Source organism: Centroberyx gerrardi, chromosome 3 (genome assembly GCF_048128805.1).
Source record: "Centroberyx gerrardi isolate f3 chromosome 3, fCenGer3.hap1.cur.20231027, whole genome shotgun sequence".
Taxonomy (NCBI): domain Eukaryota; kingdom Metazoa; phylum Chordata; class Actinopteri; order Beryciformes; family Berycidae; genus Centroberyx; species Centroberyx gerrardi.
In genome coordinates, this window is record NC_135999.1 from 4,070,295 (window position 1) to 4,214,473 (window position 144,179).

Consider the following 144,179-nt stretch of genomic DNA (forward strand, 5'->3'; position numbering starts at 1 on the left):
TGTATTGCAGGGACTTGAATCCCTTTCCCAACATAACATTAGATACTATTTGCCCTGAACTATGTCAGGATCAATGTTAACCCCCTTGCATCCCAACTAAGGGTCACGCCTCAGCCTTAGAGACATGTTTTTATGATTTTATGAAGCATTTATGGAAAGTTTATGGAAATTTTTGGTACCTATGAGCAGAAATGACACATGATCATTAGTTGAAACAACTGTTTAGACAAACTGAATTGACAAGAGTTAGGTCTACTTGAATAAAAAATACAAAATACCCTGCACTCATTTGCTCGTCAGACTCTTGATTATTAATGCCTGAATCTAATTTGTCTTGTGTTCTGTGTCTTGTCAGGCTGTTGCCAAGATGGTGCAGGAATGTTACAAGTACGTGGACGCTGTGACCGATCTGACCATCAAGCTGAGACTCATCGACACACTTCGCACTGTGACTGCTGGCAAGGTCTGAGATGAGTTTATGTGTTTGTTGATGTTTATTCAGAGTATTAGCCTGCCAGTAGAATTGAACATGTATGTGGATGACGCACAATAAATGCTTGAAACAAGGGTAACATCTTTGTATCCCTACTATCCCCTAATACTCCAGTGCTGAATATGTTTTCCTCTCTCAGATCTATGTAGAGATTGAGCGGGCCAGGCTGACAAAGACCTTGGCCAATATCAAGGAGCAGAACGGAGAGGTCAAAGAGGCAGCGGCCATCCTCCAGGAGCTGCAGGTAAGAGAGCGCTGGCTTCTGTTTAGTTTGTCCCTTTTAGTAATAAGAGGATTCTATAGAGTTGTTGTGATTACTACAGCAGAATAAAATATAGCTAATATCACAATTCATTTTTCTGCCCCACGATACGTATTGTCACTTTTTTGTATCGCGATATATTGATTTTCAATATATCATCCCATCCCTACTCACTACAAGACGTCATGTATTTGCAGAGGTTGGAAAGAAGTAGATGTTTGGGGGACATTCGATTTGGGCATGTTGAGATTTTTGCCTATTCACATTTATGTTAATAGGCAAAAACCAAGAAACATATTCTGGAAGTCTAATGGCCTGTTGGGTGAAATGTGCTTTACCCCAACTTACCGCTCCCCAGGTGGAGACATATGGCTCCATGGAGAAGAAGGAGAAGGTGGAGTTCATCTTGGAGCAGATGAGGCTGTGCATCGCCGTCAAGGATTACATTCGCACCCAGATCATCAGCAAGAAGATCAACACCAAGTTCTTCCAGGAGGACGGCACCGAGGTAAGAGAGATGAGTATAGAAGTCTGCAATGTTTTCCCCATTATGTCTTCTCGTTGGACCGACATTGTCATGCTGTTTACATTTTTAATGATTGCCACTGAGCATTGCAGCTCACATTTTATGTAAAGTAGTCTCTGCTGTGCCTTCAGTTTGATTGCACCTGATGTTTGCTTGTCAGGATCATCTATATCAGATGTTTTTGAGGGTCACAAGATTAATTATTAGATGTGAAAAAATGCATTCCCAATATACAGATTTATTGTCTTGTTTTGAATCTGTGTGATAAATGCCTTGAGAAGTAATCAACACTTTCTGACTCTAGACGTCTTCCAATTATCAAGTAAAATAGTCTTCAATAGAGGAAAATAAAAATCATCATTCTGTGCCACGGCTCCCTGTCCTGCCTGTTTACTCTTACAAGGGATTGGAAGTTGGCAGCGCTTCATTTTTAGGGGCCGGGAGCCAAAAAGGCTGATGTAATGGAACACTACTACTTTGCCTCTTTGTCTCTCAGGAGTCGAAGCTGAAGTACTACAACCTCATGATACAAGTGGACCAGCACGAGGGCTCCTACCTGTCCATCTGCAAACACTACCGGGCCATCTATGACACCCCCTGCATCCTGGAGGACAGCGCCAAGTGGCAACAGGTAAGCTGTCTCTCTCTCTGTCTCTGTCTCTCTCTCTCTCTCTCTGTCTCTCTCTCTCTGTCTCTGTCTGTCTCTCTCTCTGTCTCTCTCTCTCTCTGTCTATCTCTGTCTCTCTCTCTTTCTGTCACTCTCTCTGTCTCTCTCTGTGTGTCTCTCTCTCTCTCTGTCTCTGTCTCACTCTCTGTCTCTCTCTGTCACTCTCTGTCTGTCTGTCTCTGTCTCTCTCTCTCTGTCTCTGTCTCACTCTCTGTCTCTCTCTCTGTCACTCTCTCTGTCTGTCTGTCTCTCTCTCTGTCTCCCTCTCTCTCTGTCTATCTCTGTCTCTCTCTTTTTGTCACTCTCTCTGTCTCTCTCTCTCTCTCTCTGTCTCTGTCTCTCTCTGTGTCTGTATCTCTGTCTTTCGCTCTCTCTGTCTTTGTCTGTCTCTGTTTTTGTATCTCCATCTGTCTCTGTATCTCTCTCTCTCTCTCTCTGTCTTTGTCTCTCACTGTATCTATCTATCTATCTATCTATCTATCTAGTAAATCTGTTTTTGATCACACATGATCAGTGCAAAATGATGTGTAAATGTCCAGACAGAATAGTTTGCTACCAGCACAATAAGCAAATATATGTGTTCCGGCTCTTTACTCTATCCATTGTCATTCGAGTAGGACTGTGTTTGAAGAAAAGTCACAGATACCTTTTTGTGTTCCAGGCCCTGAAGAGCGTTGTGCTGTACGTGATCCTCTCCCCTTACGACAACGAGCAGTCAGACCTTGTGCACAGAATCAACACAGACAAGAAACTGGAAGAAATCCCCAAATACAAGTAAGATATAAATGCCTCTTCTCTCCACTAATGCCTGTTGGCTCCACAGTCAATACATGGACTAAATCCAAGACATAATGTGACGGCAATGAAGTTTGTGTATAATAGTATATCTCTGTTTTAGTTTCCATTATTAATAATAGACAACGATGTGTAAACATTGAGCTAATGTGGCCACGTGCAAATAAAAAAGTTGCCAAAAATGGATTCTCGTCTGTCTTGTTGAAATATTTTGGTCACAAACCAGCTAAGTTCTTTTTTAAATTCCTTAAATCTTGACTCAACTTTTCAGTCAGCCAACTTGGACACCGGGGACTCATGTAGTTACATGACTGCTGGTCTGATGTCTGCTCTTTCATCTGTGTTTTTAATCGTGATGGTTTTGAGCATTACATGCTGCTGCTATCTTGATCATGTCACTCATTTCAGTTGTTTTGACCCGGTTGTTCAGGAGGAAGAAGAAGGCTTCATACTTTTGACTTCATGTCACTGTATGAATTTGGCACTGCAGGCCCAGGGTTTCTTTAAAAACCTGACCTCAGTGGAACTGATATGACTAAAAAAAAAGGTTAACACCAACACCGTCGAGGCTCAGTTTCCCCACCCTCGCTTTCTCGCCCTTGCAACTTCCTCAAACGCTTAGACAACCTCTACCCTCCATCACTCTGTCTGTCTGTGTGTCTCTGTCATTTTACTTTTCATGTCCATTTCTTCCTTTCATTTAATTTCCTATTTTTTTTTATCATCTTTTCTTCCCAGGGACCTCCTGAAGCAGTTCACCACCATGGAGCTGATGCGCTGGGCCTCCCTGGTGGAGGATTATGGGAAGGAGCTGAGGGAGGGCTCGCCCGACAGCCCCGCCACAGACGTCTTCTCCTACTCGGAGGAGGCCGAGAAGAGGTGGAAGGACCTGAAGAACAGGGTGGTGGAGCATGTAAGTCCCATCAGTCAAATCTAGGGGCTTCATGGCCAAAATGTTGTTGATGGAAATTGGTTCATGCTTGTTTAATGTCAAGCTTGGCTTCTAGTAGATGCAGTTTGAATTAATACAACTAATAGATTCCCCTTGTAGTTATTCAAAACAAGGTTGGGGCATTCAAATTAGTTATTTGACAAAAAATAATATTTGGACACTGATAAATATTAGTCATGCGCTAGATGTCATGGAAAATGTGATTGGGCAAAATGTGTAGGAAGAATGTAATTAAGAGTGGGCACTGACTATTTTTAAATACAGCCTTAAGTCTTAAATTCAGTTTAGGGATCTTTAAAATGTGTTTAATCCGCTTTTCTAGTGAGAAATCAGCCAATTCATGCAGCTCTATACTCTATTAGGACTTAAGACTCATTTTTACATTCATGTCAATGATGAAATTGCCTTACATTTCATTCTAACTGCCATTTTAAAGGTCTTAAAAAGTCTCAGATTTACCTTGATCGAACTTGCAGGCATCCTGCGTTAGTTGTTCTATTTGTTTGGTAGAGCATCCAGTCATGGGAATGTATGTAAGAGCCAAGTACTGAACAATGGCTACATTTACAGTCACACCAATACTTAAGTATCAATGATTGATTTACATCCATCCAAATGGATAAATTGGAGTAAAGTTACATGGGAGCAACAACGCTGCAGTTCATAAAAAATGATTTATGCTGCTTGAAGCCTATAGAGGAGAAAACAGAGTCGGTCAATAATTGTGATATGCGGGGTGCCCCGGTGGCTCACCGAGTAGATGCCTTCCTGTCTCTCTCTCACTAACTGTTGAATAAAGCATAAAAATAATAATAATTGCGATATGCAAAAATTGCAAGAAAATGGAAATTCGAACAAAGCACTCTTTTGCATGTAAACAGCCCAAATGACTGCTTCTCATAATTGGATTATTGTGTGCATGTAAACACAGTCGTTAATGGCACACCAGCCACCAGCGTCTGATTTGGAAATATAATTGAGGGTCGCTTACCTGAGAAAGTGGCAGTTAGAATAAATACATTCACCGGGCACATCAAAGGCTTAATTCAGCTCTTCCCGGCAGTCCATTTTCTGTCCTAATGGAAGCGTCGATTCAGTTGATATTCACGCCCGCTGCCGAATGGACGGCCAAACTCGCAAAATGTCATGTGCAATATTATTGTTAAAGTGCAGTCAAATCGAATCGGTAATGGACGGTTGGATTTCACGCCGTAAATATTTTTTTTGTAGCTGTTGTTGACGCGGCCTCAAAATCCCCCCCCCCCCTCTTTTCTCCTTGAATAATTCATGCAAATATTCTACCGCCAAGATGCATATTTATGACTTTCTCCCCTTCCCCCCCTCCCCAGAACATCAGAATAATGGCCAAATATTACACCAGAATCACAATGAAGAGGATGGCCGGACTCCTTGACCTCTCCATTGACGTAAGCACGGTGCCACTAATCGGCTCTTTCAGACTGAAGCTCACGTTTTGCACAGGAGATCAATTGTTGTTGTATATTTAGATCAGATGGATTTGTCAGTCTGTATTATTTCAGCTTAATGTTGTATTTTTAGTTCAAGATGTGTATATTTAGGTGGACCGGTCAGTTTAATGTACTGGTTTGGGTCATTATGGCTCATTGATATACTACTAAATGTTTTTATGGTGAGTCACAGAACGATTAAAATAGACCCTGAAATTATTCAGAAGAAATTCTTACCTAAAAAAATCCTAAAAATACTTTAACACTGCTGGAAACAAAAGCTATTGGCGATGGGCCTTGCATTTCTGTGTCCATTTTGTTGTCCAGATGCATTGTGGGAAATGTAGGAAATCACTAACTGAAGTAGAAGTAGACGAAGCAGGTTGGGGGGGAAAGTGGGTACAACAAAAAAGAACATTTTTATTATCACAAAATAACTCCTGGAATGTATAGAACATCACAGATTGATGATATATAACAGTGTGAGAGGATCCAAGGGTGGATTTTTTTCATTTTTAAAAAGATTTGTCATATCAGAAAACGGCTTTTAAAATCGGTTTTGGATCGTGAGGTAAAGCCACTGACACCCTAACCCCTCCCGTCAGGAATCGGAGGAGTTCCTCTCCAACCTGGTGGTGAACAAGACCATCTACGCCAAGGTGGACCGGCTGGCGGGCATCATCAACTTCCAGCGGCCCAAAGACCCCAACGACCTGCTGAACGACTGGTCCCACAAGCTCAACTCGCTCATGTCGCTGGTCAACAAGACCACGCACCTCATCGCCAAGGAGGAGATGATCCACAACCTGCAGTGAAGCAACACCGCAACACAGTGCATTATTTTGTTTTATGTTTTCGTCCATTTTGTTTTTTTCCCCCCCTCTTCGTTGTGAGTGTTTTTGAATACGCAGTATATCGGTGGACTGTGAACGCAGCGTCATTTAATCGGGGAATAATCGGCAGCGTGCATTTAACGCCCGATTTAGTTTGTTCGGTTTTACTGTCCAGCCAAAGTTGAAACATTCACAATAAACACACAAGCAGCTCTGTCAGTGCGGTTAAAGACTGGATGACCTCCTCCCATTTTTCTCCAATGTTTCCCATATAGCCATTCAATGGATGATATAGTTGAGCATTTGCGCGACTCGCTCTATTAAAACATTGCCGAAAGCTCTTTTTTTTTTTTTAAATGTATACTTTGCAATGTAAACATTAAACTCCTCACATCTGGGTAATGGATGCTTTCCTAGTGTTGGTTCATTACACATGGTTATGTGTAATGAAGTTATCATGTGAACACACCTGCATCACATCATCCGTGGTATTGTGAGTGCAGTCAGGTGAAATTTTGGTTTGAATTGAAGTATTTCAAAATAAGAGTACTGCAGGATCACTAATCACGTTGCCTATATTAAGTGGATTTGTTCACATCTAACAAGGCATAATGGGAAGACAAATTTCATATTTTGTGTTGACAAAGTGAATGCTGTTTTACTTCATCTCCCTTGATAGCATCCCCCTGTCTGTGATTGATTTTATTAGTTATGAGGGAAAACCTTTGCATTGTGTAAATGGGCCTTGAGTTAAATATTACAGCGACAGCAGCTGGCACTGTAAATCAAGATGAAACTTGCAGAGCTTATGCAAGATGTTGCCAAGGACAAGTTGAGATTGTAGAGAAATCTATTCAAGTCTATTTTTCAACACCTAGACGACTGCATCCATTCAGAAAACGCTCCATGAAATGTGTGTAGATATTGTTCAAACTACAGATAATGTGATATCACACTAAGCTGTGATTCAAACCTGAAGACATGTTGCTGGATGAAATCATGTTTTATTAATGAACATTAAACCTAGTTTAAGACTGACGCTGGGTTGCACCAATGCAGTATAAGATTAGTTATAGAGTTCAGTTTATCTAGGTTTAATTATCAATTTGTTTGATTGTTTTAAACCTAAATTAAAATGATTTAAACCAAGATTATAGTAATTGGCTAACAAACAAAAAGACAATCAAAACAGACAAATGTTACATTGTTGCCCGGCTCTCCTGTGTTAGTTCAAAAACGAGGCTGGCAAACTAACATCAGCTCTGTTAGAAGTTGTCACGGCTCAGCAGAGAAGCTCAAGTTTCTCTTCTTTGGAGAAAAACCTGTGGTTGAGTTAACGGAGCAGTTTGGAGGACAAGACAACAGACAAAACCGCCATCATGAAAAAAGACAATGTAGAGTTTCAACAAAGCCTTTAACAGATCAGTGCCAGTGATGGAGAAGAGAGACGATCCAACTCAAAGCTGTTTGGAAGAAAATGAAAACAAACGTGTTATCATGAAAGTCTACTGGGTTGAGTCTGGTCCTGATCTTTCTTTGAGGAACTCTTGAAGAGAGAGTTTTCTCCATCCACCTCACGAATGCTGCCATTATGAAAGTTAACCCTCGTCATTAAATTCAGGATAATGGATTGCGGCTCAGTCGAAGTATTTTAGCATGGCAGCGTCTAACTGGTAGGTGATGTCAGATGTCAACCTGCCCCGCCCGCTCTGCCCTCTATGCCAGGCTTATGACTGGGCATATGGGCATGGCTTACTGGGCGCTTATGACCCGGGCATGACTTAGGGTCATGCCCGGGTCTTCTTCATGCTTCTCACACTTCTCATGATGACCACACACCTGAAAACAGACCCACCAGAACCAGGCAGTAGTTCCGGTTCCTCTTTGTTCAGCCAGTCCTGGACTGAGCTGCTGTGCTGTGAGCTTCAGTAGTATTAGTATTAAATGCAGAGGTGGAAAGTAACTTAAGTACATTTACTCAAGTACTGAACATAAGTACACTTTTGAGGTACTGGCCCTTTACTTGAGTATTTCCATTTTGTGAGACTTTCTACTTTTCCTCCACTACATTTCAGAGTGAAATATTGTACTTTTTCCTCCACTACATTTATCTGACAGCTGGAGTTACTAGTTACTTTGCAGAATAAGGTTTTACATGTAAAACATGCAATAAGCTCATAAAATATGATGCATTGTTAGAGTTTAAACTACACAACAGTATATGGAGTGATTAGATCTACCTCCACCTGGACTAACTACACCATACTTCTACTTCAAATACTTCTTACAGGTTAATCCATCAATAATTATAAACACTCTGAAAGGGACTGTTCTTCAGAATGAGAACTTTTGATACTTAAGTACATTTTACTGCTAATACTTCTATACTTTTACTTAAGTAAACTTTTGAATGCAGAACTTTTACTTTGAATTAAGTATTTTTCCATTACGGTATTGCTTCTTTTACTTAAGTAAAGGATTTGAGTACTTTTTCCAGCACTGATTAAATGATAGCAGATCTAGAATTGGCAACCAAAGTTGAGGCTGCAAACTGACCATGCTGCTTTGTATCATATGATACAATTTTCATATCAATCATATACCAGTAAGTAACATGTAAGAACCAAATGATTTCTATTTGAAGTACAACTTGACAGCTCCTTGAAATTTAAAAAAGGCTTTATTTTTTTTCCTCTGAATCAAAATCAGAGCAGAGATTGTCCGTAACAGGATGGCAAAGGCCAGGTGAGTTTAGTTGTCATCAGAGTCGGATTCAGATTCAGAGTCGGAGCCGGAGCTGATGTCCTCCCACCACCTGAACCTCTTGCAGGAGTCTGTGTCCTCCTCCTCCTCCTCCTCTCTCTTCCTCTTCCTGGACGGCCCATGAGGGACAGGGAGGAAGCTGGGGCTCGGGCTGCGGGACAACATGGCGGGCCGAGGGCCTGCATCTTCCTCACTGTCATCAGCAGCTGTGGCCGTGAAGTTCTTACCATGAGGAACTCCAGGAACTCCAATGTCAGGATTGTCTCCTTGAGCCAGCTCAATCCTGGGATCTAACAAGACCAAACATACAGTCAGATCACCAGTTAAACTCTGTTCACATCAATAGGACTCATGTATTTTACCTACCTACATACCTTAAGAATGCACAAAATCACCCAGGAACGTCATATTTATATATCTAAGACTCTGTGCAGCTCTGAAAACCTATGGTCTTCCTTGGGACTCACCAATTCAAATCCATTCTCCTCTTATTAATTTTATTGACTCCCTCCAAATCCTCACATACTTATACTCTAAACTTCTCTCAGCATGTGCATGACATCCACCAGTAACAGCTGTATGGAACAGAGAGCTGATGATACACAGTCATAGAAGATGATATGGAATAATGTTTGGATCTCATCTAGGGATTTTTAATATCAGTCCATTCATTATAGATACATACGTCAGTTTTATTTTACTCCATATGGCCGTTTCCCTACATATGTTTTGGGATTGGGTTCTGGTCTTATGTTAACACATCTGATGGCTGACACATCTTAATTAAGCAATGAAATATGATATTTGATGTGTGCCTTGACTGCTTGCAAAAAGACTATTTTGAAATAGTGGTTTGATGCTCAAATTCATTTTTAAAATCTACATGGAAATGATATTATTTAGATAAACGTATTATGGAAAGCTCCACTGCCAAACTACATGACGTGTCTTCTCCAACAATGGACAGTTATTTAAAAAATTAGAACTGTCATATACAGTAGATGGAAATCCAATAGTTGATTTTTATTTGTTCCATATCTCTCTCTCTCTCTCTCTCTCTCTCTCTCTGTCCTTTCCAGCAATGCCCCACTTGTCACACATACAGTTAGACACTTTCACCCCAGGGTGCAAAGACCCACAGTCTTCTATTCTTGACCACTGAGCAGCTCCACTGAAGCGGTTGGAGGTTAAGGGCCTTGCTGAAGAGCTGTGCTGAAGAGCTGTGCTGTGTGTGTGTGTGTGTGTGTGTGTGTGTGTGTGTGTGTGTGGGGGGGGGGGGGGGGGGGGGGGGGGGGGGTTCATTGTTTTCCCAGTTGACAGTGAGAATGGCATTCAACCTTGGCATACATCAATGTATAAAAGAACAATAGTGACGCAATGATGATACAGGGGTTTTATGACTGAGGGAGAGTCATGCATATAGAATATATCACCATAGTCAAGGACAGACAGAAAAGTGGACTGAACTAATTGTTTTCTTATTTGAATACTTTGAGAAAAAAAACATGGCTACAGTTGCATCAAGATTGACTATGAGTAAACCCTAGCCTCAAGTTCACACCCAACACCCACTGACCAATCATACTTTATAAAGCGGAACATACCAGTAACACTCTACAACTTCATGTTACACTTCATAGACACATCGCTGATGCACTGAGACACTGTTTTTGCCAACCATATACAATATATTTGGATATATATTTGGCCATAAAACATGGTTGGAATTGGTTAGAATGACATGAACATATACAATGAAGTAAATGTTCATGTCATTTAGTGACATAATCTATGCAATGGGTTTCTGAAGCAAAATGATCCAAAAGTAACTGAAACAAAGCAGATTATATTGGTTCCAGTTAACCAGTGACAGGTTACAAAGTGAAAGTGTGAGTATTCTAAGCCATTTCATCGATTCATCATTCTTTCTCTTTCTCTTTCTCTTTCTCTAAGGCTTTAGCTCTGCTTATTCAGCAAATCACAACACTTGCACAAAGCATAGCGCTCATTCTTTCCTATTCTCTTAATTTAAATGTTTTAAATAGCAATTCAGAGGTTCTCTAGAAGCCTGTTTTTCACAGAGAAATAACATTTCGCCTCTATCTCTCAGACAGAGACCCTACTGATTCTCATTCATATTTAGCGAAACCATTATGTTGTTGAGGACATAACAGAGACAACCACACATGGGGTCAAATGGGTTCTTGTTGCTCATATGATGCAGTGAGCTGAGTCAGGGGATTCACCAGTTTAATGGCACATGTGGGTGTGGCTTCTCACTCAGTGAAGGAATGGTTGAGAGAAAGTAGCTGAAGGTGGAGTTGACCATATCCTTAGGGTGAAGGTCGAGTGACTATTGATTCTTCTGCACAGCTCAATTGGTTTTGATATGCTAAACACTTCTCCTGTAGAGCATTATGCACTGTGCCCTGCTCAGGATGAAAAAAATAGCAGAAAAAACAGCAGATATCATGACAGCCCTTGGTATATTGACACCTCAAGACACTGTTCACCAGAAAACTGCTTTCTATCACTCCCCCCTCTGATGTACCAAGACTTCCACGGACTGTGAAAGTGCCGCTTGAGTGGCAGGCTGCAGAAGGCCGGAGCTGGTTGGTCTTTTACGGTTTAGTGCCAACCAAACGCTGGCTGCTTTTAGTCGCTGCGATCGAATGAGAACATCTCACACTGTGCAAGCAGCATACAGAAAGAAGTTTGTGGCTTGTGTCATGTGGTTTCATCAAAAAATCAGCTGATCCATTTGCTGTTCTCTGTGAAAATGCACGGACCGCTTTCCAGCTGTGCCATGTGGCGAACTCCATAAGTCGCTCTGCAGTAAATTATCCTGCCATCTTCACTAGACCTACTATAGCTGACAATCCCCTGATGATGAAAGCAATGAAAGGCGGCAGTATCATTCTCCTTGGTCGTCCCCAATCCTCCAGAGGAGCCAGTGGAAAGGTCTTTGCTGCTTCTTCTTTGTGGAGTACAAGAGAGCAGTGTCGCTGCCGAGGTTGCAAGGGAAGCAGGTCACAGCACAAGACGATGGAAAAGACCTACTGAGCTGAGAAATGGTTGCACTGGGGTAAAAAAAAAAAAAAAAAAATCCATAGTCAACATCCAGAAAAAGAGAATAACAGCAAGGTCATGATTGTGGTCAAAGTTTTGCCAACAGAAACAGAAAGGTTTGGCCCCAGGATAGAGTGTCCTATTTCCCATGCAAAATGCAAACAAAGTATCTGTGAGACCGAGCGATGTAGTCCGCAAGGTTGTAGCCTAAATTTCCTGGAAAATGTCACAAAAAATCTATGTATCACTCCAGCCAAACACTGAAATAGACTAATCTTGTGTCCAATATATTGTGAGCGCTGTATATAATGATACATTGTAGCGTACTGATAAATATTATGAATATTTACATATTACCTTGGGATTAACTTTTAATTTTAGCAGTCAAATTTACTGTCACCCCTCTTTTTTATTTATTTATTTATTTATTTATTTTTTATCTTAAAGTATGTATAGGAAACTAAATTGAAATACTATAGGTAGGATTCTATTGGAAAGGAACAAAACCCTGTAGCTTTTTCAATCATAGTCTTATAGGAATCTTATAGAAGCCTGTTAGGTAAAAGAAGAAATCTTCTTGACAAGGGGAACCCCCAACCCCCCACCCCGCCACACACACACACACACACACACACACACACACGCTCACACTTACATTCATACACTCATACACTGACACACTCTAGTCCCCTCAACCTTCAGATCAGTACATCCCACTATGCTTTGCGATGGGCTGACAAGTGGATCCAAGATGGCGTAGAAAGTAAAGCTAGGTAAGTGTAGACTTCCCATTTTCAGCCCTTTCAGTTGTCTTTTTCGGCGCAACGACGCTGACTTGAGCACCGTCTGTAAAACATTAGGAGAGTGGCGAATGTGTTGAGTTCACGCGTGGATAATAATACCATGTCATATCAATTATATGCGCCTAAAAACCGTGGCAAAATTACAGGCCCGAACCCGTTTTGCTCCAGCTAACCTAGCTAGCTAGCTTGCTAACAAGCCAGCCAGCTATTCTTGTTGTGAGCTTGCCAGTTTGGTGCCAAGAAAGGCCCTGTTTTGGCTAGCAAGCTAACTATTAGCTACGCAAACTCTTCTTATTGGCAACACTGTTTGGTCCGTGCAAACGCAAACGATAAGTTAATCAACACAAGTGAAGACATTTTCCATTTTTTTGTAACGCTGTCGTGATCGCTCTGACTTGCAGCAGCCAGGCAAGTTTATCAACCAAACCTCAGCTACCTGCTAAAAAACAAAAACAAGACATTCTCCTCGTTTTTGTTTATGTGCATGCTCTCTCGATGAGCACTAGCGGGGTTTAGAGAAAACGAGCAAGTTTATGGCAGTGCTTTCGACACATTGTTACTAACGACTCAATCGGGCCAAATATGTCAGGATGATGACAGTCGATTTGCTTTTTACAACTATCCCCAGCCAGACGGCTAGCAAGCTCCAGTGCACCGCAGGCGTAGCTGGAGCCCGTAGCGGGATCCCACGACTGGACACTGAAAACCAAGCAGGAGTCCACCCACTGTACCCCGCCAAACTATTTGTTGTTGCTCCGCTGAAGTGGCTCTGGCACGCAGAGGCTCGCGACATCTATTCTTATACAAACGAGAATCTAAAAGCGCTGTTTATATTTTGGTCACCTAATGAAGTGACCTTTTTTTTTAATAGGAGTAAGTATTGCGTTGAAAGCAGCAACCACTATCACAATATAGTTTAGGATACTGCTCAGTTCACTGTCGACTTTTACATTTCTCCTTATTTTCCATTTCTCAGCAGTAGTCCTTGTGTGCTAGCGGCTTTCCAGGCAAGTCCTATTTTGCACGCCACACATACAATACAGCAGTTGCTATGGTTTTATAATGACTGGTTATCACTCACTGTCATAACAGAGAAATGTCAGGTTGTGTCTCAGCTGCCACTATAGGAATGATGCCATGCGATGACTGTCTCCTCAGATGAAACGGAATGTGTAATCTGTAATTTACAGTAATGCAATTTACCTCAGCAGTCCTGACACTGTACAAGTGGTTTCTAAGTTAGTTTAAGTGATAGGCGGACCCTCTGGGGATCCTTCCCTGTCCTCCCACACACACACACACACACACACCAACATACAAACCAATTATATCCCAGGATATTGGTCCAGAGTAGATATTAGTGTTATTACCCGATGGCAGGTGCTCTAGCATTATTTGGCATAACTGGCCAGTTGCCAAACGTACTTAGCCTTATCAGGATTCGTTGTCATATAGCCGACTTGTAATATATTATCACTCTCTTCCTCATCAGAATACATATTAGTCTTTTTGGAGAAAGTGAACTCTGCAGGGATTCACTCTAATCTTGCGGAAAGGATCGGTCATAGAACTAGAGCTATAATATTTTGAAACACTTAAGTATTTACCTCTTAAGACAAATTTTAAAGAGGCAGCATGCACCTAGAAAGTGTCCCAAGTAATTGAGGCTGAATTTGTTCAGACTCCTGTTGTGTCTTTCAAAAAATCCTACTGATGATACATGGACAATATTTTGAGGCGATGGACAAATGAGACTGAATCATTGTCTTAAGGGAACAAAATAAAAATATTGTTGTTCAAAATGACTGCCAAAGTGGCCCATTAGATCCTTGGGGACTACATTTTATTTTTGCCAATTTTTATTCCGGGTGGCATTAAAATAGCCTTAAATCGAACATGCTAAAACCTGCAGACGCCATGCATCAACGCTGCCTCCAGATTCTGTCTGTGTCATGCAGACCAGCATCTACATTAGCAAAACAAAATTTTTGTCTGTCATGGTCCTAAGAGACGAGAGCAGAGCTGACTCAGAGAGAATGCCAGTTGGGCTCGACCAGCTGTTACAAGCAGAGTTGTCTGTTGTTGGATATTCAAGAACGAACTATCTGGACCACTTCTTGCGGGATTAATAGACCGTTTAGTGCAAAAAAATTGGGCCGAAATTGCAGAAGCAGCCAACCCCCCCCCCCCCCCCCCCTTCTCTCACGGTCAAAGCTGAAACGTAAAAAGCGTAACGGTGTGAGATTAATGAACAGCCCATTTTCTGCCAGGACTATCTGACATTATCTGTTTGATGTTGACTGAATAGTTTTCCCTCCTACCAGCTCTCGCATAGTTGTCTGCTGTCTCACATTCAAGGATTCGCTATCTCAGAAGTACACAAAATTACTGGGCCACGGGGCACAATTTTATACTTATTTTATCCCCGCTCATTATTCAAAGCGGAGTCCCAGGGTGGAAATTTAGTGCCAGCTAAATGTTGTTGAATTTTGATCTGTGACTAAGTTTGTTTTACTAGCCCACTTTTCAGGTTAACAACCAGGCTTTTTTTTTTTTTTTTTTTCGATACAAGGTCTTCATCTTCCTCCACCGGCCTGAGATAAGCTTGCAGTGCCAGTGGCGAAGCCGATGAGGTGGGAATCGGACCAAAAGTTACTAGGCTACTGGCCAAGGTTGAAGGGTTTGTGGCCCCCGGTGTTCCCCGGCAGGTCACGCTGTACCCGGGTCCGCGCTGTTTGGTGTGAAGGAGGGCATGCTGCTTCGCTTTATCGCAGACCGGATTATAGATCCTCGACTTGTAGCCCTGTCTCCTTTTCCCTGCTTTGGCAAGGCTGGAGCCTATTAATGAAATGCCATGGGGGCCGGCCACAGAGACTAGGGCTGGGCAGGAGCCTATACTGTATACTGCTGCTGTTGTGGAGGCCTTTTTACATGTGTAATACATATAGAGTATAGATATAAAATATAGGTTCACTCCTTTCCAAGCACAGTGTGAATGGAGTAGAGTAAGTAGAGTTTTATTGGAAAAAGCCAATACGGTCCTACAATAGAAAATAATCAAAAATAATTGAGATATGATATTTTGGCATGTTATCCAGCTCCAGCAGAGAGAATGTTACCATACAAAGTAGCCTGGTTTCCTCTGCTGACCCACAGAGAGCCGCTCCAGGGCTTGGCCTGATTATGATGCTACTTGTTTAACAAATATTTTGTGGCTGGCTTTGCTTCTTGTTGCATATGATTTGTGTCCTGGCTTTGTGGTTAGAACTAGGCTTAAACCAAAAAAAACAAAACTCCCTAGTACTTGAGATTATGTGTTCAGTGTTTCTTCTTGAGAAATTTCTGTCCCTGACATGGCTCAGGGGTAATTTTGGTTATGGGAAGCCATTTCCCAGCCAGATGACAATTCTTCACTGTCCTTACATTTGTTTTTCAGAGACGCGCCTCTGTTGACTGAGAGTTAGGGTTAAAAGCCGCGCGTTAAATATTTTGAGGTGGCTGTGACGACTTGTTCTCGCTGTGCGGAGGTGTCTATTAAAGGCTTTCAGACGGTAGGCCCGGGCCGACTGCTTTTAACACCCCAAACAACCTTGAAAAGTTTCAATCACACGTTTTTTCCAGGATTTAAATTTAGGCCCTTGCGCTCGTTACGCCTAATGTGCAGAAAAGTAGTCTGTCTCCCTCGTCGCGTCCTCCCGCCGCCTCCCACAAACACACGCCGTCTCCTCCTCCTCCACACCACACCAAAGACTATCCCGTTTTACACTTGAATATGAGTGTGAATTTATTAGCGAGATACTCCCCCTTTGAATCGCAGGATGGCGCGGTTGAAACACACACACACACACACACCTGTAATTAACAGTAGAGGACAGCAGGTGCACTCCAGAGGACGCCGCTGAAATTTCAGACCTGTCCAGTAAACACGGTTCCTTGTTGGCTGTGCAAATATTAGGTGTCAAAACATGTTAGGATTCACTATAGGCTAAGCTGAATGCGATACGCAGTCTATCACCAAGCTTATATAAATCCTAGCTGTGCTACGTTTGAATAGGTTAAGTCAATAGTCGGGATGCATTGATGATAAGGTTCAGTGGTAGCGCCAAAATATCCTGATATGGCAGTGTGTATGTAAGCACATGACTCTTGGATATCAACCAGTGATTTTACCCATGTTTCTCAGCTTGTGTGCTGTGTTTCAGTAAAACTCTGCATGTTTATCAGGAGCACAAATGGTATTATAAGCTAAAAAAAAATCATTTGATGATAAACACATAGTCCTACTATTTGTGCGGATCTATATCAGGATATCTTAAAATACAGCATCTCACCCAGCTCTAATTGATCAGTTGACACACAGTGTCGGCGTATTGGTATGAAAAAATATTAGGTGCTTAAACATACCAGTCTTCCTCTATGGGCAAAGCAGCACAGTTAAGGATGATATATTGTCTGTACTTTGCAGCCAGTATAAAACCCATTTTAGATGCTTTGAATTAGCCTATTATTAGGCCAATCCGTAGTAGAGATGTATTGGCATTGACCTTTTGGCTCTGTAACGATGTTACAACACGCCCATCTCCTTCCGCATGCCGCCCAGCACTTCGTCCCTGTCTAACCCTAATAAAGCCCTCATTTGCCGCATTATCAATTATGATAATGCCCTCAGACTAAGCAGCTAGATGTCGCCCAGACAGTCGACTCCAGTGTTGTTGACTTTGGAGCCTGGGATGATAAAAAGTAGGCCCAACAAACTGCCTCAGGCGTCTCATATGACCACCACCAGGCCGGCTCGATGCAAATGTGTTTTAATGTACGCGGTGCGAGCCGAGACACAGGATATGAGGTATGTAGGAGTCCGCTCGCCTCGTCCTCTCTGTTCCTGTTGAGTTATGACACAGACAGCCACATGAGGACATGATTCTTGGTAAGCAGACATCCACCTCGCATGCTACTGCCAGTAAAACATGCAAGTTTCTTTTCAAAGGGGCTAAAGCCATTTTCACTTTTACAGTTCCAGGGCAACTGTATCCAGGGTAGGAAAGGTTTTTCATCTGCCACTCACAGAGGCTTGTGGTTTCTAGAATTCATAATCTTTAACTATTTTAGCAGTAAAATAGTAGAACTGATCACAAAAAATGATTAATAGCTGCCAAAGTGGGTGGTAAGTTGACAACCAGCCACAGCCAATGTCAGCATGTGGCTGCTGGCTGCTGTTGTTTCCCCACCATATTTGTATCAGCAATTTTGTCTTGGTTTTAGATATAAAATATTGGGTAATATATCATATTAAACTTTTTGCCATTCATTAAAAACAATGCAACTTACTTTTTTACTTACTTGTGAGTACAATAGGTAGGGAAACTATTAGTTATTTAACAAGTTCCATTCCTCACACTCAGTAGGTGGCAAATCTTAAATGGGCTCAAAGAAACTTGAAAAAATATTTGTCAAATTTTATCTGACCCAGATCTGGCTGTTTTTGCTTTAGCTGACTCATGTAATGACTAACATTTTGATGGCTTGGAGTGACGTTAAGAGTGGAGTGAAGTGACATTTTGGATGGAAATTAGTTAGTCAAATCATATTTAAACGTTTGATAAGATATATCTTATCAAAATTATGATATGCATATCATACCAAAGCTCGGATGGAAAGGATGGCAAGTTGCTTGTGCCGTTTTGGCTCCAAGGCCCCTGATATGTTCCATATTCTTTATTTTTGTCCCTGTGTAAATCTATAGAGTGTGCATATGGAGTGTGTCTGTCAGCTGTACAACCTACTGATGTTTCAAATTGTGAAAGCAAGTGTCAACAAATGACCCACACTACCCCCAAGACAGAAATAGAATGGAGCCCCCTCTCTCTCTCTCCTGCTGTCGCCTCTCCACATTTCAACCTCTCTCTACTTTGCGGGTATTGTGGCGATTGTAGCACTGAACGGACTTTCTCTGAGTCATAACATTAAGCCATTGTGGAAAGTATAGTACTAGGTATCTGCGGGTTCTTAAAAACTCTGAAAAAGTCTTAAATTATCTCAATTTAATGCTGTAAAGTATGAATATGTCTTACATACAGTTATTAGAGGTCTTCAATTTTTTTTTTTTTTAAGTTTAATTTTAATGCAGTATGATTCTTAAATCTGGTGATATTTAGTCGAGGTGGAGTTGGAAAATAAGGCAAATGCAATGTGTTGTTTCACCCTAAAAGACCTGAATGGGACCAGCAGTAGTGTCTGTTTTATTTCCTTATCTTGCAATACATTACTTGCACTTATAGATGATCAGAGTTTGTCCCATATGCATGTTCCCTCTTAAATTGAATCAGGACAGGGTTAATGTTTCCATCGCATCTGCTTTGATAAACACGGTTGTGCGTCATGTCCTTAACCATTTAATTTCCTAGGGTCATTTTTCTTACACTGCTCATAGCTTATCGTTTCAGAGCATTCATTAGCTATTTTTAATCTGAAATAAGTTGTTTGCCAGCTTTTTGTTTCTTTATTTTTGTTATTTGTCTTAAATTCAATTCCAGGTAGCGTTAATATGGTCTTAAAAAGTCTTAAATTTGGATCTCTGAAACCTGATATCCTGTTTGTATAAAACAGTGGTTCTCAACATGGGGTCTGGGGACCACCGGGGGTCCTTGAGGAGGTTCCAGGGGGTCCCCAGCAAATGGATGAATTGTTAAACTTCAGCATTATTTCATTTACAAGAAGTTAACACAGAGAATGTAGAAGAATGACTGTTTTGATAACAGTTTCACTGTTATCTCTCTAACTACAATATACTATAGATAGTCATGGAATTCTGGACAAAATTATATCTAAAAAAAAATAAAAATGGTCTTCAAATGGTGGGCCGTGGCCCTAATGTGGACTAAATTTGGGGTCCTCCTTGATATGAAAAAGATTGAGACTCACTGGTATAAAACATAACCAAAAAAAAACTTTGACCCTAGTAATGGCCACTGCAACTACAGACCTGTGCCTGGTTGCATGAAAAACCATAGGTGTCAAACTAAAGTTTGTCCCTTTAGGCAAATAATTCCCTGAGGCCAGAGATTTCTTTAGGAGCGTTGCATAAAGCCCCTAAAACGATCTCCTCAGTTTAGGGCGGGTATTTAGTTTTTTTCATCAGTTTCAGCCATAACGCTGCAGTTGAGTTCCTTGTTACCGTGCCAACCGCTCGCTGCGTGTTGACGTTGTCCGCGGGCCCGAGAGGCTCAGCAGAGATCGCTATTATTTTGCAACATCTATAAAACTTCCCTTGCAATTTCATCAAAGTGTACATTTCTGTGACACCAGACCATGTCATACATACTTATTTCATCCAAACTATTTGTGTGTTAGAAACGGACTGGCTGCAAGCTAGCTAACGGGAAAATGCATTGAGCAAGCTGCTAGTGGTGAAGTTCAGTCTCGACTACCTAGCTAGATAGACTGAAGCCTCCCATGCATAAAACATAATTTTCTTTGACTGTAGTATTAATTTATCTGAAAATAATAGCAAAATAAAACTGGCAAAAATACTTCAGAGACCATGGGAGACACAACACTTAAGGAAGGGAAATGTCCTTAAGGGGCTTTGTGCAACGCATCAGCAATAATATAATGATGACTTAAGGATCTTTCCTTATCTGCAGATTTATTTAAGGATATTCCCTGAGCGGTGAGAAAGTGGGTTTTGTGCAGCTCACTTGATTTTAAGGTGAACCTTAAAGAGAGCTTAAGGTAAAAGAGTTTCTGTGCAGCCGGGCACCGGGCTTCTCGTTCACTCTGTATCTCTTTGTCTTCCCCCCCCCCACCCCACCCCCCCCCCCTTCCCTTCTCCCTCCAGACGTTTTGTCCCTGAGTCATGGCGGACAGGAGAGCGGAGAAGTCATGTGAAGAAGCCAGCAGATCGTTAGCCAGGCGGGAGTACGAGGTGGCGGTCAGCCACAGCACGGATGCCCTGCTGGTCCTCGGACCCCCGGCCCCACCCTCCGGAGCCCCTGTCCCGCCGAGCCCCCCGTCCCTAGTCGCCGCCGCCGGGCCCCTCCGCAGCCGCGCCCTGCTCTACCGAATCGCTGCCCTCCTGCAGCTGGTGAGGACAGTTGTGTTCCAGACAATGTTGTTGCCCTGGCAAACATGCAGCCTATAGTTATGAATGAAGTTACCTAGGTGGACAGTAGAGCTGTTATGACTTATTGAAATGTGAAAACTGGGGCTGCTGCGAAATAGCTGCAAGAATACAGTAATATTCCCAGGTTGTGTGTATGAAAAGGGTATTATTCTATATTCCTCTCGCTGCACACACAGACATACACTCCCTCTGTCTCTTTCTCTTTCCCTTATCTCTCTCCTCTTGCTTGATCTCTGCCAAATTGCACTTCTTTCCGCTCTCCGTCACACCATTTGCAGAGAAATCGCTGAAAGCATTATTATTTAAAAACTATGAAAATTCCTGAAGTTATCATTTTAAGGCAGAACTCCTCCACGCCCCTCGCACAGTCGCCACCAAAGAGAATATCATTCTCTCCCTGTCCCGCATTAATACGCCATTACGCTGAAATGACGTCGGTTCATTGTACTGTAATTCCACAGTTGGACTCTCTAATCTAATCACTGGGTGAATTAGCATGAAAAGACGGAAGAAATGAGAACGATTAACCCTACATTTTTTTTCCATTTCCACGGTGCAGTTATGTTATCTTCCTTCGGCACTAAAATTACACCAGTTACTTAAGCCCTGAGATTATGGAGGCTGCTTAAGTCCCATAATTATATAGCGAGGGACTCCGCCGAGAAGCACAGATAGCCATTCTTGGAGCTTATCTTAAGCTCCGAAACCTGGAACACAAGGTATTCTCATTTGTCATGGCTACCGTTTTCCTACTTTGATTCCTGTGTTGTTGTTTTTTTCTCTCCTTGTGCCGACAGAAAAACTATGATCAAGCAGATGAAGACTGCAAACATGGTGAGTAGGAATTCAAAGTGGGACCGTCTGCTAACACTATGCACCCTGGTTTCTTAAAGCAAGGGTTGGGATGCAAAACATGTTGCGGGACAAGCAGTCATTTTTAACATGCTTGGGTTCCGGTTTGCTTCATTTGCTGAATCCAGTCTGTTTACTTTGTGTCTCTTTTGGTGAGTACCATTGCCTCTATTCAGACTTGGTTGACGGAGGCTAAGTAAATGGAAGGGTTTGGGTCAGGAATAGGTCAAGTCCAGGGTCAAAGTTCATGCTCCAGTGAGGGTAAGTGTTGGGCAAGGTCAGGGTTAGACAGGCTGTGAAAAGCCTGATGTAGCAGGACACTGCCATGCCTCGCTCTCCTCTGGGCTGCTATTTAGTAAGTGGCAACAGCGGAGGAGTGATCTATCATTCTAATGTTAAATAAACCACAATCTCTCCTATCACAAACGCTAATCAAATACGAAAGACACTGGACTACCCCCTTCATTCTGTTTTTTAAGAGAATAGACATGGAAACATTGCATTCATGAGAATAAGCTGAACTGGTTCTCTCCCTCCCTGTGCCCTCTGTGTTGTCTGTCCTGTCCCAGTCCTGGCGGAGGAGATGGCCAGGGGGGACGGCTTGCTGCAGGCCAGCCTGCGCTCCATGCTGCTGGATGGCAGCCTGCAGGAGGTGGCCAGCATCCTCTCCAAGGCCTTGTATGGAGAGCCACTGGTATGACTAAAGCACAATGGATATATACAGTACATGCACACAGACAGACAGACCCCCCCCCCCCCCCATATATGATGGAGGGGTCTGTCAAGTATACACTTTATCCATTTTTTCCCCCCACTTTGCTTGTTTCTTGTGTTTTTGACCCTTTCTACTTTCTCACTCTCCCCTCCACTTTTCCTAACCGCTGTCTTCATACGTCAACTCCTGTAATTGCTGCCAAGTTGCCTCCACCTCCCTTTGCCTCCGTTGCCACACACACACACACACACACTTATATCTTGTCCTCCTCCTTTTGCTTATGTCTCCTCCTCCTTCCCTGCTCTCCACTCCTCCACATTACCCGCTTCTCCGTCACTCCATCAGGGTCGAGCAAAAATCCCCTGGCAGACGGGGCAGTTTTGGCCGTCTTTGGGTTACGATTTAATACCGTCCCAGACAAAATTTGTGGGCAAATTCTTTGGATGTGAGCGACGGTTGGCAGTCTTCGGTGGTTCAGTGTGACAAGGTGGGGGACGGGCTGATTAAGTGCATTTGTGTTGAATGCTGAGCTCCAAAAAAAGTCCAGGCAGGGTCTGAAATTTAATAATCACTTGTGTAAATTGTGTAAACCAAGGTCAAGAGACATTTTCTGCAAGTGGGGGACGATGCCAGCTGCTAGTTAGGGCAAAAGAAGACAAAGTTTGGGCCTATTCCTGGACTCAGCTGGGGCGGTTATCTTTCCTCCTGCGCCTTAATCTGCCTCCCCTTCTTTATCTGCTCCCCCCCTCTCCTCTTTCCTTCCACTTTTTCACACGTCCTTTTCAGCCTCCCACGCCTGTCCAGCTCCTCCTCGTCCTCCCTGTCTTCGTCTTTTAATATAGACCCGTGTGATGTCAAGCTAACCCGCAGTGGACACAAAAGTGTTTGATTTCGGTTTCACAAAAAAAAAAACAGCTGGGCCAGAAAATCTAGCTTTTCTGCACGCACACAAGTTTGATAATGTGAACTTTGGAATCGAAAAGGAAAACAAGAGGCGTCTGTCATTTATTGACCACTTCATTCCTCGGTCCTGTGCGGCGCTGGCGCTCCAGACCTGCTGTGGTTTAGCCGTCATGGAAGCGTGTCGTGTGTCATTCTGTACCCGGTCATAGGACGTGGCCAGCTGTTATCTTTTGTCAGTTTTACTAAACCAACCAGTGAGAGATCCCATTCAACAAAAGAAAAACGGAGCACCTTAACCAGGTGACTCAAAATACCACATGGGTCCGCATTGATTGGAGACTGCATCTCAAGTGTTTGAGTGCTTTTAGCAATCAAAGTACTTCACAGAAAACAATGGACATGAAAGAGATGTAAAAAAAAAACCAGAGGAGAGCACTGCACTATATGAATGCAGGACAGGTGCTCAATGGAAGCGTGTATTTACTTAATTAACAATCTTGCTGGTTAAAAAAAAAAATAAAAAAAAAACACCAGCCAAAGTGTAATAACATAGATCTCCAATCGAGAGAAGGAAAAAACAAAGCACTGCATCTACTGGTGCAAAAGTAATTAAAAAGCCTTTATTAAAGTTATTATAGTGATTTTTTTTTTTTTTTTTTTTTACCAACAACAAATATCCAATAGAACCCGATCTTATCAGCCTGACTCACAATTTTTCACATTCATCACATTTTCAGTTTCGTGACAGTACTGATTATATTATGATATCGTAATAAAGATCCTATGTGTCTTTTTCTCTCTTGCACAGAATGGCATCGTCACAAAGGACTTGACCAGATTAAAAATGCTCCTCTCAGAAATAGAAGTAAGTACCTTGTGGGGTATTGGGGGCAGATACCTTTTTGCCCTCCTTTGTTCATGCCTTTTTGCCGCCGGGTGGTTTTACAGATGATCGTTTAAGGCTCGGAGGCAACAGTCGTAAAGATGACTAATGGCCTGATTCCGACGCTGACTTAATTATTTTGTGGTCCTCTGCCTAGCTTGTAGCTATCGTGGATTTATTACTCATTTGTCTGTAATAAGTCCTCCGGTCCCACTGCTTGCATGGCTATGGCACTAGTTGGCATAATGGCAATACTGATCTCTCTCCGTGCCCCTCTCTCTCTCTCTCTGTTTCTCTGTCTCTCTCAGGGTGTAAATAGAGAGATGGTGCCAGAATACACAGATGACCAGGAGGAAGGTGAGCAGATCTTTTATTATTATTGCCTGTGCCCATCGATGCGCTGTAAAACTCGAGATTCATGAAAGGGAAAGCAACAAGCTGACAAATCGGCACATGTACCTAACCTGATCTTCATTTTCAGTTTGACAAAGGAGACGCTCTTTGTGTTTGGAAAGTCTTTACTCTGGGTGTCCTCAGCAGAATCCTAGTGCTTGTCTTTCTTTAGGAGAGCTTTAAATATGAATCCGATAGCTGACTGAAGCCAGTCGTCCGATGTGTGGATGGCTTTAGTGCTGTGTTGTGCTGACCCGTGGCTGTGTGTGTTGACAGAGGTCCAAGATGGCTGGCAGTTCAGGCCTCCTCCCCGAGGAGTCACCAGCAGTGAGGAGTACACCCTGTGTAAAAGGTAACACAATCCGCCCCGCAGTTTGCATACAGGCCTGACTGATGCAAAATTTATTTATCTCTTGATTTACAATGTTTGGGAGGAAAATTTAATGATATCTTACATCCACCCATTAAGATTTTATATCGACATTTGCTTGTAAAGTGTCTCTCAAATATGGCTTTCAGGGAGTATTTGTGATTTATTGTGAAGGCTATTTAACAAAAATTTGTAGTTGATTGCCTTAAATCATTATCATCTCTCCCTAGACCCTTTTTCTTTTCTCTAGGATGTTTTAGCTGGGCCTGTAGCCTTATGTCCCACTGCAGCACCACTAGTACTGTCTATGTAAAACAATGGAATTATTATTATGGGACTGACTGTTGTGTCAGTTTACCGATATATTGGGCCGATGTTGGCCTTTTATATTGGATATCAGGCCTAAATGCATTTCAGAGGCTTTTCCACCCTGACAAGAATAAACTTCTGGGGTAAACTACTTCCCAGCACACCAGCGGTAACTAGCTGTATAGTCACCGTGCCGTTGCCTTTCACCCTAGGTACTTGGAGCAGGGCCTGTGCCGGTACGGGGCCCAGTGCACGTCGGCCCACTCGCAGGAGGAGCTCATGGAGTGGCAGAAGCGCTACGCCTCGCGCCTCATCCGCCTCAAGCAGCAGCAGGAGAGCAAGCACTTCACCGAGAACTACATGGAGACCCTGATCGAGAAGTGGATGAACTCCCTCTCCCCGGAGAAAGTGGTGAGTGGCTCTTCGAACGCACCAGTCAGCTCAGTAGATGGAGCATAGCAGGAATACTGCCGGGGTTTGGGGTTCAATTCCCATCGGGGACACCCCAATACTGTCACAAAACCCCTCTTGGAAACCCAGTGGGGACGGTACCCAAACACTAGAAAGACTCAGTCAGTAGCCTTTATACACACACACACACACACACACACACACACACACACACACAGACAAAGTACCGTTGCTGGATTTTAGTGTCATTTAGTTTTCTAATTCGATTGAGTATTTTGTTTGTGATGTTATTATTTTTTCTCCTTATTCTCCTTTTGAGGTTAGATGTTTTCTAAGGTACCACTGTTTTGTTTTTTAACCTCACCTTGTTCCTGTTCTGTGTTTTATTCGTTTTTTTAAGTGCAAAAGGGATCATCTCAAAATGTTTATAACATCAAATCAGTCTGTTTGGTAACTTGAAACTGTAGCTCTGTTGACCAAACACTTTGGCAACAAGATGGGGAAAGAATGCCAAATTTTCTTAAAGGGCGACATTGAATGACATGCATTAATAACCCTTGGGCTTGGGCCATGTCTTGCGAAAGACTTTCTTAAGTGGCTTTATAAGACGTATTTTGAATTTTGCCCAAGTGTGTGTGGTTTCTCTTCTAGTTGAGTGACTACTTGGAGGGTGTGAACGTTGATACCAGCTCCGGCCTCTCCGTTACCGTCACCACCAAGAAATCCTCCCACTCCTGGACCTTCTCCTTGTTCTGCAAGGTAGGAGGACAAGCACTGACACATTCAAATGTTTTCTTTGTCCGACCGGTTCATTTGTCAATACGACACAGGAAAATGACGCTGCGCTGTACAGTGCTCACCTTCGTATTATTTGTATCCTGATATGTGATTGTCCTGATTCTCCATAACTAGCCGGCTAGAAAGCTGTACCGCATCGCCCTGCTCTACGATGCCCACCGGCCTCACTTCTTCATCACGGGCGTGTCGGCCGGGGAGCGGCTGCAGGCCGTCCCCAATGGCTGCCAGGAGTGGACGCCAGGGGAGGAGGCTGCAGGTGTGTTGCATGTCCTTATTTCACCACCAGGGATGAGATTTTTCAGGGTTTCAGCTTTTTCTTTCTCACTTTTTGGACAAACAATGCCCAAAGGTTTCTACAGGAGAATGCGCTTTTCCTGGCTCTGTTTTTTCCTGTTTTTGTGTGTTTTCCTGATCACAACAATGTAATGTTGACATCGAACACATGACTTGACATGGGCATGGTGTGTTTGTGCGCAAGTGTTATGTGGCTTGGATAGGATTTGTGGTTTTTAGCTCACGTGTCTGAACTCATGTTAGTTCCCATGTGCCAGATGAATAAGATTTCCTCAGGACAGCCACATTTGAGCTGTTGCAGGGTATCTGCAAGTCCTGGAAAAAGTCTTAAAATGTCTTGAATTAAAAAAAACTCAAGGCCTTAAATTCAGTTCTAGAGGTCTTAAAAATGTTGTGGTTTCTCTGTGCAGTTTTTCCCAGTGATATATTATCTCTTTCCCACATAGGTTTGTTTTCATTTTCATTTCATTTCAGTTGCCAAAATCGTCTTGTACTTCATTTTAATCGGCATGTTAAAACTATCTGTATCCATCTGTATCTTAAATTTAACTTGATGGAATTTGCACAGATCCTGTGTTGACTGTGCTTTAGTTTCCTTTCATTTGAATTAATTTTACAATTACAGTTCTCTCTTCTGCTTTCTTGCCATGATATTGAATGTGTGTTAATTCTATAGTAAATAAACGTTGTTGTCCTGACAGTGGCGGCGGACAACGGCCTGGACCACTGCGTCTACAAGGTAGCGGTGGGCTTCAGCACAGAGATCTTCGGCACCTTCCGACAGACAATTGTGTTTGACTTCGGCTCGGAGCCTGTGCTGATGCAGCGGATCATGGTGGACGCCGCCTCAATTGAAGGTATGCTGAAATCAGGGCATCTAGAGGTCTTTGAGAAGTCTTAATGTAGAAGTTAGAAGTGTTAATGTATTAAATTATCTAAAATCAAGGCCTTGAAAGGTCTTAGATGCAGGTAAATATAGCCTTATGGTCAATTTCAGAGCTCTTGGTGGTGGTGCTCTTAATAATGCAAGCTAGATGTAGATGGTATATCTATCACTATGCAGGCACAAATCACAACCAGCATTATAGAAAGACGCTGTTTCAGGTTTCGGGGGGGGAAACTGCAGTAATGGTAAAATGTTAGTGCTTATGGCTATATGGTACCATGAACAGAAGCCTGTTTTAATGTTTTTATGTATATGGACACTGGAGTGCTGTTTGTGTTTGGTGTCTTGGTGTGTGTGCATGCTTGCCTGTACTTGCCTATCAGAAAATACATCTGGGTTTGTTGTGAGACAACAAAGCTAAACCGAAGCAACATTTATCAACAGACAGTAACAAAACTTCAAAAAATGTAAGAAATTCAGATCCGACCGCAAAGCAAAAAAGCCCCCAGTTGATTTAGATTAGATTAGACTAGATTCTTTAATGACCACACAGCCAGGCTGGTGGAATTTGTTTTCAATACATTAAGCAAGGTTCCAACATAAAAACATAAAAACATCAGTACCAGAACATACAATCAGTACAATATACAGTACAGGACCCACATCACAGTACAGTAAACATCACATATATTGCACAACGTTTCATGGCCATAGTAATAGATAACTGAATATGAAACAAAACATCATATTGATATTGATTTCATTGTTGTAAAGTTGGCTGCAAAATAAGCTCAACTTGAGGACATTTATATTGAACTTATTAAGGTCAAAAGCTGTAAATATTTGGTGAATATCTTTAATATTGCTTCAACACAATTCATTATTCCTATGCATTAGGGCAACTACATTTTGACAACATAGGATATGCCAACCTGCATTTATTCTCACATCAAAAATAAAAAGTCACTTGTTAAATTCTCTCAAGATGCTAAAATTGCTAAAATAGGTAAAAATGCAATGTATCTAGAATTTAGAAAATTTAATGCTGAAAAAATGGAATTTAAAATGGGATCCTGTGTATATGTGCACTATGCTTCGACTTAAAAGCCTTCATTCGAGCATGGATAAAGATATTTTAAAAATCGTTTGCAGGTTTCACTTGTGTACAAGGGCCAAAAAATGTCTAATTCTGTTTAGAAAAGCAAATGGCATATATGAATTATATGCAGAAAATAATTTGCTCTGCTGTTGTGAGTCAATACCTAATTTGAACTGTCAGAATCTCTTTGGATTCATCTCCACTGCTACATAGTCATACGAACTTTCTCCTAATCGAAAATGTGACCTTTGTGATATTGATGACATCTGCATCACATAGATGAATCCAGTGCTTGATATAACTAAAAAAAAAAAAAAAATTGGGTTTTTATTTTAGAAACAAGTCTTGCTTTTCCTTCGAGGCCAAAAGGAGACTTGTTGCTGCCACCTTTATGTCTGTGCTGGACTATGGCGATGTTATATACATGCATGCATCTTCGCAATGCCTACACACGCTGGATACTGTCTACCATGGAGCACTGAGATTTATTACAAATTTTAAATCCCTTACTCACCATTGCTCTTTGTATGCTCGGGTTGGATGGTCTGCCTTGTCCACCCGCAGACTTAACCATTGGCACATCCTTATTTATAAGGCTATTCTTGGTCTGCTTCCATCTTACCTACGGATCTACATCCTTCAAAAAAGTATGGGAAGTTATTGTCTTCGCTCCCAGGACTTATTCCTACTAACTGTCCCTAAAGTCCGTACTGAACTGGGAAAAAGGGCGTTTAGGTATGCTGCTCCCTCTGCTTGGAATCAGTTGCAAAATTACCTGAATCTTCGGAAGCTGGTCTCACTGGATGCATTTAAAGTGTCTCTAAATGACTTGGAAGCAAACACATCTGGCTGTAGATGTTTTGAATGTTGATGAAATGTGTTCTTTGTTTTCATTCTAAATTGTTATGTTTGTTTTATGTCTGCAACCATGTAACTGTGCTGCTGCCTGTCTTGGCCAGGACACTCTTGAAAAAGAGATTTTTAATCTCAATGAGACTCCACTCCTGGTTAAATAAAGGTTAAATAAAATAAAATAAAAACTGACAGGATTTGACATGGACATGGACATGGTGTAGTTATAGCAGATTCTGTGTAGTAGTAAAAAGAGGATGCCCATTCCACGTGTCACAAAAGCAGTTGAGTGTTGCTTTCAACCATCTCCCCAACCCTTCTCCTTTGTCCCCCAGACCTGGAGCACCTGATGGCGGCCAGGCAGCAGCTCCTGATGACCGCCAAGCGCTGGGACTCCTCCTGCAAGACCATCGTGGAGTTCTGCCCCAACGAGACCATGGCCGAGCTGGAGCGCAGCCTCCTCGCCCGCTACCAGATCCCTCTGTCGGCCGACCAGCTCTTCACCCAGTCGGTCCTGGACAAGACCCTGACCAAAGACAACTACCAGGCCCGCCTCCACGACCTGCTCTACATAGAGGAGATCGCACAGTACAAGGAAGTCAGCAAGTGAGTGCATCGGTGCAGATGAACATAAATTCAGAGGGAAGCAGTAAATGAGCAGTAGCTGACGAGCACTTGCATTATTTATTATGAAAATATACAAGACACATGAGACAGATTCATTTTTAGTTCTTATTTCAGACAAAATATGCAATATGTTAAAGTGTTGAGTAATTGTTCACAAAGTATTAATATTTCCTGGCATTATTTGTAATACATTTAGGTGTCAGGAGCCATGGCACTGGTGGTAAATGCGGTGTTTGTGATCCAGGGTTAAAAAAAAAGTATATATACTGTATATACACATTGTTAATATATTTTTATTGAGGTAAATGTGACAATATATCATGATAAGGATTTGAGGTTTTATCGCCCAGGCCTACTTATTTCAAAAATGCCCTCTCAAGCTTAGTTCTGTGAATATATGTAATTAAGTACTTAAACAGTTGCTTGATCAAAAGATGTATTGTTTTTACAACAGGTGAATGAAAAGTTTGCATGGGTCAAAAGTCACAAAAGAAAGGAAATTCACTTGATCCCAAAGCTAACTAGGCGAACTAAGCTAACTGTCTAGGGTTGTTCCTCTTGCACAAAGCTTGACAACTGCCAGTCCTGTTGGCGTTCACTGCACTTTAAACATGCCAGCTACTCATCAGTGGGCTGCGATTTGGATGCAGTTTTCCTTTTTTATTTATTTATTTTCATTTGTCCTCCGGATAAATAGCCATTGTCACCGAAGACAAATATCCCGGTTCACACATCACTATCTGCTAACCACACAAAGCAGATTTTACACCTCTCACACCAGCATGAGACACGATTGCACATCGGTTGCATATTGAAGAGAGGCAGGAAAGGCGGTTGAGAATTGCAGCAGCCCAGCTTGAGCTTAGATTTAGCCGTCATGCAAATGGCTGCATATAATACGGCGCACACAAACCGCTTGAGTCACCGGGACGTCCCAATACGGACCACATCTGAAGCGTCGAGTGGTGTGAACATTTTGTGTCGTGAGACTTTAACCCACCACAAGGTGTCAGACTCGATCTTCCACAGTAAATCTGCTCTCTGTGTGTATGTGTGTGTGTCTGCATATCTCACACACAGCTCAACTCACACTGCCAGTGCCATTTAATAATACATGTGTCTAAGGTGACTCCTTGGAGAATTCCCAGGGCGGGAAAATAGTAATTTCTTTCTGTAGAATGGAAGCTGATTTGCCGTTGCTTTTTAAAAAAAAAAAAGAATATGATTCAGTACCTGCTGCTGCTCCTCGGTTTGAGCTATTACAGTGATTGGGATGCTGATTACCAATGAAATCAAAGTCTAACCAGTAAATCCCACATTCAGCGAAGGGAGTGCTACGAACCCTTCTCCCCCCACTCAACGCCTCTGATCTCCTCTCCTCTTCGCCCTTCATTTTATCCCGTCTCGTGACTTTCATTGTCATTTGACTTGGTGAGGGATCGCATTACGGATCCCTCTGTTATCAACTCTCACATGTGCCTTTCATCTGCAGTTTTGCCCGACGTGCATATGAATATGAATAATCTCTCCAGCCTATTACACCCGTCCGTGTTCTGCCAGGTTTCTTAGGCTTTTCATGGCTGACTCGGTTTCAGCAGGAGATTTCCAGTGAAATGTGGATTCCTGTGGATCTGCAGATGGCATGCAGTCGTTAAAGGCTGACTTCAGTCAAAAACACTAAAATGCAACTTACAACTAGGAAAAATTCAAACTCTATCAAAATAACTTTCTGGATAATCATATTTTATGTTAGCCATATTCTATGGGTTTTTCAAAAAACATGATATGATGCCAAGATGGCAATGATGGGAGATTCTGCTTTAAAATCTCTTCCCAGGTTCATACCCTGCTTTTCAAATTTTTGACTACATTGCTTGTTCACTCACTCCTGGAGTATCTTACTCTCTTTCAACTCTACTTTCCGCTCCGCTCTGTGAAAATATGGCCAGAAAGCTGATGCAAAATCATGACAGCAAACATTTTTTTTGTTTTTTTGGATGTGCAACACTGCTGGTTTGCGAATAGATATTGAAGCCGTTATTTATTTATTTTTTATGGTACTTTTTTGCGTATGTCAATCACCCATCAGCCATCAGAGTTCATCACCAGTGTTGCTTCCTCTTTCATCATTTCAAATCCAGCAGAGACCAGAGAGGCAATCGGAAACGATTGGGAACTGAAGTGAAAATTTTTCCCTAATGTGCTCGGATTTTCCGCTGAAAATCTGTATGGATAAGCTTTGTGCCAGTGGTTGTTTTTCTCTGACGGACGCATACTTTGAAAATAATTTACCCAATTTCTAGGCAACAATGTCTTATTCAGCCAACCTTACATTTTGAGGACTGTAAGGCTTTTAAAACATGATAGAAAATAAGCTGTTTTGCTGGAATTATTTGGGAACCCTTTGTAACCATCTCTGTGTTCCACCTTTGGCTCCAAACCTTGCTTTTGTAGCTTTCCTCTTTGTCTACCCAGTAAAATATTGAATATAGTTTGCAGCCAGGACTGCAAATACTCCAGCTTCAGAGTATTAATCTGTGTCACTATCACCAACCCTAACCTTAAGAAAATATAACCAAATGTCCATGTGTGTCTCCCAGGTTTAACATCAAAGTGAACCTCCAGCTGGTCACCAGCTTTATGCTGACTGGCATCTCTGGTGGAGCCAAGTACGCCCAGAACGGACAGCTCTTCGCCCGCTTTAAGCTCACAGAGACACTGTCCGAGGTACGTGGCTTTGCTGGAGTGCCAACCGTAGTACACACTTTCAAAGTGTTCAACACCTTTTTTGTGTCGAACCAGTGGCATCACTACATCGTGTATTTCTCCCCATCACCTCAGGACACGCTGGCGGGCCGACTGGTGATGACCAAGGTGAACTCGGTGCTGCTGCTGCCGCTGGGCCGCGAGTGGATCACCAGCCAGCCGCCCCCCGGGGTCAAAGAGCGCGTCTACGAGGCCGTGATCGAGGAGAAGACCAAGGAGTACATCTTCCTGAGGATCTGCAAGGACTGCTGCGATGAGCTGGGACTACTGCCTGACAGGGAACTACAGGTATGAGCTGCACCAAGGGACAAGAGAAAATATTGTAGCCTACATGGTTTGGCATGCGTTGGTCTCTTTTTGAATGGATATTTAGTATGAACAATCTGCAGGTGTTGTCTTCTAATTTTATTCTCTCTGTAATTGATTGACTAAGTAGATTTGAATAGTTGATCCTAAATTATTTAGCATGTTTGATACAAATATTTAAACAGCCTTCAAAAAAAAAGACATTGTTCAAGGTTTTGAAGCTTTTGGGAGATATCATAGATCTTGAATTGATAGTAGAAATGAGTAGAAATTTGGCTGTTACACAGGATATTTGATAATGTTTGGTGTAGACTCGGGCGCTAAGCACACATGCATCGATGCTCATTTCCATAACAACGAGATTAAAATTGTATGGCGGCCTTCCTCGCTCTGCCCAAGGACTTAATTACAGCACACTAGGAAGTGCCCTTTTCCCTCCATTCAAGTCTGCTGTGGCTGTGTCGCGCAAACCTCAGCCGTCCCCCTGTCGCCATCAGATTACATTGAAGCCGCCCCGCCGTTACCACTAGATATCGGATCGGACCGGTGGCTTGACACCGGACGGGAGAGGGCAGGTGAATGACGGTCCATCCCCCTCCCCCTCCTCCTTAGCTCTGCCTTTTTTCACAGCTCAGGAAATGTTAGCCAGGGTCCGGCTCGTGCCTGATTTCCACCCTCTGATGTTATAGCCGGGGCAAACTTTGAGGATGAAAGGTTCACCTATCGATTAGCACTTTAACAAAAGGTTACACGCCGGCAGAAGGCCATCTCCCCGGGGAGAGGTGTATGTGTGTGCGTGTTTTGATTGCGCTCTGTTCCGGCGCTTTCCGAGAAATCCCCCGTTTTATTGGACGCCTCTCCCCCCTCCGGCAGCGCCCCGCTTGATACGTCTCTCCCCTCCCGCCCGAACGACGGCTGAGGAAACGAGGCCTCCGTGTTAACGGTTATCAAAACAACCCTCGCCCTATCTCTGTGGGAGTGTAATCTGTCATTCTTCTGCGTACGCTTTGCCGCCGCCCACTTACAACGCTACAATTTCATTTCCCTATCTCCTCTGTGGGTTTTCCGCCGCGCTCCAAAACAGCCTTGATGTTCCTCCCTCTTTTCATCTCGAGACTTTTTCTCTCGGTGTCTCTTGTATGCTTTCTTTCTTTCGCTCCTGTTTTGTTCTCTCCTGCTCGCTCACTTTCTCCTTACTGTCTGTTTGCCCTTCTCTCTCGTTTTATCTCTCTCCTTCTGTCTCTCTTCCTCTGTTTCTCCCACCCCTGCGCTAAAGGCACCGTGTATTCCTCTCTATTGCCAGTGTACCTGTTAGGAGACTCTGTCTGCCTTCATGATGACAAGGCCCTCCGGCAATGGAAACAAAAGCTTAGTGATCCCAGACAACTGGCCCAGGCTCCTGTTGAAATGAGTTGAAATGGAAATGGGCCCAGGTTTCCCCAAGATATTGGAGTAAAAAAACCTGTTAAATAGGTTTTGAAGTATTTAATTTCAGCGCTTCCTTTACCTTAAACTGTAGCCAATAACATGCTTATTCTTTTACCTGTTTAAGTGTCTGGCATGGTAAATGCAGCGTACTTAAAGCGACAGTATGCAACTTTTCACCAGGAAGTGTATTGTTATTCCTGCCCTCCTCCCCCCTCATTTGTTCAAGTTTCCACCCCAGCACTTGTCACTCATCTTGATGAGCCGTCTACCTTGAAACAGCATCTAGTCTGAGGCTGAGGGAACCGGCATCCGAAAGCCACAACAAGTGTTGAAGAAGCAGATGGTGAACGCAGCCGAATTGCAATTAAAAAAACAATTTGGCTGTGTAATGTTCGCCGTGTTTTTGAACGGGTCTCGCCTGCCGCACGTTAAGCTTCGCTGTTCTTTCATTTCTTTCATTTCTTCTTGCTTTCCGCGATTGTTGGTGTTGCTGTGGCCCTGCGCTTGACAGCCACAACCCAGCTCACCGCTGACTGCATCCACAGGAATTGGGATTCATCAAAAAATGTTGCTTTTGTAGCTTTAAATAGTTCCGTTTTTCCCCTACATAGATGCTGCACGGCCGCTATGTTTCTGGCACTGCCGCTGTTCGATTGTGAAATTTCACAGAAGCGGACCCAGTGTTTTCTGTAGAATGTTTTTGTAGATGTGTGAGCGATTTTAGTTCTAAGACCCAGGTTTGTTCCCGGGTCAATTCCAGGATCAAGTCCAGTAGATGTTACAGTATGGCATGCTATATTCACAGTTGTCCCATAATTACCTCCGCCAAGGAGGTTATGTTTTCGGTGCCGTTTGTTTGTTTGTCTGTTTGTTTGTCTGTTAGCAGGATTACGGAAAAACTACTGGCCCGATTTTCATGAAACTTCGTGGAAGGGTGTAGCATGGGCCAAGGAAGAACCTATTTAATTTCGGAGCGGATCCGGATCCGACTCACGAACAAGCAATAATAGCACGAACCTTGGCGGAGGTCTGCGCTCTCCGAGTGCCCTTCTAGTTGATAATTTAACAGGTTTTTTTTTGAGCAATTAAAGGATCCTCAGTGAGCGTCAATATGTCGATGAAGATGCTTTGGGGTTGGTTTTTGGAGTCTACTGGCCCTATAGGACTGTATCGGAGAGCTGCACACCCTGGCAAGCAAGATATGAGTAGCTCTATAGTGAAGCAATTGATGAGATTTTGGTCAGAATCGATCGGTATGATGGAAGATGTTGGGAAAATAGGGTCCAGGTTGAAAATGGGTTATGCCGTAAGTTCCAAAAGTGACCTACTGTGTGCTCTCTCTGTCAGGTGGTCATGTCATAAGTACTGAGTTAATGTAGATGGGTATAGAGGAGCAGGTAGATTGACTGACTGATTGGTTGTTTAGTAAACTGCTGGTGATGCCTCTGTGCCAGGTGGAGCTCCAGTTCCAGCTGAACAGACTGCCGCTGTGTGAGATGCACTACGCTCTGGATCGCATCAAAGACAATGCCATCCTTTTCCCCGATGTCAGCCTCATCCCCACCATCCCCTGGAGCCCCAACAGGTGTGTATTCCACCATGTACACACACACACACACACACACACACACTATAGGGTTTGACCGATCTCCTTGCAGATCTCCTCAAGACTGTAGAGCAGTGCTGAAGTCTTTCACATTTAACTCATATCAGCGTTCCCCATTCTTTAAAGCCCCAGTCCATATAAGGTGTCACCTTCCTCTTATACTTTTTAGAAGTGAAGGACGACAGCGTGTGTGTGTGTGTGTGTGTGTGTGCGCGCGCACATTCATGCACGGTTAATATTGAAAATCTTAAGCACTCTTTTATGATACAGAAATTCCTTTAATACCCGCACGTCAAATTAGCTTAGCAAATGCCCCCACCGAGGGAAGACCACAGAAAGTCAAGATAGGTGACCGAATCTCTCTGGCCTCGCTGGCCTCGCTGACGCGGCGGCCGGTCTGAAACGCCAGCAGCCCCCTCCAGCTTTAGACATCTCCCTCTGAAGCCGGACAGGTGTTGGGAGGTGAGGCGGTAATCTTTATTGACGAGAGCCAAAGTCAAACATAATCCCCTGCGATTGCCAAGGCGGTTATCTAGGCTCCAGAATATGATTGCAGCGGGCTTCTGTTTTAATTGGAATTTGGATAAGCGAAGGTGTTTCGTGAACCGAGGGCCAAGGAGTGAGTTCTGCTGAAGTTGAAGCTCGCTGCAGTTCTTTCTGGTCAATACTTTATTATGCAAGCAGTATGTTAGGACGGTGTTGAGGGAACATCTCTAAAGCTGCTGCATGGTGCTCGCATGCAGAGTATCGATTGACGTTTTTTAATTTGTAGAAAATAACCAAGGCTTGGTAGCGTGGCGCTCTGTCTCTAATAGGCTAGCACCTGTGCTTCTCATGCCTGTGGGTAATGAGATGATCAGTACGTCCTAATCAGTCATGTTAATGTTGGGGTGCAGCCTGAACAAAATGTTACTGCACACAACATTGACCAAACATCCAGATTAAGTTGTTTCTCTTACTAATTGCAGGAGAAACGAGTTCAGAGAAGGTTATCAATTTGTATGTTTTTCTTGCTCTTGACTATACTTGTTGGGGAAAATTAAGTATAATTGGCGTATAAAGAGTTAATTCTTCACTCCCGACAGTACCCCTTGATCCCATCCACCCATCCCTGGTATGAAAACACACACACACACACACACACACACACTGACAGATATCTCTCTGCCCCCAAGTATGTCTCAGTTGGAGCTCAATCAATCGGTGCTGCTGGATTCACAGCTTTAGCGGATGCGGTCTCCCTAATGAGGACAGTGATGCAAAGAGACAAACACACACACACACACACAAGTGCTACATGCATGACGCATCCCACTTCCACAAGCATGTGTATGTATTCACATATGTGCATCCATCCCACCCACCCGTGTCATACACACAAACAAAAGCCCCATTTATTAACCCATGCACACTCGTCTTCATGGTGTGTTTTGGCTGCTGACCTCAGCATATGAACTCTTACTCTTTTCTCGGCCCTCCCACACTTCTTCTCCATCATTTCTCCCTTCTTTTCCCTAGACCCCCCACCTACCCAAGCCGTTTCCCCAAATCACACCTCCTTAATTGTTTCTCATTTCGAGTTGATGCTTGTGTGCGGATTCATGTCACATTGTGCAAGAATTTCTTTATCTTCCCTCTCTCACTCTCTCTCAGTCTTTCTCTCTCTCTCTCTCTCTCTAGCACTGCAGTTAATTAGATCAGCAGACTCTCATGTTCAAAGCTATTACTTGATTATAAGGCAATATTTCATCGAAACGGCAAGCGGAAAGAAGCGGAATCCATCTCATTCTCTGTAAAGGACCGTTAAAAGTTGATGTCGCTCTTCTAATATCACCCTCCTCTCTCTCCGCCACCCTCAGGCAATGGGACGAGCAGTTGGACCCCCGTCTGAACGCCAAGCAGAAAGAGGCCATCCTGGCCATCACCACGCCCGTCACCATCCCCCTGCCCCCCGTCCTCATCATCGGGCCCTACGGCACCGGCAAGACCTTCACCCTGGCACAGGCCGTCAAGCACATCCTCCGCCAGGACCACAGCAGGTCTGTGTGTGTGTGTGTGTGTGTGTGCATGAGTATGTGGTGTTGTTTTTTTCTGTTTTTAAGGGAAAGACAGCGTGTGTGTGTTGAAAATGCGAGGGGAGTAGGCAGGGGGAGAGATTTGGAGTGTCTTGAAATGCCAAGGTTGGGAGTTTTTTGTTCCAAAACAAGAGCGCAGGCTGGAAAGTGAGTTTTGAAAGCCAGAAATCTCAGCACCTGTGATGTAATTGTTGAGTCATCGGTAGTGATCAACAACACTGAACAATCTATCAAACCCCTGTAAGACACATTATGCTAATTTCGTGCTTTGGGACCGTAAAAACATTACTTACGTCCCCTTTAACCTTTATTTGCTCTTTTCCAAGGGCACTCTGCTTCATATTCATACAGTTCCACACACTCACACCTGGGAGCTGCCCAGTATAACCACAGTCGTCTACTGGTAGCCACAAAGCAGCTTAACTGAAGCGGTTGGAGGCTTAAAGGCACAGTGTTACTCATTCACTTTCCTCCCAAATATTTCCCAGCCTTCTCCCCCCCTTCATGTGTGTAGGGAAGGAAAGGGGGATGTGGATGTCGAGCGGGGGTATGCGGGTAGGTGTGTGTGTGTGTGCATCAACTTGGCATGAGCCGGACAAATGCTTCAGATGGGGAGGGAGGTCAGTCAAAGGGCGCGGTAGAGACAGCAGGGGGTGCCGGACCAGCAGTGGCCTCTTTTTTTTTTTGCTCCGGGGCATTGGCAGCCTTGGGTTTGACATTTCAAGTTTGAAGAAAACGTTCAGCTGCAAAGTGTCAAGCTGTGATCTGTGTGTGTGTGTGTGTGTGTGTGTGTGTGTTAGGGCTTGTGTTAGTGTGTGCATCCGCTATCAGTGAAGGCAAAGTGCGCTGGTCATTTGGATGAATTTGTGTCATTTGCGATTGAGGTATTTTGATTATGAACGCTTGTCCTGGACCAGAATGAGCATTCAGCTGAACTATAATTCGATCAATCAAGTTATGTCACTGCACTGGGCAGGACATTGGCGTGTAAGAATACAACATGGCAAGATTTTTCACCCTTTTGCATTTTTCATCATTAGCGAGCCCCCCTCGCCGTGCGGAGATACCCACAGGAAATTATGCCGTTTCTCGCTTTAGAAGGAAAGCGATGTAGGATAAGCACATAAACGGTTCTCTGGTTCTTATGAAAAATGAATGCAATACCTCAGACATACGCCCCCCTTGAACAGAGGATTTTGTTTTTTTAATAAAGGGTGGTGGGGGGTATATGTATTAAAAAAAGAAAAGAAAAAAAAACGGCCTGTGAAAAATGTGTAGGAATGCAATATTCATTCTTCATTTCCCTCTGAATATATTTAATATTCTATGTTTAGGATGAATTATAGATATTTTAAAAGCAGAGACAAGAGGGAGTGACCCCCACCGGACCAGCGCCGCCTGCTCATCATACCGTTAAGATTTGGGGGGGGGGGGGGGATCAAGTGCGCCCACCGCGTTACTGTACGTGTACCATGTACTTGCAAAAATGAAGCCTTTTTCCTTAAAAAAGCCCGGTGTGGAGCGAAATGGTAAAAAGATAATTTATGTGGCTTTTTTCTACTCACATTTGACAGCGTTAGTAGAGTGTGACGGGAAGGAAAGGAGACGGGTTGCAGCAGAGGTTCAAAGCCAAAGTGAACTCGGTATCACAATGGTGTGATTTTTTTATCCACCTGGGTGTCGAGCGACGCTGCGCTTGATGTAAACGCATTTGATCAATCTAATCTAAAGATTATGACTTTTTCCAATTGTGCAGACGCCTTCAGCACAAGGCCAAGCATCAAGCGGATTATTGCCCTTATCTCTCACATGCTGTTAAGATGTCAGTCTCTGTTGATAGTATTAACACTTTCTCCTGAAGTTCATCTTGACCTTTGAAACACCATTTCGACACATCAAACGTTTTTTTTTTTTCCCCACCAATACAGATGAAATTCTTTACTGCAGGGTGGCAGCTCATATGGGCAGTTTGTCCTGGTTCTTTAATGGTATGAGAAAAGATATATTACAATGTTGTTTTTTTCTTTTTCCCTCTACAGGGTCCTGATCTGCACCCATTCCAACAGTGCGGCTGACCTTTACATTAAGGACTACCTTCATCCATATGTGGAAGCAGGCAATCCGCACGCCAGACCTCTCAGGTAAGGAGAAGATGTGGTGGCCAAGACCCCAACTTGATGGAGCGTTGCAAAATTAGATGGCAGTCAATTTCAACTCTATGAGGTTTTAAAGCTACCTGTACACAGATTTAGCCTTTTTTGCACTTTTCTGTAGAGTGCAGTAACATTGCCGAAAAGAAGAAAAGGTTCATATCGGTATTTGAGTCAACGTTGTTGAAGGAGAGAAAGAGATCATGTTCAGTTAGGCTTGACCTTTCCTCTTCAGCGTGGTCACAGGTTGCGGTCCGTCTGCCAGCTGAGGCCAGCCACGCCCGGAGGCATCCCGCATGACACTCACTGATCTATACATCAACTGGATTAGCCTCATTGTAAAGCCTGCAGTCAGAGCGATCCATCCATATTATATTGAGATTAGTGAATGACTGGGCTGCTGTTGCCCTGAAGCGGTGAGAGTGGCAGACATCAGGCTGACTGGGGAGACGTGACTTCTAGAACTGTACGGCTTTTAGAGCTACGCCTGGAGAGAGACACATGCACACACACACACACCTCTGCTCTTCTTTACACTGCATCAATGACTTCTAATCACATTTTAACAACCCCAGAGGTCACAAAGGACAAGAAAGCAATGTCTTTCAGAGATCAGCCAGGGCCTCATATGATAGCTGTGTATGTGTGTGTAGATATGTGTGTGTGTGTGTGTGTGTGTACGTGTGTCAGCCCAGGGACTGTAGGTGCGAACAAATGACTTGTTTCACATGAGTGGACAGTCTTGATACCGAAGGGTTCCGGTGTGAATCCCTCCATAATCACCATATCGGGCCCTCTGGTCTCCCTCGGGCTCAGCGTGCTCAGTGAAGAATAAAGACCCTCTAAGCATCTTTAGGGCCCCGGTGTGGAAAGAGACCGGCCAATATCCCAAACCCGGCAATCCATAAAGGAACGGATCCAGCTGGCGGTCGGTGACAGTCAATGAGTTTGCTGCAGACCTGAGGTGTAACACGGAATATGTTGAGAGAATGATATGCGTTTTTGTGCTCTCCCTCCCTCCCTCCCTCCCTCCCCTCTCTCTACAGGGTATACTTCAGGAACCGCTGGGTGAAGACGGTCCACCCGGTGGTCCAGCAGTACTGTCTCATTTCCGGCACACAGTTCACTTTCCAGATGCCCAAGAGGGACGACATCCTCAGGCACCGCGTGGTGGTGGTCACCCTCAGCACCTCCCAGTACCTCTGCCAGCTCGACTTGGAGCCCGGTGAGTCAGACGGACAGATGGATGGATAGTTGGCGAACTCTAGCGTAGAACTTTAGCTCCCGGTACTTCTGCCAGTTTGACTAGGGTTTTTTGGGGAGGGGGGGGTTTTAGGTCCCTGCAGATCCCCGCAACAGCCTCTGTGTCCCGCCGAAGTGTCCTTGAGCAAGACACTCATCTGTTAATCGCTCTGGATAAAAGCTTCAGCTGAACGCCTTAAACGTATCGCTGTAAAATCCAACGTCTACTCACACACACAAACAGAATTTACACACCTAAACATGCACACACGTGGGGGGGGGTACTCAAGAGCATACAAACATACACACACAGCCCGATGCCCACAGATGCCTGTACTTTGGTCACCCCCAATGACTCCGATATCCGGTCTTGGCAGGAGCTCCGCCATTTAGAGAAGGATGGAACTCATTTAAGTCGTGTAAAAAGACATGGAAAACAAACCAATTTGTCAGCGCCGGCTAATAACCGACTCTAATGCGTCAGCGGAGGGGGCTTTTGTCTGTTGCTTAGGAACACCATCTGCCTGTTTCTAATGTACTTTTACATCATTAGCCCTCCTCCTCGCGTTTCATGTCTCCCGCTCTCCCGGCGTTTCGACTCTGATGAAAATCGCCGGGAAACGAGGCAATTGGGAGCCGGCGCGTCTACTTAGCAGCGGTAACAAATCTCCCGCCCCGAACACACAGGTGCCCCCGAACGGGACGGCAAGGCTGTTATCGTCTTTTTTTTATGTCTGGTCTGGTGATTCGCCTCCTTTCTTTACGGCCTAGATATGGGATCTGGAAGGTGCGGAAGTCTGTGTATATATGTGTGTGTGTGTGTGTGTGGCGGAGAGACTGTAACACCCCTTTCCCACATGACCTAGGATGGTATGGTGGCTCAGTGGTTAGAACTGTTGCCTCACAGCAAGAAGGTCCCAGGTTGAATTCCCAGCCCCGGTCCTTTCCTTTCCATAGGTATGAATGTCCCCCGAAAGTCCTGCGATGGACTGAATCTTGACCAAGGTGGTTTTATAGGGTTGACTTACCTGGATGGAGCTCTTCACACTGACTGTCGACTCCCAGGTCACTATTCCAGCGTGAAAAGGGGTAAAAAGAGACTGTGAGAAGGGGGAATGTGAGAGCCTGGGTGTGTGAAGTGAAGGAACTGCTTTTAAACCATTAAATAATTTGTCTCCTCGCCTCCAAATCACTTCCCCAACACCCCTCCCTCTCTGATCTCTTTCACCTCTGCTTATTATCCCCCCCCCTCCCCTCCTCCTCTCTACCTCCCACCGCCGCTCCATCCAAATTCCACCATCATCATTAGCCCAATGACAGATAGCAGCCACAGAAATGTAATTTGGACCTCTGGTTCGTAGAAAGGTCCCCCAAGGCGGCCGGCTCGGTCCCCAGTGAACCGTTAAGTGCCACGTTCCTTCACGTCTGCCTCTCTGTCTGTCTGCTCGCGCTCATAAAGACCATCTCTTGCCCCCCTCCCCCCCGCTAATCTCTATTTCCCTGCCTGGGGAAACATTCCCATTTGTAATGACCCGTGTACATCATTTCTGAGCATTATTCGGCCGTTGCGTATTCATTAGGATCGAAGTAAAACAGCGGGTAGGCAGGGGCGCAGTAGGCCTGCTATAGGCTACGATGTATGGGAGAGGTCAGCAAAAGTGCCCGGCTTCAATAATTCACTATGTGACATAAGGCGCTGAACATACAGCGCATTTACATGATGTCAAGTCCCTCAACTGCATTGTGGAGTAATTAATATTCTATGCAGTGACAGAAAAAACAAAGGGGGAAAAAAGCAGGCTAACACACCTTTTTTGCAGAGATTTTTTTTTTTTTTTTAAGATATAGTACCAAGTGATGTTCCCTCTAATATGTCAGTGCCATAAACAAACTCAAACATATCACTGTTCTGAGCAACGTGAGCAGCTTGGGCTTTCACCCTGCATTACACACTTTTCATTACCCAAACGCTTGATTTTTAAGTACGCATGTTGCGCTCTACTTTTGGGCAAAATGTGTTTTTTTTTTCATGTCCAACAATTTTCCTCTAATTTTAATCAAAACATCATCTGGGTTCAGTTCTCACCATTCTGATTTGCCCAAAGAGAGAGCTAAAGACACTTAGAAAATGAAAATCAGAGCTCAGTTCATGACTTGTGGCTTTGATTTAAAGAAAAAAAAAAAGGGCATGAAATATATATGTTGAACAATATCCCTTTTTATCAGGACCATATCCCTCAATGTGGTGCACACACAGTTATGAGGGAACACTGGTTTCAGGCTTTATAGTTGGGAAAAGTCAATACATGTTGCATCTGTTGCATCGGCAGATGCAAAGGAGAGAATTTTGCCTTAGATCACGGCGCTCCACCTCTTTTCCTCGCCAGCCCATGTTTGTGCTGTTTGTTTACTTTTTGACAGCCCTACCGTTTTTTTTTTTTGTTTTTTTCTTTCCCTCCAACCGTCACATTTCATATCTGCACATACTTTGCTGTGGAAATGGTGTTGGGGGCTTCAGAGGCTGTTCGGCTGGTTGTTATTCAGCCTCTCCCTCTCTCTCTCTCTCTCCTCGCAGCTCCCCGCTCCGGCGCTCATTTGCCATGCCGTTTCATCCCCTCCCCTCGTACCGCCGAGCGCCGTTTGAGCTTTTTAAATCAGGGTTATGCTACTGTTCCAGCCCTTTCAAAAACATCCACAAAAACCCCTGGCTTTGGTGCGCAGGGCTGGTTGAAAGAGGAAGAGAGAAAAGAGAGGGAGAGATTGAGAGGAAGGTGCAGGATTGACAGGCGCAAGGTTTTAATGCTCTCGGCGAACAAAATAATGTTCATTAATGTGCCAGTATGAATCGCCATCATAACCTTGTGCTTTTAATTCTGAAGGTGATTTAATGTGGTATTTTTTAAACCCCCTTTCTACCTATAGGAAAACTCGAATTGTGACAAGGAGTTGACATGGAAGCCATTAATAATATAGACATCAATAACAAAACCTCATAAAGAAAGATTATCTGTTTGATTGAATGGGAAAATGTTTTTGAATGACAGAATCGGGTAGTGTGACCTAGGCTTTAGTCTGATCATTTGCATGAACTTGATATTGGATTCCAGTTTTGGTGTCAGCAGGAGTATTCAAGACAAGTCAAGTGTGCACTTTCGTGGCAGTAAAGTTGCATACATTGTGCATTGATTTAAAGTCATATTCATTGACCTGATGTTGGTTTCTGTTTTTGCAGGCCTGTTCACTCACATCCTATTGGATGAGGCGGCCCAGGCCATGGAGTGTGAAACCATCATGCCTTTCGCTCTGGCTAGCAAGACCACCCGCATCGTGCTGGCCGGGGACCACATGCAGGTAAGAACCCCAAAGCTTAGCTAAAGCTCAGTTCAACTGAGACTTAATTGACATTATTGATTCTGTCAGGGCTTCCTTAGTATTCTCTCCTTATTCAAGAATCATCAGATTGTATAAAAGAGCCTTGTGGGGTCTTTGGTTCACTCTGTCAAAGGCTTGCAGACTTTCGCTTGTGTCCCAAAATGAACCAAACCGACCGCTTGGCAGGACAGACTCAACATGGCCGCAGATACTAGCTGTGACATCAAGTAAAAGCAGCGACTCTATTTGCACTTACCCGCGGATTAGACCCCATTCTTACCTACCTCTGGCACAAAAGAACGGACGACAGCGGCGGCAGAGCTGCGGCGGTCGAGAATACTCCAGCCACAGATAACAAACATAAACTCACGTCAGTCAAGCTTTCTAAGCCGGCACTCCGAATGAAAGCCTTATTTCCTCCTTCCCCGGTTTTAAGACAGTCTGCGCAGGATTACCAATGGCCAGTGGATAAAGACGAGACAGGAGTCTGCCATGCAATAATTGTTTTAATTACTTCGTCTCTCCCCGCTGTTTCTAGGAGAAAAGCTAAAAAAAAAGGAATTAACAACACAATCTCCAGCCTGTCTATCTGTCCGTCTCAGGCTCTTTCTCTCCCTCCCTGCCTCTGCTCTCAGTCACTCTGTGGCCCAAGGAGGGAGAGCTTCTTTCTTTGTCCCTTTTTCCTCAGTCTCTCCTGTCTGCTCTGCCTATAATGGTTTATCTTCTCCATTGAGCGGCGGAAGAAGCTGCTGAATAGTGAATGAGGGCCAAGGCCTCTATTGACCGTCTGCTTTCTTATTGACTGTGTGGGGCCTCATTAAAGCTGGCTGACCCTTTCCCACTGGCAGGCTTAAATTAGGATTCAAACTAAATATAAATCGCTGTCAAGTGCACAGAAATAGTCAAAAGGGAAAAGGTAATTGAGACCGCGTGGGTGGGCGGGTGTGCATGTGAGATCGCATCTATCACATATATCATACCCACTAATGTCTGACAAGAGCAACATACATTCAAGTGTTGGTGTCATTGACTTATACTTGATTAACACTGTGGTGGGAGTTTTCTGTAATAAAGAGACTTGGAGATGAGAAGTTGTCCTTCTGATATCTTTATTGCTTGCAAGCAAGGCGCAATGCTCACCCAGCGAGTGTGTGAGACAAAGAGCGAAGCAATGAGCTTTGTCCACCCTTCTTATAATCATGTAGTAGAAACAGCTGAGTCATGAGAAGTCTGGCACATTCTTATACTTGAAACATTCTACGATTAGGGTACATCTGTGCAAAACAAAGATAAACGGGCTAGAGTTCCCAGGGTCATCTTCACACAGTAGCCATTGTCTCAAGCCAGTGGAAATGTACTGAGAGCAGACAACATAGAAATAAGACAGTGCTTCATGCATAGAGAAAGAGAATGGTATAATATAATTTCCACTACAAACACAATAAACCCTTTCAACCTTTTCGTTTCACGTGCAAGATGAGAGAAATCAAATGGTACTCAAAGGGAGAATAATCATGTGAAAGAATGGCTGTGTTCTTGACTTTTCACCTCTCTCTCTCTCTCTCTCCCTCCCTCTAACTTGCAGCTCAGTCCGTTCGTGTACAGCGAGTTCGCGCGGGAGCGCAACCTGCACGTGTCGCTGCTGGACCGCCTGTACGAGCACTACCCTCCCGAGTTCCCCTGTCGCATCCTCCTCTGCGAGAACTACCGCTCCCACGAAGCTATCATCAAGTAGGTGTGGGAGGCGTGGGAGGGGAGAGGTGGCCGCAGAGGTGGCGGGAAGAAAGACGCGAGGGCTAGAGAGGAGAGGAGACGGGAGGCGAAGGGGAGAGGTGGAGGAGATGAGATGACAGACAGAGGGGAGGGGCTTAGAGGCAGAGGAGAGAGGCAAAGTTAGGTGAAGGAGAAGAGTTCGTGGAGAAGGCGCACATGAAAGGATGAGAGAGAAACAGTTACTGTGTGGAGAGAGTGCAGAGAGCGTGATTGCGATTACTCCCATAACATTGCAGAACACCCACAGCAGTACTTGGAAGTTTTCAGGTTCTTGCTTTTTAATGCATTTACCCAGTGCAGTTTCATGATACTCAGAAGTTGGGTTTATCAGTTCTCCAGAGGTTTAAATGATTTCAAAGTTCTGATAAATATCATTTCACAAACATTCTCCACTCTCTTCCTGCTTCCTTTTCCTCTCCTCCCACTCCCTCATCCTCTTGCCCACCCCACTTCTTTCTCTACTCCCCTTCTTCCTCCTCTTCCTCCCTCAGCTACACGTCAGAGTTGTTTTATGATGGGAAGCTGATGGCGAGCGGGAAGCAGCCCTCCCATAAGGACTTCTACCCTCTGACCTTCTTCACGGCCAGAGGAGAGGACGTCCAGGAGAAGAACAGCACTGCCTACTACAACAACGCCGAGGTATCGATTAAAGGAATCTTCCCCTCATTTACATAAGGCAACTGGGATTTAGCACTCCCCCGTGCTTGAAAGAAAACGGGTGCACAGCCAGAGGTTAAAGGATAATACCAGTGTTGTTTGAAGTTTGTACCAATCATCTCGGTTGCCCCTCTCCGTTCCATTCTTCCTGGTTTGTCTGCACACAGTCAGCACAGTTGGAGATATCAGGGCTCGTTGTCCTGCCTTCAGCAGAGGCCATTTGCTGCCATTTATTTTTGCACCGTATGAAAAACAACTTCCACAGACTCGAAAATTGCCCGAGCTACATAATCCATCACAGTAAACGCTGAAGCCTTAAGTTTCTGTTTTTCGTTAGTGTTTTCAGTCGGCGCGTGTATTACGTTACGCTCTGCTTACCGTTAATCACCAGACAGCTACCAGAAGAAATGGAAGTGTGCACCATGAAAAAAACATGTCTCCTTACTAACTTTGTTGTCACATCCGTGTGTTTTTATTTAAGGCGTCTGTATCAGCTGGGACAGCAGTTAATTTCAGGCTAGGTTTGACACCAGAAAACTGTGAAAATGTGAAAAAATCGAATTACACGCGGCGTCCATTGCAAAATGTGTGGGGAAATGTTCACTAGACAGGGACAGTAGTGAATGGGTTATAACTCTAAATGGCACCAGTACTCTCTTTCAAGAGGAATTGAACCTGTAACCTTGAGTTTAGGTTATTGCATCCTTGAGTCAAGAATAGTATATTTGCCCCTGAGGTAATTGCAATATAATTTCAACAGGTTTTATTAACACTACATTCATCTAGCGTTGCCTTAAATATTTCTTCTTTGTAATAATGAAATGGAATTCAATTTAGTTCATTCAGTTGAGTTTGGTTAACGTCTGAAGTCTGAATTATGATCATCCAAAACCGAGCAGCGCTGTTTATTTAGCCTCAGTCACTATCATAATTGAAGATGAAACCCGTACACTTAATTAGGAGACCATCTAAGGGCTGCATTTGACACCTATGATGCATGATTCACTGACAGGCCCAGCCCCTGATTGGTTCCTCTCCGGTTCCACTCGGTCGTGGTCATCAGCCGCGCCTGACCCCTAACCCCCCCCCCCCCCCCCCTCGCTGACAGATCCCAACCAATTAAACCGTGGCTGCTTTTCGCTTTCGTTCCCAAACTGTCAGCGGTGCCAGACGAATTACCTCACCCCCCCCCCTTTGATTCGGCAACCCGTGTCAAAATGTTAACAACATTATCATAAGCCGGCGGAATTAAAACGCCTCGAAGAAAAGTGTGTCCATTTGTTTGTCTGCCGGAAGCCTCTTTGATGAGCTTAGCTTCAAGCGGAAGACAATAGTTCCATGACAGTTCAAAGTCCCCGTCAGTAGGCTAAACCTCTGAAGAGAAATGGGAAAACAACTCAACTGACAAAAAAAACACAACAATAGGGATTCAAAATATCAACCACTGGTTTTAATAACTGATATCTAGGCCAGTTTTAACACTTTCACACACTCACATGAGACACAAAAGTACCTCTGTGACACACCAAAGCACACCTAGGAATTGGTTGAAATTTAATCTAGCCTTGTCATTGTGATTGTGATACATTTGGAGATGGCAAGGTACAAAGGCTGGCCTAGGAGCAAATTGCTTTCATTTTAAGTGGGGAAATATAATACACAGGCTGATTTCATTCGAATTTAATGACGTTGATGTGATATCGTTGTCCGACATTGATTTTCGTTATATTGGCCAATCTCAAGACGCAACTGAGGTCAGTCCATAGCGCACCACTGTGCCATACAAGAACATTGATTTCAGCAAGAGACCTAAGCAAAAAATGAGAGATGTGTCGAATGTCATTCGTAACTCTTCTTTCAAATATTTAAAAACTGTTGTTGACCAAGTGCAGATTTTTGTCCCACATGTGATATCTCAGATGCTGCTAATCAGATTTTGAAAACACTTGAGGGAGTGATGACCAGTTACTCACTAGACTATCAGAGACCAACACATGGACACGAGCGGCATTGCCTTTTAACCTGGTTGGAAAAGAAAACAGTTCTCCTCGGGTCAGGTGTTTGAGATCACGGTGCTAAGAGAGCACGTGTTTGAGCCTCATCGTCACTCCCCTCTCTCCTCCCGCGGCGCCCCTCCGCCTCTCCAGGTGTTCGAGATCGTGGAGCGAGTGGAGGAGATGCGCAAGAAGTGGCCGGTGGCCTGGGGCAAGCTGGACGAGGGCAGCATCGGCGTCGTGTCGCCCTACGCCGACCAGGTGTTCCGCATCCGCGCCGAGCTCCGGAAGAAGAGGATGCACGAGGTCAGCGTGGAGCGGGTGCTCAACGTCCAAGGTGAGAGGAAAAATTTTAAATTAACCATCGGCATTTCTCCCTGCAATTATTGGTATTGATATTACACCCAAAAATCACATCGATCAGGCCCCAGTATAAAAGAAGTGCATTTCAGGTTTTCTCCCCCGAGTCTCTCCACTGCTCCAGTAGTCGCTCCCAGTGGCATTGCATCCAGCTGCTTTCCACAGCTCGTTAACTCCCTCATTAATCACACACATGTAACGCACGCACACACACACACAGGGGCAAACTGCTCTCTAGTTAGTGCTTAGATTCTGAATTCAACACACAGATGGATGATGTGTGGCTATGTGGTCCACCGACAGCCCCCGGAGTCCAGTGTAGAGAAGACAAAAGCATCGTTACGACTCATCCTTTCTATTTAGTGAGTTTTATCCATCGGTTTATGAGGCGTTTTGTAGTTGAGATGAGCTGGTGTTCAGACCCGCGCATCACCACCAGCGACTTGGCCGTTTAGCTTTATCTGCAGCAGCGCAGGTATAGACATTAGAACGCCATTAGCACAGCCGGGCTTTAGAAACGGCGCTCAAGCGGCTTCAGCTTCCGCCGATATCAAATGTCATGGTACCTACCGGGGAAATTAAGTTCCGCCAGAGTTTAGCTTTCATAGCGAGCTTATGGCTGAAAGAGCAACGCGGCGTCAAATGAGTCAACTATGAATCAAATGATTGCAGCACTTGTGCTAATAGCCCTTAATGGCTCCTTGGGTGTTATTTAGTAAAGTTGAGCCTGCTGCCGCCGCTGTTCCTCTCCCTGTGTTTCTAAATGAGCGAAAATGAAAAGTTAAATTAAAGTTTGGAAGATTGGCCCCTACGTGATTTCGTATGTTTCTTTGTTCTGTTTTTTCCCCGCAGAACACATTTTCTTGTATTCACAGTTGTCTCTCCTCTTATGTGTAGAGAATACTTTATCTCCCCGGAGCTCAAAACAAGACTATTGAAAACGCAATGTGTAACAGTTGGGGTAAAAAAATCAATAAGTTGTTGCCGGCTTATATAAGGGTCTCCAACGTCCGCCTTCGCTCCCGGTTCCAGGTAAACAGTTCCGGGTGCTGTTCCTGAGCACGGTGCGGACGCGGCACACCTGCAAGCACAAGCAGACGGCCATCAAGCGCAAAGAGCAGCTGGTGGAGGACTCGACGGAGGACCTGGACTACGGCTTCCTGTCCAACTACAAGCTGCTCAACACGGCCATCACCCGAGCCCAGTCCCTGGTCGCTGTGGTGGGAGACCCCATCGCGCTGTGCTCTGTCGGGCGCTGCAGGTAAACAAGATTAGAGTGGCATTTGTTTATTGGGGGTCCAAACGCTGCAGGTGCTGGAACCCTGTTGTTTTTGTTAGGATTCTTCTTCTTTTTCTTCTTCTTTTTCTGCCTTAAAACGATCTGAGACCGTAAGTCCTAGAGTCAGCAAATTTGGTGTGTAGGTTTCAAATTTCCCCCACCACTCAGGCAAAAAAAAACAAAAAACACTGATCAGCCAGATGGTGGCGCTATAACAAGCAGCTTAACGGTTTGGCCAATAACTCCTGAACCGTAAGGCCTAGAAACAAAGATTTCTTCCCCTCTTCTGTCGTTGCTTTTGTTATTATCATTCCTTTTCTGCTAACTTTCTCTTTGCCATAAAGTGTATGAACTTGGTAAAGGAAAAGCTGAGAAGGGTGCTGCTGGTTGAAGGTGTATAGTAATTAGTTGGATTCAATCAAGTAAATTGAAACTATAGCTCATTAGTTATTGATTATCTATTCTCAACTACTTCCTTATAAGAGAGAATGGAAACTTTTTGTAGGGGAGAAAAGTATGTTTTAATTTTGTGGAAAATCCACTTCCTGCGCTGATAAAATTGCAAGTTAATTGACCTTGATAGTCATCAAACTTAATTAAAAGTTTTCCGGAAAAGGCCCATTTATCTTTTTTTAATTCTCTAGGTATAATAAGATATATATGCATACAAATGAACTCAACTAATTAATCTATGAATCTTTCTCTATTTCAATCTCTCTCTTTATGCCACTCACTCACACAACACCCACTGTAGAGCTCAATGACTCCAGCTGAAACTCCCATTCCCTCCAACAGGACCCCCCCCCCCCCCCCCCCCCATCTCCATGGCAACTGTCTGTTTTGCCTCAGCCAGTCGTGGCATCATGTCAGGTTGTTTGGAAATGTCAGCCCGCGGAGACAGAGCAATTAAACTGATGCATCTAAAAGGGATGCGTTATTGTTTGCTTAACGCTGACCGAGGCTGACCTCCCGGAGAGAACAGAGGCAGTGCTGCCAAGACGGCGCGTCACACGCTTTGGTCAGGCCTGCCGCCTAGGTATTTTGGGCTCTAATAATCCCAGGAGGAGGCACGGATGCGGTTTTTGTTGTTTAACTGTGTATAGAAAAGCCTGCTACTGGGCACGTTTATTGTCTTGAGCCGACGGCCTGCGATATTTTTTATTTGTAACCTTAAGAAACACTTAAAAAATCCAAAGCTGTTATTCAAGTAATGTAATTGTCCATTTAGTGATGTCTTCCACAGTCCACTGAACTTGGGTTCAGCATGGGATATTGTTGGTAAGTAATTAAGCTATAGAAGCTATAGAAGTAAAAACAGTTACAAACAAAACAATTGTCTAATGAACTAAAGACCTTAGTCATAATTACTTGGACAAAGTAGTACTGTGATGAAATGCCCCTTTAAAGATAACCTACGTCAGATTATTTTAACATATATCATTGTCAAATATACTGTGTTAACTTATTAACTTTTTTAGAGTAGGCAGGGAGCACATTAATGCACATTTGATGCATGCTAAGTTTGCTTAACTGGACAGCCTATATTGCAAACCTTGATTTTAAGGTTCATCAGAGAGATATGATCAACTTGGGAAGATGAGATAAGAGACACAGAGAAGGAGCTTCAGTATCTTGTGACATCATCCCTCAGGTCTCTTCAGACCACCTCATGCTTGTCGATGAACAGCACTAGAAACCATTACACAGCAGAAATGGCTTAACAAGTTTTTGAAACTCCCCTCCTCTTCCAAATGAACATATCTACTCCATTCGACTCGTAGTCGTGGGCTCGTCTTGCTGTTGCGATTAGACGCATACAGAGCTGTGGTGTCTGCTGCCATACGTGGTGGTCCCTCATCAAACCTAATGCAGCTTACAAATCAACAGCTTCACAATTAATTCCAGCAAGCTATGTTGACAGTGAAATGTGATGTCTCATTGTGGGGAGTCAAGCTGGTTCCCAGATGTGCTCTGGAGTAAAAGAAACCATTACGCTAAACAAGTATTGTCGCGTTCCTTGCATTTGCCAGAATTGCTACAGTACATGCTTTGGTGGTCAAAATGAATCCATATCCCAGTTTTTGAGAAAAACTAGATTGTTGAATATCTTGTGTTTATGTAATCATACAGACAAATACAGAATAATTGTTGAGAAGCCAAATGACAGGCAACAGTAAACATGTCATCCCCCACAAATGATGCAGACACCGCTTGGTCCATTAACAAGATGCATCATCCCTCCAAGTTTTGTCGAAATCAGACTAGCAGTGTAGTATTTATGGCCTTTGAAAATTAATAGTCTGTGTCATTGTTACTGTGTTCAAAAACTAAAGTATAAAAATAAATACCATTCCATTAGGCTACAGTAATATTGAAAACGGCTCTATTGCTGCTGCCCCTTGAATTACTTGTACTGCAAACATTACACATAGCTGTTGGGCTGCTTTCTGTCTACAATTTAAAATAATTCCATTTTTTTTTCTCATTTATTTCATACAAATACACACGCATACAGTGTGTGTGTGTGTGTGTGTGTATAGGGTGGGGGTGATCTTGCCTTAGGGGGACACTCTCAGGCTCCCTTATTGAAGGCTGATTAATTCCCAAGGAGCAAAAATAGCCCTCACAAGTCACTGCAGATCAATTAGAATGAACACACACACACATACGCACACACACACACACACACACACACACACACACACACACACACACAGCCTTGTGTCTACTCCCAGCTGGAAACAATAAGGGACCATGGCAAATCCCACTTGAGTCATAATGCAATTCTTTCAGTGTCCTCCTGTCTGTCTGGTTGGGGGCAGATTATGCTCTGCCCCGCTCATAGACTAGCATAGTAATTGGTTGTCTCATCTTTGCTTCCTTATCCTAATATTTTAAGAAACTGTTTTTTGTTGCCTATTTAATGCAGACTATTAGCTGTAGTCAACAGTAGCCAATAAGCAAAAGACAGCCCAGGGGAAACCGATAATAGATATTCCACCTCAGGATGGTATGCTCCGTAAATCCTCTAATATTGGCCCGGGCCTTTAGTTACCTCAACTGCAGAGGGTGCCAGGCCTTTATTGGAAGCAGGCTTATATTAGAGACAGGCCTTTATTTCTAATTTGATAAGTATATTTGCTCATATTTTAGTACGAAGCCTCCTTGTTTTCTGATCTGCTTCTGTTGGGGTACGTTAGGTAGACGTTTTTTTGTTACTACAATGCATTACGATAATTACGGTAATCGACGACGGCATGCTCCAGAGACTTCCGCCGGCCGAGCCGTCTTGTGGCACTTGTACGTTACTACAAACTACAGTTACAAACTACAGTTACAAACAGGCACCAGGAGTTTACCGGTATCCACCGTTGTTTGCATGTAAGCTGAAGCTAACCGAAGCTAACTGAACCTGGGTGCCGATGAGTTCCCGGTGATCCGGCCGAGATTTCGGCGGGGGTCCCGACGCCGATGCGTCACCGGGCGTCCGGGGCTCGGATCGGGAGGATCAATGCGGGCCATGTGCGTGGTGGAGAGAGGAGACGGACACGGTCCAGCCATATACTAGGTTTTGACCTAGTCTTGTTTCCTTTGTTTTTTTCCCCGGCCTGTATTTGAGGCCGGCCTTTATTTGTTCGTGTCGACCACGCCCCCGGTTATTATCGGAGACCCGGCTTTTAATTGACTACAGGCCACTATTAGAGGATTTACGGTAATTAAGGAATCTATAAATTACTCATGATGGACTCACCATATTACAGGACTTATTGTTCATTGTGGAAGATGTTATGGATAATTGTGAACTGCGGTGGTTTCAATGAGCATTTATAATTAAAACAGAAAGCAAAGATAAAGTTTAAAAACACCAGTACTGACCATAATAAGATAGTTTAGTCATGTCAGCTTGTGCATCTAAAAAGACAAATATCAGGATGGATTTATATAGCCTAAATATAGAGTGAAGCTAAAAAGAATGTGAAACTTGGATTTGCATACAGTAACTTGAAAACACCTACCCTACGAACTTTTAACTTTTGCATTGAACTGAATTCAACTCGCGCTGTGGGCCAGTACAGGATCTGTGCTTGTTTTTAGATAGTGTACCTTCACTGTCAGTAAAAGATCGGCGAGAGAGCTGGTGAGGCTCATAGACAAACAGAGACAGAAAGACGGAGACGGGTTCCTTTGAGCATGTCATTCCTCACAGTCTGAAAGGCAAAACCAGTCACAGCATTACCGCTAACTAATCTGCTAAATTGTTGGATTAACAATCAAGTCACATTTATTAATGGGGCGCTTAACGAAGCATCACGTTCGCTCAGACGGGACACGTAAGTCATGCGCGCCGCATCAGTTGATCGTCAGCTGATCCAAACAAACACCAATCACGGCACTTCAAACATGACGGTCCATTTAAGCTGTCAGCTCCTCATTCATCCAGTTCTCACCTGCCACACTGCTGTTGCTGTTGTGCTGCTTACTGCTCCACCACCCCACCCCCCCTCCTGTCTGGTTCCTTATTAATCAATATACTTATAATGGTATGTTTCTGTAGGCTTGTCTCTTGAAATGATGTAAATGCCATATGATGTGTGTGTGCTGGGTTCTGTTCTGTAAACCCCTGGGAGGGTTGATTGCGCCCCCCCGCTGAATCTTTAGCATGCTGTGTGGATTCATATGAGGAGAAACCTACAGAGCAGAGCCTGTACCGCCACACCATAATGGCTTAAACTTCAGGACGAGAGTGTTCTTGACTGAATAGCAAAACAATTATGTCACGCAATGCTTTACAAGGACACAGTTAATATAATTCACACGAGAGAAACAAACAAATCATAAACAGTTACTGAGAAATAATGACTTCCTGATGCCTAATTTAATTTCCCACTGGAAGTTGACTACATTTTTAACTGGGATTGCAGCTTTACTTCTTCACTGGTTAAAAAAGCATCATAGTATTAAGCATCCAACCTCAAGACAATGTAGAACTGGTCTGGTTTGTTAAAATCTCGCTGCATTCCACCTTGTGTTGCCTCATCTTTTTTGATCAGACTAGTCTTCCTGTCGGTGCTTCTTGTGTACATTGTTGCGTGTGCACCCATGTGTATTTGCAATCGATTAACCTGCGTTTGATGTTGAGTTTGGGGAGATGCTCTGCAATAGGTCAGTTTGTGCTTTCGGTTCTCCAGCTGAGATGAGTGATTTAATACTAGACTGGACAGTTTAAATCTGTTATACCAGGGTTGCTTCAACTTTTTGATCAAATACTTTTTCATAGGTGCTGTGTTGCTATCAATGTTTTAATAATGCCTTTCATGCTGTTGGAAGTTCTAGTTACACACAGCATGTGTGTATGTGGGTGTGCAAATGTTTGTGTGTACCCATGCATACTTGTGCCTCTTGTGGTGTGACCATGCCTGATATTAGAATTACAGTGTCATTCTAAAATTGGGTTTTGGGATTAGATAAGCACAGGCTATCTGGGTGCTTGGCAGGGTACAGCTGACTGGCTAGCATTGCTACTAGTTTTTTTATGTGTCTTTTAGCATAACAAGTGTATTGATTCTTGTTATTTTATAGTTTCCTGATCGTGGAAACGATGTGCAAAAGCTGACACAGCCAATATCATAACAAGCTAACAAATATACAAAATACTGTTGTTTTTTACCAGCAATTTAAAGAATGGGATTCTTAGAGCAGAGCCCATTGGTGTATCTCGCTAGTCTGTTTTTTTCCCACTCAGCCCCGGCTCGTACGTATCGATAGGAGGCCGTCCTCTCAGAGAGGGAGCTGTCAGACCTTCTATCCCCTCGGTACCTGTCTGCCCATAGCCCCAGACTGCACCGGCTCAGAATGATAATCAGACCATGATTCCCAAACGCAAATTACAGATAAAATACGCTCCGTGTCCACTTTATTAGGTATAGGCTCCATAGTACGAACTGAGCATCATTTGCAACAGCACAGCGTACCTTAACTTTGTCCCCTTCTGGCCACAGTCTCCCCTTTTTCAAATGAATACTTCCAGCAGGATAATGAGCCATATCATGAAGCACGTATTTCTCTCAAGATGGTTCCACCAACATGACAGTGGTTTTAGTTCAGTCCCCACATCTCAACCCAATAGAGACCTTTGGGATGAGGTGGAATGGGAAGAATCTTTAGGAACTGAGTGATGCAATCAAGTCAGAATGAACCAAGATCCCTCTGGAATGTTTCTTACCCAATAAAATGGCTACAGAGTGTGTATACAATCATGACATACAATCATACAACACATACATGCGTAGGCCCACAAACATATACTAACTTTATACTTCGGAACACATAGGACAAACACACATAGGAATGAGCCCAGTTTTTCTCTTTTCTCTTTCTCACACAAACACACACACACACACTCAGTTATTTGAATAAGCCCGGGGGCAAAAGATATTCAGAGATGTCACCCTCTCAATGGAGTTGAGGCAGGACACGCTAATGTTTCATTCATGTACTGTACAGTCATTTCTGTTACGGCAGAATTTCAGATCCCCTTATCTTATTATGGGAGTAAACAGACACACAAGCGCACGTCAAAATTAAGCTATTAAGAGCGCGCCAGCACCACTCTATGCCTTTCCTTTTTCCACTGACGAAGCCTATCAGTTAATCCTTTTGGAGTGCCACAGCGCACAGTGCCTCCAATAGAGCTTGAAGTGTACTATGATTTATTAATGGGATGCTACATGATTTCTAAAAACCCAATCTGGAACGTCGGCAAATCCAAAGGTCTTGTGAGGTGCGACGATATCGAATGAATTTGAACAGTTACAAATGCGGAAACCTGTTGCCAGTGTTGGCTCACGATGCATAGAGGCACGACTGCAACAGCTCTTTGTGTTTATTATCTGTGGAGAATGGTTGGGAAGATAGTGAGGGAGCGGACTGACATGTTGAAGTGTTTGTGAATCCAACAGAAACCGCTGATGTCGAAAACATTTTGTGTGCGTTGCAGTTTAGCCGTCAGGGCATTCCCACTTGATCTTAGTAGCAGACATTTAAAGACAAGTTTCTTGTATTTAAAAAGATTTCTGTGTCCAAGTTTGCTGAGAATCATTCGAGTTTGTCTCCTCAGGACTCCGTATGTCTAAGACTTCTAAGCTTACAGCTCAAAAGTTTGGAGTTTGGAAACACAACTCCCATGCATTTCTACTGGGAGATTACGGTTGCACTCCTTTTCTTTTCGTTGCTGATGGCATCCCTGCTAGCACTCCTCTGTTTTGCCTCCTAGCTTTTATTTTCTTTGCTGCTTCCCCTCCTTTTCCTCTCCCTTCACCTCTTTACACCTGTTTTCTTTACATGTTTATCTTAAAAAGAGACTTGATCTAGCCCCTAGGGAGCAATTTGTCACACTGCCAGCAGGGGAAAAATTCAACGAGAGCATACATGAAACATCCAAACAAAGAAAATAAAACACCCTTCCATCTGTCTGTTCCCCTATCCAGAAAGTTCTGGGAGCACTTCATCTCCATCTGCCACGACAACGCCAGCCTGCACGGCATCACCTTCGAGCAGATCAAGGCCCAGCTGGAGGCGCTGGAGCTCAAGAAGACCTACGTCCTCAACCCGCTGGCCCCGGAGTTCATCCCCCGCGCCCTCCGGCCCCTGCTCGGGCCCCACCCGGCCCACGCCGCCCACCCCGCCGCGCAGACCCTCCACCCCCACCACCATCAGCACCCCCAGCATCCGCAGGCTACCTCCGGGAAGCCGGGGCCGCAGCAGCAGCAGCAGCAGCAGCAGCAGCAGCAGCAGCAGCAGTCGCCCCCCAAGGTAAGGTGTTTTTGAGAGAGAGAGAGAGAGAGGGACAGAGAGAGAAGCTGAGAACGGGTGTTTTCAAGCTTAGATGTTGCAGGTGGTTGGTCACGTTGATGGAATATGCTATGTAACCACTTATCGGTTTGTGGAAATGGTAAACAAATTATCAGGAATAAATTGATTGCAGCCTGCTTTCAGAGAGGAAGAAAACGGTCCACGCATACGGGCACAAAGCCTATTCAAGTGCCTCAATTTAATTCTCACCGCAGGAAATTACTTTACCTTCATTTATTTCAGCGTGAGAAATTAAAAAAGATAGCGAGCGGCGTCGCAGGTCGGGCGGTTGGGATGTGTTGTTCGATTGCGTAGCCGGGGCTGAAATGTCTCCGCGTGTCTGCCTGTCCTCCCCGCCTGCCCCGAGGTAAAGGTTAACGAAATCACCACAGCTGCCAACCTGCTGCCGTCGCCCGCTGGGCCTAATGAGCCGCAGCTCCGCGGCATCACCCCGCTTTACACACACACACACACACACACACACACACTTCCTCTCTCTCAGCAGCCATACTATGTAGCTCACAACCGGTCGGCACACACATGGTGAAACATGGACTGCATGTACCATATCGTTTTCTTCAACATATACAGTATGTTGCTAATTTAAAGGTCAGCAAATAGGCCATTCTAGGCATCTCTGTTGGCACACTCACTGGCATGCAACCAACACAATGCCAACTAGTGCCCTTTAATATGTAGACCTGTACAAATTGGACCAATTCCCAGAAAAGCTCATTTTTCAGAAGAGATGTAACAGAACCAGTACTCTTAAGATTTTGTAGCGTTTCACGACATAACTATCGGCTATAACCATCAACAATTCACATAACCGTCGCTTTGCATAAAATTCTCACACATAAACTTTGTGGTCGCAGTTGTAAAACATTTATTTACGCACAGATTGTTTGGCATGGATTTTACAAGGTCACACTCCAGATGACTTTAGATTATCATACGCTCTATTCTGACACAGATGGTGTTTTGCTGCTAGTATGCAACAGTATGAAAGCTGTGCAGTGGGGAAAATATGTCTGAGCCACAGGCAAACACTTTTTGTTTCAGTGCCCCTCTTCAAAATACAAGTAATGGCTTTTTAATGGGGGAAACGGAATCTAAAATATGGTTTACTAGTATAATAATCACATTTTAAACAGTGATTTTAATTAGAATTTTGGTCTTCTTTTCTGGCTGTGGTATCATTTGTGAATCAAAACTGATACCAAAGCCAACATTTTGGTAGCACATATCATTGAGTCTCTGTCTCTCTCCATTAGTATCTTTCTAGTATATTCCCACACATGCAACCTCTGTTGATTGGCCTCCACAACTCAATGCACCACCACTTCACCGACAGATGGAGTTTGTCATTGAGCAGCAAATCAACCCTAGCTGCTACAGTTGACAAAGCCGATGCTTAGTTTACACAGAAAAACCGAAGCCTTCTTGTTACCCCCCTCCCTTTGTTCCCTCTGCGAGTCTCACAGCATGACTGGAAGGAGCCACATCACAAGTGAACAAGCCTCTTGTACGGCAGCCAGCCATGCAACTATCTTTTTGTGTTTTGAGGACCCAGTAAGCAGTGCTTTTAGTTCTCAGCAGGTCCCTGCTGTTGTTTGGGCAAACTCTATTGTATGAGAATATTCTCAGCGTGTCACATGTGTGTCTTAGACTGTTCGACTCATAATTAGTTTTAGAGGAAGGTTCTGCACCAGCTAGCTTATGGGTAGCCCTGATAACAACAGTGCTAGACTATGGGCTGCAGTTTTAGTCCTCCAGGTGTGTCTGGCATTGCTCAGTGTGCAAACATACCCTCAGGCAGTGAATATCACAACCCAAAAATTGCAGCCAAAATACGAAATCCTGCTTCTGCTGCCTTGCCTTACACCTAGAGACTCACCTTCCATCTTCCAACAAACTAGGCGCAGTTGTATATTGTCGCCACTCTGTGCCAGTTCTCACGGGGCCATATGTAATGAAGCCTACTTTTCATAAGTTGAACAAGCGCATGTTCATATCTCTCCTCTGGATTGTGCCGCAGTGTATTTTGGCTGCTCCTCAGCTCAAGCTGGTGGACATGCTGCCCTGCCAATACAACCATATTCTAGGGACAAATAAACATTGGCTGCACCGTGTGCAACAGAATGAGGCTGGCAGGGAAGGATGCTCTGGCCTTGACAGGTTTGATGTCATTTGCTGTTTTGGGTGGTACCCGGCGTTGGGTTCTGAATGTTTGTTTGTTTTTCCCTTTCTGTAAGTGTTTGCAGGCACATTAAACACGCACACATACACTTACAACCTTGACAATATACAGTGTCTCATCACTTGAACCAGCTGCTCATTCATATTTTATTTTAAGTCATATGAAGTTGTCTTGCAGGGAACACATTACTGTGTCACTGCGCTGTTAGTCCCCATTTCGAAGTATTAATGAATGCTTCTTACATCTAAGTCTACACCTTAGTGTACATAATGTGCATTTCCATCTTATGTTATGCTGGATTCCCACATTTGCAGCCTTGTCTCTAGAAGTCTATTTTGCAATATTATGCCACTGAGAGTAAAGGCTAAGGCCATTTGTTGGACACTCAAAGGCAAACATGTAAGTATACACACATATAATACCTGCATGCTTGTGAGCTTAATGAAAACTTGCCCTTAGGACCGAATACTGCTTCATATCCTTAACAATAGCCATGTAATGACCTCAACAACTAGACTGAAAAATCAGTGCAGTTTGCTGAAAAGGGTTTAATTGAATTCCTGTTTTGGTTCCCAGTAACATCAATAGAGTTGTTCTTTATTCACCTGAAAAGTTGTTTATAGCGGCATATTAGTAGCCTATTGACACAACAACAACATCCAAACATCCAACTTTACTGGAAGATGAATACACTGCATTTCTAAACTTGAAACTCATTCGCTTCCATCTCCCATGTGAACATCACTGCCATCAAGGACTATCAGTTTGCACCACAACCAACTGGGAGAGACTGCGTGCTGCAGCTCCAATCGCTGAAAAAAGCCTAAAGTAGATTGTTGTGTATGTGTGCCTGTAACGATCAATAATACAGCAGGCAGCGGTCCAGCTAAACTCACAGGTATGGGAGATCTCTCATGCTTCTTGCCATGTAGCAGTCAGCATCAATGTCTGTGATGCCGTCTGAAAATAGAGACACGATGAGCCCAGTGTTGTGTGTGTGTGTGTGTATGTGCCCACATTCATATTTGTGTGCGTGCATGCATGGATATGTGTCAACGCTGATGTGGATTTAATGCGAAGTGTGTGTGTGCACATTGATGGGGTTGTAATGTGAAGCACCCTGGAGAAATAGATTCCATCTGATGGGGAGAGATCAGAGGGAGAGCTTAGATGTTGTCATTTTCCGAGCCGCATCTATTTTTTTTCATCGGTTCATGTATGTGTAACAAAGTAGAAAAGCTCGGTTAACCTCAGTCCTCAGCTAGATAGACTTGTCTTTCAGCTATTTCTCAAGCTTATTTTTTTAATTGGTTTAATCAATAGCCACGCCCTCCATCATGCTGGTTTGTTTGAAACTGGCATTATACCGACCCTGATTCAGCTACATTCCTTAATATCCCTCACTATCATATGTGTCTGCAGGCGCCTGTGTGAATGCATGTGTATGTGTGTGCAGGAGAAGCCTTTCTGGCTTTGCCATGGTGCATCCTGTAATTATTGGTGTACATAGCTAAAATACCTGAGCGGGCGTACTTGATTACTTGGCTGGGGTTAATTATGATTTTGAGTACAGCAGTGATGAATTGGGTACGAGATGCAGCCGAGTTACTGGTACTTACATAAGAACAGAAAGAAAGAGCAAGAAAGATTTCCAACTAGCTTCCTGGTTACCACAAGTGTCAGCATGGCAATGTTCAGCATCATACTTGTACCCTTTGGAGTGAATTTTCTATATTGAATGACCTACCTAATGTTTGCTGTTCTTTTGATTACAGTGTGTAGGGCGTTCTCTTTCATTCAAGTGAATTAAAACTGACCTTCATGTTATTCAAAACACTTTTCATTTCAAAGCAAGAAAATTGTTCTTTTGAGCTTGTGTAACAGTTTATTTTTTTCTTTTATGTTTAATTTTTTGGCCCTGGCATTGGTGAGATCCATTTGACGCTATTGTGGAAAAGCTGCTATTGTGAGTGGCAGTGCCAATAATTGTTTTTAGGTCTTTGTTAGGTAACTAGGTCAATATGTGCATTTTTTGTTATTTTTTATTTTTTTATACATTTGGAGATTCTAAATTCGAGGTGTTTACCTTTTCGCAAACTTCATATCTCCTCCATTATATATGCCAAAAAGTGTGTGTGCGCGCCTGCACAATGCCTATTAAATCTTCATCCTGCCGAGGCCCACATCATACACAGAATAATACAGTGATGTAATACACTCAAAGGCAAAACAAAGCATATTAAAATGTCCTGCCGTATCTGTACACAAACGGCACTCGAGTGAAGCATCTCCCTCTGTTAATCTGAACAATAGACACACAGGGCTAGTCCAGCCGCGCTCCATTTTGAGCTGTGCTGATCCAGCTGTCCCTCTGTTACTGTAGCGTATTCTTGGAGAGCGGGAGAAGTCTGCATCCTGCTGTAATACTGTAGATCCATTTAGCCGCGCTCTACTTGGCCAGCTTCATTCCTGCCTTCTCCCAGCACTGCAGAGGTGTTGCTCCTACATCCGTTGTGACAGATGTGGGAGCTGTGGCTGCCGTATGCCCAGTTCCTATAAGCCCTGCACTTGTGTGTTCACTGCCCCCTCCCTTTTGGCCTCTATATCCCACTCGCTTCATGTCTTTCTAATGATTCTTTCCTGTGTTTTGTCTTCCAGGGGAAACATGCAAACCACACAGAGCACTTTCCACCTGAAGGATTTGGTGAGTGTACCCCGCTGCCCGCTTCGACTTGCGCTGCCCATCTAAACGTAAAGGTTAAGCATTACATTACTGGCTCATGCAGGTTTTGCCGAGCATGTTCCCTCAGTTGAATGTCAGTGAACATGGTAAGGGAGAATCGGCAAGGAAATAGCCAAGGTTTGTCTGAACACCGTCCAAGAAAGTTCAATTTAACTTCATCACACATTCCCCCCTTCAAGTGAGCACATTTTGATTTTGAGGCTTATTCCCAGTTGGTACATATTACTAAAAGATAATCCACTGTGGGTCAAGGAACTTTATTCTTTTTACCATAAAATGTAGAAGTATTCTAAAACAACTGGAAAACTCTCAAGAGTAAGCGTTTTGGCATTCGCTAGATCACACTCATATAGATTTTAGGAGTCTGGCATGTTTTGTTGTTCGTTTTAAAAGGCCCCTTCATCTGCAACACTCCCGGGACCCACAAGATAAAAGCGATTAGCTGTAGCTCTCCCAGATGTGCAGACTGGGCTGTAGATGAGAGGGAAAGCTTAGCGCCGGTGCGGAACATCCCGTCCAATATAAAGCAGCGCTGTCAACCTGCATCTAATCACGCTATGATGTAAGCTTGAGCACACCTTTAGAGTAGAAGAGAAGATGGGCAGAAAGATACAAAGAGATTGATGAAGATTAAAGGAATGCAGGTGTACCAAGAAACTCTTCCACACAGCGTTGGTGTCCTTATGATTATTATGTTCAAGTATCGTCTCTTCTTTACCCCAGCCCCCCTACACACACACACACACACACACACACACACCATCTCTACAGCTTCATGAGCTACTGTAACGCAGTGGCCCAGATGGATACATGAAGGCCCGGGGCTATCAGAGCAATCCGGCCTTGAACAGCAGAGTAAGGAATTGTTAATACGCTGTATACCGGGGGAAGACAGGCGGGTTCAGCCGTTTACTCTCTCGCAGACGGAGGCTAACAAATGAGCTGCACACATACTTGTTCAGCCAGAGCTCATCGCATCATTTCACTGGTTAGATGGACCAACAGAGTCAATTTGTTATGGGCTAATGCAGTGCGCAGTGTGAATTTTTGATCCTTTTGTGGGAGATGTGACCAGTGCGCTCGGTCTGTGTGCCCACAAGATAAACAAGATGTTTCTACAATATTATATACATGGCCGTAATCTCCCCTGTATGTCTGTGGTCCAGCCTCATTATTATTGTATTATGAAGTATATCAGGTTCTGGTCTGCTTTAGTGTGAGCTCAGGCCAGTCTTAAGATTTTGCTCAAATGTGACAAAAAACAATGTCAGACAAAAATATTGCATCAACCTAGACCGATGCCATAAAAATTGAATGAAGTATGCTCAGATCATTTTTTTCTGCCCTCTTCCTCAAGATTAACACAGGTTGGCCATCAGCTCTTTATATTTTGCCATCCCTTCTTTTAAAATCACACCAGGCATTATCTGACATTTTCCAAGCCATGGATAATTAGGTGTGCCTTGGGCTTGTCTCTTGCCCAAGCATGTCACCGCATTATAAAGGTTGAGAACCACTGCATTATACCATATGTCTTAACTTGTGTTACCTTGTCACCCTCTCTCATTGCAGTCCAACCCAACCCAGCGGTGCTGATGGGGAACCCCATTCGGGCGTTCACGCCGCCCCTGGGTGGCACACCAGCCGGCATGGGCAAGTCACCCAGCCCCGTTCAGAGGATAGATCCCCACACAGGCGCCAGCATCCTCTATGTTCCAGCCGTCTATGGGGGAAACATGGTCATGTCCATGCCCCTGCCTGTAAGTCTGCTGCTGCTGTTACCATACAGACACTGAATATGCATGCCTGTATACTGTGCCAATGTCAAATAACATGACAGTGCTATATTTCAGCTACTACAAAGGGTATTATTATACTGGTCACTTTTAGAAAATGCACTTTGTAAGCATGAGATTACAGCTACCAGAGTATACTGAAGGGACTCTGCGCTGTTATCTAAAATATGTATGCATAATTTTGTCAAAAATCACATTTATTTCACATTGTGTGTGTGTGTGTGTGTGTGTGTATATATATATGTATATATATATATATATATATATATATACCAGTGTTTCCTCATACAATTTTAATATTTGGCGGCCCGCCCAGGAAAATCACCAGCCGGCCAAGTAAATTCTTGTTTTGGATTCATCTCGGGTGTCATGATGCGTAAAGCTGGCAGCTCTCGCCATCGTAGATTTCAAACAATCAAGATTTAATGCTGCCAAGCGGCGAAAGCGCGTTGGTGAACTACAACGACCATAATTCATTGCACCTGTGACACGGCACATCTGTGCTCCTCGGAGGCACGGTGCGTCTGTGCCGACACAAACTGCACGGAGAGACATGTAGCCTCGTTAATCAGATGGAAGTATAATAGTCGGCTTATGTTGCAGCGCAATGAGTTTATACTAGATTGAGAGCTGAAATGCTGACAAAATCGTACTACTGGGCTCCCTAAATGAAACGCCAATATGTCATCAATCCACTCACACACGCCCCCACCCCGGTGCTGCTGGAAGTAAACTGACAACTTGTGTCCCTCTAATTTAGTTTTCTTGTTCTATTTCTGGGTCTGTTTCCATCACCTGGGTGAACAAAAGCCTGCATTTTTCAACCAGTGTATAAGACAGGTGGCAGCGTACAAAATAGCTCTCCTCCTGCAGCACAAGCTGAATATTCTAGTAGCTGCTGTTCTCTGTGGAGAACTGCTTTTTGTCACTATTGGTATAGCTTAGGGGAAACATTATGTCCATATAACATTTCCCTGAATCCTATTACCCAAATGCAATGAGTGAGTTGGCCTACCCTCTCAAACCTCTCTTAGCATGTAGCTCACTCACCTCTATGTGCAATGTGCTATTTCTGTTTTAATTTACTTTGTGTAATGTACTGCCTATAATGTGCGTACTCTAGTTGTGTGCTAATTCAGAGCCAGTGTTGGGTGGCATTAACCAGTCCACTAACTTGGATTATGTAATCAGATGATAAAAATAATTATAACTCAAAACAAACTAGGTGTAACTAACTAAATGAAACTTAGGTTACTAATCATATTTTATGAAAAACAGTTATTGTAACTAGCAGAGTAACTGCCATCTAGTAATTTGAAATGAAGGAACTGTAACTTTTTAAAGGCACGTAATGTTACGTTACTGTTTATAATCAACATTGTCCATAATGTGTGTTTACCTCCTTGTCCTATGTAGTTGTGTAGTGATCAGTAATCTTTTTTTTCTCCCAGTTGCCTTGGCCAGGTTACCAGAACCGCTTTGCCATGGACCCTCGCATCATGAGCCACCAGGCAGCCATGGCCTACAACTTTAACCTGTTGCAGGCCCAGAACCGAGGCTCCCCCATCCCCTACAGCGGGGTGGCCCACCCCTCCCCTCTAGGAATGGGCCAGCCCAGTCCTGACAAAGAGCTACAGGCAGACCCCATCAGAAATGGTGTGGCAAATAATTATTTACTAAGTCAAGCAACCACCCCAAATCATTCAACATTCAATCAATCAATCATAATTTCAGGACATCAGCCATAAAGAAATCTGTCAGTAGCATAGATGGAGAACAAGACGGCAAATAGTTTGTAACTTCTGTGTTTTTGGTTTTGATTTCCTCCTAGGTAAATTAGAAGGGTGTCCAAAGTCGGAGCAGAGCCGTCTTCAGACACCAGAGAGGAAAACCTCAGACATGAAGGACAAACAGGCAAGTTGCTGAAATTGTTTGCCCAAAATGGACCATATATGTGAAAAGCTTTTTTAAGGTATGGTAAGTGAATTAGCCAACAGTAATAGCCTTGCTTATGGTTTTGACTTTATCTTTATATTTGGTCTTTATCTTTGTTCCAGGGAGACTTAGACACAGGCCAAAGTCGAGGTCTAGACTCTCAGACGGACGGGCTCGGGGGATTCCCGAACGCACTGCTCCACCGGAAGGACCCCTCAGCAGGCCAAAGACCCCTCAACTACCACCTGGCGCCCCCCAACCCGGCTTTCCCTCCGCACCCCGCCGGGGGGAGAGCCTTCCCCCCGCAGTACCCAGTCTCCAGGCTTCCCTATCGGGTCAGCCAGCCCCAGCACCCCGGGATGGCCCAACAAGGTCAACAGCAGCTCAGCCCCGCATACACTGGTGGTAGCCACAACCCTTCCTTCTTCAGCGGGCCCATCCCCCCCCACAGGGGTGTCCAGTCCCCTACTTTGGATGGGCCGGAGTCTGGAGGGGCGGAGGAGATGAGCGCCTCCATGAGGACTCCGATGGGCCACCATCCAGGCCTGTCACAGCCCAGCAGAGTCAACAGCTTTGGGGAGGATGGACAGGATGTAGGCCTGGGAGATGGGCTAGGTGAGTGGAGCACTGTCTTTTTCTTCTTGTATTGGGAAAAGGCAGATTGTCCAAAAATGAATTACTATAGGGGTTAGAAATTTTGGAAATTTGGAAGACTCTTGTTTAATGTCCTGAAGATTTGACCTATTTTATAAGGTCCCTTGTTGTTGTTGTTGTTTTAGAGGCTAATCAGTGGCTGGCTTCACCCACTCTTTAAAGCTAGTACAGATATCACTTTCATGTTCACCCAATAATATCACAAGGGTAATTGGTCAATAGGAATAAAGTTAGTGGTCTTTATTACACGCTTCAAGCTATGTTTACCCCCCAGTGAGAATGACATTCCATTGCCGTTTCAACAATAACTGGATTGGATTGAAGTTGGATGTAATAGCCAATTTAAAAGACTATTCTGAGAGTCACAGCAATCAGAACATATCTGTTGACTTTGTACTTCTTTGTTGTTAGTGCTGAAAGGTCCCATATTATGTATTACGGGGGAGCCTGTAGGGCTGAAACCCTAATAATGAAGTTGACGGCGTAGACATGCAAACAGGAAGTGAGGCATAATTCCCGCAACAGCAACTATGTTTCTTTTTGATTTGGAGTGTGACTGTTGGGGGAAATTATGCTGTGGGATGCGTGGTAGTTGAAGGAGCTGAGAAATGTGAGTGTGTGTGTGTGATGATAAACCCTAATCCACTACTTGGTCCCAGGGCACAAATTGAGATTAAGATTATTTTGTGTTAGATTGTACAAATTGGAGAGCGACAGGAAAGATGGGAAAGAGACAGGGAAAAGGACATTTAATAAAGGTTGTGAGCATCAGCCATTTTGACCAGGGAAAGCCGATTTGACAGTAAAACTCACAAATATTGATTTCTTCCCTAGCGTTTCTTTTTTTGAATATTTCTTCCTCCCTCAAAGTCACACTCCATGACTAGCTCCATTCCCTTTGTGAATGTAGCTGTAGTTTACGCTGCGTTCATGTGATGGTGGAGTAATCGTGAATGACTTCACGGTTCACTGCAACGACTTGGAAGTGTTCATACATTCAAATTCATTTGAAGCCATGAAAAGCCATGATTAAAGTTTTCTGTAGGTTTTGGTTGCTCATGATAATTCTGTTTTTCCACACTTCACACATCCTTAGGGAGTGATACATGTGAGTTTGTTTTACAGCACACTAAACATTGCAATGTGAGCAACAAACAAAAAATATATTGTTTCCTGCCATTGCATTTTATTGACTGAACCGTATCGTATCAGATTTTTAAAAAATGAATGCAATCGTATCGAATTGTTGACTTGCTCAAAGACGTCTTTCAGGTGTTGAATCACTAACATATTGATTCATAGTCGGTCTAAGGAGAGATTCTCATCTCTAGTATGTGCCTTAGCCCACTGAGTCTCCAGGACAACTCCAGGCACTTTAGGACTAATGGTGTTGTTGCCCTTCCAGACCTCCAGGGTCCCTTGGCTCTGGAGGCGCTAAGCCAGCAGCAGCAGCAGGCAGCCAGGCTGGGCCAGTGGGGGGAAGCAGCGGGGCCGTTCCTCCAGGGCGGCGTGGCTTTCCCTCTGCCCCAGCAGCTGGCCCACCTCGCCCAGCCCGGCCTGGCTCGCTTCCCCCATCAGCTGCTCCGGGCAGCCAGTTGGGGCCTGAGTGCCGGTATGGAGGACGAAGCTGTTCCCTCTGCCTCCACTGGACCGCCTTTCACCAGGTCAGACTACACCTCTGCTTGCTTCGTTTGTCCTTTTTACAGGTGTAGAGATACTACTGCATGCGTGATGAACTACTGTTGAGAAAAATCAAGTTTTACTCTCAACTGTTGGAAGGTATATAGAACAGTCTGGTAACTTGGTGGTGGATACACATTACAGTTTTCCATGTGAACATTCCAGAAATGTTTTTATAAAGTACTGGTTCTGGATAGATGCAGGATAACTACATGAAGGGGGACTTCTACGGCTACCATTGTATGTGTTTTCTTTCCCTTTAGGCATTGCTTGCCCTTTTTCTCATCCTCCGCAAATAGTTTTTTTTCTTGCTGCTTCTTAAAAACAACATGCCAAGTTCAAAAGAGTAAAGCAATGCTTCTTCAACCCCCAGGTACCCAGGCCTCTTGAGAGAGATGCCCCCACAGGAACAGCCTGAGCCGAGGGAGGCAGCAGAGATGCAGCCCCCGCCTCAGTCCCGTCTCCTCCAGTACCGCCAGGTCCAGTCCCAGTCTCGTTCCCCAGGTGACCCTTCGTCCCCTTCAGCCGCCACCTCCAATCACACCGGCCCCTTCCCCTCGGGCCCCTACTCCCATGACACCGGCCGCGATCTCCTCAACGACAGCCTCCTCAGCAACCCAGCTCTGCAGCAGCAGCACCCTGGGAACCCCCTCTACAATCCTGGTAGCTACCCACACCAGCCACCAGCCCACTCTGCCAGCCCGCCTCCCTCCCAGGTCAAGTACCTGCTTCAAGAGGCGCAGTGGTCTCACGGCGGAGCCGCGTCAGTGGGCCCGCCGCAGCAGAACCACCTGATGGGGAACCAGGGCCACGGCTTTCCTTACGGACTGCCCGTCATGGCTCACCACAGCAGGCAGGAGCAGGTCCACCTGATGCAGCTTCACCATCAGCACCAGCAACAACAACAACAGCAACAACATCAGAGTCAAGGTCCAGGCCAGGAGTCCTACCACCCACTGTCCCCCAGAACATCAGCAGCCACAGCCCTTCACAGTGTAGATGAGGTAAGCGTTATTTAATTAGCATATTTTGGGGTTATTAAGTGTAATAAATCACTGGAGAGAGGGAGAGAGACCTTTTGACAAGCAAAAAAAATGTTGCAGTTTTCAAAATCACTGTGCTAGGATTTGTGATGCAATTTTGACATAGCAACTCCTGAAATACAGACCTCAGAAAACAAAAATACCCAGAAGAGTTGATGTTTCCTGTCAGTATTCCATTAAAGAGCTTGGTGCATGTCAACACCATATCCATTTATAGCTGGAATTTGCTGATATTAGCTGTGATACTGAAGAATGTAAACACCTAATCCCACAATTAAATAAAAGCCACTTTTATTTTGGGTCTGCTTGACCCTGCTGTCTTGGACTTACAATGAAAAAAGTGACAGAGCATTCGTTGATCACCACCATTTGAGCACAGTTCAGGGTCCTCATTGTTGAAACGTTTGGAGTGGTAATATTAATGTGCCAGTTCAATCCTGTTACCCACCTTGTGAGATGGAATTAGGTCAGTCCTTTTTTGTTTTTGGTCCTAGCTTCAGATTCTGTAGTTTCACTGGTTTTATCTTTGCCATCAAGTGCGAGCTCTCTGCTTCCCTGCTTTGATGCTGCCTGATGTCTTAAGCACAGATACAAGTTCACATGTAGAGCCTATTGTGCAGTGTGAAATCTGAGCTGCTAGTTGTCATAACAAACACCTTTTATTTCACCTGCACTGTATCTGTTATCACATCCATATGCAAATATCTCATTTAAAATGCATTAAGGGGAGAACTTATTTTCCAGGCTTTGAAATATTGAAATTAAAGCTGTGACTTTCTCACTTTCTGCTTGTCTGATCTGACAACTGCAGTAAAGAAGGAGAGAAATTAGGCCTCAGTTGCACAACCAGTTTGTTTAAATTCTCTCTGTACTGGTGCAGTAATAGGCATTGTAATGGGATTAGTTTAGCCAGGATGTTCTCAGATATCCAGCATTTAGTGTTAAATGAAATAGAGATTCCAAAGTCTCTGATAAAATCAAAACGATGCTATGCTTGCTAACAGGGAGATGTGGATAATTAGGGGCTTAAATCATCGCAGTTTTTGTCGGTGATGCAGAATGAATATCAACATGTGTGGCTCAAATGCGGAGATGAGGATTACGTGTATGAGATGTACCTGGGATACAGATTAAGTTGTTTTGCTTACCTTAAGGGGTGAAATGAAGTTTATACAGTATGAAGTTTAAACAAGAAAAAGTTTTTAGCTGTGCTCAGTGTCTCATTTGGGGGGGGGGGGATGACATTGTTTGCTGTTGCGTTGTTTTTCAAGTGCAAATAAAATGTTTCCCTTCCTTTTTATGTATTTATGTAAACTGAATATCAAGAAGCGGTGGTGACATCTGGCACCAAAGATCAGCCAATAGCAGATGTCAATTTCATTAGCATGCATTTTACCATTCGATATCAGGCTTTACACAGATTTGGGTTTGGAGATTAGTTACTCTTTAAGCTCAGTCATCATATTAGCTCTCCTCCTGTCTGTGTCTAAATCTTGTTCTCACCCCGTCTCCCTCCTCTCCGTCCCGTCTCTGTCTCTCCCCTGTACAGTATGAACCCAGGGGTCCAGGCCGGCCCCTCTATCAGCGCCGCATCTCCTCCAGCTACCCAGACGACTCGTCCCCCGCCAACGCCCACACTGCCCTGTCCCAGCAGCCCCAGCCCTGTCCGTCAGACCCCCAGGACCACCCCCACCCGCATCCCCACGCGCAGCAACATCAGCACCCGCACGCGCCCTACGGTTACCCCCCACCCGAGCTCTGGCCCAGTAACGGCGGAGGCCCCGGTCCGTTCCAGAACATTCCATGTAACGGAGCCGGCACACTCGCTCAGCACCGGGACCTCCTCGGTAAGTATCAGTGAACGCTTTGTCAGTAGGCATTTCCCAAGCATGCTAAAAAAGCAAAGGTTTTACTCCTACTATTTCTATTCAGTCCCTGGGATTATTATTACAGACAGATGTCCATAAGGAAAACAAAATCCTTTGGCCCTCATTCATCAAGCTATCATATGATCAAATCTAATCTTGAAGTGTGCGTACGCTCATTTCACCAAAAAAGTCAGTAAAAAAAAAGAAAAGTCAGTATTTATCAGTTCCATCTTTGGCATAGCACTCATTTCAAGGAACTATATATTTGCGCTGCGCATGGAAAACTATTGGAATTACAGAATATGAAAGAATTTCCTCATGCTCTGTGACAAAGAATAATGGCATATTCATTTTTCTCAACACACTGAAGTTTTGAAGTGTAATACTCGCATCAAAAGTATGAATAAATAGCCTACTTAAAGTCACACAAGATGCATAGGCTCTTTATGGAGACATGGTGTATAATTGGATGACTGGACGCTGTGCGCTTTACTGTATCCAGACCAATGCCTATGGTGAAGCCCGGCAATCATGGCAGATCATGCGCTACTAGAGGGCCTTGATGCTGCGCCAAGCCTTCCTTTTTATAGGCCAACTTTGAGTGTGTCATATGTAAATAGTCAATTGATTCCACACGGTTCTCATTCCAGCAGTGGATGCATGCACAGACGGTGCCGTGCCATTAGTTTTGTTATGAAGTGTGCAGCAGTCCGTTTTTGTTTTGGACAGCTGTCAGGGGGTTGATGATGCAAAGCAGTTTGGTAGCTGCTGGTTTGCTTTGCCAATATGAAGTGGAAAGAATACAGAATGGCTTGTTGTGATATTCGTTGCCAATTATGCCATCAGATCAAAGAATGGGGGCGTTAGCTTTGTCTATGGAGTTGTATTGTTGCTATGGGCTAATGCCTCCTGCTTTATTTGTGTCTTAACCTGATTAACTAAACCCGACATCTGAGTCTAATTTTGCCTCTCCTCTCTTTCCAACTCACCCCATCCATTGTATTGTTTCATTCTCTTCGCTCCTGTCATCCATCCTGGGTCCAGCAGCTTCCTCCAAGGCCCTTCGGCAGGCGGAGGAGCAGGCGAAGGCCGAAGCAGCAGCGGCGGCGGCGGCGGCGGCAGCAGCAGCGGCGGCGGCGGCGGCGGCCCAGCAGCCACACCCACACTCCCTCAACTCCCTCCAGCACCTCGGACAGTTCCCCCCTCTCATGCCCAACAACAAGCAGCAGCAGCAGCAGCAGCCGCCGCCGCCGCCGCAGGCCCCCACAGAGCCCAGCCAGGGCCCCCAAAGTCTGAGCAAACCGCCCACCATGTCCTACGCCAGCGCCCTCCGCGCCCCGCCCAAGCCCCGAGCTGTTCGCCCCGAACAGGTCAAAAAGAACAGCGACCCGCTCTCCCTCTTACAAGAGCTGAGTATAGGAAGTTCAAATGGTAGCAATGGGTACTATTCCTACTTCAAATGAGTGTCACCCCCCCAGTATGATCCCTCAATAAGTGATAAAATATTAAAAAAAATAAAATAAAAAAAATTAAAAAAAAGCAAAACAATTACCAAAAATACAAAAACATGGTGCAAAGTGCTTTTACAAATTGTTTCTATCAATAGTTTTGTTTTCTGCATTTTTTTTTTGTTTTGTTTTAACTTTTTATTTGTAACAGTCAAATCTTTCTTCTGTTTCACATATCTGTGAAAAAATATGACATAAGTATATATAATGAATGCATTACTGGTATATATACATACTCATTATGTATATATGAATATATACTTATATTATGTACACTTGTATATGTACGTAATGCTAAAAAAAAAAGTAAAAAAAAAAAAAAAAAAATTAAAAAGGCAGGATTTGGTTGACCACTTAGCTACCTGCATATTTTTTCCTTATTGAAGTTGGTTATTAAATGAGTATGTTGAAGGTTTTTTGTTTTTTTTTTCTTAATTTTTTTTTGTCTTCCTCAGTTTTGAGTGGACTTTCTATGTCTTGATTTTCATACTACTGTAGTTGTGGTAACGGACAAAAGCTAAGTGGTCAACCGACACAGAAACTATATGGAACATTGTATAGAAGTAGATAAATTTTCCTCTAATCTGTACATATAAAGAAAATAAATGACTGAATTGTATGCCACAGACATGTACCTAAATTCCTGTATCATGCTAGCATTTACATTAGAATTGCTTTTTCCTTTTCGTTTTGCTTCTGATCTTTAATCCTTAGACATCCTTACCTGGAAATCACCTTCCGTGATTCAATAGTTAAATGTGATTCTTTCTTTATAGTTGACACACAATCATAAATGCATCGAAGCATAAATTACTGAAAAATAATACAAATATTGATTGCATATTAACTTTCCTTCTCACCGGTCATTGACGAGAATGGATAGAGTGTGAAAATTAACATTGAAACGGCAACCATGTCATTCCTTTTTTTGTTTTGTTTTAAGGATCAGAGAAAATCAGACATGGCTCTCTTTGAGATGGCGATAGGTGAAATCAGTCCAAACTGCTTCCCTTTGCTGCTGATACACAATGCGTTTATTGTTTTATTTTATTCTTTCTAGGCATTGTGGCAGGGTTCATTTTCAACTCGTGTCCAACGACATGTCGAGAAAATCTTTACCAGTGAAGTTGCTGTTGTTGAACGAAAGGCGTGTTTTTTGCGGAGTGTTTTCCGGAAGGCTGCGGTAGTCAGAGGGGATTGTGAAAGTGTAGAGAGCGGTGAGGCAGGGTGTGAAAAAAGTGAACATTTAAGGGTGCGATGCGAAAAGTCTACGTGTCTTCGTCTTTTTTTCGACTGCGCATAATCTGCGAGAGTCACGGAAGTCGTTCCTGGCCGTTCAAAAGAATGAAATGACTCGCTTTTTCAGTCGGGTCTAATCAGTGGGGAAGATTAAAGCAGCGGCAGTAGAGCAATCTCTCTTCCTTCTTAATTATTGCATTTGATGTATCCTGTCATATATATATGATTTCATGAGTTTCTTTCTCTGGTAATCCACAAATTAATGTGCGTTGAGTGTGATGTCCCCAATTTAAAAAAAATCTCTGCCCACGTCTTGCAGTCACCCCAGCCACGTTTTAATGTTTTTTCTTAACGCCTACAACACATGGTGCAACATAACGCTAGGAGCATTCAGATGGTTGTTACACATCATTTTCATCTTTAAAAATGAACTGCTAGAATACCGAAACCCTGAGGATTTAAGACTATCAGTCCCATGCCGGTAAAATATTAAACAACGCCAATAATGTGTTTTTCCCTTCGTGAAAAAAACAATACTGGAAACAGTCATCCAATGCTTTGTCTTGTTATATGTAATTAATGAGTTTAACAGTTTTTGCCCCATCCGCAAATATAAATTAGCATTAGCAATAGCCTAATTGGTATAAATGTCACTTCCGCAGAAAGCTAATATCTTACGGCTACTAACTTCACTCTTCGGTGTTTTGAACAATCAGCAGAGAACGACACAAAGCTCTGGTTTTCTTTCACTTTCTGTTCATTGTTGTAACTCCAAGGTCCAGATTTAAGAGGTTCGTCTTTTTGACTTAGCAGTGAACAACACATACTTGTAAATATGCATTTTCTAGGTATTTACAAACCAGATTTTGGGAGCGCCTCAATTTTGTAGAAGCTGTTCCGAGAAGAGGTATGCCCTTTTTAATTATGCAAATTCACAGAAAAAAAAAAAAGAATTCTCGAAACGGACAACGACGACCCGGTTGGCGGTCGCGACATCTCGTCGTGACTTTTTAGATTCATTTTTTTTAAAGGTTGCGTCTGGCTGATTTGGCAAAGAGGAGACTTTGTGTTGCAGCTGTATATGAAACAACTTATTTTACTGTACAATACATATTTTTAAGTATATGTTGCCGGATTTGTCCTCTTTTGTTTTCTCACTACTTCACAGCTAAAGAATTTTATTTTTTGTTCACCGGTGCTTTGTGGTTCAAAAATCTTTTTTCTTTTCTTTTTTCTTTCTTTTCTTATTATTTTTTTTTTTTTGGTGAAGACTATATTTTCTTTTCATGCATGTTGAGATGACCTGGCTGGTTTTTATCCCTGTTTTTATCAAACAGTTTGTATTGATTTGTGGAGGAAAAAAACAAAAAAAAAAGAAAAAAAATCAAGCTTTTGTTCACCCTACAGAGTCAAATTTTGGTATATTATTTGATGTGTACAATGACTTGTGACATTATGAACAAAACTATTATAATATTTTACTAACATGTCAATGAAATATGTAATGGTCATGTAAGTTTTTTTTTTTTTTTTTTCTGGAATTATTTAGCAGGGCTAAAGCTGAGGTTGCTCCCTACTGTGTGCCACATTGACTAAGCTTTGGATATCTTTTGCGGGGGGAAAAAAGAAAAGGAAAAAAAAAAGAAAGTGTGAATCAAATATGAATCCACAAAATAGTTGTTGGCTAATCTCTAAATTGTGCAATACTAATACTTCACCGCTTCTTCTGATTCTCAGATATTTGTGAATTTCTGAAGCAAAAGAGATTGAGCCAAGGACGATTTTTTGTTTTTGTTTTATTTTTAAAGGGATGGGATTTTTTTCGTTATTGCTGATACATTTTCTTTTTTGTGCTGTCAGGACTCTTAGTTTCCAAAACAAATTGAGATGAACTTTGAGATTCTTTGCTTTTCAGATTTGAAACTCTTTCACCACCATTGCTGCGCCGCATCACATATCAGCACATCAATTTTTTATTTTGTTTAACTCGATCGATGCCTTTTTAAAGAAGGAAGAAAAAAAACCAACTTGTATGGCACATGTGGAGGGAGCAACCTTTTGCCCAGCCAGTAGAGAGCACTGTGTTCAGCCTTTTATAAACGCCACATCTCTTCTCGTTCTCTGTTTTTTCTCTCCTCCGTTCTTCCCCCCCTCACTGCAGTGAATCAATGGCACACCTGTTCTCCCACAGTCTCCCCGGTCCCATTGGTTCCTCCCTCGTGGGTACAAAATAATGAATAGATCTGTTTCACTTTTCTTCATTTCAATTGGTGGTGGTTATAATAAAGGATTTAGACTGTGTTTCAAAGGTTTATTTTCTTTTCTTTTTTTCTTTTTTTTATTTGTTTCTCTATTAAAGTGTTTTTATTGAAACCGCTGGGATTGCTTGGTCTTTTATTCCTGATCCATCGTCTGGATTACACATCTATGGAGAAGCCGCTCTGGCTTGGCTGCCTCTGATTGGCTGGTTCACTCTGTCTAGAGGCACTGGCCAAAAAAAAAAAATCAAAAAATCAAACAGTGGTTTCAATGGAATCATTGGTGTCACTCATCTAAATGCAGTGGTGTTTTTGATATCAATATATTTAGACTGAAAAAGTTACAAGTTTTCAGTGTTTCCCCCAGAATTTCATTCTTGTCAGGGTGGAAAAACCTCTGCAACAGCATTTAGACCATCATGTGACAGTAAAACTCTCCACTAAAACCCAGACTAATGAAATTCTTTTAGTGTCAGCAGCTCTTTAAGGCAGGGAGACCCACCACACCTATTCAATGGTAGAGAAACACTGGGATACATTAGGTCTTTAAATTAAGAATTTGATGGACAAGAAACGTAACAACAATTAAACAAATAAAATGTGCAAAGAAAATCTAATTTCATGTCAAGTTTTCTAGACTGTTTTCAGCTGTGGTCAGAGATGAACCTCCATCATATGAGAGTTGGTCCACATGACTGACGAATATCTGGTATTTAATAAAAGGTTGATATCAGCCCAGTTATATATCAGCAAACCCTATCTTGTGCTTCACACATTTCTTCTTCTTGCTTTATCCATCTCTCTGTCAGATTTACCTCTCCTGAAATGTGTTCCTCCTTTTTGCCCCGTCCATTTTTCTGTCATCTAGCCCAGGCATTGGGATCCTAATGGCTCTATGAAGGGAGCAATAACTCGCATGGTGTCACACCTCGAAGACATTGCCTCCTTTTTTCTGTTGTGTGGCCCTTATCCGCTTTTATTACTCATCCAAGTGAGTCCACATGTTTTCATCCCCGAGCAATGAAGGCCGGTCTGTCTTCGGTGCAGACTCGGAGCCGCTGTGACGCAGGCCGACTTGAATGAATCCCTGATATGAGGATTCCAACCAAAGCCACTTTTCCACAGCGGGGCCAAGGTCGGCTCTAAATTACAGTGCGTCTCCAGGTGCTGAAGAAGTCTCAATATAGCTAGAAATTCTAATATTTAAACTCAAGGACTCAAAAGGTGTTGAATACAGCTAAGTACAGCAGTTCAAGTATTGCAGTGACTTAGTGTTTTTCAAGTGTCAAATCAGCCAACTCATGTATACCATTGTGTTCAGTTTCACCTTTATTTCAATTGTGAAATGTATTCTATATTTAATTTTTAATCCTAACTGGCATTAAAAAGGTCTTAAAAGTCTTAAATCTAAGCTGATGAAACTTGCAGACACCCTGGTTAATCAAGATCAAAGTGTGTATTAAAGGGGCGATGTGTAGCATTTTTAACATCAATATATCATTGTCAAATTAATTGTGATACTTTGGTGTAATTACTGTAAACAAATGAGATGATTGGTAGCCTCCATCTCAGACTATAAGTCTGCACAGAAGGCTCCAAAAGTTCACATCACACCTGACACCTGATTTGTCACCCACCGGACAAACCTTCTCTTTTGCCAACATGCGCTGCTGAGTGAGCTATGTAATAAGTATGGTGGGAAACCAGGCTCAGTGATCCACCTGGGTAATAAGCTGCCATGCAAGCAACCTCTGCTTTCATCAACGCCCACTCAGCCTCTCAGTCTCCTCACACCTTCTGACAGTCTGCAAAAACAACAGAGAGATCTCACAGACAGGTTTGCCAAAGCTTAGCAATTCACTTTTATTTTCATTAGAAAGATTACAACATAACATACACAAATTCTACTGTATTCTATAACTTCTTTTTTATCACATGCCAATTCCAAAGAAAAAGACAAAATAAGAAAGACTAGCAAGCTATAAAGTCTATTGACCGTAGTCACATTGCGACATTTTGAACACTCGGGGTGCGAAAGATTGGCAAATATGTAAGACTAGTGTTACTTCAACACATAAATGAGGACTTCAGATAGACCTAACAGTTATCAAATTAGCTAGTAATCTCAGGAACAACAACTAAAATGACTGCTTGCATTTAGCAGGGAAGTTGGCTAGCTACTAGCTAGCTACCTAGACTAGACTGGTGGTTAGCGATAATGGGTCAAATATTAAAATGTGAACCCATAGCCCTCCGGATCCATTTGTTTCTAATATGTTTTTCAGTGGGGAATCTGTGAAATGATAAATGTATGATGTCCATGTTAGTTGGTACACAACAGAAGAACAGAGCTGGGCTGTAGAGTTTCCCACCCCAAGTATTCAAAATGGCCGCTGTGTGAATAAGGTCACTTGTCTGCAGGTTCCACTACATTCAAATCCTCTTGTTGCTTGATGTTACGATTTTACTCACTACTTCTTTACCCCATCTATTCAGTCAAACATCAAATGGGAAAAGTGACATTCAGAACTTGCAGGCTCGTAGACAAAATCAATGTACATTACTGTATTATCAAAAGAAATATAATATATATTAAGAAATAAAAAGCAGTATTGTTATGAAAACCCTACGGGCTTTTACATCCTTTGTACTTTTTGTCCATAGAGAAAAAAATGCGGTAACATGGAGAGATGCAGCCACAATTTGCCACATGTATCAAACGGGTCGTGACAGATGAAAATGAACAGAGAAATCTTTTGTATCCGTTCGGGTTCCATTGAGATTGGAAGCTGTCAACAAGTAAAAGTAAAAAGTAAAAAGACATTGTATGTGCACCTGCTAGAACTGAACCCTTTCCAGCATGGCACTCTGAATGATCAGTGCTGCAGACTGTCTGGGTGTTTAGCATTCTGCCTGGTACACACACACACACACACACACACACACACACACACACATACGCACACACCTGCTCAGTGCTAATCAGACGACATCATTCGTTTTCTCACGAACGTCTCGCTTTGATGGGACATTCACGGTCTTCATGTGTCCATAATAAATTAAAGTTGAAACACATGAAAAACTGAAATGTAACTGCAGATATAAAGGCATTTGATTTGAACTGGACATGAATACATATTATTTTTCATCACAATTTCCTGAATAGATTTGAATGACTTCTTTTGTTTGATTGACATTTCTAGTAAGTGGACGATGACTTGGGCAACACCGTACAAAAGAAACAAAATCAGCGCAAGTCACAGAAGAAAATGAGTTATATACAAGATATCATACAAAATGCAGTACGGGAAATCAAGTTACCAAGATCTCGGGCCATCGCTGTATTCCTTAAATTTCTCAAAATGTGAAATTTGTTTTATCTACGTGTTGTGAACCCCGGTCTCCAACATGAACCACACCTAAGAAGGTCTGTGAGAGCTAACCCTGTATTTATACACTGTATAAGCATACAGGGTAAGGAGAAAATAAGAAACTCGTGCTCTTCCCACATTCAAGGGTTCAACTTCAATTTCCCGGCATGGATACAGTCCATCCACACCCGTTTCCATTATTTTGACCTTACCCTGTTATGGCCAACGCTTGTTCTCGAAATGAATCTAATCTCTGCATTCCAAAACAAAAAAAGAAATAGTCGTTCTCATCCTCTCATCCATCCCTCTGTCTTAGCTATCACTCTATTTGCTCGGGCTCAGCGTCCATGCAGGTCTCCCACGGGTTCTGGGGCATCTGGGGCATGGAGAGGATCAGGAGGGTGAGGCCGGTGAGGAAGAGGAGGACGAAGCCGGCGCAGGCGCAGGCGAAGGACCAGGCGTAGTAGTACTCGATCCAGATGGTGTCCTCGCTCTCGATCATGCGTTTGACCGACTGACGCATCACCTCCAGAGAGATGAAGGCACAGAGACCTGGGATGGAGGAGGAGGGAAAAAGAGAAAGAGAGGGAACCAGTCAAAATGGCTTTCAATGATAGGAAAATTAGACATGCAACATTGATACTTTACCCCACAACTACTAAATGATGATTAAATTACCTTCATTTGATAATAAATGGAATTAAATGTACTATTGTTGTGATGCTGAGACTTTAGTTGAAGTGATGCTTCACTTAAAGTCACAATGAAACTGCATTTTGAAACCATTTTGCTTCCTTAATGTGATGTATTTCCTGTTGAAACAGGATATGGGGGCGGGGCATAACATGGGGAGGGATTATTCAAAAGTGTAAACCAATGGGATATGAGTTAGGGAGAGACAGGGGCGGGATTGTTCAAAAATCTGTGGTTTTATTGGTTAGAACGCACATAGAATGTACGCTTCCTGGTACGCAATGATGTCACCACTTAAGATTTTCTATTTTCCAGGAAGTAAAAGTAATGAGATTTTGACATAAAAATAAAAACATTTTGGCATACATTGTCAAATAATTGTATGGTATGACAGAATGAGCTAAAAAGGCGAAAAAGTAGTTTTTCATGTCAGTGTGACTTTCAGTAGAACTTTTTTTCACCTTTCAACATGCATAATTATACTCACATGAGATCAGTTCAACAGTCAACCAACAATAACTTTTAGCTTTCATTTAGACAGTGCAGCCCAAACTGTTACACTTATAGTTATTAAGTAGCTAAACACACTGGTGCTTCTGGCTGTCGCAACTCAAAGTATGTAAATCTATCTCCAGGACCAGGACAGCAGTTATATATCATATGACAGCATAGCTACCAGAAGTGTGTAGTCATACACCATTCTCAGCTGTTGGTATAATTGTCTTACATAATTAAGCTAAGTGTTTGCTGATACAGTTCGTTTTCTGAAATGTTGAGCGAGCCGTTTTCAAGCTAGCAGGGTCAGCCATCCCTTTAGCCTGTTGTTGTTGAGACCAATACTGAGGTTAGAAATGATCAGGTGTATAATGTTGTGAAGTAGATATAAGCCTAATGTAGATACAAGGTAGTGTAGATGAGTATAGTTTTTATAAGTGTAGCCCAATCGGCCTCAATATGCCACTGCAATATATTTAGTACCCTCAGAAGTTCAGTGTTGTCATTAAAGTTCTGTGTTTCTGAGATGTTCAAAGTGAATTTTAACAGCAAAATCGAACTTTTGAGAGTCTGTGTTTCACTCCTATATGCTATACTCAAGCAGGAAGCCATGGCATCAAAACCAGTCTTTGACCAGCTGCTTCTTGCCACAGTCAAGATTTCCTCAAAGATTTTGAATGGGTCGGGTCAAGATGCAAGAAAATGCAAATAAACTGCAGTAACATCTTCGAGGGATGTGGTTCTGGAATGCCAGAACTTCATGTTGAACCTTCCTCAAGTGGCTCTAAAAAACAGCAGTGATGTGACAAACCTGCTCTCACTCAACCTTCCTTTCCTCGAACATCCAAGCCAGGTTTCTACATCGGTGCTCACCCAAAAATAGCACAAGGGATCGTTACATCAGATTCAGATGTCAGGTAATACAGCCTGAACACCTGTGGTAAGTATCAGATTCCTATAGCGAGGTTTGTGCATTCAAAAAGATCAAAGTGAAATGTTGTTCGGTAAGCGAGCCCACCTGCAAATGCGTAGAACATGCCAGCAGGTTTGAGGAGGTAGTCCCTTCCTTTGCCTTTACCGGTGCAGGACCCCATCAAACACAGGGAGCCCAGGATCATGAAGGCCAGACTGAAGATGGAGATGGCTGCGGCGGAGATGTTGTACTCTGGAAAAAAACAGACGAAGAGTGTCAGGATTGATCATCTGTAGCTTTTCACATCTAATTGCCAATCACAAATGCATCCACATATTCACAAATTTCCTTTACAATCCAAAGACATCAAACAAGAAGTTACAGAATGGCAGTTCGCGGTTTTAAATAATATTTTGTTCTTTTAAATTTGTATTTTTTGGAGTCATCAGCTGTATTTTTTGTGTTACTGTGGGATTATTTCAGCAAAACAACAAATCCTACCCTTCAACACTCTTTGTACACTTTGTGCCTAGATTAGGTTGAATGGGAATCCACCCAAAGTTTTCTTTAACTTCTTGAACTACAAAAAAGTCAGCTAGCGGCTGTGGTAGCACATGAAACCCATCACGTCATGTCTACAGTCAATAACAAGCCGGTGGAGGGCTTCAACAAGGAATAATGTATTATTTGAGGAGAAACATACCGCATCTCAAGAATGATAGGAATAGGAATTGGAGTAGGCTGCAGCACATAATTGGGCTTATAGTTTGTCTTTTTAGCAAAGGAATGAAAATGCACCATATGTCTGAGCGTAATCTGGTTCTCATGTTTACTGATACAGTGTCGGTGTGTTACTCCAAGCAGCTTAGTCAGCCAGTGATGAGGGGTGGATAGGAGGCTATAGGTCTTTGATCTGCCGCCTGTTCGCCTATGAACCATGCCCCAGGGAGAGACACTCCTCTGGGGGGGGGGAGCCTTCATCTTCTGCTGGCAGGGGAGGACGGGCTGCAACCTGCGCTCCCCTACGGAGCAGAAATTGAGATATTGGATGCCTCTGGAGCATGTTGGTTTTTCACTGACTCAGAAAACTCCAAACTTTCTCAACACCTAGACCAATACACACATTTCTGCATGGGTTACTTATGTTGGGAAAACCTGGTGGAGAAACCCAAAAGTCCCAGATCCATTGCTAGAGTCTTCCCCGTTATTATTCTCAGTTTACATTGGGTTGCAAGATTTTCAATCCACTTCATTTGTGTTTCACTGGCGAACTCCCCATGGTGGATTGAGTCTGGCTGCATGCCGGCTGCTTGGGTGGATGCGCCGTACATTTACTGTGCTCATCCAACCTGTGGCGATGCTCCATTGTGGTGTAGACAAATGGCTCAGTCAAGAATGAATAACGCTACAGGGGACTTGGGTCGGCGCTGCAATACATTCCAGCAGAAGTTGGAGTATGTCTCTCATCGTCTAGCCATAAGCATTGGAATGCTGTGTGTGTGTTGGAGGGGGTGGGGGGAGGAGGACCTCTTGTACGCATGCATTAACATCTCAGAGTTTGTAATGTGTTTGAAGGGGAGTGTGTGTGTGTTTGAGAGAGAGAGTCCGTGCACAAACCTATTCACATTTACACCCCGATAATTGGGTCTGACAGTGCTTCGCATGTGCTTGGCGCCCTAATGCACATTACATAGGAGGGCTGTCATACAACATGCGCTGCATGGGCCCAGCATGGCCACAGCTGGAACAGGGTCACTGGATAGAGGATGGCAGCGATGGAAGATGGAGAGAGCGGGAGGTACTGGGGGTTGGAACACATGCACACACACACACACACACACACACATGTAGATAAAATGTTGAGCGTATATACGTAGAGTGATATTTGTAGTTTACTCCCCATAGTATGTCTTGCACTGTCCCTAAGGCGCCATGTGTGGTCCTGTATACACTGTGCAGAGTGATGTAGTGGGTGAACTATGACCCCCAGTTGGTGATCATCATGAGGCAAACAACCTCCAGTGTAAACAAAAAACATTTGTATGTTCAGAAAATAATTTTTGAGTCAGGATAGGATGGGAATGCATGGGAAGTCTTATGTAAGAGTCAAAACCAGTAGCTCCCAGCAAAAAAAATTGTCCAAGGCAAGTTAAAATGCCTTTATTTAACATGGCAAGATTAAAAACACTGCACCGTGTTGCGTCCTAGTCTCGGACATGTTTATTTGCTGGGAGCTACTGGTTTTGACTGGATCTTAATTTTTTTTTTTTACAAAGATTTCCCATGTATTGGCACGGCCGGATTAACCATATGGGCAACTGGGCGAGTGCCCAGGGGCACCAAGACTCCCGAGGCACCAAACAACCGATGTTTTTTTTTTTTTTTTCATAATTAAAAAACTAAAATAAATTTGATTGCAATAATACAGTAGGCCTACATAAGTTTGGGACAACAGTGACCAAAAAATCACTCACGTTAACTTCTTGTCCCACAATGTGTCTCAGTGACTGCCCATGGTGCCTGCGGCTGCGCTGTGTCTGTGCAAAGAGTTCTGCATTTACCTGTTTGGTCTGTGTGAGCAGGGCAGCCAACTAGCCTATACATCCTACTTAAGTACCAAAAGTAAAAGTATAAACTTTCTTATGATTTAGATGAATAATATACCTGTTGAGATTAGTAATTTCATTAAGGTCAACAAAAGATAAAACAATAGTTCTGCACTGTATTAAGTTATGATTTCTAATAACATAATTTCACATTAAACATAATTTATAAACTGAAAATGTAGTGGAGTAGTAGTAAGCAAAAAGTATGTATAAAAAAACAATCAAGTAAAGTACAGATACTCAGAAATAATACTTGAGTACAGTAAGAAAGTATTTCTACTCAAGGACCAATACACCCCTGTGGATAGGTATGGTTTGTGTGCTGCGGGGTGGGGGTGGGTGGGCACTTGAGTCGCTGGTGCCCAGGGGCATCATGAAGTCTTAATACGGGCATGTGTATTGGCCTATTCTGACTCAGCTGTTATCAAGCCTACAAAGAGCATGGTCTGTTCTCATATAATTGACATCAGTTTGATATATTATGAGGTACACTCTGAATTTAGGTTGATTTACCTCAGCCAAAAAAGGTGGTAAACTATATAGCTAATGTGTCTGCACCAATGTCATCAAATGCATTTATTGCGCTTGGCAAATAAAGTGCTTCTGACTGATTCTGGAAGGAAGGATGGAGGAATGGAAAGAGGGAAAGGTAAGTGGAGGATGACGGGAGAATGGGAGGAACAGGAGGGTTTGGGGGTTGGAAAGAGGGAAGGAGGAGGAAGGAATAAAAGAAGCATGACCTTATTCTCACGGCAGCCATTTTGAATTTACATACAGGGTGGGGAAACTCTACCTGGAAGAGCAAAAACAGCCCAGCTATGTCCTGTGTTGTGTGCCAACGTCAGAAAACGGATAAACATTCACTGATTTCCCACATAAAATGAGTCCAAAAGGAGAGACATTCTTTAAAGAAATATATTTGGCCCAATATAGCTACACTAGCTAATCTAGCTAGCTAGTAGCCAACTAGCTAGTAAGCTAGCTAACTCTTTCCTGATAAATTCAAGCAGTCGCTTTAGTTGTTCCAATTTGATAACTCTTAGGTCTAGGCTAATTTTACATGCTAATCCTCCGAGTACAGTTTCCCACCCCAAGTGTTCAAAATGGCCACCATGGGAAGAAGGTAATTGGAAGGAAGAAAGAGAGGAAGGAAGGGAGAGGGTAGGGAGAAGAAAGGAGTTCTTTAGACCTACATGGACCCTGAGGGTATGTGAGTGGTCAATGTAATGTTAGCAAATTACAGAATTACAAAGTTATTCTTACTACTTTACATTCTTTTGACAGCATGTATGTAAAAGTCATTATGGCTTACAAAAATACAAAATCTATATGTAGATTGGATCCTTTCTATTCAGACTTTTTTTTCTCACTGATGATCTAGAAATATGTGGTATATACCCTGCATACTCTGGATATGTGTAGCCCTGCCTGCATTCAACATTTTATAACTGTGTGTGTTCGTAAATCAATAAAGCAAGAGGACACTGGTGAGCTCGGGCAACCAGTGGCCACTTCACCCGATACTTTGATAATTACAAGCAGTGAATAGATTATTATAATTCAAAAGTTATGACTCTCAGATAGTTTCCAGACCGCCCCTTGTGACTCTGGGCAGCTGAAAAATGAACACAACTCTCCCAAGCAGTTGTTGTTGTGGGTGAAGCCAAATTGCTGTAGATGCAGTGGAAAGTGGGACTTCTACCATGGCTATATCTGCAGGCTTGTATCCTTGTGAAATGATGTATAGCAGTAGTGACTGAGCTGAGGGTCTTCCCCCGTATCCCAATGGATCTCCTCTTTTTCATTAATCAGATTGAGCATTCATCCATAACTGCACATTGACATTTTCTACCCATGTTGCTACAGACAATAATTGTGAAAATGCAGAACATGATTCTGGAAGGATGCTGTGTTGCTGTAGGGAAAAAAAAAATATTTATTGATTTATACCCATCCATTGTTTCATACTGTAAACAACTGGCTGAGACTCATTGGGAACTTGTGAGGCAGTCAGTTTGATTTGTTTGATGTCCCACATTGCACATCCACTCTTTATCAATGGCATTTAATGGCCAAACAGATATCCAAATATATTGTATATGGCTGGCAAAAAACATTTATTTGTCTGAGTGCATCAGCGATTTGTAGAGTGTTACTGTGGTATATTCCGGTTTATAAAATTGGATTGGTCAGATGTGTCACCCATCAGAAGCTAGCTTTAGAAAATGTTTTACATAAGACCAGAACCAAAAATTCATAGGGCAATCCCAAAACGTAATGAGCCTAAGCGCACTTGTTGCATAGATTGGAGACTGGAAACGGCCATATGGAGTAAAATAAAACTGTCATATGTATCTATAATGAACGGACCGATATGAAAACATGATTTAATCCAGTTTAAAACTGAATCCTTGTTTGATCAACCCACTCTTAGTGTTTCATTACACTTTGCATCAACAAGGCAAGCAACATGTCTTCAGGTTTGAATCACAGCTTAGTGTGATATCACATTATCTGTAGTTTGAACAATATCAATTCCATGGAGCGTTTTCTGAATGGATGCAGTCGTCTAGGTGTTGAAAAATACACTTGAATAGATTTCTCTACAACCTCAACTTGTCCTTGGCAACATCTTGCATAAACTCTGCGAGTTTAATGTTGATTTAAAGTGTCAGTTGCCTTCGCTGTAGTATTTAACTCAAGGCCCATTTACACAATGCAGAGATCTGAGAAAGGTTTTCTAACTAATAAAACCAAATAGACACAGACAGGGGGATGCTATCAAGGGAGAGGACGTAAAACGGCATTCCCTTTGTCAACACAAAATATGAAATTTGTCTTCCCATCATGCCTTGTTAGATGTGAACAAATCCACTTAATAAAGGCAGTGATTAGTGATCCCGCAGTACTCTTATTTTGAAATACTTCAATTCAAACCAAAATTTCACCCGACTGCACTCCTGCTGGGATGGGAGGGCAATTGACAACTTTTAGGAAAACAAATATATGCATAACACCATGGATGATGTGATGCAGGTGCGTTCACATGATAACTTAATCACACATAACCATGCAACACTCTTTAGGAAAGCATCCATTACCCAGATGTGAGGAGTTTAATGTTTACATTGCAAAGTATACATTTAAAAAACAGACATAGAGGAACCACAAAAGGAAACCTACCTTTTTGCGTTTTATATTCAAATATCTCAGCATCCTCCCCTGGATTGAAGTGCTTGAAGTATGTACAATTTTCCTCTGTGAAAAGAGGGAAAACAGGATTTAGTTCAAAGTTAAAGATGCACTGTAGGTACCATTCATTGTAATGGCACAGCAGACCGGTGTAGCTCAAAACCATCATGTTACCACAAAAACATAATGGAGCTCAGTGAAAAACAGAACAATTCACACCTTTACATAGTGATGATAAGTAACATTACTTAACTGTATTTGATATTACTGTATCTATTTCAAGAAAAACTATGGTAAAAATCAGCCTGGCCTCATGAAATTTTGTGAATTGCGTTTCAGACTTGGTGCTCATTTCATGAAATAACGTGAGACTGTGTCGCAAAGACTGTCATCGCTTTTTTCTTCGCCCAGCCTTTGAATTTCCTCACACCCCTGCTCTACCTTTGCCCGACATGCTTTTGCACTGCTGGATGTGATCCACCGACCACCTGCTGTGAGGCAGCGATCATAAATTCCAACGGACAGTCTGATATACTTTCATCAAACAATTCACACTGTCTATCTTAGGTCTATCTTACGTCTTGGCCCAATTTTTTCCAAAAACATCTCACCATTAACACCATATTTGTTCCACTGTAAGCCAAAGGACTAAGATAATATTACTGCTAAAGTCCTTTTGTGACGCCAGACCCTGGTCTATTTGTGTGGTAGTGTGACTGTTATGGTAGCAATGGCAATGGCAGACATCCAGTTTACTCAATTTTGGACAGGCAAGGTGTTAAACTTTAGGGATTTGCAGGTGGGCACAACTAAAGCCAACTCGCTTTGTGTGATTTGGAAACAGACTTGGTTTTCGTGTCAAATCTTGAGTGTTGACTAATATCACATGCGTGCCGCTGGGGTTTGAAAATGTATTCATAGTTCGGCTAATTGGTCCAGTGAGGAGAAGCCGAGGCTTCTGAGGCTGCAGTTCATGTAACACAACTTGAAGTTAATGTGTTTTCTGTTAGGAGAATGCGCAGGGATCAACAAAAAGTAATACGACACCGGCGCAGATGATCATATTTGCAGAGAAGTGTGAAGACTTCCACAATATGCGACACTAGACCGCCGTGTCACTTTATCTCCCGGGAAAGTAGAATGCATCTGGCAGGGATCTGGGTTATGTCATGAGGTCCCCGCTCACATGCATGCTCCTAATCCCCGCTTCCATACACTCGCACCATGGGGCATCACTGAAACGCTTTCATGTGTTTCCAAGTACCGCATGTTATCGCTTCACGTTTACAGCATGACGGCCCTCGCTGGGATGGGAGATAATTCTCCTACCATGACAATAAGTTTAAAGGGATGTCAGGTGGTTGGTATGTCTCCGCTTTATGCAAATGAGATGCAGTAATTTGATATAATGCACAAAAAAAGCCCTCTTGGTGCACACACAAAAAAGCTTAAGTACACATATAGTATTCTTTACAAAAACCTCTTTTGAAATTAAGAGCTGTTAATGCTGGCGTGCCCACATGATGTGGATTTTTGTGAATGAGGACAGGGACTGGCCATCAAGAAAAAAAAAAAAACACACAGAGGTGGTTACTAAGCAACAAGCTCGTCTGGTTTTTACAGTGGAAGGCGTGTGCGAGGGGTGTGATGGAGTCTCGCCAACTAGTTGTACTTCTGAGTCAAACCACCTTTCAAAAGGGAGGCTGAAATATATCTTTGAACTTCAATAGCAAGCAATTTCCCATAACTGTGAATTTTCATGTTTAATAAAAAAAAATGCAAATCCATTCCTTGCTCAATGTTAACTCTTTGGGATAACGCTTATCCAGCAGCAACAAGCCTATAGTTTCTATTGTCCAACTCTATACTTGCACAACTCCTAGGTAAATCATAATGTAGGCAAATGTGTTTTTGCTGTTTTGCTCTAGCACTTCGTGAACTATGGGCTCTGATTCAAAATGGGCTGCAGTCCTGCTAGGTTCTCATATGACAAGAATGATAGCCGTTTTTCCTAAATGGGTGAAAAAGGGTGAGACAACATTTCTGTTTTGGCTCCTGGCTTGAAAGAGTGCAAGAACCCCTGAATAGGCCAAGTGGCTCTTCACTCACTTTAAATGGAGAAAGGGTTCGTTCTGTATGATTAAGTGGAGCCACTCGGCATTTATTAGGCCTTGGATTGGGTTATTAGTATTAGTAGTAGTTGTATCCAACTTTGAGTGCACAGTGTGCACCAACAAAGATATGGGGACAGTCATAAATGAATGTGTGTTCATGTGTGGAAGCATGTTGACACACATGCACACACCGCTAAATATTTGTCGATCCTCCCCCTGCTGAGATGTGCTGACAGGCTCAGTGAAAAGCTCTTAACAGGGCGATCTTTCATCTTTCCCAAGATCAGGTGAGGACATGAGATTAGCGGGAACTCTGCACATTGTCATGGCACCGCAGCAGCTTTCACAGCTGGCTATCGACTGTCAATTCATATGAGCAACAGTGCTAAGTTTGGCCTAGACCTGTAAAGCCGTGTTTTCATTTTGTCGCCGCTATTTGGCCGCACCTGTCGCGTGCGTGAGACCGAACTTCCCTCATTCTTAAGTCTAGCACAGAAAATTAAGTGGATAGAGGGCCAACATAAGTATGTACACAACTAAATTTACATTGAGACATTGTTTTGTGTCCTCATAACTCCAAATAAGGATAAGTGGAGGTGTAATTGGATCGTATACCCATGGTAGCATATGGAAACCTATATCGATTGGGCTATAGCATCAGAGACGCATCATTGGCACTTCCCCAGCTATGCAGCACCCATCCTTGGGTTGGTATGTCTTTGGAGTACCTATAAGCACTTTTGCTCGCTTTCCAGCCTATGCATCTTATGGTCAGGGAGTCTTAAATGATTTGAGAGGCTATGGGCGGCCCAGAGATGTGGGGTTAAAGGCCCGCCCCGTGGGAACAGTTTAGAGGGCCTGAGAGCTATGCCCGGCTCCTCCAGGCGGCCCTGTCACTCAGAGGAACGCTGGACTTGTGTGCACACTTGACCCTCACGGCTTCCACCCAAGACAGCTGGGTATTTACACAGCCTATATTTATAACCCCCGGGCCGATGGCTGCCTGCAGAGTGCTTTGCACATCATAAAAAAACAAAAAAACAGCACGGACATCTTTGTTTCTGTATCTGGGACCGCGTTGAACAGGCCACTTACAGTAATTGCTGCTCTTTGTTTACTGTAGTCATTCAAACTGGCATTAGAGCCCGGCGATTCCCGATGTTTGGCGTTCCTCTGCAACATGACAAGCTGGTAACAGCATAGATCTTATGTGGCTTATTTACGGCTCAAGGCAGCTTGGAAAGACTGTTAACCCAACATGAAAGGTAAGAGCAGTCAAAGGGACAGCTCAGACCAGAGTACAGCACCTGTCACTAAAATAGTCCTCAATTTGGCTTGGGTAGAACAGTGGGAAACCCAGCTGAGCTGAAATGAACCATCAGTGTGCATTATACATCACCGAGGTTTATGAAGTCATCTCGTGTTGTTTAACTCTCATCATCTGGGTTTTGTCAGCAGTAGACATGGTCAGACCCAAGCACCAACTCGTCCCATTTTTTCTCAAATGAGTGACTCACAGTAAAGAGGATCTCCTCACATGCGTGTCCTGTTTTGGATCAGAGGTTGACGCCTCTCTTAAGATGTGGGAGTATGATAAACACTGATGTTCCTCTCCAAATACAGCTATTGGGCCAGGAAAACCCCCTGTCCCATAGCTGGGCTCCCATCATCTTGGAAAAGGCTTATATACAAACATGAAGGCTGCCATGGCGGCCACACATCATGCTGATGCAGACATGTCAACAAGTGACTTGATGAAAGGATTGTCTCTTTGCATAGAAATTGTTAATACTGACTAAGAATAATAATAGAAGAAAATGAAGTGACTCCACTTTTGGACATGATTATGACTGTGGATGTGATTATGGATTATCACAGTCAGTGCTTTAATTCATGCAACAACAAAAAAAGAATCTGTGGGGGCAATGTCAGCTCTCAATTAGAATTTAAAACTGGAGATATGATACCAACATTAGAGTGATAGCATCTTATGACAACAATCCCTTAAATTCCCCGCATACAAGGGTGGGTCAAGCTGTTTTGTGTATTCAGCACATGCCTGCCATGCCTGTGAAAACAAGCCCCCTTTAGGCATTTCATCTGCTCCTAGAATGGCCTGCAGACAATAAATGTCTGGGATTCTCAGGAGTCTAACAGCCACCATGGGTTAGAACGAGTTTTGTGAGGAAGGTCCAGTCTGATTTACATGAACAGAAATAGCAAATTAAGACAGGGATCCCCAGATTACCATCAGTTTTGAACTAATCTATTTAATCTCAAATGAGCTGCATGTGCCAGCAGGGCATGGCACCTTCCTAAAGACATATGTGTTGAAATGAATGAAGGTTTGACTTCCACCACAAATCACTGAGATGTGTGAGTCATTACTTGTCAGCAACTGCTTAGCATTGTTTACATTGGTTTTAGTCAATTAAAATAGTCCTCGATGATCTAGACATTGTGCTCTTAGCAACTAAGTCCTGTTAAACCACAATATCCCCCAGAGTGTTGGTCCTAACATGGTCTTATGTTGCTACGAATCCCTCAAAATAAACCCCATATGATAGCAGTTACTCTTCCAGTAGCTCAACTGAGAGCAGAACTAAGCACGGTCCACAGAAAATGTGTTGTGGGCAGTCTAGATGGGCAACAATGTGCCATGGAGGGCCAGGGGTCTACAGGTTTTTATTCCAACCAAACACTACAGATTCCACTGATTAGTTCCTCCTCTCTGGTTGAAGGTCAGTTAATCAGTGAAATCTGGTGTAGTATTGGAATGAAAACCTGCAGACTGTTGGCATTCCATGGCACTCGGTTGCCCATCCCTGGTCTATGTCTTTAGACCTGCTGTCTGGTTGTATCTATACAACTAACAGATAGTTATGGCATCTTCTCAAGTAACTTTTCAAGACCTTTTCATAGACCATGGCCTGCTGGGATGTTGTTTCCACCCCGCCCCTGTTGTTTATGAAAAGGAGAAGCAGCGGGGGAGCAGCTGAATGAAGCCCAAGGGCAGATTGGCAAACCATAACCATGGGACACTCCATAGCCTAAATTCAGAAGGAGATGACTAACGCTTGTGTTTGAGCAAGCTCTCAAAGGGTTTTCAACAACACCGGTGATGATTAATTTATTAAAAAACATGAGAAAAAATAACTTTCAAATTACTTTTGTTCCAGTTTGTTCCAAGGTAAAATCAAACAGACCTCAATTGGTGTCAATACTTGAAACAATTTTGTTTTTTCAAAATTGTCAGTTTTCAATCAGACAAAACACAAATACAATGCTGCCAATGCTGGATTTGTACAGGTATATATTCCAAAACAGCAATATTAAATATGTATTAAATATGTATCTTCACCCCACCCTTCACTCCATACAACACCCCATATATATTTAATTCTATGCATGCAAGTGGACATCAGGTCATTACATTGCGCAAGCCCATAAGTATGGATCTTAGAATAGGATCTCTCTTCCTCCTCACAGAGAAGTTTATATAGTCATATGAGCTGTCCAGTGATCCTAGATCAGTACCTCTATTCTTAGAAGCTTGATACATCATGAGCTCCGGGCTGGGTTGCCTGAAAGCACCTCACACTTGCTGAAAAAAAAAGATGCAGGACTGTACCTTTCGGACAAAGGTACAGCCCCAGAGACAAAAGGTACAACGTTGTGCCGTTGTCTCTCTGAGTGTTGCTTTAGGATCATCTCATCCCACTGACCTCCAAAAGTTGCTGTTAGAGTTGCTCTTACCTCCAGGCAGGCTGATGGGTCCGCAGCCGTGCCCCTCCACGTAGTTCTCCGAGCTGATGTAGATGTACTTTTTGCAGAGCCTCCACAGGCCGAAGTGGGCCGCCTCGCACGTCTCGTTGGCTTTCTCCACCCGCGGGCTGAGCACGGCCCAGTGGTCAGTCACCACCGCCGTGAACATGCACGCCATACCCACCAGGAGCACGAAGATGGCAATCTTTATCTTGGTGCGCTTGTGCATGGTGCCAGGCGGCGAGCTCACCGATCACACGTTCCTTCCCTCTCCCGATAAACACGGTAAACAATTCGAAATGGGCTGACCTGTGATGTTGGAATCACAGGGACGCACTGCTTTCTTTCCTCAGCGGACTGCAGCAAGCTTCCCAAAAAGTCTCGCCTCTCTTTTCTCTCTCTCTCTCTCCGCCTAAGGCTCGTCTTCTTCTCTCCCCCTGTCGCAAATGTGTGCCTCTGGTTCGAAGGGAAAGGGGCCAGACTGCTATTGCCCTAGTTTCAACTCCCCTTCTCCCTACTCACTATGCATTGCTTTACAACTGAGGCGCCGCAAGTTTAGACTTACAGCTGTTGAGGTAGATCAGGAAAGTTGATGACCAAACCAACTGTCTGCCATGGTGGGCGATGGGCGTGGGGGGGCTGATATAAGGGTGTTGGTAGGGGTGGGAGGGGGGGGATCTGGTGCTATAAATGTGACCAGTGAGTCAAGTTGTCAGGCTGTCTACTTATCAGGTTACAGTGCCAGTGGGTGGGGATGTGTAAAGTGTAAAGACTCTCATAAACGAGTCTTTCCCATCCATATTTTCCCATCACGCAAGGTTTCAAAACAGTCGGTTCAGCATTGTACGAATATTTTTCCTTACTTCTTGATTCCGTCCGTCTGCGGTGGCCGCGTTCCCCCCCTCTGCCTCTCTGCAACGCTGTCTTCCGACGGCTCGGTGTGGATTTGTCTCTGTAAACTATTTATGAGAAAGTGGATTTGTTTATAAAGAGCGGCAGTCAGGCTCCAGCTCTTGACTTTCCCTGTCGGAACAATATTACTCTTGCTAAAGCCTGCCGGGCTATTCACACTCTGCATATGATTGTGTGTGTGCGCCCTATCTAAGTGTAGTGCACACACACACACAGAGTGGCCAAAATATTAGAACAACTCTCATAACACTGAGGTGCTCAATTGTCTCAAGGCTTAAAAATGCTTAACTTCTCTCCTCCTCTCTTTATACATCTTGACTGAAATGGCTTTAATCAGTGAAATTAATAAGGGATTAGAACTTTCATCTGCACTCAACTGGTCAGTTTCTTGTATTGAGTAAGTTGTAGTGGGGAAAAAATTGTGATATAAATCATAGGTAAACAAGAAACCGTACTTGTCTCTCTAAGAAAGTGCATGAAACAGAAGCTTTTTCACTGCAGGCGAGGCAATGTATCGCTCTGCAGTTACAGAGAGGCACAATGCAGACTCAGCGCACAGATGTAGCCATCATGAAAGACCCACTTTTTACATGGCTGCTGCACTGCTGCTGCACCATTGTTCCACCCCCAAGAGGAAATCATGCAGTGGTAATGCAGGACAGATACTGAGCAGGGGCTGCCAAGGTACCAATGCAGTTACAGACAAACAGAAAATCCAGCCTTAGATAGTCTCACACTGTTATATATCATCAATTTATCATGTTCAGTGTCTTCCAGGAGTTATTTTGTGATGTTATAATTTACCTTTTTGGTGCACCCACTTTCCCTCCACCTGCCTCGTCTACTTCTACTTTAGTTAGTGATTTCCTACATTTCCCAGAATGCCTTTTGACAACCCCCAGAGGACAGGCCTGAACTTGTTGCATTCAGCTGTGGGTTATACATGTAGGTGGAGAGAGACAGAGAACGGTAGTGATGGTGGTAGTGATAGCGGAGTGAGAGTTTTTCCAGGCGAGAAAAAGTAAAAGTTGCTCTCCTTCCTCAAAACACAAGTCTTGCAGCTGCATTGCATTATGGTCTACTGAGGCCGCTGTCAGTGGAGAAATTGGTCTCTCTGCCTCTTCTACAATGGATTTCTCCCTGTATTATTTATGTTTACTGTCAATGTTTTAGATAGCTGAAAATAATTCTGCTATCAAACTCCATTGTAGCTGCACTGGAAATATCTCAAAGTCAGGTTGTCTGTATTTTGCCAGTTATCCACAGGAATCAGAATAATACACCAAACAACAAAATGGACCCAGAAATGCAAGGTACAAGGTAAGTATTTTAGGGTTGATTTTTCCTTTAATACTTGAAATCGACATTATACACTGTACTTCTGAAACTACAAATACTCTTAAAAAGTTATACTCTCACAAAGCAACTCAAGAAGTGTCAAAGAAGTGGAGGAGAAAAAGAGACAGAACACTTACTATAGATCGCAAGAAAACCCAAAAAGGTACGCTAACCCCTTTGATAGCTCCCCTACAATAAATCACAGTGGTACGTCTCTGTTTATCTTTTTTAAGCCTTGGCCCACTTTAACTGTCTCTACAAGAATTGTGACCCACTTCCCCCCGGTGCTTCACTCTGCACCGGTGAAAGTCGACAAGTCCTCACAGCTCAGACTGACAAAGTAGAACTTGGGGAAAGCAACCCTGCACAAAGGGACACTATACACTGACATGATGTGACACTGGGCATGTGTAAGAAAAGAAACCCCTCCCTCCACCTCCCAACACACACAGTTACGTTACCTACAATGAACATATTGGCAAAGTCCAAACAGATGGAACCCCTGCTTGACATCTTTATTACCCTCTAACAAATGATCTAATTTGGTCTAAAGGGTCATGCTCCCTAAATGCTCGGTAAGCCTGGTTTACAGTGTGTGTTACAGTGTGTAATGTTGTTTTCCTGAGTGAATGATGAGTGTGACAGCAAGTTCATGCAAGGTGAAGTACATGATTTTGTCTCAGGATGCGGTCACACTAGAGGATTATCAGGCTGATTTCAACCAGATTTGCCCATCCTGACAATTGAAGAAATCCCAATCCAAGGCTTGGTCAGGACCGATGTTTTATCTGGTAATATGAGGAGTTTATACATTCAGTCTTAACCAACCTGATCGACTTGAACTGATCTGAGCCACCCCGATCATATCATGATTGATATTTATGACCCAACATCTGGACAGGTCCTGAACAAGTCCTGTAAGTGTGTGGAGATCATAGATTCAAGAGACCTCCAACAGCCAATGAGAGCCGAGTTTACAGTGAGGTGAGGCGGAAATGTTACATTAAAATGTTATATTAATGATCACAATGCATGCTCATTTATGATCCTTGAAATTAAAAACTTTAGGAACTCTTGTTCTACAATGAATGTAAGTTACTAGCCTAGTTTACTGTACATCACTTTTTTCCGATAAAACCAACTCACCTCATCGTCTATTGTGTCTCCAGACTCAGTATGTGTGAAGGTGTGTGGGTGTCTGGGGGTGTGTGATGTGTGTGTGCGCGAGTGTGTGCCTCTCACACAACTGCATGAGTGTCTGACACTGCCACACTCCAGAGCGTGCTGGCCCAAATGATTGACCACATAAACAATCCGCAATCAACTCCTAATCAATCCAGCTCTTCTCAGAACTTATCACCCTGTCGCCGAGTCTATCATTTTGAATGATTGCATTGGCATAATGGCATTCCTGGGAGCAACAGCCCCTGACCTCACAGGCGTAGGCTTGTTCGAACTTTGACCTTTGTCCAGTTGAATGACCAGGGGTGAGACGACCACAACGGGGTTTTAAGTGCAGGGCCGAGTCCTTGGAGGGTGTTTGAGGCACTTTGAATGTCTTCCAAGGGAAATAACCTCATCCTTTGGACAAATGGGTGTGGATATAAACTGAACCACTTAGGCTAAACCCTATTGATCGCAATCACAGCGGACGGAGGTCTACATTGATTATGGCTTACCATGACTGCTTCTCAATAGCAGTGATAACACCCCAGTGTTATGGCCAAAGGAGCCATTGATCACTTTCTGGAAAGGCTAATGTGCATATAAAATCGTGCTGTGGTCGTCTGTCATCTTAGTTGACCTAAACTACCTTTGTTTTGTCTTCACAGGGTAAAGAGGTGGTGATGCAGCCATGTTTGAAAGGTCCAATCCAGATTTAGGCTTACTTGATTTAGGGTATACTGTCTGGTCTATTGAGGCTACTGTCACTGGAAATTGGTCTCTCTCCTCTTCTATGATGGATTTCTCCCTGTATGATTGTTGAACATCAGTGCAAAATGTTGAGTCTAGACAGAAGCCCTTTCTCCTTGATTCTGAGGGACTGACACCAAAACCTGACCTTTACTGTTGATGGTTTAGATCGCTGTAACATTATAGCTGCATTGGAAATATCTCAGCATGACGTCACATCATCTACGTCTGGCACAGTAATAAGAAAAATACATCACCAAACAACAAAATGGATCCGGGAATGCAAGCTACATCACCAATAGCCTTTTTTTTGTATCAGTGTTCATGTGTTTTAGGGTGGATTTTTCCTTTACACATGAATTTTAAGATGAGTTGATATACAGGTAGTCAAAAAGAAAGTCCTGGATTGAAGCTACTGTATGAGCAATGTGTTCACAAAATGCACTGACAGCAAATGAAATTTCGTTTCGTTTTTTTAATTTCAGTGTAATTTGTTGACAAATGACAACACAGTACAAAGTAAACCAGACGAACCTAAAACATGTCGACCAAAATATTTTGTATCTTCTCATGTGAAGGAAAGACACTTTGTATTTACAGGCTTGGTAGTGATATATTTTACATTATTGATATACATTACTAGTTCACTAACAATAAAGTCCTCAACTGAAACAGACTATGCAACTATTGCACACGGATTGCAGAAGGCTCAGTATTAGTGCGTTAAGTTTTTCATAAAGCACAATTAGAAGAAAACAGCCACACTGATCACGCTGCACCATTACAGGTCTGTAAACATGTGCTCCTAGTTCTTTTGCTCAAAATTCAGCTCTCCATCAAGTATAATCCAAAAGTAGTACTTTCTGGGATTTTGATTGTGAGTGTGGACGTGTGTGTGTGTGTTTATGTGTGTGGCTTGTCAAGGGATGGGAGTCTTTGCGGAGGCAAAATAGTCACAAACAACAGTACATTTAAATTACATGTATTCACTCAAAGCATAAAACGAGAGTAAGGCGGCTTCACCGGCAGTTTGCATCATTCACATGCTGTTCACAGTAAGAGCTGACAACACAGTTGCCCAGAATTAATTTAACTGAATGCAGCTAATAGGTAAGAGCGTTATGACAAAATTGAAAGAAAGAAAACAGGTGGGATTGTTAATATTGGCAGTGTTTTGGTGTTAGTAGCATCTACGGCTTGTTACTTGTAAGTCCTTTAAGAGCTAGTAAGAACCCCCTCAAACTCTACCGGTGCCGTACATCAGCACCATATATCAGTAGAAACACCACAGTCTCTCCAGTCAAGTTTCATTTCAGCACATGGAATCAAATTGACCTCCATTGGATCTTGATGGCATTTGGAATGTTCCCATTTACCTCTCATGACTGGTTCACAATCTGAAATCTTTTATTTATTCCATCCAGTATTACACCACTTTTTCTGTTTTATGGCCACCTGTTCAATAATAGTATTGTAAGAATTCGTAAAATTACTAGTCTAATACCTGGACGCTCTACTATTGGCTTCATCCTTGTCCAATAACTATAATTGGTCCACTGAACTGTCTTCTGTGTTTCAAGCATAGATCCTTGATTGTCTCAGTACAGACCAGTGGGCAGGCTTTTATATGTCTTATATTTTTTAGGTATTACACCTCCTTTTGTATTTATTCACATTTTATGGGTAGAAGAGGCACAGAAATGGCAAAACCTTAGTCTGTACGTCAGGAGTTATATAACTTGGACTTAACAATGACTGCCTGCCTAGTTTCTAAATGGGTTAGAGGTTTAGAGTCAGAGTCACTTCTAAAAAAAACTAAAAATAAATCTGATTTATTACCTTATATAATCCAGATTTGATGATTTTCCTATGTTAAACAAGAGATGAAAACATCTGACGTGGATCACGCAAGAGTTAAAATCCAACTGCCTCTGTCTAAATCCAGTCTTAGCACATGGGAGATGTCGTCCTAATGGATGCCTGTGGTTCCTGGATCGACAGTATGGCGCCAATACCAGGGAACAGGGGATCTGACCCCCTACCGGGAGAAATGTCAGCCATTTTAAAAATCCTGATGCATTTTCAAAAAGAACTTGGGAGGGCAGAAAGCGCCTGTGGAGAAACACTCAGGAGGAAGTCACATCTGGTTTTCACATTCGTACTGTAGATTCATTCTGAAAACTCTAAATAATTTGAAAATAAATTGATCTAATAAACAGAGTTAATATACCACGTTATATTAAACTAACACTTCCTGCTGATGATATACTGATTCCCACATATAAATGGATCAAATGATGCTCCAAGTATCAACGTAATGCTTTACCCTCACACCAAGTGTCTCCTTGCAGCCAAAACTAATGTTACTAATGGTCTGCCTGGAACAGCATTATATTAGCCTGGCATTCATTGTTGCTGAGACAGTCACCAATACCAGTGGTGTGAGTCATAATAAGCAGAAATGTGATGTTAGTATTTACTTATTTTGGGTGACACACATTTTTTTTTCTTTTTGTGTAGAGCAGGAAGTTCTTTTCACTAAGCCTTAAAATGAAGCCAATAGGTAATGTCACTAAAGGATTACACTGACTTTTGGATTATTGGTCCATTGGTCACCTTAACCATTATTTGACAAGAGGACTGTGTGTCCGGTTCTGTCCGGTGCGCATGCTAACGCTTTAGCATACAGTGCGTTAAGTAATCGTAGCTGATTAGCAACGTACGAAGATAAACCTTTTAGTAATCCAAAATTGGTATTTTATTTATTGTATGGACTGTAGATTCATAACTTCTGAAAACAAAATCTCAATCTTCATCATTAGTGAAGTCCATTACGAATCAACAGCACAAAAACTTCACTCAATTCCCGTGTAGACAAAACAAGTTAGCTTGAAGTCTTGGAAGAGAGCTCTTCTGCCATGGGAAGTATTTCCAAAGAGAGCATTCTTTTTTGTCTATTTTACCAATCCCCTAAACAAGTATGGCAGGTTTACACATGTAGCCTGTCATTAAAATTCTCTCAGTTCTTATTTTCGCTTTTTTAGGACAATGCTGGTCGCCAACGATAACTGAACATATGCTAATGTGTTAGCATGCGCGCCTGACAGAGCTACCAGAGACACAGAGATGATTATGGTGTCAATCCTGTTATCACATACTGGGTAAGGTGACCAATGGGCCAAAAAGTCGGAGTAGTCCCTTAACACTCGAAAGGCCAAGCTGTGGTCAGTTAATGTCTCTCAGCTTTCAAATGTCCATCTGTAAACTTTCTTCGACCCAATTTCTGTTGTAAGATTTTCAAAATCATGAAAGGAGATAGTATTTATAATTATATTTACCCCTTTCAGCTGTTGGCTTGTTGACACTCTTAGACCCCCTAGTGTTACCTTCCTAGTGTTGAAAGAATAGACTTACAAATGGAAGGGATTACTGTATCCAAAATATGTATCTTTGCATAGTGTGTGTATCCTAAAATTACACCTCATGAACTGCTTTTGACAGTAAAATAAATCATTGCAGGGTGTAAATGCTGTTATAGCCGAGGGTGTAGCAGATTAATATAGATAACTAAGCTATGAATTGCTGTGTCATCTGCTGTTTGTCACGCCAGTATATCAGTTTACAAAGAGAGAACCCGAGTCGAGGCCCCAGACTGTTACTTTATCTGGCAGGCACAGCGAGACACCGATGCTAACAAGCATAGCGGCTAGCTCTGTGGCTGCATGGAAGAGTGACCCTGCCATTTTCCTCTCAATTACAGGGAGACATTTCACCGGCGCACAGAGGGTGGGGTGGGGGGTGGGGGGGCGAGCTAGGCTTTATTGTGGATGAAAATATCAGTAAGGGTCCATGGCATTCGAATTCACACGGCTTAACAGCTCGGGTGACGGACGGAGGAAAGGGGCGAGGAAGAATCGCTCAAATTCACGGCCGGAATGGGAAACAAGCTCATCGGGCCGGTTTGGCATTACAAAGATGCGTCACCCACGCGCTGAATTAAAATAAGTCGATTCTAATTCAGGGCTTCCCCTTCTCCACCTCACTGACTCGAATAACAACTAGCTAGGAGGGCAGCAACTACACAGACACTACACACCACTCCGATGGCACTGTATATCCAGCCGTGACACTGACTCACAAACCAACAACCACACTAAACCAATTTCAAGTCATACTAAAAATAGCCAAGTGGGAAACAAACCATGAAGCTGACATGGAACCCAATGAAGCATGTACTTACCCAAGGATGAGTAATTTGAACTTTTGTTAGCCCTATACGCATCGTAATTCCCAGTTTTCTCAAGCTTCTTGTTTGGAGACGAGGCTTTTGAAAGTCTGCCTGAGCATTTGGGAGCCAGTTAGCTCAATCAAGCTTGAAGTTGGCTGATGCCGATTCCCTTTAACACCCTGTGGTTGCCCGACTGGCTGCCACGCAGTTTCATAACACAGCATAACAGGCCCATCAACCCCTGCGCCATTAGCTAAATACCTCCTCTATGAGAAAAGGCAAACGGCGTGGAAAATGAGGTGCTTGGGCGCGGCGTGTTGCCTCGTACAAACCAATTTTAGGTTCATACTTTGCATCAGACCGCATGCAAATCTCAAAGTGAAGTTAACTGTAATTATAAAGTTGAGTTTTGAAGAATTATGTTGTTTTTTTTCGCTCCCCCCACTGTTTGGGGCAGTTGTCCTTTAATTCTGATCCAAAGAGTTGAAGTGTTTCTTTGCTGGAGGGTTAGAGATTGAATGTAAAGATGAGTAAAGGATCTTTGATCTGTGCGTTAGTAAAAAAAGAAATTCTGGAATGCTCTAAACACAAAGTCATCAAAAGAAGAACAGCAGCTACGTACAATGCTAGCCATCCTTCACCAAAGATAGCTATCCTACATCTATCCTGCATTAGTTCTGTATTCAAATTCAGCAGAACAAAATCACAAAAATACATAGTAGCTCAAAATGTTTTCTCAGTTCATGAGTTACCAAACCATTCCTGAAAAAGATAAAGATATGAAAGTACTGTTAGTTTCCAAATAATTCCTCTTGGGACGGAGCAACAGCGCAGCAGCAAGCATACAGTAGTAAGTGGGAGTTCTGCGATAGCTACATCTGTATTTTTTGCAGTGTGACCAAAGCATCTGTACCAGGCGAAACCCTCTGAACACAAAGCTAATAAACACAGAAACAGGAGTCATGTTAATTAACGTACTGACAGCAACAGATACAGTGTGATCTCACCTCTATTTATATAGACACCTACTGTAACAGTCTGTCTGGCTTAGGTAAGGAAACCAAAACAACTTAAATAGGACTGCTTTTTTTTCATAATATACTCTTCATCTAATAAGGTCTCGATTAATTTGTTCCATACAACTTCCCTGAGCAAACGGAGAACATACTACACAAATAGTTTGTACAAATAAAGTCCTTTTGTTTGGACTGATATATCATACAGTATATTGGAATGTATTGACATAAATGTGTGTCTTGCCACTCTCCCTATCTACAGGAATTTATATTCATACGTGAATAAGCATCGTAATGCGGCAGTGTTTCAGATCTGTAACAAGCACACATACATATTCATCACTTGACTCACATACAAGGTTGAAAGAGGTTATTGAGATACAGTATAAGTTTTTAAATGGCAGTTGAGAAGGCTTACAATTATCAAAAGGTGTACAGTTTAAGTTAGCACCAGTTGTGGTTTTAAAGTTAAACGAAACACAATACACCAATACTCGCTCAAAAGAGTTTAAACAAACAGCCACATAAATCGTTATATTGTAGCAACTAATTTTGGAGACAGACAAACATGTGGCTCTTTTTTGTTTCAGTGTAAATTACAAAAAGAAATGAAGACTTCATTTCCAAAAACACTATACATCCATTTTGGAAAAAAAACAAAAATCGTTACCTGATGTTCGTCATTCAATATCTCTAAAATATAGGGGATTCACTCTAGAAAAGTAGTATCCTTTTGTCAACCAAGAAGTTAAGTGACTATCCTTTAAAAAGGAATTGTGGATTTCTCATTTTGGAATGAAACTCTTCAAATATTACTACTAAATCTATTTTTTAAAGACCCCATGAAACGATATCTTTACTTCCTTGACTTGATGTATTTCCTGTTGAAACAGGATGTAGGGGTGCGACATAACGCAGTGAAGGATCATTCAAAAGTGTAAACCAATGGGATATCAGTCTGGGTGAGAAAGGCAGTCTTGTTTTATGGGAAAGGTGGAGGGGCGGGACTGTTCTAAAACCTGTGATGGTTTTATTGGAATTTTTATTTACACCTACTGGTGCAGCATGAGGTCACCATTAAAGATACACTGATTTTGAGGAAGTAAAAGTAATGAGAGTTCATTTCATGGGAACTTTAGAAGATACTAAGTAGCATGATTAAGAGTTCTTGGTAACAGAGTCTTCCCCTTCCTCCAAATGAAACGTATTCGCACATTTGTGTCACAGAGGGAAGGAAGGAAAATTTGCGCTCTGACCTTTCAACATCGCTGCTGGCTGAACAGCCCAGGGGACGAATTGTCCTTTTGTCATCAACTATACAACGTCTAATGCCAGGTATTGTCCCACCTCTGTTCTCAAGCTTATTGTTCCGCACAGCGACACACTCCTGACCTCATACTGGCGTGGTCCTCCTGTTCACTCCGTCTTTCATGTCTTTCTGGAAGCAGTTGTGGACTTGTAAAAATCCAGAGTCCCTCTGCGGACTGTAGGGCCCCGCCGTCCCGCTTCCGCCCTTCATAGGGTCCCTGCTGAGGGCGTACATGGATATATCCCCCATCGGCAGCCCCAACCCCATCCCTCCACCTGCTCCTCCTCCTCCTGCTGCACCTCCTCCACCCATCTTCATCCCCACTGGAGAGGGCTCTCTGGACGGGTCGCTGGACCTGGAGCTGGACCGCGAGCGTCTTCGGCGGTAGCGGTAACTCGGGATGCGGGAGTACGGCGACGAGGAAGAGGTGGTCTTGATGAAGTCGCGTCGGGCCCGGAAGCGCGTCTCTTTGCTCTTCTCGATGTAGATGTTGACGGCGAGGACGCCGACCAACTCGGCCACGATGAAGGAGAGGGCGCCGAAGTAGAAGGACCAGCCGTAGTTGTACTGGTTCTTCTTGTCCTCGTCTTTCTTGTCGCTGGGGTCGCCGGCGTTGCTGGAGATGTAGACGATGATGCCAATGATGTTGCTCAGGCCTGAGGAGGAGAGAGATGGGGAAGGAGGGACGGAGGGAGAGGGGAAAAGACAGAAGAAGCCTGAATCTGTGTTTGTTTTGCAGTCTGGGGTGTCAGTCCAGTTGCATGTGTGTGTATCTGAAGTGCGTTGTCAGCCTTGTCCTACCTGCGGCCACAAACAGGATGCCGGCACTGAGCAGGATGTTGTTCTTGCTGCTGTAGATGCGTCCCACCCCGACACACAGACCCCCCAACAGCAGCAGAATGGTGCTGAGAATGGGGAAGAGGCTCGACGCTCGCACTATGCCTGTTCATACAGTGGGGAAAGATTTTAGATGAGGATGAGAGGGTGGGAACCTCCGCTTAGTGCAAATGATGAAATGCAATCCTTTAAATGAGTAAGATAGAGGCTGGGCATATATGCTATTCAGACTCAATGGCAATAGTGGTAATTGTGGTAGTAGTAGTAGTAGTAGTAGTAGTAGTACTGGTGGTAGTTTAATTGATTCATTTATTAGTTGATTGATTAAGTGTCATACACAAGGTGCCCAGCCCACATGGACTTACATGACACTACCAACTAGTTACGTGGGTGTACAACATCATAAAAAAAGAAAAACATTCAGCAAACTCAGATATCACACAAACAAAATATCCGGCCTTTTTTCCCATGCTTTACCAATGAAGCGAGCATTATGGAATCTATCCCTTCTAAAACATAGTTCAAGTTTTTCATAATCATCTAGCAAAAATGTTTTTGCTATTCATTTTGCTATTAGCAGTAGTCGTAGTAGAAATAGTAGTAGTAGTAGAAATATTAGTGGTAGTAATTGTAGTACTAGTGGTAGCAGTAGTAGTAGTGCTAGTATTAGTAGTAGTATTATTATTGTTAGTAGTAATAGTAATAATAGTAGTAGTAGTAATAGTAATAGTAGTCGTAGTAATAGAAATATTAGTGGTAGCAGTAATAGTAGTGTTGATGTTATTATTATTAATGAGGTCATATCTTAATTCAAATGCACTGTTTTGGCGAAGGAATAATATGTCCAGTAGTGTTGTTATTAAAAAATATAAAGTGCAATTAAGGGCATTTCTTTTAAAAACTCCTTCAGAATATTTCTATTACTGTGGTCTGGTTAACAGATAGAACCAGCCCTTCCATGCTAACCTACTGAGTGGAGGCTTTCCCTATCGTCAAATATAGACAACTGTAATGATGTAATCAGTTGCTTAGGAGGGGTACCAATAAAGATCAAGTACAGTTGTGATTTGCTGACTGTAAAGTAAAAACGGATGGATTTAAAAAAAATAATAATAATAACCTTAAATCTACCAACACAGGTTTGACAACTGTAAATCCAGCCACTCAGTGACATTTCTAACGACGTCTTCATTAAACTGCCATGATCGAATGTAAGATGAGCTTATTGCGTGGGTAAAGTCACACTGGAGACAACCCCTACTTACTCATCGCCACAAAACACACTTCATCATCTCCATAGCTCCAATTACTGCCATGACATCAGGCTTTTATGGGGGAGGTATTGAGGAGTCATGACACATTAAGTACCCTTGTGATAACTCCATCACCGCTGAGGAAAAGGAGAAAGGATTAAAGGTTGAAGCGTTTGAAGATGAGGAGGTTGCAGGGACTTACGTAAGATGTACTCGGAGCTGTCTGTATCGTAGTCGTTATCCTCGGGAAAATGATTGATCCGGAAACAGCTTCCTTTGTTGATACCTGTGGAGAAGCCAAATGCACACAGGGTGTAAATGTGATGGGTGGCAACAGCCGTCTATACAGGGAATAAATGACAACCGGGGTTAAATGGTGATGGAGACACAGTGTCTTCACGATGGAGCGTCCAATGTCCATCCAATTAATCTCCACATGACTCTTATGATACTGAGACAAAGAAGCTAGATAACCGGAGTCATTTTTTAGCAAAGGAGCGTCTAAACTCGGGCTGAACTGTCCTGTCTTCACCACTAACCATGTTGGAAACCATTTGAGGACAGGCTGTTCTGAAGTTCTCAAGCCCTCAGGCACCTTCTATTCAAAGACCGAATCTCTTCACTGAGAAAATCTTCCCCTCCACTTTTAAGAGAATAAAACATTGGAGCATTATGAATATTGAAAGGTTAGACTTTGAGTTAAGAGTCGGAGGACTGATTTCGCCGCCTCGCCCTGTCATCTCTGACTTTGTTACTGTGCGAGTTGCTTTGGAGCTCCGCTGCACACCTACCGGCAGATGAATCATTAAGCACGGAAATCATCTTTTTAAAATGATAATTACATGTCTAAACATGCAAACATGACTAAGCACAGCTTGGATTCTCACATTCACTGTTTAATGTACTGGGAAAAAATCGTTGAGCAACACATTTAATAAGAACAGTCTGAAACTGTGTGACAAAGTGGAAAATGTCTGAGCAGACCTGTGGCGGCGTTTTCGCTGTCACATTTGCAACTGATCTGAGGGTGAAGAAAATACTAAATACTGCATGTTGAAGCTGCATAAGTTCAACTGTGCTGTTCCTTTGTTGAGGATGGTGAGGTCGATTGCTATACTGCTTCAGGTGGCAGAACAGGTTAAAAATACAAACGGCAAACATTGAGACAAATCGGTTTTAATGTGGCAGTGAAAATTCAAGTTGAGAACCTGAGCCAAATAGTTCCCCCATCGCTGGTTTTCTCTTGATAACACATTGATAACACATTAGAATCACTGATCTGAAAAAGGTCAATTGAGTAGCCCACGTTATCAGTTATTCAATGCCAATCAATGATAAAGTTTATAACCTCCTTATCACTTTCTCCCTACTACCAGTGTCAAAACCTTGTCCAAAATTTGCTTTGAATTTGTTTTAAAGGGTCCCTATGATAGAAATTCAGATTTCCCTCTGATCAAAGATGTGTTATGTAGACACTGTTAAAATTTGATTTCTTTGAGTGGTTAAATTTAAAATTATTGCCTTTTCAAAAACAAATCCATCCAAAAATCTCAAGTTTCACATCTCAACTGGACTTGGTCTTGATTGGCTCACCTCAATAAACAGTTGCTAAAATCTTTCCATTCAGGCAGGTTTGCTGAATTTGAACTGACACACCCTCTGCAATTCCACAGGTTTGCCTTATTTAAAGCTACAATATGAAAAACCTTTTTGACATTAAAATACCAATAAATAAATAGGATATTTGATACATTATCAGTCTGCGTGTGTCTGTGACCCTGTGCACATGCCTAAATGATGCTCAGGATGTTTGGGGACGCTCACCATTTGCTGTGGGCGGGGCCTGTGGTGAGCTGGGTTGTGGCTATCAAGGCAACAAGACCTGTTCACAAACATGGTGAACATCGGCATTGCTTTTTAGTGTTTTTTAATGTCACATTCCTTGCTGTCTGCATATTTAACACCTGTTGTGGGCTTTATGGGTGCTGGTTACTTCAGCTTCAGGCTAGATGCCATTTCAAGGTAGACAGCTCATCAAGATGAGTGACAAGTGCTAGGTTGGGAACTTGCCCAACTGAGGGGGAGGGGTGGGACTAACAATAGACCATCTGCCTAAAGGCAGACAGTTGCATTTTACAACTTTAAATCAGAGGTGCTGGTATTTTCGGCCAATCAGGGTCCAGTATTGTGACAGTTCTGCTTTCAAGTCTTCAAATACCCTTTTAACTAAAACTACATTTATTTCCAAAACATCTTAAAGAACATTATTCTCATCCTGAGCCATAGTATATGTGAAAACTGAATAGTATGGGAACTTTAACCCATAAGCCTCAGGTTGCCTGCCTTCCCAACATCATGCACTCGATTGTCTCCATGAGGATGATATCACCACCGAAGTCTGTTACTGAAATTGCCTTGTGTCCTTTATTAATTTAATGGCCTTATGAGACAGAAATGAGAGCTCAGTTCATGACGTGTGCCCCTGATAAAAAGGAAATATGTCAAGGAGATGTGAGCTGAACAGAGGGAGTGTCAGAGAGTCGTCTTGGTGAATAACGGCCAAATCCTCAGCTGCAGCCACTGACTGCACTGTAGAGATAGCAGACTCACAAATTGCTCTTTTGAATCACTCTTTAGAGAGTGATTTGATATGAATTAAAATCTAAATTCAACATTGAACAGAATCCTAATTTCAATTGACAGCACCTTTAGACAGGAATATGTGCATCTCTGGGAATTGGTGCTGTGCGTTTGTCCACAAACTCACAGATTCTCAAACTTGTTTAATTTTTGAATACTTTATAGTAATAACCCATGAACGTCACAGTACTGGACACACTGTTTGATTGACAGGTGATCTCTGGGAAGAGCAGTGCAGAAACACCACAGCAATGAGCGCTGAGCAACAAAGTAAAAATAAAAATGAGGATCTCGCGGATTACCCCTTTAAGCACTCCAACCCGCCAAGTGAAACCCACGAGTCATGCACTGTTTATCCAAATCAGTCAATGGCCAGCTGAGCCGCGATCGCACAGGCAACACACAGGCATGCGAGAGTGTGCCACAGCGCTGATTCATGTGAGTGGGCAGCATGTGTGTGCCGTCTGTACACATTATACTGTGAGTCAGTTAGCATGAGGTTCAGGCTGAGTCAGGGTTAGACAGTTTGTGGCCTTCCTGCCTTGCCAATGATGCTACTGTGAAACTGCTCTAGACTTTTATTGATTTTGGCGACACCTTTGGTGATAAGCGGTCATTGCTTTGGTGTTTTGCACTCAATGTAGGCACTGATCCAACATACTGTAATGATAAAGATACTCAATGTAGACTGTGGTGCCTTATATTTCTTCTACTTTCTTATATTTATTCCAAACAAACCGCTGTTGTTGCTTCTGTAAACGTAAAATGCATCACTTTCTGTGGGTCTGAGGAAATTCTTGTATACTGGGACATTTTTATATAGGTGAAAGAAATCGATAAAATAAATCGATGAGCAACTAGAGATATGAGTCAGTTAATGGAGTCACACTTCCCATCTCTATTCCACAGTATTTGGGATAAAAAACAAAGAACCAGTAATGACATATAATTAAAGTCAAACACTTTATCATCACCATACTTCCTGCAACTTAACAGGATCATTGTAGCTTTTTTTAAGTCGCTACCATGCTAATCTGTGGTAAAGACAGACTAACAGATCCACTTGTATCCACTGAAACTTGGGGAAAAAAGTGTCAAGTTCAGTAAAATGAAGGTTTAATAAGTTGCCCTTCATAGTGTGTTTACAGGGAAATAAAGGAAATGGATTTTGGGCTATTTTGAGTGAACATTTATCACCGGCATAACCATTTTATGAATTTTCTGGCCTGAGTCTCCTTGTAGGATAGTACAGAACATCATCAGCAAACAGCAAAACAAGTTACTTCTCCAGCTTATGAACTTTTTAATTTTTCTAATATATCTGTTCAATATATTGACATAATTTCATTTAAGCCATCAGTAAACATTTCCAATGTGTTTTTTTTGGGGGTACAAAGTCTTCACAGCATTTTTAAATGGTTAGTAGAAGAGAGTGCCAAGAAAGAAAAAGAAGAAAAGGCAGAGAGAGAGAGAGTGATGGAAGAACTCTAATGACCCAGACTCAGTCCGTCTGCACAGACGCCACAGCTTTGTCTCCCTCTGCCTCAACCTCACTCAATCTCTTTCAACTCTTATTCTCTTTTTCGCAACACCACTGTCCTGCCCTCATTCCCAATTAATCTCTCTCTCTCTCTCTCTCTCTCTCTCTCTTTCTCTGACTCTTTTCCCTCTTCCCCCTCTCTCTCAGCTTCCCTTTCCTTTGTTATCTACATACACGATCTTTGTGTTGATAGTGGATGCACAATCAATGTGTAGTCTAATATACTGTGTGTGTGTGTGTGTGTGTGTGTATTGTTGGCATGTATTAGTACGAGTATTTCAAGTTTGGTAGATCAGTGTAATCGCTTTTGCCTGACTGTCTCATCCATAAGGTCTGGGAAAAAGGTGCGAGGGGTGCAGAGAAGAAGAAAGCTAGAAAGAAAAAAAAAGTGAGAGAAAAAAGTTTTTTAGAAAAGATCAAACAAAAAAGTCATGAAATCAAGGTAAAAGAAAGGAAGTGTATCAATAACTAATGAACGAAAGAGCAATAAGTCAATCAGAGGAGCGACAGGGACCAAGATAGGAAGACAGAGAGAGAGAGAGAGAGAGAGAGAGAGAGAGAGAGAGAGAGAGAGAGAGCTCAGTAGGGGAGGGGGGGGGGGGAGGGGGGGGTGTATCTCCCCAGAGCCCATCTGTCTGAGAGACCGGAGCCCATCTTTTATTACTCAGCATAGCTTCGCCATGGCAACCTCCCCCCGGCAACCCAGAATCACATTTCTAGCTCCGCTTCTCAGAGGACGCCTTTGACATCTTACTAATGCATTCACCAGGCTACCTCACACACACACACACACACACACACACACACATACACACACACACACACTAACACTCCACACAAGCATGCAACACATACACACACACCTAAGCCAAACACAGGTGCATACCCACCATCCCAGACACACACACATACACTCACAAAATCTTTACAATCCACAGAAAATCACACAGTCGCCATTAAAAATACCAGTGTGAGATTTTGGCTTGACAGCAACTCAACAGGTTGTTTTTCTGTCCATTTGAAGTCGGACAGGCCGTCTCTTTGAAACACGTCTTCCAGTTCCACTCCGCTGTGCTCGGATCAGATCAGAGATGAGTTCTTAAGTGGGAGTTCTTGTTTCATTTCAGCACGAGTGGCTGCGGAACAACCCTTCACTTTGTTTCCTTTTACAGTTTTTCTCGATCGCTTACACACTATAACTGGGCCTATTAACTAAACATCCCAAACCATGACGCCATCTACCAAAAGACAGACACATTTCCCAAAACTATAAACACTATTCCCCTGTTTCCACACATGATTCAGATTTGTTGAACTTTTTGTGAAAAACTCTACACACAAATCCCTTCATATATCACCGGCTGCACCATGTGTTCATTTAGAAAGCACTGGCATTCAATATCATTAACTCAAGTCATCACAGCTCGAACCCAATTAACAGACAATTCCCCAGGTGGAAACACTAAGAGTCAAAATTGTTCACACACCAATCAGAAGCTCAGGATAGATAGATAAAAGGGCCATGGGTCAGTTCACTTGTTTTGTGATGTGATGTTGATGAGAATCTCTGGCCTGACCCAGACCAGAGACGGGATGCTGAGACAGAATAAATGTGATTTCTTTCTTTATGTACAAAATGTTGTTTTTTTCATTGGTTTATATTGGTAAATACATGGAAATTATTTTACTGTATTCTACGTTCTTTATCAGTTGCATATTTTTACAGTACATTTACTTTTTCACTCAATTTCTGTTTATTTTACTACAGTACATTACAGTAAGGAATTAAACATTTTGAAAATGTATACATGTGTTGTGTCTTTACATTGTGTTCATCATGTAAAGAGGTTGTTCTGGGGGAAAACCATAAGCTCCATTATTCATTGCAGTAACAGGTTTTTACGGTAGTGTTTTGAATTGATCTCACCAGTGTGTAATGGTTGTTTTGTAGTGTCTGTGTATTTGATGGCTTTTGTGTGATGTCTGAAGGCAAAGTTTGGTTTAGATGTAAGATTACATGGTTTTGAGTGGAGAGTTTGGTTTTGACATGGAAGTTTGAAGTTTGTGAAGATGAGTGTGCAGTTATGCATTTGTGTTTAGAGTTTTGGGAAATGGAGCAAAATTTCAAGAAATGTGTCTTAGCAATCAAAAAAAACTGTAAAAGCCCGTCCGCCGTCGTTGCTCTCCTTCCCTCTGTCTTTACAAGGCGCTACGCTCATACAGGCTTCTGTTTCACCTCACACCTCCTGCCAGAGACTATAGTGCGCTTTCTTCTAGTAGTCAGGGTCAGGGCGTCCTCATTATTTATGTCACTCTCTGTCACTTCTCTCTAATACAACTTTTTTCAGAAACTGCATCTTGTTTCTGGCAGACGTGGCTTCTAAACTGGACAATCCAGTAAGTGTCCAAAACTCCATGAAAGAGACTGACCAGGTGAGTCCAAGTGAAAGCTGTGATCCCTTACTCACTTCAATCATGAAGAGGAAATGTAGATAAAGTAGAGAAGTGCAAAAGAGGGTGCAACTCAATGTAAGGAAGGAGAACCTAGTATTTTATGTATTAAGTCTCATTTTGAACAAACTGCTTTTGACTGGGTGTCATAAACATTTTGACTTTGCCGAGGCCTTGGAAAGCCCTTCTTGGCCCTGCTGTTGAAAGATGGTGAAAGGGTGTGGCAGTAGTGGCGATTGGTGAGATTAGTGTGTGTGTGTGTGTGTGTGAGAGAGAGAGAGAGAGAGAGAGAGAGAGAGAGAGAGGGAGAGAGAAATGAGAGAGAGAGAGAGAAAGAAAGAAAGAGAGGGAGAGAGAGAGATGAGAGAGAAAGAAAGAAAGAAAGAGAGGGAGAGAGAGAGAAATGAGAGAGAGAAAGAGAAGAAGAGAAAAAAAAGAGAGAGAGAGAGAGAGATTTTTCCTCTCAGTTTAAATTCCATAAGGGAACAGAACTAATATGAAAAGGGAGAGAGAGGATGGTGGGAAAAGAAAGAACAGTGTGCCGTCCATCTCACCTCAGTAGATTATACTGTGAAGAGACTGAAGCAAGAGAGAGGGAAAGTTTATTTTGATGTATTTCTGATGTACCAATGGGTTTCTTATTACATTACAGTAACAGCAACAGGGCAGAGCAACAGCAGAGCAACAGTATGGAGTGGCACTTCTATGATGCACACACACACACACACACACACACACACACACAGAACTATTAACGTATTATTATTACTGCTAATGTCATGACAGGACACAAGTCAATGGATTTTTCCTTAAACTCAGATGCATCACTCACTAAGGACAAAGCTGGAAAAGCTGATCAGAAGCAACTGCAGTCTAGAGAAAACTTCAGTCCTGGCGTTCAAATGATGAATAGGCCTAATACTTCCAAGTCAAGTTCTGATGATTATTCCCATTGGACAACGAATGCTCAAGATGGGTGTTTGGTTGGGGGCGGGGCAAAAATAAATAAATAATAACAATACAATTCATGATGATTGGCGTTTTGTGTGTGAAGTTGTCTTGCGCAAGTGAACAAAATGATTTTTTCAAGGGAACAAAACTCATTTGTGGCGGTGGAGGTTTCAGCACCAGCAGCAGTGGACAGCGACAAATCAGGCAGGACTGAAATGAGCTGAACTATGAACTGGGTGAAGGTGTCAATGGTGAACATTTTCACGGATAATTTTTTTTTATTTTTTTTTTACAAATTTGGCTTCTTTCTAATGAAGGGCTCGTGCGCACTGGTGTGCAAACATGTCCAAACCACAACGAGCTGCTCTCTGCGCAGGCAGCCCAGCCCCATTCTGCACTGCTGTGTGTTGGTGAGGACATGGACACACAACACAGGAGTTGAAAACATGTCGACTACAACAGAATATCGCGAGGCAATAAGTCATACTCTAGCAAAAACCAAAAAATCTATTTCTAAAACTTATTTTCACCATGTTAAGCAAATTGACGGAAGGCGTTGCCAGGCAACCGCATCGCGTTAATGGGGAAATTAATGGATCCTTAAATTATTACTGAGGTGGAACCGACATTTTCTCGCTCTTAAGACAAAATTCATAACATAAAACAATGGTTAGGTTCAACGTTTTGTCATGATCGAACAGCATATTTCGTCTTTTTAACTAAATAATTCTCAAAAGAAACTGTCACGAGCGTATCATTACGCACGCATTGCGCGCAACAAGCAGCAGACATTCTTCTTTCTTCCAATCTCTCTTTAACAATACCATGCCTTTGTAACTTTTTAACAGGCAAATTCAATGCAGGTATAACCTCACAGAAAAATAATAACAGAAATATGGCTGGGAACATTTTTGCGCCTTTGGGCAGCTTGAATTGTCGGTGCATTGTCACGTTTTTTCCTCTTACGACAACCAAATGGGATACATATCGTTCATGTCTACGTGCTTTTTCACACCGAATACAGAGCGTTTCGGGTACTTTTGTTTTTACAGTGGGGTCCGGGGACCCTTGGGGGTCCTTGAAGGGGTTCCAGTGGGTCCCCAGCAAAAGGAGGAACAGTTTGTCACTTTTATTTCCCTCCCTATAAAGAAGGCGCAATGGCAGAATGTATGAATGTATGTTACCTCCCCACCTACAATACAGACACTTATTCTTATTAATTCTGTCATATCTAACAACAAAAAAAGGGAAATCACTGGCACATCATTTTACAAAGTGCAGATCCATGGTCTAATGGAGTTAAAATGGAGAGGAAATAGATTTTTAGAAATAGAGTCCTTGTCATGAAAAAAGTTTGTCAACCCCCTTAAACTAACCAACAATAACTTTAACAGCCTATATTTTACCTTCGATGCAGCAGATCCTCCACAGCCCGGAGTGCGTAAGGTCGCCTTTGACTTTCTTGGTTTGCATCTGGGTCTCGTCCGCGGTGACATTGGTGGCGTTGCACACGTACGCCCGGGAGTAAAGCCAGTAGTCGGTGCCGATGGCGATGGTCATGAGGCTGAAGGCGGCGAAGGCCCCCGCGATGGTCAGCAGAGTCTGAACCCCTCGGTCACACCACGCCATGGCGTCTCATAATGTGTCGGATCCTCCACAGCGGGTTGCGCACACACGGCGAGGACGCGACCGCGCGCGTCAAAAGCACCCGACTCTCGCGTTTTCTTCCCTCATCGTCCCCAAATCTAAATCCGTTCACTGCTGGATGAGGAGCTCCTCTTCCACGCAAACTTCAGTCGGAGTTCAGTCCGAGTTGCCGAGCTGCGTACGGTGATCGCGGGTTTGGTTTCATCCCTTGAAGTTCAACGGGCATGCTTTCAATTCTGCTACAGGTGGGAATTTAGAAACTTAGAAAAGCATTCCTGGAAAAAGTAGATTTTGTTTTATTTGTTTAGAAGAAAAGGAATAACGTCTATATGTCGATCACATAGCCACGGATTCGACTTGTCCACAGTCTACTTTTCTATATTAAACTGCATGGATTTGGCAAAGGCTGCAGCATCGCTTATCCAGACCACACCTTCCTCGGCTGTAGCCAAGCCAATGGGAAACGGCAGAGTTTCAGCAGCTTAGAGCAGCGGAGAAAGCATAAGAGCCAACCTAACGTACAGTAATGTTGCGTAACACGAGAAGACACTTTCTCCACGAAAGAATAAAAAAAAATGTTTCTGCAGTTTCTCTATCATGTAGGATCATCAAACATACTCTCATACAACCCCAGCGGCCCCCAGTGTTCACAAACACATGCACACACACACACACACACACACACACACACACACACACACACTAGTTCATCAGTTCTAAAATTTCCCATGGGTTCGACAAACTCAGGAAAAACACTGAAACCACCATTCACATAAAGCAGAGTGGAGATTAGAGATATTAGATTTCCATGAAATGTTTCCATGGTTTCCATGAAAACTTGAACTTAGCATCAGCTCTAAATTAATCGAAAACATTGCGATTGAATATGTGTTAATACATAGATCAAAACCATTTTGAAGTTGGAGTAGTCTACTTGCAAAAGCTCCCAACTCATAAAACAAGGAAACTAAGCACACAGAAACTCAGATATCAGCCTAACAAGCATTCGTTTTAGGGCAGAGCCTGTTACTTTAAGCCCTCAGTTATTTGCAGTTGGGGGTCTTTTCTGCGGAGGGATCTTCTCTTTCACACTGACACAGAGAGAGAGAGAGACAGAGAGAGAGAGAGAGAGAGAGAGAGAGAGAGAGAGAGAGAGAGAGACAGGCAACCACTGAGGGCCTGCAGGGTTTGGCCCGGGCTGCTGCTGTTTATACTGTCCCATTTCTTTGACTGGGAGCCCCTTCCTATGATCACAGCCTCTGAATCACTTCCTCCCTGCAAGGAGGGCCAAAAGAAAGTGAGAAGCGTGTGTGTGTGTGTGTGTGTGTGTGTGAGGAAAGGGGGAATGGAGGGGGGGAGAGGCTGGAGATCGTGGGCCGAAAGAAGGGGGATAAAGAGGATAAGGAGATAAAGTGAGGAAGAAAGAAGAGAGGGAGGATGAAGATGAGGAGATGAAGAGAAAAAGATAAAGAGGTGGGACCAAAGAAAGGGAGAGCGAAGGGCAAGGATGGACAGAGTGAGACAGAGAGGGAGGCTGTAGAAGAGAGTTCTACAGAGTTTGGCGGAAAGCAAGTGACAAGAACATGTGGTGGGCAGGGCGAGAGGGAATGTTTTTGTGCAGCATGTTTGTGCAACGATGATCAAGGATCAAGGCTGCGCTGGAACGCCTCCACTGGACTACATAACCGAGGGAGGAGAATAGGGAAGTCACAGGAGGTGAGCAGACGGAAGGGGAGAGATGTGTCATTGTTGACATACTCAGGGGGGAGCGCAACGGTTAGATCTCTCCTCGAATCTCTCCGTCTGAACTTTCATGGCGAGTTCTTAATAGATTGGACAAGAAAGAGAGAAAGTGAGAGACAGATAGACAGAGAGCAGGAGCGCTATTGGGTCCACTTTAGAGACTGGCTTGGGCTAGTTTGAGTGAAGACTTATGTAGAAGCCTAGCTTATCCTTTATATATCCCTTATATATCCCTTATAAAAAAGTCACATGTGAAAACCTACGTGAATTTCCCATTGATATTTTCACCTGTGAATTGTCTCTTTGCATGTGAAATTAGGTTTTCACATGTGAAACAAATATTGGCATATCTAATGACAGGTGAAAATGTGAAAAAAAAAAAAAAAAACTTCATCTTGAAATTGAAATTTTTACATCTGAAGTAAAATCTGTCACATGAGTCAGAATACAATGTGAGAAAACCAAGGACACATGTGCTTTGAATTCACATGTGGATTTTTACGTGTCTTTTTTGATTGGATAATACTGGTCTGGTGTAACTGGTGTAATCCTTGTCCACAAATCTTTAAAGAGTAGCCTAACTAAACCCCAAACCCAAATCTATGTAAATAAAAGCATGCTACTGAAATTACCATCTGCTATTGGCTGATCTTTGGTGCCAGGTAATGTCACTTCTATAGAGTACAACAGGTGGTGACATCACCTGGAACCAAAGATCAGCCAATAGCAGATGGCAATTTCACTGCATGCTTTTTACCATTAGATGTCGGGCTTTACACAGATTTGGGTTTGGGGTTTAGTTGCTCTTTAACTCCCTGAGTAAACTAGTAGAGGGTGTGGCTACAAATCCACAGCACCCAACTGACCCAGTGTGTGTCTGTGGCTTTCCAGCCGTCTACCCTGCCCCACCTCACCCTTGGTCAGTGCATCTAAGCTTCTTGCTTTCATGTGGCTCTTATGGTTTTGCTGCCAAGTGTACTGTCCTTGGGAAAGGCTATTTTTACATCCTGACAAGATACTGTATGTCTGAGCACTGCTATTTCTAAGCACAGAGGACATGTGGGCTTTTCACCTAGCCACTGTTTGAGGTTTTGGGGTGATGTGGAAGTACATAGGGTGTGCCGATAATGAATCTAATTCTCAACGTCTCCATTCCAAAGTTCTTTCTCTTCCTCTCTACACTTTCCAGTTCATCCATTGTCCCTGCTCAACATGAGAAACTGCTTTGGGACAGCTTGCCATTTCCTCCTGGTGATGTATTTGCTCCGCTGCCAGCTTCCTCTTTTCTAATAGTGTTGCTTTGTTCCATGCAAGTTTGCTTGCGCCAAGATCAACTCCTCCATGGCCCCGCTGAACTTGCCCTACAAATATCACTGTGTCTAGTGTCTTTTGATTGATTTCCACCTAGTAGACTAGGTGCGACACTTCTTACTGAATCATTACATCACACCCAGCCTATCCAGTGAAAGGGACTGATGTTGTGCGGCTGCCTGGGAGAGAGATCAAGTAAGGTGCCAGGGCTATTCAGACAGGAAATTGGAAGCCCCATCAAGGACATAATTGGTTGTTTCTTTTGAAATGATTTTGTCTAAGTCCGAGCTGATTTTGGCAAGACTGTTGGGTAAAGGACAAAGCCTTTGGATCTTGTTTCCTTTGGACAAAATTGTGAAATGCAGATGGAGAAAGAGGGACCAAGTGAGGCAGGGAGGAAGGGTTGAAAGAGAAAAAGATGGAGGAATTGGATTGGATATACAAATGAGATGGGAGGTAGTGGATAGAGGTATACCAGCCAAGATATGGTGTGTGTGTTGTTGATTTTAGGCATCTGGAGTGCTGACAGACAAACATCTGAGAGAGAGAGAGTGAGAGAGAGCGACAGTGAGCGAGAGTGAGAGTGTGAACAGATAGAAGGGCATTTGAGTCACCAATACTATTTTTCCGAGCCGACTCTTAGAAACTTTGTGTATGTTTGTGTCATGCACATTAACTGTATGGCAGAATGATTTGTGTTTTAACAGACCTACTGTATGTAACGTTACACTTTCTTGGTTGGACTCAAATACTCCAACTATGTCCAAATCTCTACACCCTCAGTTGCCTACTAGAAGTCATAAGTGCAAAAGCAAGGTAAATATTGATAAATTAGTTTACAAAATAGTCATAGAATACCCAGCAAGCATTTGACGGACGACAATGTGCAGCAGGTGGTTCACGATAGTTCAAGTTCACAATATGATATTGCTACAACAACAATAATTTGGTATTTTTATACAGTTCAAAGTAGAGAGAGACAGGAAAGACTGGGAGAGAGAGGGAGAGAGACCTTGTGACCAAGGTCCTGGGCCGGATTCGAACCCAAAAACAAAAAATTTTTAAAATAAAAAACTGAGACACTGTTGCTTAATATTTGCTTTATAATGTGCAATTTCATTCATAGACCAGAAACCCGAATACCACGTTTAGGAGTCCATTTTGAGCAGCCACCACTCTGATAAAGTAATTGCAGCCTCTAGCGATTTGGAAATTGAAGGCGTTTGTGCTGCAATTTTGTATTTTTTTTATTATTGTGCAGCCCTACTATTTACTCAATTGGCAGTTCCCTCAGTGGAGCTGCTCAACAGCTAACAGCAGAAGACTGTGCTTGTACTGGGCAGCTCCCAGGTGTGAATGTGTGTAAAACTGTATGAATATGAAGCAGGGTTCTGCTGAAAAAGAGCATGCATGCTCATTAAAACCCTCCCCTTGGTAAGTAAAGGTTAAAAGAAATGCTTGTTCACAAAATTATGATCAATATCAAATCTCTATGCTGTGATGACCCTGTGCGCTTGCTTTTGTTTCTAGTGTTAGTTGGCGGTAAGAGGAAGTGAAAAGACATGGCTGCTGCTGGCTGCAATCGCCGACCGAGACGCTGCATGTCTAGACAGCGCCTGGAGCAGAAGAGAGAGATAAAGAGCATATGAGATTGGGCTAAAAGAGAGCAAACACAGACTCAGCCCTCAGGCTGCCGTAGGCTAGTAAGCTGTGCTATGATAAGCCGTAGAGTGCAACAGCTAATTCTTAATCGTTTCTTATGATTAGGATGCACAGATATCTATAGATGTACTGTAAATGGAGAGCGATGCTTTAAGGGTCAGTTCTTTGAGTTGAGAGATGGATGTGAGCTGAACTGTCAAAGACAGGCAGAGAGAGAGAGAGAGAGAGAGAGAGGGAGAGAGGGAGGGAGAGAGAGAGAGAGAGAGAGGGAGAGAGGGAGGGAGAGAGAGAGAGAGAGAGAGGGAGAGAGGGAGGGAGAGAGAGAGAGAGAGAGAGGGAGAGAGAGAGAGAGAGAGAGAGAGGGAGAGAGGGAGGGAGAGAGAGAGAGAGAGGGAGAGAGGGAGGGAGGGAGAGAGAGAGAGAGAGAAGGAGGAAAAAACAGAGTTTCAAGGCCCTTGGTGTTCTCTTGGTGGTTTCAAGGCCATTGGTGTTCTCTTGGTGGTTTCGAGGATCTTGGTGTTCTCTTGGTGGTTTCAAGGCCATTGGTGTTCTCTTGGTGGTTTCAAGGCCATTGGTGTTCTCTTGGTGGTTTCAAGGCCCTTGGTGGTCTCTTGTTGGTTTCAAGGCCCTTGGTGTTCTCTTGGTGGTTTCGAGGATCTTGGTGTTCTCTTGGTGGTTTCAAGGCCATTGGTGTTCTCTTGGTGGTTTAAAGGCTCTTGGTGTTCTCTTGGTGGTTTCAAGGCCCTTGGTGTTCTCTTGGTGGTTTCGAGGATCTTGGTGTTCTCTTGGTGGTTTAAAGGCTCTTGGTGTTCTCTTGGTGGTTTAAAGGCTCTTGGTGTTCTCTTGGTGGTTTAAAGGCCATTGGTGTTCTCTTGGTGGTTTCAAGGCCCTTGGTGGTCTCTTGTTGGTTTCAAGGCCCTTGGTGTTCTCTTGGTGGTTTAGAGGATCTTGGTGTTCTCTTGGTGGTTTAAAGGCTCTTGGTGTTCTCTTGGTGGTTTAAAGGCTCTTGGTGTTCTCTTGGTGGTTTAAAGGCCATTGGTGTTCTCTTGGTGGTTTAAAGGCTCTTGGTGTTCTCTTGGTGGTTTCAAGGCCCTTGGTGTTCTCTTGGTGGTTTCGAGGATCTTGGTGTTCTCTTGGTGGTTTCAAGGCCATTGGTGTTCTCTTGGTGGTTTCAAGGCCCTTGGTGTTCTCTTGGTGGTTTCGAGGATCTTGGTGTTCTCTTGGTGGTTTAAAGGCTCTTGGTGTTCTCTTGGTGGTTTCAAGGACTTTGGTGTTCTCTTGGTGGTTTCAAGGCCTTTCTTGGTGTTCCCTTGGTGGTTTCAAGGCCCTTGGTGTTCTCCTGGGCCCTGGACCATCTGCCCCATGCCCATGCATGTTGTTTAATTTGAAGTCACTGACGTTTCAAAATGCTGCAAGTTTGGCTCGGGTCAGTAGCAGCATGTGAACTAGTTCCACGCTGTGGGTGGTTTTGAGAGTTTGGGAAGGGGTGCATGTTGGAGGGCTGATCTTCAAAGGCTTCAAGTTTCTAGTCCCTTGAGTCCAATCAGGCTTTGAATCTGGCTGCACTACATCAGTGATTAAAAGAAGGATGTTCTCTGCGACTATTTCAGGAACCCAAGCTGTTATATCTTGTAATAAAGTTGCTTTTTTTGATAATTGATTTGCCAATGGTGTGTATTTTCCTTCAAAGGCAGGTAAAAACAAGCAAGCAATTAAATGCGTGGACATGCACACTTGTAAACATACAGACACATGCACACACGCACACACACACACACACACACACACACACACACACACACACATTTCATTAAATGACTGGGTTTAATAGAGAACATGTTTTAAAGGAAACTGCTTATTTCCTATTGACAGCAACATTCAGGTGTGTTTACCTCTCCATCTTACCTGTCTGCTCTCTTCATTTCCATGTAACAGGAGCAAATGAAGTGTAACACAGCGTTCCCTGTGGGAAACCTGGTCTAGGCAGTTTGTCTCTGACCAGAAGATCCTCCTTCCCCCAGTTTACTGCCTCATAGAATAAAACTGCAGTAAACTGCAATAAAACTCTCACACACACGCACATACACACACATCATCATGAACATAATCACCACCACCATCGTAGACATGATCGTATACGATATGCGAAACCACACACATGCATACACATAAACGTGGAAAAAATATCCCCATCATTGTCATCATCATCATCGTCATTGTCACCACATGCACACAGGCAGGTACATACATACACACACACACACACACACACACACACGTGCGCAGACCCCCTTTGGGCCAATCTGCAATTTTAAAAATGTACAGCAACTAGGGAGGGATAACTATTACATCCTCTCTCTCTCTCTCTCTCTCTCTCTCTCTCTCTCTCTCTCTCTCTCTCTTTCTTCCTCACTCCAGTTTCAGTGAGTAAAATACCACAGCACCTCACTCCATAGTGTAGCATACTAAAGTATTCTCTGGAAATGTTTTTACTACCAATCAGCTGGGGACTGGAAGTAGTAATAGTGACCTGGCCTAATGAACCAGATGTCTGTGTTTGGTGCTTGTTAGCAGCGTCCCTGGTGGAATAAGAGTCCTGTTTGTTTGTCCTCGATTCTCAAACTCATGTTCAAGTCACAACTTAACACAGCTTTTCACCCAAGCAGAAAGCCTACTTCTGTCTTTCTGACTCAGCTCCTGGGCCTTATTCTATTCTTCTGTTCTGTCTGTGCTATTTTTATAGTTTAATAGTGTCGTTTTATGATTGTTTGAACTCTTTGATGGATTGTGGAGCTTTGAAAAAGCACTTTCTAAATTAATATTATTAGTATTATTAGTAGTATAGTAGTAGTACAAGAAGCAGCAGAAGCAGTAGAATTATCTGTTGTTGTTTGATGTTCTTTAACTTATATGGGGAAGCAATTCAATTATTCAGTTAATTGCTCATTGTTTTTTGCTTTGAGAATAATTGAACTGAGAAGAGTTTGCTTTGTCTTTCTCTCCTTTGTACACTAAGTCTGTCAATACTCTGTACACCTTATTTAAGTTTGAAAAGACCTTCAGTTCATTCTGGCCTCAGGTTTGGAGAGTTTTCACAGTTGCTGGGGGAAAAAATCAATTTTTTAACAAGATTGTGGTCAAGTTTAATTCACAATCACTGAGTGAAAAGGAGCTACTCGTGTGAAAAGGACTAACAATGGCTCTGGTGTAACACACACGCACACACACACACTGCCGCATACACACACACACACACACACACGCACACTTACGTACACACTTCCTTCCATCAACTCCTATACAGTCAAATTAATTTAAAAAGCGCTTTAAATGAAGCAAGTTTGACAGAAAGTGCTTCACAGAGCAAAGAGAACACAACACAGATAACAAACCAGAGAGAAACATGAACGGGCCACTAAGTCCCGTCCTCGTCCTTGAGACCTCCCACCTGGAATGAATGGAGATGGACCCGGCTGTATTTACAAGTTACTTATTCAACAGGAGGTACGCCTCATCCCCCGAGCAGTCAGGGAAGAAAGACTGATGACAGGCGAGGAAAAGAGAGACGACGAGGGAGAGATGGAGAGAAGAGGATGGACGGGGAGAGGGGAGAGGGAGGATGGAGAGATAAACAGAATAATAGACGGAGCCGCTGATACATTATTCAACACCTTTCCTTAGTCCTGTGAGCGAGGCTGGACTCATGGGAGTTTTGTTTAGGCCATTATGGCATTGTGATGCTTCTATAAAGTAGTTTTAATGGCAGTTTTGGCTGGTAAATAGAGGCTGATAGTTTTAAAATAAGTTTAAAAAAAGTATTTTCAAGTATTTTTCTATTTATTCAATATTATAGACAGTGTGTGAAATGCATTACTTATACAATAAAAAAAATAGTGACTTTTTCAAAACTGTCTCTGTCCACAACTGCCTGTAGCTCCATACACATATTTTTTTGTATACTCTTCATATAGACTAGTTTTTACACTTTAGTTGTTTTGGAGAAGGTTGATACAGATACATTCACTATGTGTATATGACATGAGGTTGTGTAGATAATGACCAAATTTTCATGTTTGGGTGAACTATTCCTTTAAGGGGCCAAAACTGGCCTTGACTTTTGAAGCCAAGAGAGATAGTCCCTCTACTGGCTGGCTGCAGAATAACTTGAAACCCAAACCACCTCAATAGAAGTCAATAGGACCGAGGCCCATTTTCTATTGAAATGTGAAGTCATTTTTATTATACAAGAAGTTATAGTTGGAATAGCTGATTTCATGTCTTCTAATGTCTCTCCTTGGAATGATTTTCTTTTTAAATAATTGTGCCGTATTTATGTGAACTTTAGTGCATATAAGGGGGCGTGTCCACATTGTATACTTTGCATTGAATACATTGAGATAGTTAATGTTAAGACAATTCTGTGATAAATTAACAGTTCGTAAGACTAGAGTGAAATCACAATATATCACAATTAAATATATGATATCACAATAAAAACATGTGTTTTGTTGCTACTCTGTTTAGTGAACATGAGCACTCTTTAAACAGCTGAGCAGGGTAAATATGCCACGCAGAGCCAGGATAGAATTAGACATAATCAGTTTCCACAGGCTTTTACCCCGTATGATCTGGGGAGTCCATGGGAATCAATGTATCTGTAAAAATTGCTTATGTCCAGGGTTGGGGGCATTCATGAATTGAGAATGCATGATAAATTCTAATGCAATTCCTGGATTTGGAATTGCACCCAGCTGTAAGGAAACAGAACTGGAGTTGAACTGGAATGGCAGGAAACAGAATTGAATTCCATGAAATTCCATGAAAAAAACACAAAAAAAAACATGGAATTTCACAGACTTTCATTGAAATAAATTAAACTTCCTGAAATTCCAATTCAATTCCAATTTTGTTTCCTATGGGTCTTTTTTTTTTTTTTTTTTCAAATTCCAATTCCAATTCCAATTCCAAATCCTCAGCTGAATTGGAATTGATGAGTTAATTCATGAATTGACCCCAACCCTGCTTATGTCATAGCAGAGCTGATGCACGTCTTTTTTCTTTGTATGGAGAGAACGCCACACCAAACTCCCTTCAAAAATCTGGCAGTTTAATGTGGCCTTGAGTATTGGCAAAGGTACACACCCCTTAAAATATGTAAAATATGACTCAAGACTTTTTCTGAACTGTCAGGTGTCACCCTTCAATTTGACATACTGTATAGGCAGCACATACAGTATTTGAGTAATATCTATATATAATATGAGTCAACTTTGAGAATTGATTGGCCTGTTATTCCTAATACTGTATTATAAAAGTTGAGATTTTATTGAAAAAGAAGTGTTGCTTGGTGGCTCAAATAAGGATTTTAGGTACTTTTATTACTTTTATTCACTTTTTTGTGAATTATACAATATATAAGAACTCAAAGACTAAATTCAAAGTCTCATTGGATGGACTACCCATTTCTCTGCAACACAGAATCTAATTTATCAGTTCTAAAAAACCCAATTCTCAGATTTAATCCTGTCCAATTACTGAAATCCTATCACATCATTTTGAAAATCTGGACCTCAGAGACTTGAAGCGACAGTAAAGTTGCAAACCCTTAGAACACCGAATCACTGCAGATGGAAAAAAAAAAGATAGATTTTTTGTTCAGTGTTTCATAAATATAGAGAGAATATCGGTACATAAACAAAATGCAATGTCTGAGCAATGGTTGGGAACAGATGGAGCGCTTTGAGAACAGCTGAAGGGGAGGATTAGAATTTAAATTATTTCAATGTGTTACATCTGTTTTCATTGAATTGAACCCCCACTGTCTATTGCTCTTACTGAAATTATATGTATGGTGAGATGTTGGAGGGAAAATGAGGATTCTGCCTGTGGAGTATGGAAGCAGAGGAGAGAGGAGAGGAGAGGAGAGGAGAGGAGAGGAGAGGAGGAGGCGAGGGTCCAACTTTCCTTTCCTTTCCTTTCATTTTCCTTTCATTCACACTCTGGAGGTGATTTAGAGCTTCTTCTTTTTTTTGACACCTCTACAGCTCTACTCTTTTACCAGAATTTGGTTTAGAATGAAATATAAGATACCAAAAATAGAAGTCACATTTTACATAAAGAAAGAAAACCCCTGTATCCTCTTGTTTGGCACCATTGATCGCGTGCTAGAATGTTCTGAACCATCTCTACTTATAGTTTATAATACAGGAAAGATGGACTTCTACATGCGATGCCTCTGCTCTGTTACAACACATGCAATGACATGTGTGTGTCTCTACATCTGTGTAACAGTTAGCACTCTTACAGTAAATTAGCTTCTGTGATAAATATGTTTTTATCCTGTTTGTTCTGCCATCCAGACTCACATGTTGTGCAAAAATCACATTACAATCACATTACACTTACAGTTTACTTCTTATAGGACCAGGTTTGGAACAAAGCCTAATCAGTGAGGTTCAATTGTGGGACAAGGCTTTCTGGGAAGTCTCTATGAAGCCATGTGTCTTTCCATGATCAACACTAGATGGCGCTGTTGTCAAAAGGCACCGTGTCACTTCTCATAAGCAGCTGCTGCTTTCTGAACGAGGACAGATGGATTTGTCCACTTAAAGAGCTTTGATTGAGCAATGAGAAATAACACACTGCGTTAAATACATGGAGAGTTATTATCTTCTTTATTAATGTGGCAGGCAAGGAGGAGCGAAGAGCTCAAATGAAAGTGTGCCACTAGATGTGAATTAATTATCACCAACAGTGAGATCTACACTACATGGATTCATGGTGAGGTGCGATCAGTTTGGAAGCGTGCCAATCACACACACACATGGACACACACACACTCACACACACGCTCACATGCCCCCGGTACGGTCAGCATGAGATGCAGATTTGCTATTTCCATCCTGCTGATTGTTCCGTTGCATCTCATTCACCCAGATGGAAGAGAGCCAGCTCCCACAGTCAGGCTGGCTTTCCTAACAGCAGCTGAGCGCTGCTGGATTTACACCGGCATTAAGAGATCTAGTGTCTAGCTCTATAATGTAGATCTGATCTTCTGATCACTTGTCTGAACTGGGAAAAGTCATATGCATTGAGGTTGTAGCAAGACTCAGATCATCAGTTTCATTGCGATTTATATTACATGATATTCCTGAGATAGTTTTTGGGAAACCCATCAGTCAAGTGACCATCCTCTAAAAGCGTCAAGAATATGGTCAGTAGTAGAAAAATCAAAGAAAATTAATTGATGTGCATTCCCCTTCTGTCTCAATAGAGGGCGACATTGTGCTACACATGTACTGTACAATCATCTGGTAGTTTTATGGCAGATGGTATAGTATTTCTTTGTTTAGGAGGAATATGACTCTTTCTAATGGCACAAGACCATACTTCTTGTATTGCTCTCATGCAGAATTGTATCTTCAGTTAATGCATATTTTGTCACATTAATGAATGATACATGTCCAAGGCATAAGGCATGTTTTCACTTCCCCCATAGAAATCTGTGAAACTCAAGGGTCTGCTGACCAAAGGTAGCTCAGTAACTGTGCTATGTATTGTAAAGTAATAACGTATTACAAATTGAATAGTTTTGTTCCAAAATAACAAACACCATTACCTAACCCATGCTCATAGACTTGCTTTTATGCCATGATCTTTTGTTGTTTTTGATGTCCTTTTTAGGGTTTATTTTTGATCCTTGTCTTGTCTTTGATGTTTTTTCTCCTTATATGCTTTGGCCCGGATCTACTAACATGTCGCAATTCCCGGCGCAGCGCAAAAGCAATTGCGGGTGCACTTGGTACCGCCAGTGCAAGGTATTTACTAAAGTAGGGCACGCAATTGAGCGGAGGCGCAGATAATTAATTAGAATTGCGACTGCGCTAATATAAGGGCCAAGCAATGCGCACAATAGCCCATTAGCGGCAATGATGGGCAAAAGGAGCGCAAATGTCTCTCCAGTGGAGCTGAAAGTGTTGGTGGCAGAGAAAACCCCAAAGAGCTGCAGAGAAGAGTTTTACCCGCGCGTAAAAAGTCACTCTGGAACAACATAAAGTGAATGCAGTTGGGCACCACAAGCGCGATTTAGTAGAGGTAAAAAGCGCTGGTATGATATGAGGAGGAGAACCAAATGCTGACCACAAATAAAGCCAAAGAGGAGCCTGAACTCCCTTGGAGGAGCAGCAGGAGAGCCTGACTGAGATGCAGGCGACAGGTGTGGGAGGGATGGAGACCTGGAGAAGCCGCACACACACCTCTCCACTGACAGTTATTACGCACACGTTTTAGCTGCATTGTTTTTAATATCGCGGAGACATTGGCTCATAAATGTCAGCAAATCCAGCCTGCAACTTTTCCTTTTAGTATATTCAGGTAGGCCTAATAGTCAGAATATTGAGTGTGCATTCTGCTACTCTACCAATGAGGCTTAAATTGTAAATGTTTAAGTCAGCATACTCGTTTAAACCCTGCGATCTAATGACTGCATTATGTGTTATGCTGTGTAGATGATTGTATCACTTTGATCTTGGAGTCGGTTCCAGAGACAGTTTCAGCAGAGCTATCCTATGCGCAAAATTATAAGACATGCTTTTCCTAGCTCTTAAATTGCGTGCGCAATCGACACTAACGGCCACCGCCTCTAGATAAATCACGTCCACTGCCAATTTCCATAAATCCCTCCCTTTATTTTGCGCCCCAGCCTTGGAACACCCACAAATGCATATGCAATTAGACCAAAGCGCAAAAAACGGCGCACACAGATCAACCCATGACTTCAGGCGCAAATGCCCTGTGCCATCTTAGTAGATCAGAAAACAAGGTTTTAACACCCGCAATGCCATTTGCGGTGGCGCAAACCTTTAGTAGATCCGGGCCTATGTAACTCAGGTTTGAAAAGTGCTATAAATACTAAAGATCATCAGTATTATCATTACAAAAGGATAACATTATTAGAAAGGATCTTCGTTTTTAGAGATACTGGATGATGGACATCAGGTAATGATTTGTTTATTTGTGTGGCTGCTGTGAAATCAAGATAAGCCAGAGTCATAATGAGCCTATATGGTTATTAATGTCAGAATATAATATGATACAGATATTTGAGGCAAAAGAGAGAAGTCAATTCTTTATCAAATCCCATTAAACTTTATTTCATTGAGAATACATAGTACATTGCACATTTAACATCATGAAAATTACTCTTTGATTGTAAAAATACACAGACATTGACATTTCCATCTCTGACAACCACACCATCTGAATACTTTACACTCATGTAATTATAACATTATGCAAAAGCTCACATTCTGAATGTGATGCAGGAGGTAAAGCAGCTGTCACACATATTGCTGATGAATCTACCCAACAATAAAACAACCATATAGTTTTGCATGTAGCCTATACAAAAAATTATAGTCTATATACACGCTGATGATTTCATATTTACAGTGTTGAAAATGAACAAAATGCAAAATATATGGTGAAAGTTCAGCTTGGCGCAGTCTATTATTGGTTTGGGTTTGTTTTTGGAGCATTATCGAACATTATCGCTCAATACAAATACAGCATGTCTGCATATACTGTAGGTGTGGTACTGTAGTTCCATGATGAAATGTTGCATGCCATTAATAATACGTGGAGTTCACACCATGCAACAGTAAATACTGACAATAATTATGCTTTTCGTAATATATCGAACTAACATAAAAAGTATAGCACAAGACAAAATGTATCTGTAATATGTTGAGTCACACTTAACGCTGCGTGAAATGTTTATATTCAATCCTTTCTTTGCCATTTTGCCTGGATCAGACTTAATTCTTGGCACCCCCAATGGATGCAGTGTATTTGGATGTGAAACTGGCCCATCGTCTTTGAGAATGCATTATTTTTAGGGGGTAAGTTAGAAAAATATAATTTTGAGCAATTATTTCTCTGTGTGACAGAGGTATGAAGATACTGTGTGCTGCAAAATCTCATTTATCATCAATTAACTTTGCACCCTTCAGCAAACCTTACATTCACAACGGCTGTTCATATCAAAATAACCTTTCAAGTCACCTGACATCATTCACATTATCCATCAAAACCACTACAACTCTTATTTTCTCCCTTTTGGCTTTCTTTGCTTTATTAGTTTATAGCAAGCGTAAGTAAAACAGACCTTAAAAGCATTATCTTCCATATGGCATCTCTTCCCTTATTTTCCATTTCCATCTTTTCAGGAATATACGCAAAAAAATATTCGGATTCGGGCCTCAGAAAGGAGTTTGTGACACATCTCCGCCTGGTTACGATGGGTCTAGCAGCTTCCTAGTCTTCCTAAAATACAAACTTTTCCTGTGTGTTGTCAATAAATATTAAAGTGCTGATACTGAAAGGGACAGATGAAACCAAATATTCAAACGAATGAAGAATTCCAATACTTGATAAAACACATTGTATGATTAAACCACATATAAATATAAATACAAAAAAGAGAAGATAACTTGTCATTCTCCCTCAGTTACAGTGTTTCATTTTACAGCTTTATAAAGTTTAGAAAAGTCCTGCGGCTACAGGAGAATGAATGGTTTCTATGCGATGGGGAATATCAGTACTTCTGGCTATTTACCAAAGGTCAGTGTGATCTGTAAGTGGAGTAAAAATCACACTTAACACAGAAATACTCAGAGGGTGGAGAAAGAGGGTGAAGCTCAGATGGAGGGTCAAATACCATCTGTCAAGAAGAAAAGAGGCTACTAACTCTCCCAGGGTGCAACCTTGTCAAAGGCCTTGTTTACAGAAAGGTATTTTAATCAAATATGATTTGTTTGAATGCTTAAAATCCACATTCATCATGTGTTTCATGAGCTTTGACATGAACTTGAACATGAAAAAAGTTCTCGAAAAAGTTCCCGACTTCACGTGCACACATCTGAAAGAGCTGTGACGTGCACGAGCATAGATGTATTACTGCACCGAGCACAACGCACTGCAATTTAGAAGTGCTTCGATTGGTGACGATTGATTCAGGATGCTTATAGTGCATGGAAGTGAAACCTGCTAATGCACGCTCAAAAACCTGCTGCACTTTTACAATATTTAGATGTGAGGGGCTTTCACCGCTTTATTTGATCATAGTCACTTTTTAGAAATCAGGGCAATTTGATGAAGTTGATGATGAGCCGCCCTCCAGGCCTTTAGGACCTACCTAGCTAAACTCTCCATTTCTGCAGATAGATGTGCTACCTGTTCACCAGGCTTCCAGGGCCTTGGCTCTACTGCAGGGAAACAGCTGACTGTCTCACTGCAGGATGAAGTTACACTTGAGCACCAACAAGGTGTTCAGATCAGCACATATGCCCCCTTTCCGAGCCTCAACTATTAATAGGAAAAACATGTAATACTGACCCCAGATCAGCATCTATGTCAACCTCACCCTACTTGGGTCAGCTCAGTAGAATGCGATTCACCTACGACTAGAGACTAGAGAAAGAGCAGAGAAAGTACAACCTGGTCAAACCCTTTCTTTATATCAATGGCTCTTTCTAGAATAAGAGAGATTGAACTGGCTAACCTTCAGCATAAGTTTTGCTCCCCGCAGGACCAAAAGGTAAAAATCAAATAAGTCAGCAGTAGGGGAGGGGGGGTGGAGAGAACCAGGTCGTAGTCAGGACACTGGAAAAGGGGCGCAGGTGGTAATGCAAGATGGAGAGTATCATATTGTTGGACAACTTTACGCCAAAATCCAGGCAGCCGCCTTTCCACAGAAAAGCTAACGGAACAGAAATGACCCTTACAGTGCTAACCCAACTACTCGTCCGCCTCCGGCCGCCTCAGCAAGGCGAGGAGGACATTTGGTCGTACTCGGGACACTTGAGGAGGGCGGGGTAGGTGGAGGAGTTCATCTGCAGCGAGGCCTCGGAGGAGATGGAGGAGGCGCTGCGCCCGCGGCCGGCCCAGGCGTCCGGATGGAGGAACTGGCCGGAGTAGTCGGAGCAGTTGCTGAGGCGCGGCCGGTAGAAGCCCTGGTGGGGCCGGTACATCTCCTCCGCTGTGTAGCGCTTCATGAACAGGTACACCGACATGACGCCCGCCGTCTGGTGGGGGGAACGGAGACGGAGGCGTGAGTTAGGAAATATCCTTCCACGTGTCTGCTGTGCATGGCAGTTTCTTTCCAGCTCTGTTTTACCTGCTTTTAATTATCTGTATTCTGATTTGAGTGTTATAAATAAAATAAAAGGGTACGTAAAGGAAAATAGGAATACAATTTATTGGAGTAAAATTCTGGTCATAATATTAAACTAAAAATTAGCTATATAGTACAGAGTATATACATAATAGTACATACATACATAATACTACAGTTTTTGATTCTCCTTCCCTGTTTCCCCACCATTAAGATTATTTATTTCACGGTATGAAACAACAATGGATCACATGAACCGCAATAATGACTTCTAATATGTGTATCTATAATGATCTCACTGTCACATGGGTGAGAAATAAGCAGCTACTTTATTATTTATGATATTGCACTGTAATCAGCAGCAAAGATCATGAACCCACAATGAACATTTCAATCATGGCTCACTTGTTTGTGTATTTGTGCAAGCATATGGGTGTGTGTGTGTGTGTGTGGGTGTGTGCATCAAGTCATGTAACAATTTCATATAAATCCGTACATGCTACATTTCTCATCTGTGTTGCTCCAGACTCTAGAAATTCACATTATTGTATATTAGTACCAGCATCAAAAACAACTTGCTGAGGCGCACTGCTTGGTTGAGAGGCATAATCCATTATTGCACAAATGAAATGGAGAATTAATATATTACACATAGCTTAATAGCCTTATATTATCATGTCTTAAAGTCTGAAGGCTGAGAGTTTGTATCTAGCAGTGTGTGTCTAGAATGAGAGAGACTGGTGTCTTGATCTAGAAAATTAAGCTTTTTCTGCACACATTGTAAATTGTGCTAGAAAAGAACATCAGCAAAATGCCTAAAATGTAAAATGTAAGATGTAGAATGTAAGCTTGCATGTGAAATTCACCAGTGTTATCCTCCCTGTGTTAGCTGATGTTGGTAATGAGCCAAATGCAAACTGATACCAATGTTGTCCGTAAAGGAAATGAACACAGGTGTCACTGACAAAGTGTGAACTCTCGAAGGCAATGTGTTAACACATACATAAAACACAAAAGGATTAAGTACAGTCCTATGCTGATATGATGTTCTTCAGCTTTCACAGTGTGGGGCCCAATTTGAGAAAATCAATACATCTTGGTACCTACCAGAAACAGGCCCATGACCCATTTTTTGGGGTTAGTTAAGAAACATTCGTCTAGAGGACTAGGTTCAATACTTGTGTGTGAAACCAGCCATACAAGGTACAAGACATGCACATGTGTCGTAGCCAAGTTACCTCAGTGAGCAGGAAGGAGATGGCAGCGAAGGCAAATGACCAGCCGTACTTGTAGCTGAAGTAGGCCTCGTTAGTTTTGGTCCTGTTCAACATCTCATCATTAATGCTGGAGATGTACAACACCAGACCAACCACCAGAGACAGACCTGGGGGAGAGAGAGAGAGAGAGAGAGAGAGAGAGAGAGAGAGAGACAGACAGACAGACATAAACACAAACAGAGAGAGAATTCTAATGACTCTGGATAGGGAGGGAGAAAATATTTACAATAAAACAATGGACTATGTATGGTTGGAAATCCCCTTTTTAGCATAAATTATTACAAACATTCCCATTAGTAAATATAGATTTTATGTGAAAAACAACATCAATTTGATGATTCACACAGTATTATGACACAATTTCATGTTTTCATTCATTATTCCAGATATTTTCACATACATTCTCCTTCTTAAATGTAGATCTTTATGTTTAATGTTTGGGGAAAGGAATACCTGCTTACCCTTTCCCCCTTGCATGTATTCATTCATGTAAGTAATTAAGTATGTATTGATCTTGAGACGTGTGAGTTGAAGCCAAAGCAGGTACCTGACAGTATGAAGAAGATTCCAGATACAAAGGCCAGGATGGTGCGGTGGGGTCGGATGTGGCCGATGTTACTGAGGACGAAACCGATGAACATGAAGAAGAGGCTGACCAGAGGGAAGGGCGTGGCAGAGCGGATCATCTCTGGACGGAGTGGAGGAGAAAGATTGGGATAGTGGAAGAGTAGAAGAGGAAGAAGAAGAAGAAGAAGAGTGAAACATTTGTTCTAAAATATAATATAATTTCTAATATAATTTCTAGTCATTTTGTGCTCTATTTGAGGGCCTGAATGAGTAACCTAGCTTTCCATTGACTTTGATGATAGATATGAGTTTGTCCGAATTCACTGACTTGTATTTCTGTATTTTTTCTTTTTTTTTTCTTTTTTAACTTTCACAACAAACTTTTCAAGGCTGTTTTGTTTTTCCCTCAGTCCCTCAGCAGCATGAGCTGCCTGCTGAGGCTGGTCTTACTCCACTGCCTGGGCTTAGGAGACCGATATCTCCACAGGCATCCTTATTTAGGAAGATTGAGCTGGACCTCCCCACTGTGAAACAATGGTATCTCCAACAAGTGTGCTCCATTACGCAAAATGTTACCCTTCCAACCGAGTGGACCAGATGTCAAAGGCCATAACCTTAATGGAACAGGTTATTCAATTAGTTGGGTAAAGTTAGGATTGTGTCGTAAACTTGCCTATTTCAATCTACTGTAGATATCCAAGACTTTTAAAGGAATAGTTCACCCAAAAATGAAAAATGTAAAACTGTCATTCTCTACTCACCCTCATGTCAGTTGTAACACTGGTGAAGTTTGTATGTCAATATAACACAAAGTGAGCTAGCTGTCGCTGCTCCTTGCAGCCTTATCCAAAACAACTGCCGTGAATGGAGACGATTTCTTTAGAGTTCCAAGAAGGGGAAAAAAATTACCATGAAATTACTCCAAACAGAATAATCCAACTGTTCTGAAGCCAAACGATTGCACCGTGGGTCCAAAAGCAATTTTATGGTAAGTTTTTGCCCTTTTTGGAACTCTACACAAACGGTCTCCATTCACTCCAGTGTTCCAATTGACATGAGGGTGAGTAGATAATGACAAAATTTTCATTTTTGGGTGAACTATTCCTTTAACTCTTGGCAAAATGAAAAACAAAGCAAGTAAGCGATTCTCATTTTGGTTTCATGTTGAGCCTGGAACGTGGGCAAATTCGGGCAAGCTCGATGCTCCCTTGTCCTCAGAGGTATTGCCAGGTCTGAAGCAACGGTGGTGACAGAAGATCAAATGACAGGCACAGCAGTGGCAGAAATAAGCTCTTACACAACATGCCACTTCAAAGTGTTAATTCTAATGACACAGAAGCAGAAATCCATCGTCGTACATCAATGCATCACTGTCTTGTGACCTGAGGCAACTGGAGATCATGTGCAGGCACCGTGTTGTGCATGTAATGTGCATATTGGCTTTTCATGTCATGTACTATTGAGTTACTATTTCTACATCAAACATCCCTCCATCTGGAATTCGGAGGTACAGCAAATACAAACTCCAATTCTCTTGTCTTGAAGCACAATTGTTTGTGTCACATCTATTGGGCAACAGAGCCTGACACTTCCCAGCATCGTTATCTTCCGGAGTTTGAGTTGAATTTTCCCTTGCATCACAGGTTTTCGGAAAGAGGCCCCATGGCTCTTATTATCGCTGTCTTCATAAATCTTAACTGCCTATATCTTCCTCACTTCAGGCCTAAGGGAGTCTTCTTTACTTGTTTTTCTTCTCACATGCAAACTCCCTCTGCCACTGCGCTTCTTTCACATTCTGCTTTCTCTCTGTCACTTCTTTCTGCCTTCGTGTCTCTTCTGATTTCTTCGTCACCTTTTTCCTGCACATCCACTCTCCTCCCGCTCCCTCTTTGTTTCTTTCTCTGTTTCTCTTTCTATCTCTCTTTTCGCTCCAAATACATTACTTTCACCCTTAGATGCTCTTACCTCATATATCATCAATATGCAGCATTCAGTGCATTACAGGAGTTATTTTGTGATGAAGTGTTGTAATTTACTTTTTTGGTGTACCCACTTTCCCTCAGCCTGCCTCATCTATTTCTGTTTCAGTTAGTGATTTCCTACATTTCCCAGAATGCCTTTCGACAATGGTCTATTGAAGCTGCTGTCAGTGGAGAAACTGCTATCTCTGCCTCTTCTACGATCCATTTCTCGGTGCAAAATGGTGAGTCTAGAAAGAAGCTCTTCCATTGTAGCTGCACTAGAAATATCTCAATGTGACGTCATGTTGCCTACGCTTGGCCAGTTATACACAGGAATATGAAAAATACACCGCCAAACAACAAAATGGATCTGGAAATGCAAGGTGCATCTCCAGTAGCTGTTTTTTTTTAACAGTGCTGAAGTGTTTTAGGGTGGGTTTTTCCTTTAAGATATGAGGGATATGAGATCTGAAGTGGCTGTCTTTACTCTGACAGCATCGCTCTTCCGGGTCCCTACTGCCTGTCTGCACACTACCAGTACTATGTGTATCCGTGCGTGTCACCCTGCAGGGGTCTCTCCCAAATGAAAATGGCACCCTTGCATTTTTCATACACACCCAGCTTTTATCTGGAGTGGACCAAGCCTGGCCGTGGGGACTGGGACAGGAATAGCACAAACACACTTCTATGGGGGCGGGGGGGGGGGGGAGATGACAGTACAGTATATGCATCTGTGTAATCAAATATTCTATAGCCGAGCCACTCAGGGTTTTCCATGGACCGCTCCAGGGGCCTTGTTTGTTTGTTGACAACTTCAGTGTCTGTGGCTGGTGCAAAAGAAGATGGCTGTGGATGCTGTACATCTTCCATCTTTAAGTTACAATTACTAATACAAAGACGAACATTCTCCAGTCAAGATTCAGCTTCAGTTCACGGAAAACATCCTGAACTAAATATTACTGAACAAGGAATTGTCTGTTTTGCAATACGGTGTGCAGCACACAAAACACTGGAGGCTATTTATCATGACATATCCATTCTCTCAGCCTCACGCCTACCTCTTTTAGATGAAAAAGTGCAGAGATTTGCAGCACTCGTTCTGCCAAAAGGATTTTAGAATAATTGTTACATGAACCTTTGACTTTTGGAGTGAAATTCCCATTAGTTCATAGAATTTACTCTCAATTCACAAGCCTTGGAGGGCTTTGTGAATTCGGCACCAGAGGTTTTCTGGTTTTGTAAACACTGCAAGGCCATGCGGATGTCAGTCGAGTTATTTTATTAAACTATTCTTACATCAAGAAGACCGTACTACTCTTCAGTGCATGCATGGGTGGCTCCTGTGAATCATCCATGCCATTATCATCCAGTATGCTATTGTTTCTTGTGCTCGTCTGACTAATACAAAGACAGGCATGGAGACATTTACTGTACTTGACATTAAAAGAACTGACCTAAAGGGGATGTTATGCCCTTTAATTTGCTGCCTCAGTCAACTATAACCATAGTGAAATATCACTGTAGAATAGCAGCACCAAACATATTCTCATCTTACTTGAGGTTGTGGAGAAGGGAAAAGGGTAATTAGAAGTCGTAGTAAGCACAAATACAATATATAATGCTCTTTTTAGTATGTAATATAGTGTATCTTCAGTTTAGATCACTATAGGTCAGAAAACATAAGCCAATGACAGATATTCTTTTCAAATGTTTATATAGATCATATTAATTTAAGTTTTGGGTTGCTAAACAGCACAAAAAACATGCACAGTGCAAATACAAGAGACAAAAGAAAAAAAAATCTCAAAATCAGTCAACTGTGTGTCTTTATGACAAGACTGACTATAAGACCATAAGTCTTATATACAGTCAGTCTTGTCATAAAGACACATAGAATATTTCAGGACACACTATCAACTTAGAAATATATTTATCCACATCAACAAGTATTTACAGTCAGCCTCTTTTACGGCAATTTCAGACAGGAATAGGTTTTGAGATTTTTTTTTCTTTTGTCTCTTGTATTTGCACTGTGCATGTTTTTTGTGCTGTTTAGCAACCCAAAACTTAAAATTAATATGATCTATATAAACATTTGAAAAGAATATCTGTCATTGGCTTATGTTTTCTGACCTATAGTGATCTAAACTGAAGATACACTATATTACATACTAAAAAGAGCATTATATATTGTATTTGTGCTTACTACGACTTCTAATTACCCTTTTCCCTTCTCCACAACCTCAAGTAAGATGAGAATATGTTTGGTGCTGCTATTCTACAGTGATATTTCACTATGGTTTTTAACACCTACAGGAACCACCAATCATCTTGACTGGAAACAATCTTAATTGCTTTTTATAAAATATGACACAGAACACAGATTATTATCTTGGTCACACTGCTAGGGTTTGTATTGTATGCAAGACATGCATGTATACTGTTTTTTGGAAATGGAAGCAAATGAGTGACATCATTATGAATACTGACTGCACATATTGGTAAATAACTGTTCACAGCCTCACATGGGGTTATGTGAATGGAAGCATCTTTTATACAATGATGGAGCGTAAACATCCACTTACTCAGGACACTAACGGTGGACTCAGAGGTCATCTGGACGTTAGTGGGCATCACATACTCTATGGTGAAACACCGGCCTTTCTCGTCCCCTGCAACAAAGGAGAGAAAAAAACTTTACAGTCAATTACATTTCACAGACATTTGGAGTTGGGACACGGTTCAGCGTTCTGCAGAAGTGGTGAGACTGTTTATTGGCCCCTTGCTACTTTCTACAAGGTAAAGTCAAATGCAGAGGGATGTATGGAAGTGGAGTAAGTGGAAGTCTCTGTGGCTTATTTGTGGTGTTACCTAGCATGGCAAAAAAGCGATCACTGTTGCACCTGTTTTGCATAATATGCTGGTATGAGTCAATTTTCAGCAATGGTTGTGGAACGATTTGCAATTTCAACTTATTATAACTGTGAAGCTGTTGGACGCCAAAATCAACCTCGCAAAAAATTGCAAGTAAAAGTGAAACGACTTCTGCTGTCAGTATCTTTCGGAGGAACACCCCAGCAATAGATTTTAGCACCTTGCCCTTTATCACTTTGACACATACAAAGTCTAGCACCTGCACACCATAACACACACACACACACACACACACACACTCGCAACTGATGTATTTCTCATCACTTAATTAACCCCACACACCCAGAGGTGTTGGATTAGGTGATAATATGCGGTTGGGAATATGTGATCTGCATTCATATTGTGTGCATGTATTCAGATGACTCATTTACCCACTGATAATACAATACAAAGTTCTCATGCTTGTATTATACTGTATATAAACTTCCCAACACAGGCACTCTGAGCAAGCATTTCAATCAAGACATGGCTGACTGAATGAAGGCTAAAAAAGTAAAGATGAAATGTGAAGGCGAGAAGCATCGGGGAGTGTGTGAGAGAGATGTAGCAGAGGGGATGAAGGGAGACGAGAAAGCATTAGAGCTGTCAAGGCTGTCACTTCTCTCTCCCCCGCTCCACCTCTCTCTCTTTGTGTCTCTTTCACTTTTGGCAGAGCCTCAGCAGTAATTAACCCCGCTGAATGGAGTGCATCCTCGCTGTCAGTCAGCCATTATTTAATTAATGTAAGGTTAGGTCTCTGCGGTTCCCCGGGATCCCCTCCGCTGCGTTATTAAGCCGTCAGATCGCGGTGTGAAGGGCTTCCCTGAATCCTATTAACAGTCCACTCTACCAGCCTCCATAGAGGACGGCTTAGCACAGTGCGAGAACCAGCTTGACCCCATTGACCTCTATCAAATGCCTTATTGAGGGGACAGCATCCAGAATACAGTTCAAAGAAGTGCTCACTTCAATGGCTGGAATAGAAAGAGGGAATCATTTAAAAAAGAAAGAATATTGTTAGGTGGAATATTCATTACGCTCTCTTCTGTTTTCTTGCACAATGTGACTGTAAAGCTAGTGTGTTTTTAATATTTTACCTCTATTGAATGGTTTGTCAAAGAGAAATCATTGTGGAGTTCAGTCCATTTGAAAAGTAATTGCAACAGAAGGAAATAATAATCATCATTGAAAATGTTGACTATGCTTTCACGTAGCAGATTTGTGATCATAAAACTAATGGCCCCTTTTCTTTTCAATTATGTTTTGGAAAACTGCTGTAACACTCCTATTCCAGACTTGTAATGAAAGGCATTTATGTCAGACTAAATGAAAAAACATCAATAATGAAGAGTCGTGTGGAGATTACTGCAAATGGGATTTTAATGATGGTGTCTTGCAACTATTGCTGGAGCAAAGACAGAGTTGCAGTGTAATTGTTTGAATGGGAGATTATGCTCATAAATATTGCAAAATAATACAAAATGAACCCTCATTTCTATGAATGGCACCTCCTGCTTCTTTGAAAACTAATAAAAGACAGCTGATTTCAGTCAACCATTTTACTCAATGCACAGATAACACTTGATGACACTCTGTTCTTGCAAATAGTCCTGCTATAGGTCTTCCAGCCTACTATATATAGAAACAGTCTAGTGCTGTATACTGAACATAGTTTATAAAGCAGACTGTAAGCACTGGCTATGCAGGAAGAGACACATGCACATGCCCTATACATGCACACAGGCTGAGCTCTAAACACTGTACATGACCTCAGGCTGGAACCAATAGCAGCCAAACACCCAATGAACTGAAACCAGCATCAATGTCAGCCAAAAACACAACCTCATTCACTTTCGATGGTGTAACAGTGTACTGTGATAGTGCACAGTGATTGTTTCTGGGTCAAACACTGTGAGCCAGAACAGTTAATTGGGCAATAAGGCCACTCGATTGCCCCTAAAACACACACTGGACCATTAGTCCTGTTATTGCAGTGTCCTGCTGAGTGGCAGGAAAGCATGTGTTACCTAATCACAGCTGGATCGCCTACATATTCACTGACTGAATGGTTAACCCCGGAACAGAACAGAGCAGGTCAGTTCAGGCACAAGGGTAAGTGGAACAATTCAATGACAATACAGATTAATTCAAGTAAAGCAAACAATTGCAGAAACAGTTCAGTTCAATATTGCCATTTCCAGAAGGAGGAGGAAGAAGAGGATAAGAGCAAAAGTGGATACCTGGTTTGCCCCGGGACAACACTTGTCCAGAAGGTTGTGTCTCTAAGAAAAGAATAAAATCTTATGGTTAGTGCTTCCAGTCCATTCAAGACCGCCAAGCATGCCTGTGTGATGTGCTGGAGTTGGGAGACGAACATCCTTTTGATAGGCCAAAAGGTGGCTGAGCATGCACAGTGGGGAAAAAAAAGGCTTTTATAATGATTTGTAACACTTATTTTTCTTGTTAAGTGCAATGGTGGAAAAAAGATGCAGGTCAAAGAGAAGGGGAAAAAGGAAATGCGGTCGTAGAGCTGAGGTTCTTCTGCAAGTCAGGCACTGGAGAAGTCATGAGGAAAGAACTGTTGCAAAGTCATATATCGACTGGAAAGCTGAAAACAATTTCAAGGGTGCAGCCTAGAGAAAAACATAGTTGGAGATCACACAAAAGGAGAGGTACCGGTTATATCAGAGCACAGACGGAAAGAGTAGGTAAAAACACTCATGCTCCTGTGCCAACAGTGTTCAAACACTGAGCAAAGACTAATCTTCCATGCTTGCAACAGACAGCCCATTAGTTAAAAAAGAGGAAAGAAAGAGGAAAGAAACATAGGTGACTGAGCATATGCAGTACAGTACAGTATAGTGAAAATAGAGATACACACTATATCAGCGCACTATATCACCAAATGACCAAATCAGAATGCCATGCTATTCACTAACAGTGTGCAATAAGTAGAAAGAGTAATTAATAGCACTGGTGAAAAAATAAAGCCTTTTTACGCCTGTCATGTAAATTTTATGTAAATCTCATTATTGCATACGATCCTTTGAAAGGTGGTGTAAAGACTTTGCGCAGAGTTTGGCCATTCAGAATGGCTGCTATCATTGCTGTAAGACATAGACATCGTCGCCAGCAAGTCAGGCAGCAAGGGAGAGGGCTTTCCATCCTACAATCTCACATCAGATCAGGGAACGCTCCAATTATAAAGGGGCTTTGGGACACAACGGTGCCAGCTTGGTGGATTAGTCTTAAAGCTGAACCACGAAATTTGCGCTTGCAATCGGCGATGCAGGGGGCTATGTGCTCACGCAGTGCTCTTTTCAAGGGCTTGTTTGTGCCACAACTTGATTTGCATAATTTTATTCGTGAATAAAATGAAAACTCTGTGCTCTGTCCTCTTAGCTCAAGCAACTGACGTGCAAAGCAAGGTGCAGATTGCCATCGCAACGCAATCTTAGT

The 144,179-nt window shown here is 42.7% G+C and overlaps 5 protein-coding genes across 8 annotated transcripts in view; 2 read left to right on the forward strand and 3 right to left on the reverse strand.

Moving 5' to 3' along the window:
- The window catches only part of psmd12 (proteasome 26S subunit, non-ATPase 12), a 7,796-nt gene extending 1,401 nt beyond the window's left edge, over positions 1-6,395 (forward strand). The window contains exons 4-11 of the mRNA XM_071923309.2: positions 356-463; positions 633-737; positions 1,114-1,263; positions 1,778-1,912; positions 2,610-2,722; positions 3,482-3,656; positions 5,045-5,122; positions 5,770-6,395. Coding sequence (XP_071779410.1) covers positions 356-463; positions 633-737; positions 1,114-1,263; positions 1,778-1,912; positions 2,610-2,722; positions 3,482-3,656; positions 5,045-5,122; positions 5,770-5,979 — 1,074 coding nt within the window. The 3' untranslated portion in view covers positions 5,980-6,395. The remainder of the gene's footprint in view (positions 1-355; positions 464-632; positions 738-1,113; positions 1,264-1,777; positions 1,913-2,609; positions 2,723-3,481; positions 3,657-5,044; positions 5,123-5,769) is intronic.
- A 6,183-nt stretch (positions 6,396-12,578) lies between these two features.
- On the forward strand, positions 12,579-78,042 carry helz (helicase with zinc finger). Of its 3 annotated transcripts, none has more exons than XM_078291535.1 (34): positions 12,586-12,602; positions 15,205-15,265; positions 20,470-20,715; positions 21,552-21,588; positions 22,176-22,300; positions 24,033-24,089; positions 24,416-24,464; positions 24,777-24,852; positions 25,392-25,590; positions 26,242-26,349; positions 26,503-26,644; positions 27,384-27,539; positions 29,855-30,125; positions 32,747-32,873; positions 32,988-33,200; positions 36,101-36,231; positions 38,112-38,291; positions 40,367-40,468; positions 41,524-41,702; positions 44,952-45,070; positions 46,677-46,822; positions 47,356-47,503; positions 49,669-49,852; positions 50,908-51,136; positions 58,642-58,966; positions 63,864-63,909; positions 65,521-65,708; positions 67,196-67,400; positions 67,576-67,662; positions 67,806-68,294; positions 69,739-69,997; positions 70,387-71,017; positions 72,606-72,903; positions 73,969-78,042. In XM_078291535.1, exons 3-34 carry the CDS (start codon positions 20,488-20,490, stop codon positions 74,385-74,387), a joined length of 6,153 nt encoding a protein of 2,050 aa, XP_078147661.1. In that variant the 5' UTR covers positions 12,586-12,602; positions 15,205-15,265; positions 20,470-20,487; the 3' UTR covers positions 74,388-78,042. The 3 variants fall into 3 exon arrangements, with proteins under 3 accessions (XP_078147663.1, XP_078147661.1, XP_078147666.1); XM_078291540.1 differs by having other exon boundaries at positions 73,972-78,042; XM_078291537.1 differs by lacking the exon at positions 15,205-15,265 and having other exon boundaries at positions 12,579-12,602.
- A 1,796-nt stretch (positions 78,043-79,838) lies between these two features.
- On the reverse strand, positions 79,839-95,307 carry LOC139930207 (voltage-dependent calcium channel gamma-1 subunit-like). The gene is made up of 4 exons (XM_071923319.2): positions 95,070-95,307; positions 89,191-89,265; positions 83,507-83,653; positions 79,839-81,852 (listed from the first exon to the last, which is right to left on the reverse strand). Exons 1-4 carry the CDS (start codon positions 95,305-95,307, stop codon positions 81,620-81,622), a joined length of 693 nt encoding a protein of 230 aa, XP_071779420.1. The 3' UTR covers positions 79,839-81,619.
- Positions 95,308-105,879: 10,572 nt separating this feature from the next.
- Positions 105,880-117,096, reverse strand: LOC139930192 (voltage-dependent calcium channel gamma-4 subunit). Its single transcript, XM_071923307.2, has 4 exons — positions 116,874-117,096; positions 108,088-108,171; positions 106,597-106,737; positions 105,880-106,451 (listed from the first exon to the last, which is right to left on the reverse strand). The coding sequence occupies exons 1-4, from the start codon at positions 117,094-117,096 to the stop codon at positions 105,880-105,882; spliced, it is 1,020 nt and encodes a 339-aa protein (XP_071779408.1).
- A 16,553-nt stretch (positions 117,097-133,649) lies between these two features.
- Positions 133,650-144,179, reverse strand: part of cacng5a (calcium channel, voltage-dependent, gamma subunit 5a) — an 11,239-nt gene continuing 709 nt past the window's right edge. The window contains exons 2-6 of one of the 2 annotated variants that reach the window (XM_071923314.1): positions 142,961-143,002; positions 140,393-140,479; positions 135,827-135,967; positions 135,241-135,386; positions 133,650-133,913 (exon numbers count right to left, since the gene is read on the reverse strand). In XM_071923314.1, the coding sequence (XP_071779415.1) occupies positions 133,650-133,913; positions 135,241-135,386; positions 135,827-135,967; positions 140,393-140,479; positions 142,961-143,002 (680 nt within the window). The remainder of the gene's footprint in view (positions 133,914-135,240; positions 135,387-135,826; positions 135,968-140,392; positions 140,480-142,960; positions 143,003-144,179) is intronic. The other variant, XM_071923315.1, reaches the window with a different exon arrangement.

Coding starts and splice junctions, on each gene's coding strand:
- helz (XM_078291537.1), top strand. CDS start 20,488: ATGGCGGACAGGAGAGCGGAGAAGTCATGTGAAGAAGCCAGCAGATCG. Junction 63,910..65,520: donor CTTTCCACCTGAAGGATTTG/GTGAGTGTACCC, acceptor CTCTCATTGCAG/TCCAACCCAACCCAGCGGTG. Junction 69,998..70,386: donor ACTGGACCGCCTTTCACCAG/GTCAGACTACAC, acceptor TTCAACCCCCAG/GTACCCAGGCCTCTTGAGAG.
- LOC139930207 (XM_071923319.2), bottom strand. CDS start 95,307: ATGCACAAGCGCACCAAGATAAAGATTGCCATCTTCGTGCTCCTGGTG. Junction 89,266..95,069: donor ACCCATCAGCCTGCCTGGAG/GTAAGAGCAACT, acceptor CTCTTTTCACAG/AGGAAAATTGTACATACTTC. Junction 81,853..83,506: donor CATGTTCTACGCATTTGCAG/GTGGGCTCGCTT, acceptor CCTCCATCCCAG/GTCTCTGTGCCTTCATCTCT.
- LOC139930192 (XM_071923307.2), bottom strand. CDS start 117,096: ATGGCGTGGTGTGACCGAGGGGTTCAGACTCTGCTGACCATCGCGGGG. Junction 106,738..108,087: donor CAGCTCCGAGTACATCTTAC/GTAAGTCCCTGC, acceptor CTGTATGAACAG/GCATAGTGCGAGCGTCGAGC. Junction 106,452..106,596: donor CATCCTGTTTGTGGCCGCAG/GTAGGACAAGGC, acceptor TCTCCTCCTCAG/GCCTGAGCAACATCATTGGC.